Source organism: Lycorma delicatula, chromosome 9, assembly GCF_047948215.1.
Source record: "Lycorma delicatula isolate Av1 chromosome 9, ASM4794821v1, whole genome shotgun sequence".
Lineage (NCBI taxonomy): Eukaryota > Metazoa > Arthropoda > Insecta > Hemiptera > Fulgoridae > Lycorma > Lycorma delicatula.
In genome coordinates, this window is record NC_134463.1 from 115,516,001 (window position 1) to 115,627,656 (window position 111,656).

The 111,656-nt window shown below is 29.0% G+C and overlaps 2 protein-coding genes across 2 annotated transcripts; both read left to right on the forward strand.

Annotated features, from left to right (window-relative positions):
- Positions 1-13,552: 13,552 nt before the first annotated feature.
- Positions 13,553-63,141, forward strand: LOC142330016 (D-ribitol-5-phosphate cytidylyltransferase-like). Its single transcript, XM_075375021.1, has 7 exons — positions 13,553-13,855; positions 20,445-20,658; positions 27,376-27,620; positions 30,528-30,678; positions 38,498-38,736; positions 41,857-42,086; positions 60,992-63,141. The coding sequence occupies exons 1-7, from the start codon at positions 13,763-13,765 to the stop codon at positions 60,996-60,998; spliced, it is 1,179 nt and encodes a 392-aa protein (XP_075231136.1). The 5' UTR covers positions 13,553-13,762; the 3' UTR covers positions 60,999-63,141.
- Positions 63,142-67,040: 3,899 nt separating this feature from the next.
- LOC142330238 (synaptic vesicle glycoprotein 2B-like) lies at positions 67,041-91,390 on the forward strand. The gene is made up of 11 exons (XM_075375397.1): positions 67,041-67,146; positions 71,567-71,623; positions 74,182-74,343; positions 74,763-74,925; positions 76,991-77,112; positions 79,187-79,428; positions 82,591-82,763; positions 85,067-85,530; positions 87,127-87,286; positions 89,622-89,749; positions 91,230-91,390. Exons 1-11 carry the CDS (start codon positions 67,131-67,133, stop codon positions 91,352-91,354), a joined length of 1,812 nt encoding a protein of 603 aa, XP_075231512.1. The 5' UTR covers positions 67,041-67,130; the 3' UTR covers positions 91,355-91,390.
- Positions 91,391-111,656: the final 20,266 nt, after the last annotated feature.

A 111,656-nucleotide genomic window follows, 5' to 3' on the forward strand; every position in this document is an offset into this window, starting at 1 on the left:
GACCAATAATCTGGAAAATTAAATAAAGATTAAGAAACTAGTTCACGCTAAATCTGGTGAGTATGGAGGTATAAATTAAATTTAAATTTCAACTTCACAAAAGAATCTGTGGTTACACAAAATGTGTGCCAAGAATTTTTGCACAGTTTTTAACTTTGTGGATTGTTGAACATGACGCACACATCTCCTAAAGTGACATTTGTGTGATTTTTTAACATCTCTATGTATCACACAGAATTCATTATCAAATTCTGGTTCTTAATGATATGTACCCAAGTTTCACTTCCAATTTCAGCATTGAAAAGGATCTCTCGCATCACAATAATGTTTCAGAAGCTGTTCAACATTCCTTACATTGTCGTCTATTCTTTGAAGTTTATATGGTACCCAACACAAATAGATTTTAGGGTAGCCCAGTGTGGAATAATGTGTCCTACTTGTTTTTTTTTTCAATATAATACTATCTTAGTGGCGATGCATTGCTGTGTAATGCAGTAATCATTTTGAATTGATTCATCTACTTTCTTTGGTGCTTCTCATCAATCACAGAAATCGGTTACCATATTCATCCTCAATATGTAATTTATGACATAACAAGATTTTTTGTGAGTCATGAAGCAAGATACAAAATATTTTTGTCCAACTGCTCGTAATACTTTTATCACAATAGTTCTTACTTCAAATATAATTCATAAATGGTTTTTAGACAATGATGAATGTCAGTAGTGTTCTCTTTTTCTGGTGTTAAAAATTTCAATATCTGCATCTTATTAGATGTATTGTTTTAAAATTCAAAAGTTATTCACTAAAAAGATTCAAAAGTTATTAACTAAAAGTCATATAACTCAATCATTGTAATTTATTATCTGCACTGTTTGAATTTTGTATGGATGCATTTTAACAAGCTAAGAGAAACTAAATGATGATAGACAATTTGAAAATTTGTAGCTATTCAGCTCATGCAGAATCTTTGTTTTCAACTGTATGTACAGCCAGTGGTAAAATTATTCTATTTACCAGAAGGTTTCTTGTTTAACATCACTTTCTTAAAATTTTACACTCGCACTTTAATTTAATGGCATGGGTTGACAGCAGTAATACTATTCGTAAATGCTAAATGTCATATTCAAAATGTATAGAAGGAATTATCTATTGTTAGTGAATGTTACCAAACATACCCAAGAATTAACAGAAAACAATGATTTTCATAATCATACATTTCATTTTCTCATCTGTTATCAATAAAATTTGTAATATAGTTATTAATTAAAAATCTATTGTGTTTTTTCATGCAATAAACTCCTAAGATGTTTTCTAATAAGCTGTTTCACCTAAAAATGAAATCAATTTAAAGTTGGACTTTTAATTTTATTCATCATTCAAGTGATTCTTAAAATAAATTTTAAAGAGCTGATTAAAGAATATATCCAGTATTGTAACATAGATGTTACTCCCACTATGGTAGCTAGATCAGTTTTATTTTCTTCTAGAATTTTTGTTTGTATTATTTTATTTAACTTAATCTTTTTTCAGATTCATATTATTCCTCTCTACTGTTAAATTATATTTTAAATTTTATTATTATAAATCATCTTATACAGAACATTGAGGTAAGACATATCTTACTTTAATTTTATCATTAAAGTACTTTAATATGCAATTTAAATGAATTCAATCATGACTTTGGATTCGGGATTCCTGTTAGTACTTTCATAATAAAATTAAGATAAGATTTGTCTTATCTCAATATTTCTGTACTTTGTGGTTTATATTAATAGAATTTAAAGTAGAAATCAGTATTAATATTTTTAAAAGTTGGTTTTTTTCTTTATGATTATCAATTAATGAATAATTTATCTTTATATTCATCAAGAAATTATTGCTTTAATTTAGTTCGTATAACTAAGCTTGTTGTGTGGCCAATCTTATCTTTAATTTTTTATTCTAAAACTGTTTTCTGCACATTTCTGTGGTTTTGTTACATTCGTAGAAAATAGTAACAAACCTTTCTCTAAGTTCAGGAACCCTTGGAAGGAACATCAATTTTTTTTCCACAGTACACTTCCTTCATTTCTCCCAGTGTTTATTGATCCTGCCACTGTTTTGAGCAAGTCCAACTACAGAAATAATTATTGTAGAGATTGGTTATAAACCACCTAAAGTAAATTAGTTAAAAGCAATTATTTTAGGAATGGATGGAGTCCAGTGGATTGGCTATAATCCAGTCAAGATCTCAGTAAGGATCAATAAAAGTTAAACATTCCAAAGGTTTTAAACTGAATAAAGCTCTGTGAAAAATTCTAACTGAAGTCATAATGTTTACCAGAATAAAGATAATATATTGGTATACTGGAAATTTCTTGAAATTGAAATAAAATGTAGTAGTAGTATCTTTGATCATAAACAAAATAGTAATTAAATTTTATCCATTTCAAATTTGAGCCCACTATTTCCACCCCGCCCATCCTTCTAAGTAAAATACTGACTTTATAATTAAACATGTATCTATAGCTGTTGATCACAAGGATATGTAAATGCAGAATTACCAATGTATAAACGCATGAAAGATTTATATATTCATTTTACAGTAATATTTATTGTCATAGCTGATACTATTTACTTTAAGTAACTAATCCAAATCTGAATCAGGATCTAAACCTAATTGATCCCCAAATATTAGCATTTGAATTAAAAAGTAGAATTTGATTAATTAAACCTTAACGACCCCCATATACATATATATATATATTTGGGAATTTAGCATTAAGCATTTGAAGTAACAAAAAAATGAATTTGATCAGTTATTTTATTGAAAAACATCTTTGAGGAACTAAGATTTATCTATAAAATAATAATCACAAAATAAAAGCGTACAGATTTGAATAAAAAAACGCCTTGATGAATTTTATATCAAAAAAAATAATTTGTTTGTGTTTTCTTTTAATATAATTTTATTTAAACCAACTTTTAAGCCAAGCAAAAACATTATTTTTTTTTTGTAGTTCATTTAGTGTCTCTGTGCTCACTGAATGTTCAGCCTTGTGATACGTTAAGCCTTTCATACATAAATTTTGATGTGATGGCTTAAAAGATGTAGTTATTATTAATACTGTATCATCGCTCTTCATAATTTCATTTAATTTCTTACTTGAAACGCTTTTGCAATCTTCTATATTTTCAATAATGAAATCATTTTTATCATAATAAATGTTATCGTTACTTTTTCTAGGTTTGTTCAATTTTCTGTTTTTATAAATGTTGTTTTTCCTTAATTTTGTTGGTTTTTCTTCATTATTTTTGTTTTCTGTTTGGAATTTTGTTACCATTTGTGCATCGAGTAGTTTTAAGTCATTTATAGTACTTTGAAATACACTTTCTGAGTAAAACTCTTTTGTTTTTGCACTTTGTTTTAAATGCATTTTATTAACAATTTTCCCCTTATTTTTTGTTCCTTTTGAATGTTCTTCATTGTTATTTACTACGTTAATATTTAGATTATTAATTTTAAAGGTTACTTTTTGAACAGGTTTATTATTTTCATTAATTTTCACTTGTGATCTTTTGGGTAAAAAATGTTTACTTCCTTTATTTGTTATTGTGTTATTTAATCTATTTTTGTATTTTTTATGATCGTTTAAATTATTTTGATCGATCTTTGTGTTATAAAGATTGTAATTTATTGCATGATTTTTTACTGTCAGTAAGTTTTTTGTTAAATCAGGTATAGGTGTTTGATACTTAAGGTACTCTTTACCAGATGGATTCTTTATTTCTGGCAAAGATTGCTTGTGTATTTTTTGTGATATTTCTTTTGACTTTTCTTCATTTTTTTTTGTACTTTTCTCTGTTTTACTGATATCTTTGCCTTCATAATTTGATAACTGAAATGATAACAAAGATGATTTTGGTTTTTCTGCATTTTTTTTCATTTTTTTGTCTGTATTATTGCTATCATTGCATTCATAATTTGCTAACTCAATTGAGTTCGAAGATGATTTTGGTGATGAGTGCAGTAATAATGACGATAATGATGATGACGATGATGATATTAACAATGTAGGTGAAGATGAAATTGGTATTGGAGGTAATAAACATTGTATTTCAAACTTTTGATTTTTTGATTTATCATCTACTTCTATTTCAGAATCTTTTATATCTGTTTTATTATCAATAACATCACTAACTTTAAAATGAGTTTTACCATTAGTATTTTCACTCAAATTATTTTCTATTGATTTCTTAATAGCAATTATGAATGTTTGATTAGATTTATTATTCCTAGTTTTATTTTCATTAATATTTGTTGGTGGTGGTGGTGATGATGTATTAGTCGATAAAAATATTTTTTTATTCATGAAATTCTTCATTCTTTCTCGATTTTGTTTATCCATGAGTTTTATAAATTCTCTTCTCTTTTGGTGACTCATTCTTAGTATTTCTTTTTTACTTCTTGTTGTCGATAACTTTGGTTTTTGATTTAACACTTGCTTTTTAGTTATAATTTTACTTTTATTACTCATATTACTACTACTTTGCATTGGTTGCACTGTAGTAGGAGATTTTGCTTCATTATCAATTATAGGACCATTATTATTTTTATCATCATTATTATTGTTATTATTTTTATCATCATTATTATTGTTATTATTTTTATCATCATTATTATTGTTATTATTTTTATCATCATTATTATTATTATTAGTAGTAGTAGTAGTAGTAGTATTTTTTCTTTTCATGTTTACCTTATAACTTATTTTATTTTGTGAAGACTTATGACTTGGTACTGTATTCGAGCTTTTTATTTTATTTTTATTTTCATTTTTATATTTACCATTTTTTGTTTCCTTTGCAAGTAATTCTTTGTATTTATTTTCTTTTTTATTTCTGTTCATAATTACTACTTTATTTTGACCTGTGTACTGTTCATTTGGAATATTTATGTTTTGCTTTAATTTACTATTATTTTTGTTATTTGTTAACACATTAATTTTTTTACAATGTTTTCTTATTTGTGTTCTCAAATTAAGTTCAATTGCCTTTTTAGCATTTATTTTATTTATGTTCACTTTTGTTTTAGGTTCATTGGTTACTGATATTGTAACCGTTTCATTTGATTTTTTCTGTAACTTCTCTTCTATATTTTCTTCTGGTATTGTAACCGTTACATTTGAGTTTTTTTGTAACTTCTCTTCTATATTTTCTTCTGGTATTGTAACTGTTACATTTGATTTTTTTTGTAACTTCTCTTCTATATTTTCTTCTGGTTGAAATTTTTTATCTAAATCATGATTTTCTTCATCGATTTTATTAAGAAATGTATTTTTTTTTAATGGATCAGTATTTACATCTGAAATTGCAGTAGTTACATTTAATTTATCTTCAGCTTTATTTAAATTCATTTTATCTCTAATACAGTCAGTTTTTAAATTAATACTTTCTTTGGTTTTTATGATATTGTCTTTTACATCATTATTCTTATTTTTACCAGCATCATCATTGTCAATTGAATCTTGGTTTTCGTATTGAAATGCAGTCTTTATGAAATTTTCAGTCTGGCTTTTTTCTCTTGTTTTATTTTTTGTATACTCTTCTCCTTCTTCTTCACTTTCTATGATGGTATGTTTTAGAATTGTGTAAGAAATTGTCTTCACGTTAACACACTTATTTTCATGTCTAAATTTTGTTAAAAAATCTTGATATGTGTTAATGCTACTTCCTATTCTGTTATTACTTAATTCTGTTCCACATTTTGTCTTATCTGTATCTAAAATTCTTATTGTAGAACTATATCCATCATCAATTTTTATTAATTCATCACTCAAATTATCTGTAGTATCAAATTCCATTATTTTTTTAGATATATTGTCATTTGTGTTTTGCTTTTTTTCTTCTAGTGGAGTGGTACTTGTTAAAAATTTTTGATATAATGATTCATTATTCTGTACAAATACGTTTACTTCTTGTGTTGTTATCTTTTTAAATATTATTGAATTTGTTTTTATTTCACCATTTGATGATGTATCGGTAATATTTGAATTAGCTGTGCTTGTATTTGAATCATTTGATGTTAAATCTATTTCACTACTAGTTTCTTCTATGTTATTGTAAAAAGAGCTGCTGGTGCTTGGATTATCAGCAAATATTGCTGTAAAATCATTTTTTATACAATTTACATCCTGTAAAGAATTAATGTGAGAGCTATTTCTCTCTACATTTTTGGAATTTATTGTAGATTTTGAATTAGAAGGAATTAAATTAGAAAAAGAAATTTCTGTGCTCTTTGAGTGGCTAACAGTTGAACTTTCAGAAGAAGACGCATACAGTTTCCTTCTCTGTGTATCCATGTTGTTCAGATGTTGTGTATTTCTCTTTATTATTTAGTGATTATTATTATTGTTTTTAATCATTTTCTGCTATCTCTCAGTTCCTCATAGAAAATGTCAATAATTTACTTGTAATAATAGTTAAGAAAACATACTTTTTTTTTGTTTTGTTTGTTTGTAATAATATTTGTAATTTTTTGTTTGTTTTTGTAATGTAATCGTTAATCCTGAATTACTTCATAATTCAGGCTAATTTCTAAAAAAACAAAAAAAAACAGGAAATACATTATAAAGATAAGCATTTTATTGTGAAAAACTCAGCAGTACTTACATTCCTTGTAAATAACATTTTATCCTTATCTGTATTGTGTATTGATGAAAACCTTGGCAGTGAAAAACTATCAAATTGGGCTTACTGATTTAAATAGATATAATACAATAAATAAATATAATACAAATTATATTACTGATTTAAATCTATATTTTTGTAATTTGCCTATCGATTTGGTTAATGTATAGCCTTATATTTACTATTATTGGACCTTTTCTATTAATTCCCTGCCAGATTTATATATTGAAAACTGAAAATGACAAGAAATTTAACTCTATCAGAATCAGGTGTATTTAACACAGTTATGTTTTTATTTTGGCTAATGAATTTAAGAAGACAGTAAGCAATGATGCTAAACAATTTATGCTAGGTATTCATTAGGAGGTCATTATGCAGCAATATCACAAGAATTTGATCAGAGAGGAAGGCAATTATTAGCTTTTCCCTTCACATAAATAACCATCTTAACATTATGCAATTTTTTGTATGTTATCCACTTCAACAGTTAATAATACTGTAATATTATCTTTGTAATAAATATTTCATATACTATGTAGTTTTTGGAAAGATATATCAAATAAAAACTGAAGATACTGTCTTCAGAAATTTTTGTGAAAGTCCTTTGTAATAAATTACCATGAGTTAAAAAATGAATATAGTGTTTTAAAGTTGCTTTCTAAGTTTCATGTACATTGATTAATTATAGATGAAATGAAAGAGTAATTTGAACAGTTTTAGCTGTGTGCAAGCTCATAAACTGTTTCCTGAACCTTCCACTTGAAAACTATATATATCCAGTGGTTCTTCCTGACCACTGGATTGGTTGTCTGTGATCATCAGATGACAGGACTTGTTTGCCGTGGTCTCCACATTCGTCCGATTTGACCTCATGTGATTTTTTTTCTTTGAGGGTTTATAAAGGATCAGGAGTATGTGCCACTGTTACCTGCTGACTACCCAACTTGAGACAGAGCAGCTGTCGCATCAGTTACTCCAGACTTGCTGATTAAAGTACGGGATGAACTGTCTTATCAGCTGGATGTGTGGTGAATGGTGCTCACATTGAACATTTATGGGAAAAACTGTTGAGTTGCTCTTTTATTTCACGTATAATTTATCAATGCAAGTAAAAATAAGTATTACATAACTTTAAAACCCTGATATTCATTTTGAAACACGTGGCATTTTAAAAACAAACTTCAGCTTTTATGAACAAGTTGTGGTTGTGTGATTAGATATTTCACAGATGTCAGACTTAAGAATCAATAGTACCATGTTGCTAGGAGTACAAACAGAATTATAATTATCTAAAACAATAATGACTTTCTCAACTTCCAGTGAAAAATATGATGTGCCAAGTTTACCTTGTAATAAAACTACCTCAGTAGGTATGCAAATTGCCTCTTCCAGTTACACTGTTAAACAATAACAAAGGTTTAAAAATAGTTATTTGTAGAAAAAAGTAATGGGCAGAAAAAATTTATTTGAAAAATTATATTTTCAACTTAAAAAGGGATTAAAAAAAATAATAATTTTTATAGAACTATAATGAAATAGAATGTTTAAAAAGATTTTTTTAATAAACTGAACAAATTGAAATTTAAAAAAATTATAAATAACAATTATGAAATTAAATGAAAAATAGTAAACTGTGTTTGTTTTTATTTTTACTAAAAATCCTTTAAGTTAAGTAGTTGGGTAGCTGGTAAAGTTTAAAATAAAAATGTATAATAAAAATTCATGAAAGAAAAATGAAAAAAAGTAAAAATCTTATATCTCTATTATAGTAACATTGAATAAATTCTTATCTGTAATTATTCCTATATTACCAGGTTTCTTTTCACTACTTACCTAAGACAACACAAATCATCCATTAGAGATAATAGAAGAATTATGTATGATAAAAATTTTTGGGGACTAACATTAGAATTAATTACTTAATCAATGATCAAAAGTAATAAATGTAAGAAATATATTTCCTTAATTTAATGTTTGAAAATGTTTTTGTGAAATACCCTTTTTTCAGTTGTTTTACACAGCACTTATTAAATTTTATCATGTTATTAAAATCTTATATAAACTTTGTCATGTTTAGTCTCAAATTTATACAACGTTTTTAAAAGTGGCAAAATATTTTAATAATACTGCATAAAGAAATTGAAAATTTTGTTACTTCTAAAAATATTTTTAAAACATTAAAATAAGATATTTCTTTCATTTATTGCTTTTATAGTATTTTAAATTGTAGAGTTAATGAAAATTAAAATACATTTTTAGAAAAAACCGTGATTGATAAAACATTGGAATTATAAATTAATAAGATGATTGCGTTATGACTGATATTCAAGTAATAATAACTGGTTCAGTTTTTTAACATTAAAATATCTGTTTGAAACAAGAATCAGGAGTAGAGACATGCTTACTACCTAACTGCAACATTTAAAGTTACTGCATTATGGGTGGACAGTGTAACTAACCTTTCTCTATTCAAGTGAATAAGAAAATATCCTATCAAATTAGTCAGAGAAATTAGTTGTTACTCATACACCATTGAGTATCGTTGTCTTTTAGTAACATGTAATTTTCCTTGTATAAATAAATAAAACTGGATACCAACATCAAAGCAATTTACATAAATTATATTACCCATATTAAGATAAGACCTTATCTGGATGACAATTACAAAAAGTAAACTGCATTCCCTTATCGTATGGTTCCTCAAAACTTCCCAGCATCTTTGGAAATAGCAGCCATGTAATTGAAGAGTGTGAAGCAAAAGTAAAATCCATGAAGAAGAAACCAAATGTTACATTTAATAAAGAAAAAAACATTTTATAAAGGTGAGTACAGTTCACTGCTTGCTGTGATATTTATTAGTAACCGATGACAATATTAGTTGGTGCCAGTTAAAACATAAAAAACTCAACTGCAAATGATTGATTTTGAAATGTCTAGCTCATATTGCTATTATTAACAAATTTTCTAAATGAATTTTTTGAGTTCAAAGTTAAATTTTCATTTATTTATAATGCAGATATCTGAGACTAAATTAAATTTCTACGCACTAAAAATCTATGGCTACAAACAATATTACCCAATTTAACTATATGACATTTTTTCACATATAATTAGAAGTATGAACTGTATGGACATTGCACTCGTGTTTTAAAACATAGAAGCTGTAGACAGTTTATACTTTAGCCATAGTTAATCAAAGTAACTTGTCATAAAACACTTCTATGTTTAATTACATATGATCAATGTTGGTTGAACAGCAGGTTACTACTAACAGTATTTTTATGATTAGGAAGAAAATTAAGTTTGAAAGATTAATACAGATGTACGAGCCTCAACATTACTACTACATTAGCAAACATTATTTAATAAAAATAGAATTCAAAATAATATATTCAGAAATATTCCACTGAAAGGCTTTAATTATTTTTTAATAAAAAGATATGTTAACCAAAGTATAGAATGTAAAATATACTGAAATTAAAGTATGCTTCTTTTTTTAGGGCAAACAATTGTAATGGTAATTTTACTCAATCACAAAAAAAATATGCTGCACTTCAATTTAATTTTGTAAAAATAAAGAAAAAGAAAAAGCCGTAGATGCACAGAGGAAATTCTGTTTATAAAAGAAAAACCCCAAAAAATTTTATTTAGAGGAAAAGTTAAATAAGAAAATAATTGTTTATTTAACATCAATGAATGATAATGCATGCATATACATGAATACATATTAAAATCGATCAATGTGGAGGAGTTAGGATTCTCATCCAAGTTAAGAGTAAACATTTGCACAAGAGATATTAATCTCGCAGTTTAAAAAAAAACTTAAGTCTTCTATTCTGGTTGTATTGTTTTATTATAAATCTACACACTAGAAAAAGATGAATTACCCTTACAAGATGATTTAAAAATGAGCCAGGCTAATGATTTTAAAGTGGATGCCATTATCAGTTCTTGTAGTATATGAAGCAGTGGCATTGCTTCTCATAGAAAAATGTATATTAATTTGTTTCTTTGCACCATCTGTCCAATTTCTTTAAGCTGAAACATAAATCATCTTTAGTACAAATCGAACCTAGCTTTCTCTGGGAGTAATGATATTCATTATATATCCAATCCCTGTGGTAAAACAAAAATAATATGTTTCTTGCAAAGTTGAATATCATCTGCATTTCAACAGACTGATATGTAGCCATTTATATTTGGCTTTATGAAGGAAGTAAGAAGAAACCACTTAACTAATAATGTTGGCATGGAAGGCTTGTTATAAAAAAGATGGCTGTCATTTTTTTAGAGTTACTCATGCTTATGTCAGGTGAGACTACAATCATTACCGGTTATGGCAGTCAAAATAAATTATCAGTGCTTCCTCATATTCTACAGAAAGATCTAATAATAATTAATCCAAAAATGTTTTTTTTTAGATGGGTCAAATGTATCTTTCATTTCAAAAGAGTACTTTTGAAGTACAGGAGCAGGATGCATTGATGATATACTTTCATACAAAACCTATGAATATTTTTATATAGTTACTTAAAATATTTTTTTAACTACTTGTAAACCATTTTGATTAATTAGTAACTTTTTGTGAAATAATAAAGTAATATTTAAAATACATATAAATAATAAATAGTACTCTCACATTATCTACATAGCAAATTTTTTATGTTCTACATAAAATCCATTATATTTAAAAATATGTATCTTTAATGAAATTAGCTGAAATTAACTTGCAATTTTGATATTTTTAATTTTTATTTAAAAATAAAAGAAAGTAAATGTAACTGTTGCTTAGTAATACTGAATATCATTATAGTTATAGTACATTTAAGTCTTAAAAATTAACTACATTATATATATATATATATATATATATATATATATATATATGTATGTGTGTGTGTGTAATATTAAATTAAATTTAAACTAACAAAATATAGTAGATAAATTAAACTTACCATAATATTCATTCCATATTAATCCTGCATTTCTTTTGTGGGATACCGCATCCTTAATTTGTATTTAATTCTTTAATTACATTAAAATAAATTGTTTTTATAATTTGTGAATTTTTAATTTGTCAAAAATAATTTTTTTTATAAATTTTGAAGTAATTATGGATGAATATGCAAATTCTGCTGTCCAGTACTGGAATGATGTAATATTTAAAATGTTGTATTCTCCATTTAAATGTTCTAATTTCATTTCTGCCAGCCCTTTTTAAATTAAATTTAATATTAAATTTTTTTAGCACAGTGATCAGTATGTTAATGAAATATTTGAATTTTCAAAAAAAAAAAGATACATAATACTCTCTAATACCCTCATACCTAAGGAGATTCCTAACCTTTCAAAAACACACATCATTATTATTAATGCCTCTTAAAACTCCACTGAAGAAGGAACAGCACAATTAGTTATGAAAAAACTAATGTAATTATTTTTACTGAAGTTCTTTTCATAACTAACTCCACACAATTTTGAAAGTTATTCATTGATGTTTTTTTAATGTTACTAGGTTTTGTCATGCTGATCGATGAAAATAAATAAATGAAAAAATCATACTGTAAGTTAGTTATAGATGAAAATAAATTGGTATGACTGTGGAATGCTATCAAATGAAGTTAAGTCCTAAACAAGACATATAACTCCATTTGAAATTCAATCCAATTTTCTACATTATAGTATAAATTTACTCTGTAACCAAGAAAAAAATCATTTATTTCAGTCTAAAAAATGTTATTGATTTGAAGTTGATGATAATAACAATGAAAACACAAAATTATAACATTAATTTTTTGCCATAATTCTTTTATTTGTCAACCAATTTTAAAAAATAAAATGTCATTTTGTTCAAAATAAAAGGCTTACTATTTTAGTAATACATAAATTTTGATAAAATTAATATTTATGGAGATATAACGGATTGATAAATAAACATGACTGCTGTTTCATAATGTTTGAAAGTATTTAAGTCCTGATTTTTTTTAATTTCAAAACTTTATTACCAAGATATTAATGTGATTCCTCTATCCAAACTTGAGATATAAATTTTTATATAAAAATAACAAAATTGCAGACAGGGGGAGAACTAAGGAGAAATCGCCATTTTTCCTAAGAATATTTTTTGTTTAGTTTTACAAGTAGAATCTGAAAATGTTTATCCAACCCACACCATTTTAGAAACACTATATATTCATACAAACATTAAAACCAGTCATATTTTAAGGACCCTATTAACTGATAACTGTTAACAAACTAATTGTTGATTTCAGTCTATACATAATAATAATATCAAATGACTTTCTTCAAGATAACTAGATTTTTACGTTCTTATCTTGCTGTTCCAAAATATCAAGAAAAGAAAATAACTTTTACTTACAGTAATTTAAATGTAAAATAAGTATAAAAATGAAATGTATTCTGAGAAAGAAATGTGATTCAATTTTATTATAGGTTAGATAATTTAGCTTGAAGCTGCATGTTAAAAGGTATTTAACAAAGTAAAGAATTGACTATAAATAATAAAATGTAACCTAAACACAATACAATAGTATTTGACTGTATTAAATATAGTATAAATAAAAGTGTATTGCTGAATTCAATCATTTGTTTTTAATCATAATCTCATTAAATTTAATATTTAAAAAAAAGTTCTCTGAAAATTTGTGAATTCAAATTAGGTGGACAGAAACAATTATTATTTCTGTTTAATTATTATTGTATCCAAACACTGTTTGGATACAAAAAAAAAATCAGTTAATAATAAGCGTACTTCAAATATCAGCCGATACAATATATCGAAATTTCGTTTAACATATGTACCATCAATCTATCGAAACTAAAAAAAACTATCGTTTCTGATCGTTTATTGTAATTGCACTCGAATAGGTTAGAATTTTAAATGTCAAAGTTCCTTCAGTTTGGATCAATGTTGACTGTGTCAGTGGTGCTTGTTTTATCATTGATATTTAACAGAACTTATGACACTCGTTGCTTTATACACAAATTGATGCTCAATTCTTACACCTTTGGTAATATTGACTCAGCTTTTAGTTTAATGCGTTAGTTTTTTAATATTTTTTTGTAAGACATGATAAGCTTCGGCGTGGGTGTTGTTATTCCAGCTGCAGGTTCGGGTGAAAGATTTGGTGGTAGTACACCAAAACAATACTACAAAATATTGGTAAGAATTTCCTCTTAAACTGCTGTTTATTTTGTATAGACCATAAGGCACAACTACCTCCAAAACCGGTAGTTATTTCTTTTCTGATGCCTTTTTTTGTTTTCTTCTTGAAAAGAACGGGATAGTAATATCATTACGATAATCGTGAATGATATGCAAGTGTGTGGTAAAAATACCATTGGTATTTATTTGTTTTGTGGCATAGAACACAGTCTGTATAGATTGTAGCTTAGTTGATCACAGGTTCGATTACTTTTATAGTTTTTTTTACATCATTCATTTCTCATTATTTCAGTAAAAAAAAAAACAAAAACAGAATAAAGTAAATTTTCTTCTCTGCTAAATAAAAAGTGCAGTTTGTAATATTTATTTTTAGAATAGTTTTGTTTAAATGACAAGATCACTATTTCTCATTTTTCAGAGCCCTAAGATTAGTGTTGTTAATTTAATTTTTTTAATATAATAATTGGCTCCCTTTTCACTAATGTTTCTTGCCTTTTACTTTCCCAAATACCAAATGGAGGTTTATCATATTATTTGAAAGGTTCTAGAAGCCTACTTCAACTTGTTTACTACTTTTTTCAGTATACTGATATTTTATGTCATTGAGAATGAATGAAGTAACATCTGCTGTTTACCTACTTGAGTGTTTTTAAAATATCAGTTAAGTACATCAGTAAAGTGTGTGTTTTTAGAAATTTAATGAAAAAATATTCTGTTATTTATTTAATTATGAGTAATAAATGTTTGAACAAATTTTATATGGATAATCGTTTAAATTCTTTAAAAAATAATTTTATTCTTAAAAATAACATTTTAAGATGACCACCATTTCAATTTAAGATAGCTTTTATTAAATAAATCATTTATTTTAATTGGTACATAATAATACATTACACTTATTATGCCAGGAATGTGTAGATATACTACTACACTGATAAAAAACAGGAACTGTTCCAGCATTTGCCTGGTTGGATTGGGGGAAACAATCGTAAAACCTTCATCAGATCAACATCACAAAACACACAATTAATTATGAAATGAAAAGTAGATATGGTAAAAATCCATTGAACTATTTATAACACAAAAATTGAAATAATATTGAGGTAAATACATGAAAATACTAATTAAAATAAATACAAAATAAATCACATTTCAGAATGCTGTAATGAAAATTATTTGAACACTTTTCATTTATACCTTGAATGGAGAAGAAAATTCAAAATGAAAAAAAAATGTTTTCCATTAATAGTATTTAAAAGTTCATCAACACTAATATTGTTTCTGTAAAAATAATTTTTTAATTTAATTTTAGATAAAGTGATGGGAACTTTTTTTAATAATACAGTAATTTATTAAAAATCGCAATGAAAACATAAGGTGCTTTCTTATAAACCAATTTCCTGTGTTGATTTAAATGAAAGCATTTTTTTTTGTCCGGTTTGATAGATATACCTTTTTTTAAGAGTGTCTACTTTTTTTAATAGAGATTGTACATTCATAAATATAAATATAAGAATAAGTTAACATTTTTCATTTTCTATATGATCCCTACTTATACGCACTAAACAGTTATCTGATAGCCCATTTTTGTTTCCTGACTTTTTGAGGGAGCCCCAAGAGACTAAATTACACTTCAAATGAATGTATGTAAGATAATAATAATTATATAATAACGATGACCTTTACTGTTTTATTAAAACACTAAGTTAGTTCCATCATCTTACTTATAGTTGGATTTGATTTCAATTCCTGAATTCTGTTGAATGCTAGTGCTGTGAATGTTCAGGTTTTCAAATTTCTTCAGAGGTAGAAACCATGTGCTGAAATGTTAGTTTACTCCGTTGGTCACATGACATCTTCATTTTTCCATAACATTGTCACATGACAATTTTTCCATAACTGCCATATAAATATGGTGTGTGTATCACTATCTTGTTGAAAAAAAATTCCATATGTACTAGCTAGTGAGCAAGTTCAGGAACTAAAAAGTGAATTTACAAGTGAATGTAACACACTTCTGTGGTTAATAAACCTATCTCTATCATTTATAGACAGCCAAAGCATGTAGCTATATTTATTTAATCAATCATTGCCCTTGCAAATATAGAGAAAACCCTCTTTAGTTTTTCACCTTTAGGATGATAGGGATGGGGGAAATAATAGATTAGAGAATTTATAAGCATAATATATATATATATATATATATATATATAGTTGAACATTTGAAAAAGCAGAGATGTTATTAAGGTAATTCTTGGAGAAAACATAAAATTACTGTGTAACTATTTTTATACTCTTACAAAAGGAGGAAAGTCATTGTGTAGCCTAGATATGTTTTTGTTTCAACTGAAAAATGCTAAACACAAATGTTTAGTTAATATTTTCTTTACAGCCTTAAATAAATACAAAATTAAAAAAAAAAATTATATCTATTATTTAAATAGAAGAGGGTTTTTGTTTGGGATAAACAAAAAAAAGTACTTGATTATGATTAGTCAAACTTTTACCCATGATGTTTCTTGGCATATCTGAAAAGTTTTTTATATACATGTAATTTCTACCAAAAGATATATATATATATATATATATATATATATAATATGTAGTAGTGGAGATTTGCCGAAAGATATATATATATATATATATATATATAATATGTAGTAGTGGAGATTTGCCGGTTGAAGCACAAACTTTAATGAATAGTGAACTGTGAGTCTATATTACCTCGTGAACTGGGTTTGAAGTGAATGATTTGAATCAATCGAATGAATAATATTACAAAAATAATAAAATAAAATTTACATTAAATAGAATAATATTAAATTTAAAAAAAAATTGTTAACAATAATGGTGTTCCCGTAGGGACTGCGTTGGAGTGCTGTTTTGGGAGGTGCAATGGGGTATTATAATATCTCTGCAAACAATCGTCCGATTATTAAAATTCAAACGGGATATTCGGTAATAGGTTGAAGGGTACCTTTTGTATGCATGAGATACACTCTCGATCAAACAGATCACGGTTATTCGTAAATGTTACCAAAAACTGTAGAATTATTTATTAGAACGTGTAAATTTTAAATTAACCGTTATGGTGTTGCATTTCTCAATCGAGCCGCTAGGTGGTGAATCGCTAAATTCTCACGCCCCTTTCTTGCATCGAGCCGTTCCCAAAATTTTTTCAATAGAGTTCTTATTCAAATTGTAGACAACATATCGTGAGTGAATCATAACTCCAAGCAAAAACTACTTTCATAAAGATAAATTTATGAAAGTTGTTATACATGTTCTTCTTACGGGGTAACTACATAATAAGAAAGGTTTTTTGAAATTCCGAATTTCAAGGTATAAAATGGAGTAACAATGAAATTTACTGTTTTTTTCTCGGTAACAAATAAAGATATCAGCTTAATTTTATTGTGTGTGTATTTCATGTGAATATCTAAAAACCAATTCTAGATTTTTTTGAAATTCCGAATTTCAAGGGTTAAAATGGATTTTTGATTTTATTTTTGAAACCCTGTTTTTTTTTATTTCTCAGTAACAGATCAAGAAATCAACCTGATTTTTTGGTGAGCATTATCTTCATGTGAATAAGCCAATTTCTAGATTTTTTAAATTTGACCTTGAAAGTAGATGAAGAAAATTTTGAACAATTAATTTAAAATTTCTCCATTTCCGAATGTACTGAGTGAGATATTAAGTAGATTTGGGCTTGCAAATATTCTTCAGATAAATATTTAAAAACCATTTCGGTTTTTTTTTATTCCGATTTTTTTAACGGGTGGGTAGGTGTACGGGGCTCCGTGGCTCAATCAACACAGCCACTGCTATCGTTACTGTACGTGCGAGTGGAAGCACCTGCCTACGGTTAATTGACTAAAAAACATAAAATAAAAAGATTATATGGTTACTTGCTACCGAGGGCGGAACTGCGACGAGGAGCTAGTTTTATAAATATCTTAAAAAACCTAAATATATAAGAACACTAGCAAACAAAAAAAAAAGTTTATAAATGTTTTGCATTTCATTGTTTTCTTTTGCAAAGAAGAGCTCCTTTACTTTTGTTCTGGTCAGCCAGCAAATTTGACTCATGTTATTTTGTTTTTTCTTATTTTTCATAAAAAATGATGCTTTTCATCATCTTTACAACATTTTCAATTAATATTCACCCTCTTCCTTTGTAATTTCTTAAAAAAATATTATTTATTTTAACATAAGAAACAATTAAATTTATGATTCAATATCCAATTTGTATAGCAATATTTTGCCCATCCTGTTTAGTCTGTGCAACATATTTTTCATTTCCAAAATATATTATAGTTATTATATATAAATAGTATTTTTAATTGTAAAATTCTTTTATCTGCATTTAGTTTACACAAAATATTAGATTCTTAAGAAATTTTTTTTTGTATTGTATTAAATTTTCAATAATATTTTAATCCATTGTTCTAATCAAACAAAATGAGTATAGTTTAAAAAAATGGGCTGCAGATATTCAGATGCTTTATTTAGCTCTGTAAAAATTGGTCTTACCATATTAATTTATAAAATTGTCAGGTTAGGTTTAAATTTCATTAAAAAAAGTTTTATAACTTTTTACTGCAAAAGTCACATCTTGGTGTTATACCTGATAAATTTCTTATTATTATACTAGCATTGTATATACCGTCACATCTGGAGTAATGAGATGTTTATTTAAATACAGTAAGTATGTTATTGAGTATTTATTTAAGTGCTGAGTTTTTCAGTAAAGATTTTAAGTTATGTTCTTTCTACTTGAATGTAATTATCATAATTTTACTTTAGGTTATTCAAATTTCTATGTTTGAATGTTAAATGAATTATATACAAAATATAGTATTACTAATACTATAAATTAGATTATTATTATTTTATTTATTTACAAATAACTATTACTTACATATCTATATAGGTGGTATTTAATAAAAGCCACCTTTAAGTGATAAAAAAATATCACTGAATATTAGCGTAACTCGGTAAACTTACTTGTATTCATGTGCAGTTGAAAATTATTTATTTTTTATAATTAAATTAGAAGTAGAGGACAAACATTAATTTCTTACATTCAGTTGTATATACTCTCTAGATTAAATATAATATATTTTAAATGTATTTTCTCTCATGTATAGTTTGGAATATTTAGTATTATCCTACTTCTAATTTTTACACGGATTTGAATACTAGATCATGGATACCGGTGTTCTTTGGTGGATGGGTTTCAATTAACCACACTTCTTAGGAATGGTTGAACTGAGACTACAAGACTACACTCATACATATCATCCTCGTTCATCCTCTGAAGTATTATCGGAACAGTAATTACCGGAGGCTAAACAGGAAAAAGAAAAAAGAAAGTATTATCCTACTTCATAGCTTTGTGGTTTTGTTACAGATAGGAAGAAAACTGAGTGTACTTCATGTAATATCTTTTTAAAATCCTTTTTGTAAATAAATGAAGTCTTCTTTTAACACTGTACAAATGTAATAATGTTATTTTAAAAAAATACAAGTTTAAAAATATAAGATGCATGTTTGCAGTGCTTTTAGATCATTAATATTACACAAAACTATTTATCCATAACAATTTATAAAAATTAACTGTTCAAAATAAATATGAAATTATATGGAAATATTATGAACTTTATTCATCCTAAATATAATAAATAATTATCTAAATCCTACATTCTTAAATCAGCTGAAAAAGTAGTTGATATATCAATCTATGCAAATAATTAGTGTGGTATTTCAGTGATTATTGAAACAGGTACTGGTTCAGTTAATTATACCATAACAGAATAGAAATTACATTATAAAAAATATAATATTAATAAGATTTTTAATATATAAAAAGCTTTGTCAAAATATTTTACAATTAAAATGGTAGTTTTTCATTGTATGAACTTATTAAAATATATGCCACTTAGTAAATTGTTGCACCCACGTTCTCCACTTATTACAGAGCAGATCAATGTTTATCTATTTTGATAAATGTTCAGTACGTTTTGTCATATAAAGAATAAACAATATTTTAGTTGCAACTTTTTTTGTTGAAAATTTTTAATGTAGAACAATTATGTTAAACTATCCAACTTAGAAAAAAACCTGGAAAATATTACAGTAATAATAACATTTTTATATCTCTGATACAATGTCTCAAGAACAACTTACTGAAACAACTTCACAGTTTTTATAAAAAATAATCAGTCTGCTTTTTTTTGCATACTTCAATATCAAACCCTTTTTATCATTTATTTTATTTTTTAAATTAATAGGTGCACAGAGGCACAAGGCTAATGAACTTAATCAAATTAACTGCTAAATTTCAGCAATCTACTACATTACACATCATCTTTTGAACTTCCACTATAATCAAGAGTGGGAAAAATCTGATTATATCACCAAAAAATTCAGGTTTATGGAGGTAAGTAATAATAAAAATGTAATGTTGTTTTGAAGTTATTAAATTATTATGACAAGAGTAGTACAATATCATTCACTTGTAGAAAAGAATTAAATATAATTTGACATACATGAAATAATTATTCCTTTTTTGTCATTTCAGGGAAAACCATTGTTTCTTTATGCTGTTGATAGATTTGCTAGTTTTCCATGGGTTAAAAAGATTGCATTAGTTGTTGATAATATTGATAAAGTTAATGCAATACTTCAAGAAACTGGTTTTTCTCATATTCAAAAAATAAAACTTGTTAAAGGTGAAAGTACTCGTCATCGATCTATACGTGCTGGATTACAAGAGCTGGAAAAGTTATCTATAGGTAAATATTTTTATACAATATTTGTTTTTCTAAAGACAGTCTTTTCAATACCCATATCCCTCTGTATGAATATATATTGTATATATAATCCAACCTGATCCACCTAAGTACAGAAATTAAAAAGGAAATAAATAACACTTACCTTATTTTTAAATAACCTTTACAGTAGCGCTTTTGTGGCAACCCACATCTTCAGTTGTAATTTTTGTATTTTAGAAAATTTATATCAAACTAGATATTAAACTTAAAAGCCAGTTGAAATATACTGGGTGAGCAACATAAAACCGAACCCATAATGTAACTGTTGCAGAATCGGTAGGTTATGTTGGAATGAAATTTTATGAATGATACGGGTAAATTAAATAAGAAAACATTAAAAAGTAATTTAAATGTTGCATTTATTTAACGTATTGTTACAAAAGATGTTCAAAATGACCACCCTGGATGTCGGTGCACTTTTGTGCTTGACTGATCATATTGAGTCGTATCATCGTAATATTATGTTATTGAGTCATATGATCATATTGATTTCTTGTTGAATGTTCATCTTCAGTTCATCAATACTGTACTCTCTCCTTCAAGTACTCCCAAAGGAAAAAATGCAAGTAGACAACTCTGGCCAACTCGCTGGAGTTCGCTGTCCTCAGCTGACAGCCCATTCATTTGTGAATGCTGCATGAACGCGATTAAGTGAAACGTTTGATGTGTGACACATTGCTTCATCTTGTTGAAAGAACCTGTATTCTTTTTTATTATCAGTTAATTGCACATAGAATTCTTTGAAATCTTGTCAGAAGATGACATCTTTCATACTGGCAGTAATTTTCCGTTTAATATTGGCATTGGCCTGAGGAGTCCTAACGGAAGGTTGCCTATTTCGTTTTGCATTTGAAACTGAACCTGTTGTACGCCATTTTTAACTAAATCATGTATACTACTCCTCGCTGGGATACAGGCATTCAGAAATTTTTCTACAAATACTTGATGTGATTCTTCAAACGATCCAGAATGAATATAGGCCTCAACTATAGCTATCTTCTACTGGATTGAATAAGACATTATACACAAACATAATTACACTCACAATACTGCACTGCAACAAAACATATACTGCACTGACAAGTAACCACCTGACAAACAGCAGCAACCTCCAGTCTTGGCTAGCCAATCTTATAGTACTGTATGGATTTAAATTAAATTGGATTTTTGCACTATCATTATTTTTAACTGAAAAGTACTGCAGCCGTTTTTTTTTTTTTTTTTTTTTTTTCATAGCCGTTATAAGTGTGTCATCTTTACATTCTGTTTTTTGTAAGTTGATCAAGTTGAATTTCCTCTTATATTTATATATATAATATTTCTCCAAAATGTCTAAATTATTATTTATATTGTATTTTTTAATTTCCAATATATCCAAATTGGTTTGAATGTCAGAAATAAAATGTTTATTGTTAATGAGCTGGTCAGCAACATTAGGTAAACCCTATTTTCCATTTTTATGATGTCTAATATGTTCAAGATATCTAGTTTTAAAAGATCTTCTAGTTTTACCCGTATAAATGTGGTCACAGTTATTACATTTTATTTTATAAATTCCACACAAATTGTATAAATTATATGAATCAGTATGATTACTGTTTTTTAAATGTGTTATTTTACGGTTATTTGTTTGGTATGCAGGTTTAAATTTACTTTTATTATAAACCGTAGTTATATTTTCAACAATGTTATCAGTATATAAATATTTTAAAGATACATTGTCAATTTTCTGTGTATCATTTTTTGGTATTAGAGATGTAGTATTGCTAATTTTTGAAATTTGTTTTTCTATATATTATCAGTTACATTGTTATAGAACCATTATGTATAGCAATTTGTTTTATAATATCTATTTATTTGTTTAATTTATTTTTATTATATTGCGTGTAATTAATCACCCTGTTAATCATGTTTGTATATGTATTAATTTTGTGTGACCAAGGATGATTTGAATATATGTGTATTGTAATTTTATTAGTTGTGGGTTTCCTCTATACTAGCATTATAGATTGATTATTTATATTAATTTCAAATGTAAATTTCAAACCATTATGATATGAATTGAGTTTATTCAAAATTATTAGATGTTCATTGTATATAACTGGATTATAAACAATAAAAAATCATAAAATACTTAGGATAAAAATTAATTTTGATTATAATTATAATATAAAGAAGGATTTGAAATTGTAAATAAATTAAAAGACTTAACAATTGGAAAAAAGACTAGGATAGTTAGCTACGATATTGTTAACATGTATCCTAGCATACCCATAGACAAAACAATTCACATAATAAAAAACAAATTAATATGCAATCACAAAGACCCTTTGTTTGTTGATAATATTATTATTGTTATTAGTAATGTATGCCAACAAAACTACTTTATATTTGCTGACAAATATTACAGTCAGGAAAATACCATACCAATGGATTTTCCTTTGTCAGCCATCATATCTAAAATTTATTTACAGGATTTTGAAAAAGTAGTGATCACACTGATTCATATAACTTTTACAATTTGTGTGGAATTTATAAAATAAAATATAATGACTGTGATCACATTTATATAGGTAAAACTAGAAGATCTTTTAAAACCAGATATCTTGAACATATTAGACGTTATAAAAATGGAAAATTGGGTTTACCACCTCATTAACAATAAACATTCTATTTCTGATATTCAAACCAATTTGGAAATATTGAAAATAAGAAATATAAATAATAATAAAAGTTTAGAGTTTAGACATTTTGGAGAAATATTTTATATATATATATATATATATATATAAGAGGAAATTCAGCTTGATCAACTTGCAAACAGAATGTGAAGATGACACACATATAAGAGCTACAGTACTTATTCAGTTAAAAATAATGATAGTGTATAAATTCAATGTAATTTAAATCCATATAGTACTATAACACTGGCTAGCAAAACACACAGTATATTTTGTCCTATTTATTTGTTCTTTTTAATTTCCATATATTTTTAAAGCGTTTTAAATTGTGTTTTTAAAAAAAAAATGTTATATTTTAATTCTTAATTTAAACAAGCAATTATTTATAACTTTCATTGACTTTAAAAAGGCATATGATTGTATTCATAGACCAACTTTTCTAGAGATTCTCCGAAATTGTTGGCTTCACCCAAAATTGGTGAAAATGATAGAATTAACATTAACAAACACACAGCCCAAGGTTAAATTTAGAGGGGAGATATCTGAACCCTTCCCGATAAAAACCGGATTGAGACAAGGCGATTGACTTTACCCACTGCTATTCAATATTATACTGGACTACGTAATTAAAATTTGGCAAAAGGAAAATCCTGTTAAAACAATAATAGGAAAAGGTAAAAATCCAATAAAAACTAATATATTAGAATTTGGTGATGATTTGGCTTGAATAGCAATAAATATGGAAGCGGTTAAAAAACGAATCACCAGCCTAGAAAAAATTTCCCAAAGGATTGGCCTGAAAATCTCTTATGAAAAGACAGAAATAATGGCCATGGATTTCCTCTGTATAAGCAAAATCAAAGTTAACGATAAAGAGATAAAAATAGTTGAACAATTTAAATTCTTAGGTGAATCATTCATTGTAGCTTGAAAAAAAACAAACATGGCAAAACAGAATAACTAAAATTAAAAGAGCACAAAGTCTAACGTGGCAAACACAATAAAAAATATCTCTCAATAAAATCCAAAATTCACCATTATAACACAGTAGTTCTTCCGGTGGTGCTTTATGCTTGTGAGACTATCTTTCAGATTAAGAATGAAAGTAAAATGGACCCATTACTTAAAACAAAAAGGCGAATTTTCAGAACTTGTTTAAATAAAATTTATGAAAAGGATGAGTCTGGCGAATTGCCATAAATAAAACAGTCTACAAACAAGTCGACCCGATTCTCAGTACAATGAAAAACGAAGGATTTCCTATTTTTTTCAATGTATTAAGAATTCTTGAGAACCAAATTCTAAAACAACTGGCCACAAGGAATATTAACAAAAAAACCTGTGGAAAATATGTTGGAGAAATCCAGGGACTTCAAGAAATTGACTTAAGGGTTGAGGACGCCTATGATAAAATGAAAATTAACTGTGCACTTCAAAACAACATATTCAACATTAAAAAATTAGAAAGGCATAACAAAGTGGATGTCACAGACGAGATCAGGAAGCAACAATTCAATAGAATGAAGAAATACTGGGAAAATTGAAAGGCCAGACTAATATAGAAATTCAAGAGGAAGTGAAATATGGATGACTAAAGTGGTCCAATGTGGCCTCAAAAAAAAGAAAAAGAAGAAATTTCATATATTATCAAAAAATTTATATATATTTTAATTGTCTTTGAGTTTAATATGTAGTTTGAAATAAATTTTAAAAAAAATACAACTGAAGATGTTGGTTGCCACAAAAGCGCTATTGTAAAGATAATGAAAAATAAGGTTCATCTTATTTACTTTTTAATTTCTGTACTTAGGTGAATCAAGTTGGATTATATATTTTTTTTTTGTCTTCAGTCATTTGACTGGTTTGATGCAGCTCTCCAAGATTCCCTATCTAGTGCTAGTCGTTTCATTTCAGTATATCCTCTACATCCTACATCCCTAACAATTTGTTTTACATATTGTAAAAAACGTGGCCTGCCTACACAATTTTTCCCTTCTACCTGTCCTTCCAATATTAAAGCGACTATTCCAGGATGCCTTAGTATGTGGCCTATAAGTATGTCTCTTCTTTTAACTATAGATTATATATACAATATTTGTTTTATGCATGTATTTTTTGTTACTGAGCTGCATACAACATCTGTTCAATAAGTATCTAATTTTTTTTTTAGAAAGTATTTGAATTCAAACAGAAAAGTTCAGCATAAATGTTGCTAGAATAAATACATGACCTTTTATGGCTTTCTAATGTGAATTAGTTGCTGTCATAAAGTGTGTGCTTTTTCATCATGTACTCATTACATTTGTACTTTGTGTGGAATTATGGAACAGATTAAACAGTGTTACTAAATTAAGTTTTCCAAAAAGCTTGGGGATACCCAAAGTAAAACAATCTGTAACATTTAGTATGTTTTTAGAGATTGGGAACACTTTGGGAGTTTACACAGATTAAGGAATTGTACAACCTGTTTAAAAATGAATTTGTTATAGCGATCAGTAAACCAGTAGGCTGTCAATGAACTGAATCCTGGATATCATTTGCAGAGTATGTACATTTGATCATAAAAGCACTATCCAAGGATTTGCTATAAAAACAATTGTGATACAAAATAATTGGAACAATTGTGATTGTTCCAATCACAATTGTTAATACCCAATTGTATGATTGATAATACCCAATTGTATTGATTGGGTATTGTTAATACCCAATCTCCTGTTAAAATTGTAACAGTTTTTACAAAACAATCTCCTGTTAAAATTGTAACAGTTTTTTCAAAACAATTTTAACAGGAGATTTGAGCATGCACAGTTACCACAAAATTTGTACCAAAGCTTTCATAAAAATAGTAATACTTCCATCATTTTGTTACAAAGGACATTCTGGAATCACGAGTGTTGATCCTGACTTCATGAAGATAATCATAACTGGTAGTGAAATTCAAATGTGTAGGTATAATTCTTAAACTATGGCTGTCATTAGGGTGGAGATCTATCATTCCGGAGGTCAAAGAAAGCAAGAAAGTTTGTAAGAAAGTCATTGTGATATTCAGTTTTTTTTACTGCTATGAAGTTGTGCATCATACATATGTACCAGAAGGTGAAATTGTTAACAAATGTATTATTAAAAAGTTCATGATATGGTGTTATCTTCATGATGTGGTTCAGCAAGCCTGGACATGTGGTGATAGTATCAAGACAATCACCCTTCCAGTCTTTGTACGTAATCCAGGATTTCTTTGCAAGCCTGGAATACCTCAGATTAACAGACACCTTAGTTTCCAGAAATGAGCCTTTCTAATTTTTCATTGTTCCACAAGCTGGAGGTGCCTACTAATGTAACAAGGGTTCTAATTTGAGAGCTAAGAGGACATTAAGAAGAATACGACATCTTTTATCAGAGGACATTAAGAAGAATTTGACATATCCTGTCACTTGTCATCAGCTGATTATTGCTAACTATGTCAAAAGAGGATTCCAGAAATGTTTCTAGCAATAGAAGATTACTGATTTAAATGGGTGGAATCACAAGACTAATTGGAATTGGAAATAAAAAAAAAATAAAAAATTGGAGATAAATAGGTAAGCTATTTTTCTTCAATGTTTATAGTCTGACAGATATTTTCTGAACAGACCTCTTTTAAAGTGTAACATGAGAAAAAGTTTAAATAATTTACTATTTTAATAAAATTAACAAGTTTTTGATGTTCTTAGCCTCAGAAAAATAATACTTGAAAAAACATTGATATTTTATATACATGCATATGTACTGCATTTTATGTATGTTCACATAATTGTGTTAGGTATATTTAATTATTTTTATATTTTTTCTATAATTCGTATTCAGAAACTTGGATCTGGCAAAATTATTCAAATTAAATAGGCCTCTACTGTAGACATAATTTTTGGATATCAGTCTAAAAGTTTCCACGTTTTTTAATGTAAATAAAAACTAAATTTTTAAATATTATGATAGGTAATTTGTTTTCTTTTAATGTTAGAAGATCTTAAAGTGGTTGTAGTGCATGATGGAGTTCGACCACTCATACCTACATCATTAGTAATACAGTTATGTGATGCTGCTAATGTCCATGGAGCTGCTGGAGCAGTTCGTCCGTTAATATCAACTGTATTGAGTACATCAGCTGATCAATTTTTGGATGCTAGTTTAGATAGATCAACCCATGTAGCAAGTGAAACTCCTCAAGCGTTTCAGTTTTCTGTTTTAACATCTGCTTATTGTAAGGTAAATGCGTTATTCTTTTTACAGTCATTTTTAACTTATTTATCTTTTTATAAATGTACCTAGTTAGATGAATTTATATTAATGCTAGTACTGTTCAGTTAGTTCAACTGTAGTTTATAATAAAGACAGCATTATGGATGTAAGAATAAAATTTGTTCAAATTAACAGGCTCCATTTTTACTTGTTCTAGAAGTAAAGGAAGTATTGTGATCGTGAAAAATTTCAGATTTCAATGGAAATATCCATTTTGACTAGTTCCAGCGTGATGTCTGTACATACATAGTATCTCCCATAAATCAAAAACAATTAGCCATGAGATGTTGAGATTTTGGATTTAGGACTGTTGTAACATTTAGTTGTGCACCTCCCCTTTTTATTGCAATCGACTGGAGCAGAAGTGTCCAAAAAAGCCCAAAATCCAAAAAATTTTGTTTTTGGACTTTTTCTTAACTGCATTAATAAGCCGCCATTGACAGCTTTTTAGCGATAAATCATAAGTGGTACTTATTTCATTGATTCCAGAATTCTAGCCAAATTAAATTTTAATTAATGAAATATTTGGATCTTACAAGGGAAGGCACGTCAGTTTGAATCTGACTTCATCTCCTTTTTTTTTTAACTTTTTTTTTTTAGGTAAATATATTGATTTATTAATAATTAATAATAAGAATAAAGAAAAAATGTCAGAAGTTATTAATGAAATAAAATCGTATGTACTTTTCATTTAAAAAAAAAATGTCTATATGTAATTCAATAGGTATTTAAGGAAGTCATGTGGTGCCTACATCAGATTTTTGTTTTATCTAAAAAGTGGTAACCGATAATAAAGAAACAATGTATACTTTACTTTAAAACAAATATAAGGTTTTCTAAAACAAAAGATTTAATGTTCTTTGATAACGTTATTTTTTTGTTGTAAATTATGTGTTTGGTTTTATTTATTTTTTCACACTCATGTCAGGTTTTACCAAATAAAAGATTGTTTTCACCCTCACTAATACAACTATGAATTGTTCAAAGCCTTGGCAACAGTGGTGAGTGACTGCAGCTCATGGTTTTAAAACTGTTAAAGGTTCTTATATACTATAGCCGGAATATAAAATAAGTTCGGAGGTTAAAAGAAAAATTATCTAAATAAGTTTTTACTTAGATCAATAAGGAACTTTTTTTTTTAATCTAGATGACCCAGGTGTACTATACCTTCACAACTATTCATGATTGTGGTTAACAAATAATGAGTATTATGTAAACAAGATATCACATTTCACAGATTGTTTCACTGCTTAGACTCTATAGTTACCACACCCTGTATGAGGTTATCACATATAACAACTGTTTCACATTATATGCGATTTATTATTGGTTGTACTTATAATTTGTTAGTCAAGGTACATTTATGTTTCTGATTATTAGTTAGTCATGGCCTTTAATAAAAATATTAATGCTATATAATTGGAAAAACTAAGTTGAATTACAACCCGTTCACAAGTTGAATAAGAGGTGGTAAGAATTAATTCATAATAATGGTAACATATTTCGTTTTTCAAAGTTTTTTTCATGTACAGAATTGAGTAACTGTCTCCAGTTTCTTTTAAATTGCCCATTTTTTTATAACAGTTAGTCATGCAATAAAAATCTTAACATCACAACAAAAATGTTCTAACATCATTTATTTTTATATTATAAACTAGTATTTTACTTTTTATTTTTAGGCTCCTCCTGTATTTTTCTTTCAGTTACAATAGCTGATGGCAGTAGCGGCGGTGATGTTGGTGATGATGTGTTTATTAATGTTCTGTTGTGGAGAAAAATTGTTTCAGTATTTATCTAGGTTATGGAAGTTATAACTTTGCAAAGGAGGTGGAGTCTCAGAGCCTTTCTTTACAAGCTATGCTTGCTGGTGAAACATGCCGTATTAAAGTTATGAAATTGGTGGCTAATTCCTTTATCTCTCAGAAATACAAACTGATTGCTGCATTACCCAGATAAAAGTATTTTAAATAAAATTAACATACTTTTGGCGTGCACTAACAGTTATCAATAAACCACTAACATGTATAATTTATTAAAATTATTGGAATATAATTATTAAATCTATTAAATTTTATAATTAGATTGTAGTAAATATTTTTGTAAGTTGTACTGAGCATTTTCTTTAATTGTTCCTATTTTTTTTTTTTTAATTTTCTAATTAAACAACGTAAATTTAACAAATAATATGTCTACAATAAGATGAAGAATCTACATAAGATTTCAATTTATCTCATCCCCTTTTATAAATTACAATGATGATGTTATTTATTGGTTTTCAAATGTATTTATTTAAAACTCAGGAACCACTCAGCCAATATTAATTATTTTACTATAATATTTATTGAACTTTAAGGAAGGTTTTAGGTTGAAAATTAACTTATTCAGATAATTGCACTACTAGTGAGCATTAAATTTTAAACTGAAAGTAGTCATACTTTAGTCTCATTCTTTATATAGTTATATAAAGAATATAACTTAAAATAGTTATATTTTGAGCCTCTATTATGATCTTCTAATAGAAAAAGCTGTGTTAAATAGCTTTGTAAGTAGACTGAAATTGAATTTAAACATATTTTCTTGCTGGTGTCTTTTGCATTTTGAGCAAGTAATGGGTATTATGCCCTCATTTTAATAAAACTGTTTTTTGTAATGTGCAAATTGAAAATGCATTGTAGCATAAATTGGTAGGTAGGTAATCTCCTTTGTGTATAATAATGATGACTAATTTTTTTAAGCATGTAATTTATTATTAAATCATTGTTTTATCCAAAAATCCACCAGATGTATATACTCTGTTTTCATTGTTTTGGTGGAGTAATGTTCATAATATTTATGGTTTATCTCACATGGATTTTGTTTATGCTTTTAATTTAGTGTACTCAAGATGAGTTGGATCATGGCACAGAATGTCTTCAGCTGGTTCTGAGACATATGGGTATTCGTGCTAAGCTGATAACTGGCCCAGAAGATTTATGGAAAATAACATTGAAAAAGGATTTATATACTGCTGTTTCTTGCATTAGAGGTAACTCTTAGTAATTTATTTATTCAGTAGTGCAATTACTGTCGTATAGAATTATTTTCCTTTTTTACAGTAAAATGTGAACAATGAATATATTGTGTGCCAATCGTTTACATTTTCAAAAGAATATTTTGGTATTGTCTTTGTTTCTCATAGGAATAGATGTATTCAAATGGAATGTGAATACAGCAGATCTCTTCTTCCTGTTGGTAAAGCTCCTGGAAAAGAAGATGATGCCCTGTATTACACCTAAGTTAGCAGTGTTTTTATGTTGTGAAATGCGGCCATTTTTGTGTATTTTGCTTTACTAGTGTAAAGAGAAAATGTTTAAAGTTTATTGTCTATTAAATACACATCAAGTAAGCACAAACTTTGCCCTCACCACCGGTTCTGTGACAATATAGACCTTGAAGTACTGATGCAATGAGTTAACCCAATATGATGTCGGGTGTGGCCTTGAAGCAAACTTCTGTTTTTTAAATTAAAAAAAAAATAACAGATTTCACATTTTGGGTTATAATAACAGTAGCTGTTGATCTACATCTTTGGTAAAATTATATATGTTGGAAATAGATCCTTACGTTTATTTGTAAGTTTATTACTACATAAATTTATCCTAAATATATTTTAGAATTACCTTCTTGGTTTCTGACATATTTTAGTAAACTGGTTAAAAGTATAATAAGTATTAATAATAATTGTTTTAAAAAAAATATGTAGCAGTTCATCTGTATAGCAATTTGCTACATCAATTTTTGTTGACATTCTAAGAAACAATTTGAATAGTTTACCCATTTTTTTATCTGCAAATGCACATTTTTCTATTTTTGTGTAATAATCTTTAACAAAAATAATAATTTTACAATTTTACCACGTATTATTATTATTATTATTATTATTATTATTATTATTACTGTTTTGGCAACAGTGTGTCAAATTTATCATTAGTCAGGAGGTCATTTAAAGTGGCCACCATTGACTGTCTGTATTTAGTCTGTTCCTTTCTCATATTTAGTATGATGTTTGATGTTGCTGCTTATTAACCAACAGCCTCACTAATTTTTTAGTCAGCAGGGAAGGATTGCTGACTGGCTGCATAAATTTTGTTCATGAGCCATGTTTGGAAGGATGAAGCAACATGCTCAGTATGTTGCTTAAATTTTAAAAAAAACATATATGTGATTTTGTGTTGAATTGGTTTTGGCTTTTATTTTACTACCATGTTGAGAATCAACAAGTAATAATCCACAGTAGTGGGATGACAACCGTATAAAAAGGTTCATTATTTCTAAAATCTACATTGGCATACGCTGGGTTCTCTCTTCTTTATTGTGATATTATTTCTGGAAATTATACAGAAAAAATCATTGTTTTTATTGATAATTTATTTAAACATTGATAAATTAATCATTCTATGAATGGTAAGTGAGACTGACTTATGTAATATAATACTTGTAATTCAGTATTAAGTAGAACTTAATTATTATTGAACATGAAAGACTGTGAAGATTTTAAGGAAATATCATGAACTGTAATAATGTCATAAGATAACACGTTTCAATCAGTTAAATATAGGTATTTAGAGACTAACTTTCTAGATCCACAACTTGGTTGGACAGTGAAGCATTTGGGCACAATCATTGCCTTTGTTTAAAGATGTAATAAATTAGAACCTTTTTTTTGCAAGTTATCTAATTAGTAATTATTATATGCATGAAATCATAAAATAATTGCATTAGAATGACTGTTTAACATGTAAAAGTTGTAACAGAACGACACAATTCAGCTTATTTCTAAAAACATAACTGGTGCAAATGAAAGCCTATAGAAAATTATATAAACTGATTAAATAGTCAAAAACAGAAAAACTTTACAGTTATTACTGCATGTAATTGTGATTTTTTTTTTACCCAAAAAATTCTGTAGATCAGAATTTTATTTTTCAAGATCATATATTTGTATGAAATTATTATTTTTAAATACAGAATTTTTTAAATACAGAACAGGGTAAAAAATACAACAACGTGGAAATTTGTTCACTCATTATCTACGACATTTTATGTCTAAAATGAAATTAATCAATCATGACACAGGAATCAAATCTAAATCAGTTGTAGTAGGTCAGCTATAATTTGTTCCTGTGTTACAGATGCATTTCAGTTCATTTGTAAAATATAACCTGTCAAATATAATAATGTCTATTATGCCTCTTGAAAATGAAACAAGGTAATACTTACGTAAATATCTGAATAGCAGTGTTGTAAAATATGAGTATGGTAGCACTTTTTAAACAATCTACATTTGACATCTAGGGGTAGTACAATAACATTGTTTCTACAATTCTGTTGGTTACTTTTGTGAGCAGAAGGAAATTGGCATGAAATCATTATTTGATGTGAAAACTGAAAATAACATTTAACAAACTGTACAATTTTTGTGGTAATTTGAAACTAATGAATATAAGAAACAACCAGCTTACATACACCAACCACTTTATGCTAGTCTACTAGTGGAAATGTATGCAAATCTTGTACCATGAATGCAACATAATCTGTATAAAGTCAAGCATGGTAATAAACTACAGTCCAACTGTAAGCCTTTATGGAAGTATTAATGCCGAGTATGAAATAAGAAATTGTGGATAATTGGTGGTCAAGATTAAGATGCAAATTGCATAACTCTTTATCATTTATTTGGTTGTATTGATGTAAAATCTTTATTAAATCATTGTTTTAGTATGGTGTCTATAATTAATCAATCCATGAAATATTATTTCATACTTAACCAAATTTGTATAAATTGTATTTCAGTACATTTGTAAAAATTTGTGTGGAATATAATGACTATTGAATTTGAAAGATAATGATAATTTGCTGGAAAAAGTTTAAAGAAATTTCAGAAACTAATACATTCATAAAAAATTACACTTTTCAGCGAGCAGGTTGAGAAGTGTGATTTCCATCTGAAAATCGTACTGGTGTAGACTTAGGCCACCATTTATATTGATATCAGCGAGCTACACTACCAGCATCTTCTCGAACAGCTTCGTGAAGTTATTGTTCAAACAAAGCGGTCAGTATGCAGAAGGGAAATTGGTAGGGCTTCCTTCCTTTCTGATCAGCACCATCGCCAACATCTTCCAATCCACTGGATGCACTTGTTCTTCAGGATATAGTTGAGCATATCTAAGACCTTATGGGGTCATGTCAACCACAATCCTTACCACCTCAACTGGAAAACCATCAGGTCCACGACTTTCCTGGTCTTCATTTTCTGGGTAACAGTAAGTAGCTCCTCCAAAGAGAATCGAGGGATGTTGTCAGTGGATAATCTCCTCCTTTCTAGTTTCACTACCTTCTGGTAAGAGTACAGCTACACAACTTTGCAGCTGACCATCAGTAAGGACTGGTAGCCACTGCCTGAATTTCTTTGTAAAGATCAGGTATCCATGACCCCAGACATCTCTGTTGATCACTCTACACAGCTGCCTCCAACAGTCCCTCTTGGACTTTACAGTAGCCAACTTATACCTTCTACTGGACTTGATGAAACAAACTCACTAGTTCACTCTCTGATCGACATCCATCCCACGGTTTAGTCTCTGAAACTGCCTTCATATCGACCAGCCAGCATTTCTCAATTTGGCAAGTTAAGCCATACACCAATAAAACCCACTTAACCTGGGTTGGTCTCCTGACGAACACTGCTGCAGTTTCAAAAACCTCCATGACCGCCTCTACTAGGATGCCCAGCTTATCTCATCCTCCCTGTTTAACCTGGCCGTGATTAATTCCTGGAATGTAATGCAACCACCTAAGGATACCGGCACCCAGTCATCACTGCTGCCCACCTAGAACGTAGCATCCACCTCGAAAAAGAGATGTGGTGATTGATTAGTGATCATATCTGAGAACCCCTAAAAACCGATCCTCCCAGTATGACCAGCACTGACGAGAGTCAGATCAATCCACAAACGGCCATCATTCTCTCAGATGTAGGAAGGCAGGTGTTGTTCAGACAACCATCCCATCTGCAATCATCAAATTATTCAACACGAAACCACCTGGTCCTGTCAACCGGACTGCTCCAAGCCATAAACTTCACATTAAAATCACCAGCGATCTTGATCATATGGCCCCGAAACCTCCTGATCTTAGCAATCAGATTGTCGATGAACAAATCTAACTCAGTGGTACAGACATTGGAAAGCGGTAGCAGCTGAAGAAAACCAACTGCCCTACCCAAACAAAGCCCTCACCACCACAACTACTATGTAGCAACAGTATACCCCCCGCCGTAACTATACAGATGGTAGCATCTTTCCATCCTTCCATGCATCGTTAAGCCAATCCCTGCATTTTTAAACCGGGTCTGCATTTTTCCTGGTGGCCAAGTCCCAATAAGTGTCTATTGATATGTAGCTCCAGTTGCAATTAATCTGTAGGATCTTCATTTCCTATGCTTGCTACCTGATTGTGCCCCTGTGCAGTGGGACACAGCTGTCTCCTATGGCCTGCTTTGCCACAATTGAGTCCACAGCGGTCAGGATCATAACACGTAGTCACAACATTTCCTGACGCCCACTACCTAAAACAATGCTCCTCCTCTTCCTCACTTACGACAACCTGGCAGAGGACCCAGTTAATCCGAATTCTAGAGAGGTGGTGTTACCAAATTCCCTCCTCCAAAATAAAAAAGAACCAACAAGTTGAAAAGTAAAAACAGTTGTAGGACTTTCCCGTCCCACACTTTTTTCTGATGAATGGCTTACACACAGATGCACATGCAACTTTATTTAAAGCATTTATCATTTTATTTAAATATAATATTTTTTATTTATTTAATTCAATGATTCTAACTAAAACACATGCGTATACTGTATCTTATTTGTGCAGGTGTAGTGGTACTAGTGGTCACTTTAAATACTTATTATTCATTTATTTAATTCTACCACTCACCTGTGACGTCACAACATAACAGACAACTACAGCAGTTGTACGTCAGTAATGCACTAGCACTCCTTGCGGTGAGAGGAGGTACTTTTGTCACAGTGTACCCATTTAGTCACCAGTTTATTTAGAGCATTTTTTGGTGTGGAGTGTGATTTTGCAAAAATTTCTTTTTGTAATTATTATTATATTTTAATTGTTAACAAATACGCCTAAGAAAAATAAGACCATAATTAGGTGAAATCTCAAGATGCTGAGGGTGCTCAAGATGCTCTACAGCCTCACCCCTTTATTAGTTGAAAATTTAGTGACATCAATGCCCCATATATAGAAGTAATCTGACAAAGTTTGGTCAAAATTGGTCAAGTAGTTCTGGAGGTATAAGGTGATTTAGAGATCAAAACTGAACATACAGGCGTACATACAAACATCCAGAAAATTTCCATCTGGTTTTTGGGTTTTTTGGGCTCCTTAGGTATCAAAACATCAAGATCCAGTGAAAACCATATGCCCAAATTGGACCAATTACAGTTGTTTACGCCATTGCGTAAAGTTGCGTTATTTTCTATGAATTCAAAGCTAGGGTTGAGTCTTGTTTGTTGCAGGCTTGGTAAATTTATTACTCTGTTTCATATTGGGCTTGTCATATTTGTATCTGTTTGTTTATCTTTGTTTGGTTTATCGTATCCGTTATCAAGTCCTGGTGTCAGTCAGACGCCAGGACTGATAACGTCCTGGTGTCTGATTAAGATTCTGTCATCTTAATAGTGACCGCGTGTTCTTTTCTCGTATTATTTATTGCTGCCCTCATACACACCCTTTTTCTTTCGCTCCCATACTAATACATGCACACATCTCTAGTTTTTTTACACACACTCTCTCCTGTCCACTGCCTACGTTTGGTTTCCCCCTCTTTTCATTCACGCCATCTTTTCGGCAGAGTAGATCAGACATTCACCATATGCAGTTGACTGTGACTTTCTCTCTCAAACTTTGTGATAATTACTTTCATCGTATTCATACTTATAAATGTCGTGGTCATTCTCTCTTGCTCTTCTCATCAGCTTTAGTGAATTTTGCAGATTTCTATGTTTTTGTCTAGCCTCGTTTCTTCAATAAGTTCAATTTCAAGTTCAGTATATCACGTCTCTGATGAAAGTGTTTCATTTACTACAAACCAGCCAATTCTATCGACGCCGAATCTTCTCCAGCTGCTTACTACAATTTTATCGATGCAGAATTTCTCCAAACTCATTGCTACAAATCTGAGACGCCACGTCCTGCTCAACCTCTAAACCACGTTTCACCTCTGTATTCTTGATACGCCATTACAGACTACGCCTAGGATTAACTGTATGTATTCATATGTACTTGCATTCACGAATTCATCCTTTGCTAATTTTCATGTGTGATACAGGCAAGTTCAAATTATTCATTATTATTTATATTAACTGGTTATGTTATCATTGTTCATGTGTAGCACATTTTATGTGTTATTAAATGCCAACTATCGTTCTTATCAAATCTACTTGTAATTTAAACTACTTCAGAATTATAAAACATATGTGCGATATATTTCATCTATTATTATTGATAACTTTAATTATATTTCGGATTGTTCATCAAAGGTTTGTGTTCAAACGTCAGTTACTCAGAGTAAATTATCTTTACTTGAAATGTTTATTGCAATTAACTCTATCATTTAATCTAATTTAACTTGTTAATCGCTGAGATTAATTCTTATCTACTCATGAACTGTATTCATATTACTTCTCTTAAATTAACCTAAAGAAAATTACTGCTGATGTGAAGTTATGTTTTTGGACTTCTTTGTAATTTTATATTTTCAAGAAAGCTTACTACTAAAATGAACTCTATTATATGTTTACTTATTTCAATTTGATTATTGTAATTAACTCTTTTTGTACTAGAATATTATTGTGGCCTTTTTTCTACATTAAACTAGAATTACATGTTTTAATTATTGAATGCTAAGTTTGATGTTCATAAATTAGAAAAGCCCAGTGCCAATTATAAGATTTACTGTAATTTATTTTTAAGTTAATGACATTTGTTCATTGCTAATTTTTCAATATTACAGCATATGTCAGTAATCCAATAGTTTTCCAGTCATACTGTGTTTATTGATGTTATGTTTTTCTAAGTATATAATTGTAAATAAGGTGTTTTATGTTATCTTGTTTTCAGGCTTTGTTAAATTGTAGATTTCAAAATGTGTATTTGAAAAATGTATATTCATGTATTTTCTCATTTAATATCATTGTTCATATGTTGATTCAGCTGATATTTCTTATATAGAATTAAGTTATGTTTATTTCATAATTTTCATTTAATTTTTTAAGGTTATACTTTAACATAAGTTCATTTGTTTTCTTTCTAATTAAAGTCCAATTTCTTTTGGCAAATACGAGCTGTGTGTTCTTTTATTTTTGTTAACTTTACCCAACAACAGTACTTTGCCCTATAATGCTATAGCACTAGACAGGAAATTAAAAATAATCTGGAAAGTAACTTTCAGTATTTAATATATTTCAGTATATTTTTAGAAATATACTCATTAAATACAATGCTTATTTTAAATAAGGAAAAATTTGCTGGTGACTAATAAGGTTAATAATTTACTTGAATCATTATTGGAATAAAATTAAATTAAACTATGGATTTTGCTCATTTACAATATTATTATCTCATTATTTATTTTTATTCTATTTAAACTAATACTGAGCGTCGATCACTTTTCTAATGGTTGAGGAAGACAGTAGAAATTTTTGGGGTAAAATCTGTTCTAATCATTTTTATATTGTTGTTTATTTTAGTTTTGGCCATTTTTTTAAATATTTTTATTTTTACAGAAATTAACAACGATGTTTGTATTATATCTAGTGAAGAGACATCAGCTGTTAAAATGTTGGAAGAAAATCTAATAAGTAAAGTAGCTGTTGTTAAGAGAGTAGTTGGTGTGTTAGATTCTTCTCAATATCATGATAATAAACAGAAGACATTTAATACTGTAATTTTATTTCACATGCATGAAATTAATCAGGATGAACAACTGTTAGATTTTGCTGCTCTGTTGAATACTGAAAAACAGGTATATTAATCTTTTTAAGTGAATCATTGTTTATTGTCGTCTAACACCTACTATCCATTTTAATAACACATTGTATTTATAAACATAAATACTTCACCATGCAGTAACACTTTATGTGACACTGCATCAAAAAGTTTACCTTGTAAAACTACTAGTTTCGTATAATACATATGATAATTCAGTTACTATTCTTGTGGGTGACTGACATTCTATTTTTACTTTTAGTTTTCTTTTTGCATGTGTGTGATTAATCCTTTTTCTGACTTAAGATTTATTCTCTGCCTTGGTTCTATTTGTTTATAGTTGTTTTTTATTTGATTGCAAGAATACTTTCTTGCCCATTCCTTTTTACATTTTTATCCATCTTTTAGGTTTTTTGTGTTTGCCTTTTTATGTTATTTTTATTTATTGTGTTTTATTTTAATTTATATTTTTTATATTAATTTTCAAATTGTTCTTTCTGGAAAAAAATTATAGTATTTTGCTGCGTTATTGAGATTTTTTTTATTATTTTGCATTGACTGTAATTGTATAATGCGTGCATAATAGTTAATCAGACCAGTTTTTTTAACATTTCATTTGCACATCCTTGAATAGAATAACAAAAAATCCTTTGTTTTAACATAATATTTTTTTGTTTATTTGTAACAATTAAGGTTAAAACAGGTATTGTTTTAACCTTTTCTGGACTAGTAACTTGTTTACATAACTGCAGTAATCTGTTCGCATAGATTATGGGTGCGAAGACTTGTTTTAGAACTTTATCGTTGAATACTATCATCATGTTAATGTGAATAATATAATTCTTTCACTGACATGTGCTGCACACTATTGGCTTTAAAATGAACCATTTACATTATCGATAGGTTGCAACTAACAGCTGGAAATAGAGAGAATAAAATCATGTTACCAGTGTTCTAAAACTAGGTTTTGTACAGTAAGTTTTGTTCAACTCCTTTAGTAAACCTGGGTGATTGCATTCGTGTCCAGGATTTATTTCTTCTCGTTATGTGGGCAAATCATGGAATTTATGTAATACGAGTGAAATAATTGAAATTTAAATAACAAATAATTGAAATAAAATACTGGTTAACATGGCTAATGATAAAATAACCTAGTCTGAGTATTAATTAGGATTTACAGTATGTTATTCCCAAAAAGGTAAAAGGTGTTTTTTAATCATACGTTTAACTTCATAAATTAGCCAGTTATATTTATTCTATTTTAATTATTCATTTAAAATTACTTTTTTCTAAAACAACTTTAAATGAGAAACCTAAACCAAATATTTAATGAGTGAATTTTTATTAACTTATATAAATCAAAGTATTTACTGTCATTCTTCTGATCGTCTTGAGAAACTGGTGCTGAGCTCATCTTGATGCCAGTTGGAATCATTTCCAACAAAATTTTTGTTATGTAGGTTTTTGTGTTGGTGAGATATATTGTTTAGTGGTGAGTAGTCTTTGGCTAATCTGACAGTTTATGTGACACTTGATCATGTAAGAATTGTTAGTTTTCTGTATTAGTCTTTTCATTGTTCATTGTAGACTTTTCTGAAAAGTCTTGATATAATTTTATATCTACATTTTAATTCTTGTAAACTTTTAATATTGTTTAAAAATCTGATAACAAAGTTACAATACTTTCTCAGCCCTGTTTATTTATTTTTATATAGTGGAAAAATAATTATAGATGGAAAATGTTACCTAAGATTTCTTTTTTGAGATGGAGGTAATTTATGATAAAGTTTTATGGTAAAATTATCACTTTATGTTTAAATAAATAAAAAAAAAAAGTTAACTTTAAAAATCTAAATTTTTTTACTTTTTTCTGTTCTCCTAACCCCAAAATCACCTTCCAAAAAAGTTTTTGATTTCAACATTTACTATTTTCAATAAAAGAAACTAAAAAAATCCATTAAAAAATGCATAACCAATAAAAAGTTACCTAAAATTTTTTTGGTGGGTGGGAGGGAGTGATTTATGATGAAATTTTATTGTAATATTATTACTAACATTTTATTATTTAAACTTGAAAAATTAAAAATATCTATATTTGTAAATTTAGTTCGGCTTCTACACCCCCAATATTGCCTTCAATGTATTTCTTTTAGGTCACTTGAATTATTGCTATGCTTAGGAAGACATTGAAATATTTCAGTTTAAGAATTTTCAGTAAATAAAAAAATAGCTTTTTTGATTTTTTGGGAAAGGGGTGGAATTTTGGGGCAAATTAAAAATAAAAGGATTAGGACACACATGTACTGAGCTTAATACAAAGTGGGGTTATGTTTGCAAAATTTGAGAAAATTGACCCCCCCCCAGAAAACCCTCTCATTCTCTGGAGATATTGACCCCAAAGTTTTACCAACATATTGCCCCATATACATGGGTCTCTGTACAAAAGTTCATCAAAGTCGAGTTATCCAGTCAAAAGTTATTGAGCTTAAAATTTGCCAACGGATGTACATGTGTACATACATATTTATGAACATTACCCCCATTTTTTTTTTGTTTTTTGGGGTCCCTGGGTCATGAAGCGAAAAAGCCCATGCCCCATTTTTGGTTGATTACCTTACTTTCCTTCTTGCAGCATAGCTCTAGAGGTATGATGCCAAGAAAGTAAAATTTATGTTTACAAAATGTTAAGTTAACTAATGTCTTTATGAAAAGAAAAGAAATATTCATGTTAATCATTTTAAAACATTAAAAGAAATATACATTAGCATTTATGTAGAAAGTCTACTTATTTTATTCTGAAATCATTTTAATTTTTTGTAATTTCTGTTTATTTTCAGAAGTAAATATGTTCAAGATTGTATCTGTGCCCTCCTTTGTGTACCTTTTATAATATTGAAAAATAGTATATTAAGATAAAATTTGAATTCACAAAAAAAAAATAACATCAATATTACCAGGCACTGGTGCATGAGTGAAAAGTTATGTTATTGGTACAAAATCACCCAAGTTACATGAAAAATATGTCAATTGGCTGTTATAATTCCCAAAAAAATAAAATAATTATGATAAATTATTTACCATAAATTTTATTTTTTTGTAATAATTAAAAATAGCATTGTAGATTTATTTTTAATATTAAAGTTTTTATTTTTTTAAGGGTCTGATAATACACATAATTGACAATGCTAAAATTGATGGAATGCAGAGTATGTCAGTATATAACTTACATCGCAGTGGACGTACAATGGCTCATCATTATGAAAAATTACATAAAGGTGTTGTCGTTATTCACTGTGTTAATGCGAATGAAGATCAACAGTTGGTGGATCTTGTTATTACACTAATTCAAGCTGATCCAACAACATTTACTGGGCAAACATTCTTTTTGTAAGTCAATATCAATTTTTATTTTTTTATTTTATTGAAATTATTAAAGTTTTATTTATGTGATTAAACATTGTTAAATCTTGAATTTTAACATCACAGTATTTTGTTTATGAAGTATTATTTTAAGATTTATGTATTTTTTAATTCATTTACAAAATATGTATAACTGACCATTAATTTTTATTTTAGTTACATTATTTTTTTAAGATAATTGACTCTTTAATTATTTATTAATGTGAAAAAGTGTTATTTTTTTATAGAACCCTTAGAATATGTTTGCTATTGTATGACAATACATCACTGTGCAATAATATTATTGAATTATCCAAAAAAATGATGATAGCTTCACTCCTTACTATTTTTACTAGATCTGTTTAGGACTGATTTTAGTTAGCATTTAAAATAAGATCTATCTTATTAGAAGGATTACTAAAACACTCCTGATTTTACTCTTACAACAGCTAATTTCTAGATTATCAAATTAAAGTATTTCATTTATGCACTGCAATATTAATTTGATATTCAATACTTGTCTATAAAGTAAGTTCTGTTGGAATGTATGCTTCTCACATCACTGTAGTTGTTGCTTTGTTCATTCATATTGTCTTCCTTTATTTATTGATACATTACAGATATTATTACTTGTGGTTTATTTTTTTGCTGTTATTTCTAAGCATTAAACAAAATGTCCAACTACATTTAATTTAAATTTTTCTTTTCCTTTAATGCAATGTATCAGTAGTGTAGATACATGAACAGATTTGTAAAGTGTTTTACAAAACTTTTATAAGTGGTAGCATGGTTAGGTCTGAAATTTAGAATGGAAAGTACGCATAATAAAGTTCAAATGGATAACCATCTTTGTTGAGTGAAAACTTTGTGCTCTCTTTATAGTTTCTGAATTTCATGAACTGTTCTGCAAAAAGGTTTCACTTTTATTTGAATTAACAAAACGCATGGGGCGTTGGTTCTTTTGTTCCATCGTAATGCTCAGTTCCACTGCACACCTGTCATGTAAAATCTGTCATTTATTTTAAAATGGCACTACTTAATTATCCCATTATAGTGTTGAATCAGCACCTGATTACTTTCCACTTCTTGCTGTTTCTTAAAAAGTTTAGTCTTTAAAAAATAGTTAAAGGTAAACTGTAAAATAAAGTTACAGAATTGTTAAAATGAAGTTACAGAATGAATGATACAGTTGGCTGATTTCTGTGACTGTATTATACAAAAGCATTATCAGTGTTTAAATATAATTTATCATCATTTTTTATCAGCAACAGAACTTACTTTCTGGACATCCCTTATTGAACATTTCTTATAATAATACTTTTCTTCTTCTTCTTTAGCTGTCTCTATTTTTTGATATTCTTTTTATTGGGCCATGTAGAAGACTATAAAACCATTCTCTCTCTGTAAACCTTTTCCTCTACATAACTTTAACCACCTTCAAATATCTCTTTCTTCATCAAATTACACCATAATCTTCTTACACATTTTCCTCTTTTTGTTACGTAACTTGATAACTTTCCTTTGGATTTCTTATCCCACTTTTTTGTTATATATGTTTCTTATCACTTCAGCATCTCTGTACTTTAAGGAGATAAGCAAAACTTATATCATGCTTCTAGAGGTGTAATGGTTTGTTGTTGAGGGATGAGGAAAGTTTAAATGATAGATATATCATGGTTTCTGTTATACTTGATGAATTAACGTACTAAATCTGGCACCACATTTAAAGAATAACAACAAACATCTGACTAAGATTTTACATCATCATTCATCCAAGTTCCTGTTTTCTGTAGATTCTCAGAATCAGTGACTAATATATTAGTGACTACATATTATATTTGTTATCTGATGGTTTCAGTACAAGATTTTCATCACTGTTTGGAATAAAAGTATTTTCAAAGTTATGGAATTTAATGGTCACACATTACATCATTTATTATTTCTCTTGTAATTTCTTATAACACTGTTCTTGATATCTGAAAGAAAAAATTAATTTTCACTTTTTGTTTAGTATTGATCGGTATAATCAGCCATGAGTAATTACCAATTAAATTCAGCATTATTTAATTTCTTTGATCTGTTAGAACTAGTTATTAAATGTGGCGCCAGCTTTCAGCATGTTATCTTTACTTTAAAAACTCCCGTACACAGGTACTCGTTGATTCTATTTGCAAAAAAAAATTTAACTGAATAAAAATATCTTATAAATTCTACCGTAGTTACTTGATGATACTTGGCTAGTAATTATGTTAATATATTAAAAAATCACTTTGAAGTTGTGGAAAACAAAATACAGAAGTAAGTTGTACTCTCATGACGAAAAGATGATAACTGACAAATTATCTCTTGACCACTGTTTAAATAGAGCTGTAGTAACTTTTCTGATACTTGAAATAGATTTTGAAAATATTTTAAGAATTCTACCTGTCTGTAAGATCTAAATAGTTCCTAGCTATAGTATTGTTTATTAAATCATGTTTGAATTTTCAACTATTTGACAGAGAGCATTTATAGTAATTAGATAGAATTGATAGAAGTTATCTGTTTTTTTTTTTTTATATATCTGATTTCTGATGACAAAGTTAATTTAATGAAAAATTTTATTTTCAATGTATTGTAATTTTATTTTTTTGTGTATTGCTAATTAAATAATCGTAATTTTGATAAATGAGAAGAATTGTCAGTTTATCCTCCATAAAATTTTATTAATTTTCTTTCTGTAATTGTTTTTATTATAGTCATTTTAACTACTATTATTATGCTATATCTATGATCATTTATTACACCATTCATAGATAAGAACTGATTACAAATATTAGAATATTATTTAAAAAATTACTTTCTGTTGTTTTTCTTTTATTTTTTTAAAAATGAAACTGTAAACCGTAGTTTATCATTAACAACAATAATTTACTACTTAATCCTAAGTCATTTCTACTCAATGTGAGAGTATTTCATAAATTATTAGTATTTATATTAATTTTTCTTAATTTTTTATTTAGTTCATCGATCAAATTCAGAAAATATATGTACATTTCATGCGCATAAAATATAAATATTAGAAAATATATTCAAAAAAAGTCTTTGTATCTGCTTGTTCTTATAACTTGCAGTTTATGTTAATATACAGAGAATTGAACTTAAAAGAGGACCCCATCACTTAGTTTAATCTATAAATAATAGTTTATTAAGACTTGCATAGTAATTTCTACGCACTTGTCAACACATTTGACTATGTTCCTGGCTACTCTAATTGGTTGTACTCTATTTATTTCCTAGATGGCATTGGTAGAGTTTGTCTTCAATTCCTGCAGGTCGTGTGGATTGTTCCTGTAAACAATTTCTTTCGAGTAACCTCTCAGAAAGAAGTCTGGACTTGTCAGATCAGGGGATCTTGGTGGCCACAATCCTTTCTTTAGAAATGTTTCTTTCACCGAAAAAATCCTGTAGCATCTCTATAGCAAAGCGAGCTTTACGGCAAGAGGCGCTGTCCTGCTACAAACAGTAGTCACGCTCATCCTCTTATAGTAAGGCTATGAACTGTTGGATAATTTCTAGGCAGATCCACAGTTTTTTCAAAAAAAGGGTCTATTATTCATTGCCTTGAGACTGCATAAAATATGCTTATTTTTTGTGGGTGAACAGGGGAGATTCAAAGAAAATGTCCAGATTTTTAGTACCCCAGATATGATAGTTCCGATTATTGACATACCCACCAAGGTGAAATTACACTTCATCTGTGAAAAACACTTGATCTAAAATGCCACTGCTACCACCTCTAATGAACTTCTTGAACCATTGATGGTGATGAACTCTTTTAGCATAAGTAGCATTATTTAACTCATGGAAAACCTACATATAATATTTCAGCATTCTCCTCATTGTAGTGTACAATGTACAAATGTAGGCTGAACCTAGTGAAATATTCTTTTCCCGGCAAAAATGTATGAGATCTTGTAACTGCCGTTTTAATATTTTCTATGACCTGCGTCGTCAAACTGACCTGTTTCTGCACATTTTTGGTCTGACCCCGAACTTGTTTCAAAAAATTGTTTAACTAACTTCTGAATAACACTTTTCACTGGTGGTTCCTTTTCACATTTCTTCCTAAACTATTGCAGACGCACAACATGAAATTTTTTCTCTAAATAAGTTTCCATTACGAATACATGTTCTTTTATTGTTAACAGTATTTTAATAAACAACAACATATGATTATGCGACCTTATTCAAAAGCCAGTGCTTGACACAAACTGGCATACTCAAATGTGCTGGCAACAAATAATCCTCCCCACTCCAGTAACAGTCTTGCTAACATCTTCCACATTATTTTACCTATCTCGCATCAGTATTTGCATTTTAACAAAAATATGAATTTAATATAAATTACTGAGTGATGGAGCCTCTTTTAAATCAAATACTCTGTATAACCTTATATATATTTTACATATATGAATGATGTGAAATAAATATTAATAAGCTAAACCAGAAGTTTTTTAATCATTTAGCAAAATTATTTTACTGCATTTTGTAAAAAGAAACAAAAGAAAAACTTCTTTGCAATATTGAGCTAGAAATTGGATATGTTTTTTTTAATTTTATTAGATATTTTTAAGTTTCAAATAAAGTGTATGAAATGCATTAACCATATGAATTCTGTTAATGGGTGGATACAATGGATGTAATTCACTGTTTTTCACAAAGTGGGATGGATTAATTTATATTTTACACTGCCTGCCACTCTTAGTCTATTCTATGGTTGTGATGGATGTAAAACATGTGAGGTAAGAGCAGTGCTAATCAGAGTTTGGTTTCTCTAATATAATCAAATACATTATGCATTCAATCGATGTGGTAAACAGATTGAAACTGTTGCTTGTGTGGCTTAATAATACAAAAACTGTTATGAGTATGGTATGTTGATATGCATGGTATATCTAGCTCGCTGAAGAACATAATGACAAACCACTCGTCCCTTAATTTTCACAAATTTTGTTTACATTATTCACTGCTTGCAGTAACGGACACTGTAATAATGGAAAAATTTCAAACAATATTTCCATTATGATGATATTATCATAAGTTACAAAAACTTTTTCAACTTCATTTTTTTGGATCAAAAACCAATGAACTTCATTGTAAAATAGTGGAATAATAAAATACCTAAGGGTCACTTATAATTATAATTTTGGGCTTAAATATGCATAAAAATTAAAAATTTGGAATGGTGCTGTTATAATGGAAAAGTTTTGAATGTTGTTAGTATTTAGTTAATGTATTTTTCAATGTAGAAGGAATTAGAAAGCCTTGACCTATTAGAAGATAGTTTAGTCATGTGACTAATTGTTTCAGTTTCTTACCTTATCAGATCACTCTAGGAATTCATGGGAATTACAGGTTTCAATAACCTCTCCATGGACCTATCGGAGTCTAACCTTCACCTTCTGCCCCACTTTGGGACAGAACCCAAAATGAGAAAGAAAGGATAAAAATTAAGCAAACCAGGTAGATAGTCAGAAAAGAACAATCTATCCATGGAGAAACTGTAGCATAAAACGGCATAATTCTTATAATTCTTTTCAGCCAGTATGTGCTTCCCACAATCTCTTGTAGATTGGGACATTTTTACCCAGAATCAGAGTAGTATGTTACTGATCAAAAATTTTATGTTGATCAGCTTAACTAAATGCTGAATAAAAATTATTTTTATATAAGAGTTAGTAAAGAAACAGTCTCACCAAAAACCACAGTAGTGTAGTAAATAATAATGAGCAGTTGAACTGCAATCTGGTATAAACAGTTTATCCCCAGACTACTACTAGAAGGAATTATTTTTATACATCTGTACATATTTGATATTAAAAGAAATTAGATTGATATAAAATTAATGTGAATTTCTAGGCATACTGTAATGTGAATGTCAGATAAAACCTAATAAAATACAAAACCAATAAAATAATTTTTGTGGTGCCGGTCTACCTCAGTATTAGTAGTAATGGGATGTGAGAAAATTTCTTGGAGTTTTGGAATTTTACAGAACTAAGAGGTTGGAGTTTTTATTTCTTTTTGATTATAGATTTGTTTGTTTTTTATTAGTTATGTTTTACGTTACATTATTTATTTTTATTGTTATGTTTTGTTAGTGTTTTTGTAATGCGTTTTATAGTTCGTTGTGTGTTGAACTCATTTTTACCTTTGGGAAGGTAGAGTTCGGTTTCTTCATTCTTAAAAAGCCATTCAGTCTTGTTTGAGACTTGGCCAGATGTGTTTTGTTTGGAGTTTATGTTAGTAGGACACCGATGGGAATGTTGCTTGTGGCATTCGCATCGGTGGCATCCTGGCTGAGGCTTGACTGAAAGATGTCATTGCCAAGGTAGTGAAGATGAGCTCCAGTAAACCGCATAAGAGCAGGTATGGAGGGGGTGGTATGGCAACCGAAACTGTCACATGGAAGGTGTCTTCCCCTATGAGGTCGGGATGTAGTTTTTTTTTATTTTAATAAAGAGGTTGTAAAGTTTTGAGAATGTTTGATGTATCTGTGTTGAATGGTAGAACAAAGAGTGACAGAGAGGGTGAAATTACTTTTACTGGAATTTTGGGAAGTCCCATAACTGATTTGTTATGTGTATCATCCACTTCGTTTGAAATAATTGATGTTTTTGAGAATTTTTGTATTGATTTTTCTGATCATTTGCTGATCAAGATTATAATGTTTTGGGAGAGGACAGAAAACCATGAAAACTTCTGTGATTGAAAGTTGATAAATAAATAAATATATATATATATATATATATATATTCAAAAGCATTTTTTAAAATTCTAGTCAGCGGGAGTTAATTTGGTAAATTCTAATGGTGGGCTAAAACCAATATTGAATGTGATTTATGATGCATGCAATGGGGATAAGTTAAGTACAGGAAGAGTTTTTAGGTTGGGCAAGTGTAACTTGTTTTAAATGGGCATGTGGTAGGTAGGGCCAGGAAAAGGAATTTTACTTATTTGAAAAGTTAATATTGAGCAGACAAGGATTTGATATTTGGAAGAAAAGAAGTATTATATAAAAGTATTATGTAAAAAGAAGAAAACAGAGTTTTGTAACAGGTTAAAGGAAAGATTTTGAAAGCGAAGAATTCAGGGGATTTCTGGAATTTATTTTTAAAAAATATTCAAAATTGTCAAATATTTTCAAAAAACGTAGTTTTAGATGTATGATAGATATAAAGGCAGAAATATGGGTAAAATGTTTTTGACAGCTTGCTGTCAGCAGACTGTTGTGCAACCCATAAGCTGTGATGGAGCTTATGTAATCTTGTTTAGAATTGTTGAATTTCTAAACATCGGGTGTATCGGGTGCTTTGTAAAGCACCCGATACAGATGTCATACGTGCAGAATTTTATAAATCAGTGCCCTGAAAATTCTTAGGACTTTTGTTAAATTTCTATAATAATATTTTTTGAGACAGAGTAGGTGTCATCTAGTTTTTCAGAGACAAAATTTCCCCATCATCTAAAAAAGGTGATACATCTAATGTACAAAATTATACGGGGATTTCTTGGATTGATACTTTTATAAAAATATTTTGTGGTGTTATTAAATAGTTGCAGAAACGGGTGAGTATTAGTGAGTATCAAGCTGGATTATGAAAAGCTTCTCTATGGTCAATTACATTTTTAATTTGTTACATCAGCCTGAAGTGATGACTATTTAATACTGGAAAAGTTTTGCTTTTGTCATTTCTCCATTTTATAAATTAATTCAGGTTTTTCTTTTAGTATGAATTATCTTCTGTTGGGTATTTGTTTTTAAATATAATTCTAAGATAAATGTATTTATGGATGGGACATTAATATGAAACAGTACTAGGAAATAGACTCATTGTATATATTATATTACGTAGAAAGTTTAGAGTATTTCAATATTTATTAATTATTATATGTGTATTTTGTGTGAGATAAATATATATATTTATATAATCATGTAGTTTAACTGTCATGAAAAAGATCAGGTATGCTTTATTTGTAGTGTGTAATTATTATATACCTTCAAGCAATATGATATGAATTAAATAATAATTATTATATTTTATTGATTATGAATGTTATTGATGTATTTTAAAACAATAAAAAAAAAGGCTGAATGATGTAATGATCTGTGTTATAAAGGTTAGTACAAATTTCTAATCAAAAGAATAAAAAGCTTTAATAATATTTTTAAGCATCTTATATCAGTTTATTTTTTTATAAAACACTGTTTTTAAATTTAGTGTAAGCTTCAATCATTAAAGGAATTATGTAATTAGATGTAGAAATACGTAATAGATAAAATTACCATGCTTTTATGTATGTATTGTTATTTTTTTAAATTTGTATACATGAATCATATTTTTTATTTAAATAGAATACAATATTGAGTGCTCTTTTATTTCTAAATTTCTATAAGGTGAAGTATGTCTTATTAAGTGAGAGTAGAAGAGCAAAACAACTAGAAACACTAGAAGTACACTCCTATCAGTAAAGTATTTCTGGGAGGATATTTTTCAGTTAATTTATGTCTGTGAATGTAGAGATTCACTTTTTCTTAGGATGTGTGAAAAGGTTTTTTTCTACATTTTATTTTAAAACATATTTCATAATATTCATTTATGTGTTTATTGATTACTGATTTCATATCTAATATGTTATCATACGTACCTAGTAACATCTACTTAACTGTGATAGAAACAAAACACGAATCATAAATAAATAATAGAACTTCAACTAATAAGTTTTAATTCACTGTAAAACAATTCATAGAAAGAACCAATTATTATAAAGTTTTTTTATAATTTAATAAACCAGAAACCATCATTTTATTTTAATTAGTAAGCAAAAGTAAATGTTAAATGTAATTGATCATGCTCACATTTATTTCAGAAAAGAAAATAAAAAATTATTCCGAATAAAAAAAAAACTCATCGAATATATAAAAATAGATCTTAATGTATTACTGTGTTCATAATAATTAAAACTGTTTCAAATATAAGTGTGGTAAATGGTTTGTTCTTATAAAATTTCTGAGAAATTGTTTCGGATATGTGTGTATATGATTTTAATAATTTTATTCAAAGAATAAATATCTTAATATGGTTTTACCAGCTGATTATAGCAGTTAAATAAATTAAATATTAAAATGAGATATGAATGAAATTATGTGTTATCCAAAATCAGTAATGTACAGAAATTGATTTATTATGATAAAACAATAGCTTCTATTTAAAAAAAAAGAAGAAATGTAACATATGTGATTATGTAAATTGAAAATTTATTATGCTTTTCTTTATAGTAGATAAGAGAAAAACATTCAAAATAATTTAAGAGAGATTTCTGTATGCTGTATTATATATAAATATACTGGGTGTCCAAAAAGTCATTTGTCCGACAAATACAATATTTCAGAAGCTGAAAACAGTACTTGTGCAATTAAATCAATAGTAAATTTTTTATAAATAGTAAAATTTATTATATATTTTTTTAAAACATTACAAGAGTTGCTCAAAATGATGTTCTTACTCTTCAATACATTTTTCATAGTAGTTTTTTACACTTTTAACCACTTTTTTACATAAATCTTTGTTTGATTTTAACGCTTCAAATTCATCTTTGACTATTTGTCCCAACTGTTGCAAATCGTCTAGGCTTATAAGAGAAAACATTATTTTTCAAAATTCCCCAAACTGAAAAGCCTAACCGTATAAGGATCACATGATCTTGGTGCCCAGTCATGGTGTAAGATCACGTGATCTTGGTGCCCTGTCAGTTGTACCACATCTTCCAATCCACTTGTCAAAGTTGCTGTCAATACATTCTCTTACTGATAAACTGTAATGCGGTGGAACACTATCTTATAGCCAAATTAAATAAATATTTTCAAACAAAGGATTATTTTATAGCTCACGTAAAACTACTTCGTGTAACATTTCAAAGTAAGAATTATCACTTACAGTGCCATTGAAAAAGCATAGACCAACAATACCACCACTCCATACACCAGCCCACACATTTAGTTCTTGCTCAAGTACTTCATAAAGATTTGTGTCACTTCAGTACACACAGTTATGACAGTTTATACACTGTTTATTTAAAAAGAAGCTTTATCTGACAAAATGCAATTTTGAAATTAGGCTCTGTCTCGCAGCATACTGCAAACCATTCACAGATATCAAGATGCCTGTCGAAGTTATCTTCTATTAAACTTTTGTGAACGATAAGCTTTTAGTTTCCGATGCTTTTAAAATACAATGCACACTACTGAGAGTAATATTCAACTCAGTAGATCTTTTACAAATAGATTTCTTTGGGCTCTGAATAACTGATTTTGCAATGGTTAAGTTATCTTCACTTGCAACAGTTTTAGGTCTCCCATTTTTTGACAAATCATGTACATTCCAATTGCCTCAAGTCATTTATTGAGATTGTTGATGCTTGTCTGGATGGTGCTAGAATTTGAGGAAATTTTTCTTCAAAAAAATCATTATATTTTTATCATTATATCCTTATCATTATATTTTTTTTGTCTTCCACCAACATTATAACAGAAGAACACATTCGGTTTTTAGTTTACGATTCACGGTTAATTTACGGATCAACATTGGTAAACATGAACAGTGAACTAATCAATCACCTGGAAAAAATTAAAACTATGTAAGTAGTGTTACCAACCTAACAAATATGAAATTTTTTACACAAAATTAGTCATATGACAAAATACAAATATTGTATTTCTCAGTCAAGCGACTTTTGAGACACCCAGCGACATATAGTAGTATTTATTCTTTGTTAATTTAAATCTTTGGATTACATCTTTAAACACAATATAAGAGCTATTCAAAAATTGACCTCTTGATTAGCTGGTAAAATAAAAGTAAAATAATTTATTATGTAGGTAACTTCTAATCTATTTCTCTTCTGCCTACTTCACTATGTTTTATAGAACATTATCACACATAAAATTATTGCAATTAAGACAACAGATTCATCTCTGATAATAATTCAGAATTTGGCAGTACTGTCCTGATTAAAAAAAAAATTCTGAAAACCTCACAGTTGGCGAGAATGAATTTGACTGTTTCAATGTTTGGCTGCTGCTGTACAACACCGAACAAAATTAATTGCAGTTGAGTGGAAGAAGATTACACGTGGCTACTTTATATCTGCCACATGAAGCAGTTAATTTTATAGAAACCTTGCATTTGATATATTATTAAATACAGCATCTTAAAGTAAATATTTCAAATTAAGATACCATTATATTTTTTATTGTTTATCAGCTATAATACAGTAAGGTCCATCCGCTTGGTTCAATATTGATCAATCTGCATAGACTTAAGTTACATTTTATAAAGATTAGGCGGCAAGCCATCTTTACCCAGTAGGCATTTCAGTTACTAGTATGGATTTTTTACTACTGAATAGACAACAGAAATCCCTGGACATCCCCAAAAAATAAAGATACCACCTGAAACAAGCAAATAAATAGGCGCAAGAAAAAAAAATAGGCAGTCAGAGGCAACTAACCCATTTCCTACAGCACCTATTAAAAGGTGATGGAATAAAAATAAGAGAAAGGGTGGGAGAACTAAAAACCAATCATCCCACGGAGGGATTGATTCTAATCGGGATTATTTAAATTTTATGGTGTTTCAACATGCAATTTTTTTTAAGCAGTTAGTTATTGTTCCCGCTTAGCAATTTTATTAATAATAGTTGATCTAAAGCTCTGTAAAGCCATGCTCTAAATCCCAAATAACTAAATAATTTAAGAAAACTTACTCGTATGCATGTTTTATTATCATCAAATAAAGTTAGTACTATCATTCATCAATTATTATTTGACAAATAAACATTTAAAAATTTAAAGTTGGTTTTTAAAGTTGATAAGAAAAAATTACTTTGCAATTAAATATAATCTACAAACTGTAAAGTTATACTAAAATTCTGTTATAAAATCTTTCACCTGATAAAAATGGTTACAGTTGGTTCTATTTCTTCAATCTGCTGAAATGAGATTTTTATTTGTTAAGTAGAATAAATTTAGATTAGTTAACATGGACAGAATAGAAATATCAGTTAATTTGTTGTATACTTTCAGTACCCAAATCTAAAGTATGTTTGTGATACTAGTGAAAGTATACATTCATTTGCATTCTGCTCTCATTATAACATAATATAAGGTTGTATTAAATGATCCTTGCTCCATCATCCATTATACAATAATCAGATCAATTCACTCTTCAGCTTTAAACTCTATTTTATTTTACTAAACTAATAATTTGTTTCTAATATTTTTTATTTTAAGTTTTATTAATGAGAATTAATTAATGTAATATTTTATAGTTTTTGATAAAATATTTATATTATTTATTACACTTGTACATATTATTGTAATTTAAGAGATTAAGGCTGTAAAGTTAATTTAAGCACAAAGAAAAGTTGACTGTAGACTTTTTTTTTTTTTTTAAAGGCCGCAAACGACACCACTTTAGTCAGAATAATTCAAGTCTTTTTTGCCGATCTTTTGGCTTAAGTTCTTAGCTTTTACTTTCTCCCAATATTTAGTCATTCTTAATGATCTTGCTTTACGATCCTCTTCTGAATAAACCCTTTTTGTATACTTAAAAGTTCTTACTTTAAAGTTGGTATTCGGATTTTTAATAACGAATTTTATTTGTTATTAAAGATAATATAATAATATTATATTTAATAAAGATAATACTTAATAAAGATTATATCATTTTACAAAGGCTCTCATAGAGCCTTTATATTATGATATAAACCTTAGAATTCATTTTTGATGTTACCTCACTTGTTTTATAATCTGGATTAATTTTTTCTAAACAATGAAGAATTTGCACATTGTGTGTGTAATTTTTTTAATGACGTAAATAATGTTAATATTATATAGTATAACTATAAAAGTAATAAGTAGAGTATTGTGTATAGTGGAAATCACTGTATTCCCTTTTTTTATGAAGATTATTTTTCACACAGTATATATGAAGATAGTTTCAGAGAGGGAATTTGCTTAAGATTTATACTTATAGTTCAGTCGGACCCTTCTGTATATCACAGTGATCAATGAGGGTGTTTCTTTGAGAGACTTCAGCTTGTTCTTGATTGTTTCTTGGCTTTATGATGTTGAATTTATGCTCATTACAGCATATATTTAAGATCATTAACCTGAATTGATCAGAAACATCATTGATTAAAGTGATCATTGATAATTGTAATGTGCATTTTCATTTTGGTCCTTATTTCACTTGTTGCAGGACTTTCATTATGACTAAATGACCATCTTCAATATGTTTTGGGTAGAACTGAATACTGTTCTGGGAATTAGCTTTGAGGTTAACCTACAGAGGATCATTTGTCCTGGGACATATTAACTTCTTTGGTTAGATCGCTCTTCTCGGTGCATGTTTGTTTTATTTTATTCCCCCTTTTCTTGTTCTTGCAGTATTCTTTCCCTGTTTAGATTCTCTCAGTCTCAATGATCTCCACTGTGGTGCATCCTATAAATATTTAGGGCTGTATCAGGACTCTTTATTTCCTTTATAGTGACTATGATGTTTGATTAGTTTACTAGCCAAAAAAACCAAGCCACCTAATCCTAAAACTACCACAAGTTAAATAAATTATTGGTATCAAAGAGTACGCTTTTATGGTTTCCTTTGTCCAAGAGATGTTGCCAAAATGCTATACAGTAAGAATTAAGAGGCAAAAACAAATTTTAATACAGATGTGGCTTGACAATGAAAGTCTAGCATTGACAAAAATTAATGTATGACTATTTTCTTTTATATGAGTAATGGATAGTTCAATGAATATCAGACTTATAAAAATAATGCTAAGGAAATTAAATACAAATTATGATCAACAAAGTTAAGAGAAAACAATCTTTCTTTCAAAACCTGATGCTCAACTTAATTGTATTTCCTTCTTCAGGTTTCAAGTACTTCATAAAGATAAATTTTAAAAAGACGTTTTGATTTACAGAACTTTACCCAAGATTCTTGAAAATTTTAAATTCTTTTAAACTTGTATTATTCAGTTGATCATTATATCAGTGATTTAATATTACCACTGCACGAATGTTTTACAGCATAATTATAGACAGGTTTTTCATATAATGACTAATATACTACTTTTTCAACACTTTCCAGAAACAAGAAATTGGTGCACAGTTGTGTACATCATATGAAGATCGACAAAAACTTAGTAGATTTCTAAATTATTAATTTCAAGAAATTTTTAACTTCCATTTCTGTTATTTATTTATTTTCTGACTTTGTAGAGCATTGCTTTAAACAGCATTGTCCTGTTTAAAGCAAAAAAGACCATTTTTATAAAAAAAATATAAAAATAAAAATGAACAATTTAAGGATTACAGATATAAAAAAAAATTAATTTATGTAGATTTCTTCTTTAGGAAATTATAGAAGATGACAAATCCAAAGATAGTTAACAACTTACATAGTTGATTTATTTTACAATAGTATGATTAAAAAATAATTTAATTATTAAACCTGCTACATAGATATCAACTTCACTTTGTGAGTTTTATTCATGTAGAGAATAATTTTTTTTTCTGAAATCCACTCATAAATTTACTTTCTTCAAATATTTAATTCAAGTTCTGAGATTTTTGAGGGATATTAGCTGATTGTTAAGCAGAACCTTATCCAACACTTGACTGGTAGTATTTTCCTATATACAAAATCTAAAAAGAAACTAGTAGCCTGTTTAGAGTAGATATCAGTCAATCTACAGTCATTTGTTATTTGATAATAGTCTCATATAAAAACACTATTAGTACATGTCCCCTTCCCCCCACAACCAGTCAACACATATCTTTATATGATCTTTGTATAAAATTTATTTATCTTAACAATGAAAATATAGGATGGATTGAGAAGGGTTTCAGAGAAATTAAACGATTATTCCCTCTACACTAAAATAGAACCAATTCCTATGTATTTGATGGCAAATAAATTGTTACTTTGGTGACAGAACCTGCAGCGCTTCTTATGAAAATTATCAGGTATCATGTGTGGTCATTGGGAAAATAGTGGATGAAAAACATTTTGAACTAAAGAACAATTAGATTTTCAGCAGTTTTTTGTTGTTGTAAAAATAGAGTAGGAGATGGTTCCCTGAAGTTTAGTGGTATATTACTTAAAATACTAGCCTTGTTTTCAGTCAGAGAACCCATTCAATATATAATTTTGCTAGTAAATATTCTATTCTGTATAAACAAAATTTAATAAATGAAAAAAACAATTGTTTGAAAGTATATCAATGAAATACTTGGATTTTGACTCAGTATTTTATTAATTTTACCTCAATCTACATGAAGCTTCTAGGATGATATAAGTTCACAACCTCAGTTGTAAAATCATGTTTGCTTCATGTAAAATACTAATGTACATTGTTATGGCAAACCACTGTATTTCTTTCTGATTCTCTTAGTTGTATTAAAGTTTTATAAATAAACCGACTATATATCATCATTATTCAGTATATTAAAAAAATACAGTCTAGAATTTCATTATGAAAAGAACTGGTTATGATTGTTATTGCCTTTTTTTGGTAAAACCAATTGCTGCATTAAAAGGTAATGATACAGTTAGATACAAGTATCATATAAGAATCTGGAGTTTGACAAAATTGCACTTCTTAGAATGCTAAATCAACAACTGGGCACAATTTTTATAGCAAATATAAAACATGATAGAGTGAACTTTTCAAATGAGCACTATATTAAGATCAAGTTGGTTTACCACCCAATGAAATATTTAATTTTTGTCTATAGATAATGATTATTTAAGTTAATTATTAAAATTAAAACTGGTATTTTTGTGTAAAACCAATCTGTTTGTCATAAATTAGTTTGAGTTTGAGGCATTGTTTGAGTTTATTGTTCCAATTTATCTTCCTCTTTCATTGAGTACAACTCAAATTTTATTTATGAGTTTGAGTTAAAAAAATAAAATAAAATCATATACTTTGTATGTCAGTTGGGTCTTAACTTGTTTACTTTAGGAGAGATAAAGGTATTTTGAAAGAATATTCAACAAATAGTTGTATAAGTTTTTAGGTATTGAAATCTTACCCCACATTTATGTATTATTTTGTGTGTGATTTCTCAACAATGTTGAGTTTTATTGTAAATATTTTATATGTTGTATTTCAGAATGTTAGTTATATATTTATTATGTTTAATTTAGAATTATAGTTATATTATTTACAGATAATACTACATTGCAATCCGTTTGAAAAGAATCTACAATTGAAGGTCACAGATTGGTATTCCTTCACATTGACATTCCCCTCAACTATTTTAACGCAATAAATTACTAAACATACTTTCCATTACATTAGTAAGGATTTTTTTTTTTTTTTATACAATGCACATAAAATTAAAATTAAAGATTAAATCACTTTAAATGCAATTTAATTGTATTATTTCTATTAATATAAACTTTAAATTTCTAAATTAATTTGTTTTTAATCTCATAAGCTTTAAATTGTATAAGAGAAATTATAATCAGAATAATATTGTTATGTTTTACAACCATGATACTGTAACTGTGATAGAGTTACCAAACTGAATTGCAGATTTTCATTATTTCTCCAATAAAAAAGCATGGTGCTTTGGTTTGCTGTATGTGCTCACATTTTTATTTTGAATGAAGCGCAAGAACGATTTATACTTCTTGAACAATTCATTCATTTGAACGATTCATACTTCTTGATACAAATGATTTATCTAAAATTATAAAAAAGGAAAACGTTGGGGTTAGAGCTGTGTTAAAAAATCACAATTAAAAAATGTTATATATATATATAACTTTCACAGTTATATATATATATATATATATATATATAAATATAAATGTGAAAGTTTGTCTGTTTATAAAAGCATCACGCAAGAACCAGCCAGCCAATTGCTTTTAAATTTTCAGGATACATTTGTGTTATCCCAGGGAAGATTTTAAGCCACTGATCAAGGTCCTAATCTCCTCGGAAGTGAATTTGTGAATTAAAGATATTCTTTAAAGAAAAAATTATTCTTTTACTTCATTATTATACAATGTGTCCCAAAAAGAATCATCTGATTTGGATTGTTTTTATTTTGAAAAATATTGAATATAAAAATTTAAGATTAATTTTGTATTGAAGGTTTATTCATGAAGTTTTTTTATACATCAAGTGATAGGTGCTCCATACGCCTGCCTTGGGATACACGGCATATATCCACATGATAGTCGAATTTGTCCCACACCTTAGCAAGTATTTCTCTATTCACTGTTGCCATGGCTGCTTTTATGCGGTTCTACAGTTTGACCACTGTAGCTGAAAGGGGAGGCACACAGACAAAATCGTTTTTCAAACAAAACCCCACAAGTAAAAATCACACTCAGCAAGGTCTGGCAATCTTGGAGGCCAGTGATGTAAACCTGAATCTCTAGGTCCCACATGGCCGATCCTTCGTTAAGGCATCGTATCACTCAAAAATTCTTAAACGTGCAGACTCCAGTGAGGTGGAGGTCTATCCTGCTGGAAAATGAAACTCAAGAGTTCCCTCTTTTTAACAGTACTTTGCTCAATCAAAATGGATTAAAAACTGAATAGTTATAAAATTTTTAAATTGGATGTTTCTTGTAGGGACCAACTGTATTTCTGTCATCATGACAACAGAAATATAATGAAATAAAATTTTTATTTTTTTCTTTACTGAATATCTGTAAAATATTTAATATTCTAACAGCCACGAGGATAACGAATGCATTGGGGTCCAGGGGGTGAGCCCCTGTCTAGTTGGTTGGGCGAGCAAAGCAAGCCCTGACCTGCTAGTGTTAAAAAAAAAATTCTACTTAAATCTGTAAACTGTATGGTTTGAAACTATCTCTCATGAAATATTAATGGACAAAATGAAAAATAGTTTATTTTTTTTGACACAGCTATACTTTTGGAGCACAAAAAAGTAAAGCAGTATCAAATCGCAATACAGATATTTATAATTTGTTATTAGTGAGAGGAATAACAATTATAGGTAGACGAGGAAACGGTGTGATCTTTAATTGCTGATTGATTTCAAAATTACCATAATAAAATTATGATATGTAATTATAATGATTTTTATTGTATAAATAATTAAAAGGTAAGGAATCAAAAGTTTCTATTATTAGATATATTTGTATTTTATCAGTTATTTTTCGATAATTATTTGCAGGATTTAGTGGCATATAATTTTTTCAAAGTTTAATTCATTTATAATTTTTAGTCATATGCACAAATTATGTATAATGACCAATATTGTTGTTAAAAGGTAATAAGATAAATACTATTAAAAAAAGCCTTAGAGAATTGCTATTAATGAAGCAGTAATTTAATCAAATGAATGTATAATTATTTAGATATACATTTATGTGTATTTACATTGATTTTAAACAATTACATGTAAAATAATGTACTAAGTAATAATTAGTTCATTTGCTTTTTATTTACATTGGAATATTTTAATATAATTTGCTCAAAAAAAAAGTAAACAGACAATCTCTGATAATTCTTTTTAAAACATTTATATTGATTCAACAAAAAAATCTTTATTTTTTTTTATTATGACACCAAGTAAATCAAACTTGTGTATCACAAATTTTTTCTGATCTTTGTTATCTATATGTTTTGTGGTCCTCACAATGTGTTAAACTAATAGAATATCTTGCACTAATCCTGTGGATTGTTTATTTACTTGCCATTCTGTAATAGACATCCTTTTCCATCGATAGATACTGTTTGAATTAGTAAGTTTTACTCTGGTTGCAAATTTAGGTATCTTTTTGGCTTTTTTATAGTTTCTAGTGGGGAAGATACTTCATTAATGTGTTGGTGACTGTGCCTTTGGTCTCATCCAAAAATTCTGTTTTCTATTCAAAGGTTTTGCACTAAGGAGAGAACAAGCAGTGGCAGTTATTTTTAGGTAAAATATATTTTTATAATGTAATTCTAATCTAACTTCACATTTTTCTGTTCATATCTTTCATAATCTTTTTATAGGGTTTTTTATGTATATTTTATATCCAAATTAAAATTTTTTTTAAATATTATGATTGTTATCCAAAAATTAATCATAATTTTCTCTTAAGTAATATAATTTTTAACAGATTTTTTTTATTGCTTGTGTAATACGTGAGCTTATAAAATTACGAGATATATGTATGGCTATTTATTATTACCAATATAAGTTGGAATTAACTAAGTCTGGGTTTACTAACTTAATGAACCTGGTGTATATGACTGTTAAGACTGTAATAAATTCTGTGTAGTAAAAAAAGGATGCAGTTTTCCCAGTGATACAAAAAACATATAAAACACTTTTCTCCATTACTTATAAAAACTATCTCGTTAAAATAAACCAAACATTCATAAATATCGACATTAATATGAATATCTTATAAAAAAATTGAGAATTGTATAATATAAAAACTAAAAAATAGAAACAGTCTAAATGGAAAGACACAGTTTAAATTTCATATCCTTAAGCACATCACACATAAAAACGTGTTTGAAAATAACCCATATTTGAACACAGCACCATATCCAGCACCAACATAACAACATTCAGTGCTAAAGTAGTAAGTAATCCCTGAAGACGCATAAAGTAAAGGTAAATGTTAGCTCAGGCATATTTAAAATTTTTTACAACCTACTCTGTTTTTTGCTGGCCTCCATGACACAAGTGGTAGCATCTTGGCCTTTCATCCAGACGTCCCGGGTTCAAATCCCAGTCAGGCATGGTATTTTCACATGCTACAGATCATTCATCTCATCCTTCGATGCAATACCTAATGGTGGTCCCGGAGATTAAAAAAAAAACCTACCCTGTTTAAAAATTCTATTTTAGTTCATTTTTAAAATGTTTCTTATTTTTAAAACATGTATTTCATGGGTATCAGAATTCAAATTATTTAATGCTTTCTTTAATTACATGTTGTAATTAAAAACTTTTGTTATGACCACTTATAATGATTTGTCTGTTATATAGACAAAAAATATCATCCATTGTTGACGTGGATTGGTACACAATATTCCTTGTGCTAATTACCCCCCAAGTTATTCACCTGGAATTTTTGGTTCTTTCTAATTTTTTCAAACTAATCAGTGAATGGGCACGTAAGTTAGATCTTGTACTTATGAGTCTTCAACTAAAGTGTGTAGGTTATAAGTAACTATTATAGATCTTTGCTATATTCCCTTAAAATCAGCCCTTAAATTCATGCCTTTGAAAGCAGGCTCAATTCCTTAGTAACCCATATTTGAACATCCAACCTTTTCCCATCCAGAGAAGGTAGACTATTAAACTATATAATTAACTGCTCTGCCAAACTCACTGAATGTTAATACAGCTTTACATTATATTTACTGCAGTTGAACTGGTTGTTATGGTGAAATTTAATTTATTTTTATTCAAAAGTTGAAATAAAAGTAAGAATATTTAATTCTTAGCTTAATCTGTAGTTGTAATTATATGAACAAATTTTATTGTTGTTTTAATATTTAAGTACATTTTACAGTTGTTAAGTCAGTTATTATTATATTGTTGATAATTAGATTTCAGAGAAATTTTATGTTTGATAAAGTTGCATTTTACATTTAACTTATCTAAATTTTAAAAACAGAGTAAAAAATTTCATTCTGAATAATTTTTTTCATTAAATCTGTATATTCATTAAAAACAATACAGTAAATGTTTTATAGTATATTAAAGATTTATACATGTAACAAATTTATTTTTATATTAAAGGTATATTGTTATGCTTGGAAATAAAACTATTGAGTATAAATTTATTTATGTTATCAGTATAATGTATGATGGGATATTATGACATATATATTTGTTATTAGTATAAGATCTTATATAGATATATAACAAATTACATGTATCTGTGTCTTGCATATGTTCATAAATTACTGTACGAATTTTAACGTTGAATTAATAAATGTTATCAAGTGTTAGTTTTTTGTTTCTTTTAATTCATTGGTTGGTAAAAAAAATATAGAACTTTCACTTTTCTGATGCCTTCGACACTACAATGAGATGTCAACGTAGCATGTCTGTTAGGTATCGTTACCATATTGGTTTTAAATGATCTCATACAAGATGTAGATCATTTTAAAAAATGGCATGTTATTCCAAGGACATTCAATATCAGATATACCAAGAAAAATAGTGAAGTATGAAGTAATTTCTCCCCGTCTGATTTCTTCATTGAACTAAATATAATGTTACAACTTTAGACCTATAAGTGATACATCTCAGTTTACCATAGGGACTGGCTATATAATAAATGGTATCAAACAGCAACAGGTGAGTATCAAAAGAAAGCAATTCTTATTGGTGATGTTTTTTTACTGTGGGTGCTTTATCTGCTTCATTGCATTTAAATATTGGGACTGATTATAAAAGTAAGATGATTAAAATAAGAATCTCTTGCATCCCTTTTTACCTTTCTTTTTCCTGTTTAGCCTCCGGTAACTACCGTTTAGATAATACTTCAGAGGATGAATGAGGATGATATGTATGAGTGTAAATGAAGTGTAGTCTTGTACATTTTCAGTTCGACCATTTCTGAGATGTGTGGTTAATTGAAACCCAACCAAAAATTTTGTATTAAGTATACTGAATTTGTGATTTACTGCTTAATAAATCTGTTGTAGTTAATATTTTTCGTGTGTCCGTCCTGTTTGTGTGAGACAATTTATAGAGCTTGATTTTGATATTGTGTGGGAGGGCTTATAAATGGTTTTTTTTTGTTTGTGGATGAAAGTACAACTGGTTTTCCTTTCTTTTTCCTGTTTAGCCTCCAGTATTACCATTCAGGTATTACTTCAGAGGATGAATGAGGTTGAAAACCAACCACCAAAGAACACCGATATCCACGATCTAGTATTCAAGTCCGCGTAAAAATAACTGGCTTTACTAGGACTTGAACGATGGAACTCTCGACTTCCAAATCAGCTGATTTGGGAAGACGCATTCACCACTAGACCAACCCGGTGGATTGCATCCCTTTTTACCTGAATTCAGCATTGTCAAAAGGAGGATAATTTTTTTTTTTTTGCTTTTTGCATATGTACAAGGTGTGTTCAAAAAGTAATGAGAATTTTGAAATTTTGCAGATTGTATTAGTCCAATTCTCGGGATTTTTTCTTTGTTGTATTGGTAAACATGTCTGAAAGTATCATACATTTTTAGCCATATTGGATGTTTAGTCTGTTGTCAGCTGTCAAAAGGATAACACGTATTTTGGTACAATCAACAATTCTTTATTTGTATAAATAATGGATCAGAGAATTTGTATTAAATTTTGCTATAAGAATGGAATAAAGTGTAGCAATGTTTAACAAATGTTAAATATTGCTTTTGGTGAGTCTGCTATGAGTAAAACAAGGATTTACGAGTAGTATAAGCTTTTCCAAGAAGGTCGTGAAGACGTTGAAGATGACAAATGCCCTCGACACCCAGCACATCAACAACTGATGAAAATGTGTAAAGAAAGTGAAAGAAATGATTTTGAATGATTGTCGAATCACAATCAGAGAAGTTACTGATGATGTTGGGATATCAACTGGCTTATGCCGTGAAATTATTTAGGATATTTTGGGTATGAAATATGTGACAGCAAAATTTTTTCCAATATTGTTGAATTTCAAACAAAAACAGCGGCGAATGGAAGTTGCTCAGGGGTTGCTAAATGAAGTCAACAATGATGCAGAACTACTGAAACATGTCATAACATTTGATGAAACACAGGTTTTTCAGATATGATATCGAAACTAAGGCTCAATCGTTCCAGTGGAGGCATTCTGGATCACCAAGACCAAAAAAAACTCGACAAGTACAGTCAAATGTGAAGGTTATGCTCACCATGTTCGTAGAGTTTAATGGTATAGTGCATCATGAGTTCTTGCCGCAAGGTCAAACGATCAATAAGAAGTATTACCTACAAGTTCAACACCGTTTGCGTGAAACAATCTGAAAAAACACCCGGATATGTGGCAAAACAATTCATGGCTTTTGCACTACGATAATACGCCTACTCATACTCCATTGCTTGTTTGTCAATTTTTAGCTAAAAACAACACTGCAATGATATCCCAGCTGGCATTTTCGCCAGACATGGCCCCATGTGACATTTTTCTATTCACAAAAGAGAACCTTAAAGGGCCGTTGTTTTACAAGTATAGATGAGATTAAAAGCGAATAGCTGAAAGAGCTAAACACTGTTCCAAATATCGAGTTCCAGAAATATTTTGGAAATTGGAAAAAGCGCTGGCATAAGTGTATAATGTGTAATAGGGACTATTTTGAAGGGGATAACATTAATGTAGACGAATAAATAAAATTCTTTACAAAAAATAAAAATTCTCATTACTTTTTGAACACACCTCGTATGTATTTATTGCTACCATTAATCTAGAGCCCAAATGACTGGACTAAATTTGATAAACCATGTATCAGTTGATTCATTGTGACATTGTGCTTAAAATAGAATAAGTATTGTGATGAAATGATAAGTATGTTGGTGATGCAAGTCAACATAATGTCAGACCCAATTTTTTCTCTAAACTCATTGAGGTTATCAAATGAAAGCTACTACCAATTTACAATATAGTAAAAATTTCCATATGACAAACATTAACTATTACAATTTCACTATTACTAATTGCTATCAAATGAAATCTCTTGGAAAGTAAACTCATGTCAGATTAATAAGTAATAAATAGAATAAGTAAAAAATATGAAATAAAGAAAGTTAATTAACAAAAAAAACCAACTACAAAAAAGTGTATATGTACTAGAAATTATGATAATATGTTGAAATAAAAAGTGAAAAAGACAAGTTTTGTATTTGTAAACATTATCATAAAGAAAATGTTTTAGACATCCATGTAAAAACAGTTATAAATAGTAAGCTATATTTAGTGTAAATACTTGCATATATTTTGTGTTATTTACATTGCACATATATATATTACTTGCTTATATTTTAATATTAATATCAAAAATAATTGTTATTTTATGGATACCAAGCTAGATTTAGAGAGAAACCAGTCTTAGTCTGAAGCAGTTACCTTCTTCACTGAGAAAAATGTATCGTAACGTATCAAAATGTTGAAAGCATTGAAATTGACAGGTGATCTTCAACCTCAAAAGTCACACCTTCACCGTGTTTACAATAGGGACTTACTGCATGAGTAATGAAGATCATTATTTTAAGAGAAATCAAGTTGAACTAGTGTTATTTATACTAGTGTCATTAAGTAAGACTGTGACATTTATAGTAAGATACAGTATCCAATGAATAATATAAATGTAAATAGTAGCCTGCAAATAAAATATTAATGCTGTATACCAGTTATAATATTAAATCATAATTTTTCAAATATACAGTATCTGTGTATTATGTATATTTGATACACTTATCAGTAAATAAAATATAACCAAAGTTTCAATATTTAATTACAAACATAAAATGTCTATCTATCACTATGTATATCTAAGATTACATTCCATCTTAAGTAAAATAAGCCATTAAACAATCGTATTTAAGCTTATAAGATACCTTAGACAGTTTGATACAAGTTCAATATTAAAATTTTTATTTATTGATATCAGATTTTGTATCATTAACTACGCTTATTTTTATTAGGAGGGAAAAAATGTTAACTTTATTATCATATTTTTATCAATAATATTTAAATATTTATATCTCTTTTGATTGGGAATAAACAAATTTTATTTTTTACAATTCAAAGTTTTATAAAAATAAACATACATCACATTGTCTGTCGTTTAGTAGAACAAATGTATGTTTCTTATCTTAAATAAATATTAAAGTAGATAACGTAAAGGTAAACTATTTGTTAAAATTATAGCTATCAAGATGTTTGAAAACAAGAAAAAAGAAGAATTTGGCAAATTAAGATGAAATGGCTCCTGAAAAAGGTAATTCTATTTAATTTTTCATGTATCTTTGTTATTTCTGCAATATCTTTGTTATTTTATTATAAATCAAAATCATAATTAAAAAGAAAAAAATCAATGTATATTATAATAAAAAATAATTCATTTGTACTAGATAACTCTAAGATAATGTAGTTTTAAATATGTATCGTAAAGATGTATGTTTTATGTAATTAGATGACTTGATTTTAATATTATTATTATACCTATTGGAGATTATGGGTTCAAGTCCTGATCAGGCATGGCTTTTTTCACATGCTACAGATTTCATTATCATCAATCAATGACTGACTGTTTTGGATATCAACTTATTGTTATATAAATAAATAATTCTTATGAACTTATCAAACTACATACGTATTTTAATGAGGACGATGAAATGGTTTGTAAATAAATGGTTGCTAGGAATTGAACCGGAGAGCAACTGATCTAGAAGTTATTAATTTTAGAAGTTTTACTTATATATTTAGAAGTTATATTTCCCAATGTGATTTACGTAATGCATTATGTACCAATTACAAAAAATATTTATTTATTGTGAAATTTATAAAGCTGAATAATTTTCAACATTTTTTCGTAACACTTTGCTTACAAAATGTAATGTGTTTCCAACTTTTTATATACATTTAACTAGAACAAGTGTATTCTCCATATAATGATTTTAAGGAATTTTATCACATTCTTATATTTAAATATAATACTAGCTGTCTTTTCTACATGGTAACTTCTGTGGTTGAATTGAATGTTTTAATATATAAATTTATTAATTTCACTTATCTTTTCATTATAATTCATTTTTGCCTGATTGAATAATAGAAGATATGTCACTTGTAAACCATTATATTTGTCAAAATAATGTTACAGTAGTTATTTTAAAATAAAATTGTTCTCTGTTAAAATGATAATATTTTTGATCATGTTGATTTTTTAGTATTCTTATTACATTAAATTAATGAACAACTTTTCAACAAAATTAACGTCCCATATCTTTATCTCACCTTTGATATAATCTAACCAATTTTTGGTAATATTCCTGCACAAGAAACTTATCATTATACAGGAACCATTCAACAGTCATTAATTTATATAAATATATATATATATAGGAATCCACTAGAACACATAACCTGAACAACAGCCATTTTTCTCTTTCTCTTTTCTGGCAATAATAACTTGCAAATGCTGCTGTGATCCATTTAATTGATTTCTGCTATACCATTCTTCAAACTAATCAACTGTGACCCTTTTTATTCTTCTAATTAATCTTATTTTACTCTGAATTATTAGATATAGAATCTGGCATTTCCTTCCATTTATTACATGTGCATAATAACTCAGTTTTTTTGCTTACTCCATTCCGGACATATCTCTAAGTTCTCAAGAACACTTTCATCCATTTCAGGTCATGTTCTGCAAAAAAACTACATTATTTTATAGATTCACAACTTAAAAGCTTTTAATAGCCTCAGAATTCATCCCAGTTTCCTTTCCATACAGATATAGCAAAAAAAAAATAAATAAATAAATAAAGTATTACTAGTCTTATTTTAAATTTTAATCCTAATTTAAGGTCTCTGTTGCTAAAAAAATATTTTTCTTTCTCTAGCTTGTTCTATCCTACACCTTATTTCTAGTGTATGATCTGAGAGTGTATATTTCCATTCCTTTTGTTTTTCTGTTTACCCTCCAGAACTACCATAAGGTATTACTTCAGAGGATGAATAAGGATGATTAGTCTTGAACAGTCTCAGGTCAACCATTCCTGAGATGTGTGGTTAATTGAAACCCAACCACCAAAGAACACTGGTACTCATGACCTAGTATTCAAATCCATATTAAAGTAACTACCATTACTAGGATTTGAATCTTAGAACTTTTAACTACAAAATCAGCTAATTTGCGATGATAACTTCACCATTAGACAAACCCGCTAGGTTATTCACCTGCTTTAGTCTATCTTTACTCACGAATAGACCATCATTTGTATTTCTTGCCTGGTTATAATCATATTTTTCGTTTATTTGGAGTTTATTGTTAATCCATAATTCTCACTTGTGGATAATATTCTGTATATAAACAGCTGCAAGTGTTCTGAGGTAGTTAACAAGCTGACTATATCATTGGCATTACATATGCATGTTAGTAATAATTTCATCACTCATTACTATGCCATGCTGTGGATCTCCCAATGTTCTGTAAATATTTTTTACACACGAGTACACATGAAACAGATATGGTGATAGTACACAGTCGTGATCAACTCTCCCCTCTTAATCTAAATTTCCTCTTTAACAGTACTTTGCCCTCAAGATAATGCAGAATATGAACCATAACTTTACAAAACTGTTCCACATACAACAAATACTACATTCAGCCAAACCTATCGGTAAGCGTTCATTTGTTTGGTCTTTTGTGAAATATTTTTAAAAAACTTTAAACATAGTCTTGTACAATATTATGAAAAACATATAGACAAAAGATTATACTGGTATTACTACTATAATGACATATAGTATGTTGACCACATTATACTTTTTTCTAACAACAGTAACTAATACCACCATCGTTATTAGCTGATAATTATACGTAAGAACTCCAGATTATAAGATATTGAGCAAAGTTTAATTTCTATTAACCAACACTTAGTCAACAATTTACATAAAATCAAAAACACAGCAACAAATAATTAATAAAGCTACTGACATCAGTAAACATTCAAACAAAATTTTCCAGAAAAAAACATTGTGTTGCTTTCAGAACCTCAGAATGCGAAGTATCATATTGTTTATAAACAAAAAATTTATGATAAGCTCAGTAATCGAGAGGTATAAGTTGCAGTGATTAGGAAAACCTGTTAATGCACTGGTTTGGTCTAGTGGTGAACGTGTCTTCCCAAATCAGCTGATTTAGAAGTCGAGAATTCCAGTCTTCAAATCATAGTAAAGGCAATTAACTTTTATACGGATTTGAATACTAGATGGTGGATACTGGTGTTCTTTGGTGGTTGGTTTTCAACCTCATTCATCCTCTGAAGTAATACCTGAATGGTAATACTGGAGGCTAAACAGGAAAAAGAAAGGAAAACCAGTTGTACTTTCATCCACAGACAAAAAAAAACCATTTATAAGCCCTCCCACACAATATCAAAATCAAGCTCTATAAATTGTCTCACACAAACAGGACGGACACACGAAAAATATTAACTACAACAGATTTATTAAGCAGTAAATCACAAATTCAGTATACTTAATACAAAATTTAAATCCACTAAATTTATCAAGAACACAATATTAAACAATCTAATGCAGATCACATATGTTGTTTAACTAGTTATTTAAAAAGATTTCACGAACACTGACCTTATTTGCACTATGTACATCGCTGAGGTAGCGATGGAATTTTTAAAGAATATTAATTATGAAAGAATCTTTTTAAAGCACATCTCTGTACATTCAGAAAATTATTATCTTTTTTGTTTATTTTTATGATACATCAGTTTAAATTATGTTTCATTTTGCTGATGTACTAGTTTAATTATTTATATATATTATGATTCCATTCACAATTGTTTTATCTTAAAAAATAGTCATGTTTTGTTACAAAATTAAAATATTTATAACTAATATGTTGTAGTGAAAACATCATACATATTAAAAACATTATGCTGAAAACCTATTTCCAACACATCTGGGTATTCTACTACCTACCTCTGAGAATTCCTCATCTATTATTAAATTGAGTAACCTTTTGAGTTATTACTCTCAGAAAAATGACTGATGGTTTATTGATGCTTGATGACACATCTGCATTCGAAGCAGAATAAAAAAAATCAACCCGATCTATCTAGTAGAATGTCTGGACAGAATAAAAGTAGGTTTTGAGCACACATTTTACCTGTGGTAGGAAAGGAAAGATAAAAAGGGAGTTGTTGGTGATGGTGAGACAAGTTGTAAATATTATAGGTTCTTAGCTGATTTTTAAAAATATATAACATTACTTTGCAATAATAACTCAGCAGAACAGGAAGGGGCCACTAGTATACTATTATAAGAACCTCATTTAAAGTTAAACCTAAGTTTAAATCTTAATATTTAATTTTAAATGAAAAACATTCAATCATCTTTATTTGTCACGCATCTTTGTTTACCATAAATTTAGATTATTTATTAAGTATGTTTATTAAATTAAAAGTGTAATGTTACCTATGTATATATATAAAGATATATAAATATATATCTATACGTACATACATCACTCTCTCTCTCTCTCTCTCTCTCTCTGTGTATATATATATATATATATATATTATAATTAAAATAAGTTTGTTGCAGCAGTATTTTTAATTATTCTTTTCTTTAAAATAATACTCTACTTAAAAAAAAAATGAATTGTCTTATTTCAGGAGGTGTAGAAAGTTTTGAAGAACCTGTTCCTTTTGAAGATGCACTAAAAGTAGCAGGTAATAAATTAGTTGTAGTATCAAAATGGAAAAATATTTATTTGTACTATGCATGAACTCACATCCTTGTGAAATATATTGCTATGAATATAAAAAGTATTTGTGATGTTTTATTCTTTTGTTTACTTTGACTCTATTATGTTAATTAAAAGAATCACTTAAACTTCTCAAGTAACTAATTAAACAAAATATTAAATGCAGAAATTTCAAAATTCACATCATATTGCTTTCAGTGTTCTCATCTTTATTGATTATAACATCACCAAAGTGATTAACTTTGATCATATGTGATCAACATACAGGATCAACTTTCTTTTTTTTTTAGTTAGGCACGTATTTAGAAAAATGTAGGTACATTGACACATATTAAAACATGATACAGTCCAACCTAACCTTAATGGAATGTCAAGGGATTGGGAAAAATTCAGTTAAAACATCTTATAAGATTCCATTTAATACAGTTTACCAAAAATAAAAGTATGTGCTGCTTACTTGGAGAAAAGTTTTGTGTTTATTTTAAATCATTAGTATATATAGTTTGCTTGGCATTTCTCCCGCCACCACCCCATTTAGTCACCCCAAAGCATGTCTGTGCCATAAACGGCTACTGAGCCTCGAAACAGTTTAGTGACCGGTGTCCTAAGTAGCTCCTAGAGCTACCTAACAATATGAGCGGACTAAGTGCGGTGCTATACACCACTGGCTTACGTGTCCCAACCGCTCACTTGTCATATATTTTCTAAAATGGGTAGGCTCACCCCGTCAACTACTAAAAATATATGACATCCATAAATTAAAATTTACTTCGTCTAGGCAACAATTCACTGCCACGCCTAGGTCGCTGAATGCCAGCAAGTATCTGTCCAACATTTTATAGCGCTTGGAACCATAATAATTGGCTGGTGGTCAGCCATACTCAAAGTTAGCTTTCCAATGCAATGCGGTAAGAGTCTTTCCCTTAAGTAAACTATGAATGCCGGTTGAATAAGCAATCGCATCTAAGAACTTCCACATGGTTCGAAAATGCAGCTCTTGCCACATTGACTTGCTGCTTGTGGTGGCCAACTTTCCCCATGACCTCTAACTTCCTGGGTGGCCCGGTCTCTGGCCCCCACAAGAGCAGAGCAGTCAAACATTAGGTATTCATTTGACTGGACCTCCCCACAGACGCACAGCTCATCAGCTGCCAGGCGGAACCAAAACAGATATTGGTTCATGTTAGCGTGGTGTGAGCACCCAGGCACCTGTTGCCCTTAAGAACGAGCGCAAGGCATACCATCCCCCTAAATCCTGTATAAACTTATACAAGGATCTTCCCCTAGTCGTGGTGTCCCATTCCAGGTGCCATGCTTCCAACGTGAGGCTCTGTAGCCTCTTCCACAGGCGGGAGATGGGCAACTGAACAAAATTTAGATCCAGTGCATTGTGATCATCGTTCCGCTCTGGTACTTGTCCGGCTCAAACCACATCCCAAATACCTCTGCCTCCTGGCTTCTTCTCAATTTCCACATGGTTGCTCGAACTTTCTTACACTAAATTGATTGGGATAGCCTTTTCCCATACAGCAGTAGCCTCGTAGGAGGTTGTTTTAAAAACACCAGTACATACAATTAAGGCTCTGCACTGGGCATTCCTTAAATTTTGAACAAATGCTCTATTCATATCCAACCTATGAGCCCAAACAGGCACCACAAAAGAGGTCATAAGAAGTCAGGTCATCAGTTATAAAGCTTCCTAAGTCCTGAAATTTCTTACCTGCCCTAAAACTTAATCTCAATCGTCTCTTCTTTTCCATCTAATATCATACATTTTGTTTTCTTTTTGTTGGTTGACAAAATAAAACCTACTCATACCCTGACTTTCGCAAGCTTCATTGAAGTCATCAAGCATTTAATTTAATTTACTTGGGCTCTCCTCATCAGTACTACCATGTCATCAGCAAAACATATACATTATATTTTCCTTCCCCAATCTTTATTCCTCATTTCCCAATCAGACAACATTTAATTATTTCTTCCAGATGTATAATAAACAGTGTTGGTGACATGCAGCATTCGTGCCTCACTCCCCTTCCAATTTCTTTTCTCCAATTTATTCTTCCTGTCATTTCGTTTCCTATCCTCACTTTTATTTTCTGGTTATAGTACTTTCTGGTTATAGCTCTTTTATTAGATCTCTCTTTCCAGTCAACTCCCTCCAATCTTTTCCAAAATTAGCATAGTTTATCTCATCTAATTCTGTCAAATGCCTTTTTCAGGGTGACAAATGCAATATATACTCTCCATCTCCTTTCCATGTATCTATTACTCTTCGCAGCCCTATTGCGTCCCTTGTTCCAACAACTCTTCTAAACCCATACTGTTCTTCAATACTTTCTTCTTGTTCTTCTTTAATATTTAGAACCCTTAACTGCATGTGATATTAGGCTAATCATTCTATGTTCTTCACACTTCTTTGTATTTCTTTTCTTTTCTATTGGTACCAACATATTATCAGCAAGTAATATTATTATTGACATATTTTCATTTGTTTAATTTATAAATTTTTAAATTTTAAAGGTTTTGGAAAATACCAATACTTGGTTACATGCGCGGGAGGATTGAGTTTATTCAGTTATATAATTGGAGTTAATGATGTATCATATATCCTTCCAGCAGCCGAATGTGATTTTAATTTAACAGCACATGACAAAGGATCAATTCAGTCATTATGTTTTATTGGTAAGTTAATTTTATACCTTTTTGTATAATCAGATTATTATAAACTTCTATTAGTAAGACATTTTATTTTTTATTAGATTGAGAAATAATATAATTGTGTTTGACAGTCTGTTTTTTTTTTAACACATTAAAATCAAAATTGTTGTACTTATTTTATCTAATTTTATTTTTATTTATAATCTGTATTTTTTATTATTAGTTATCTTAATTGTTATCCCTCTCACAAGTCATCCATACATAATGCTTCCATTCCAGCCATTCACATGTGGAAAGGCCATGCTTGACCTAATTTTAAACTGTATGCTGCTTGTTTATACTATTAAAAAGATGTAACAAATACATAATTTTGTTATAAAAAGATACATTTTAGTGCATAAAGTGATTTATAATTTAATGATATAACTTCATTTTCATTTCAGGAATACTCTGTAGTTCACATTTATTTGGTGTAATTTCGGATACACTTGGCAGACGTTATCTACTTTACAAATGTATGTTAGCTCATAGTGTTGTCGCATTTGTTTCTAGTTTGGCACCAAACTTTACAACATTTATAATATTACGATTTGTCACTGGATTTTTGTAAGTAAAACAAGGAAATTATTAAAAATTACTAAAATAATATTAACATAATTTTTATGTATCAAGTATTTGATTTTTCTTGCACGCTCATTTTTCCCAATTTTTCTGTATTTATGCAAAAGGAATTTAAAATTTTTTTTTAATTTTCACATATCAATATACTACAGGATGGTAATAATACATCATGAAAATCAGTGGTCAATTATTGATTTATTTTGCCTAATATTACTTAGCTTTCATGTTCATATGAAAACTATTGTACTAACTGATATTTATTTGTTAGCAGATAACTGTAAGGCAGTTCTTACTTTACTTTTATTTAAGTAAATAAATATTTTGTATTATTTTACAATGTAAATAAGTGTTAAGTAACAAATATTTTAATGGATGCACTGACCAAATGTTTTAATGGTTTTCTGCTTTGATGGAATTATAATTTGAATTTTAACAAATACACTGTGTCTCTAAAATAATATTGGGTTACGTACAGGTTTTGGAATAAAGCATGACAGAGACATGAAAACTATCCAACTTTTACAAGTTCTAGTACTAATTTACTGGCATGGTGTTACAAAGTCAATAACAGCATAACTCGTTAGTCACCATGATATGGTACAAAAGATTCAGTGTGCCTAGGAGATTACTAAGTTAAACTTCTTATCCTTGTTAGGCATGAATGCAGGTCTGTATAACATAAAAATAACATTTGTTGATGGGGCAAACAATCGGAGAAACAGGATGTCTACTGAAACAGCCATCTCCAGAGTGAACATTTATGTCAATAGGACTGTTGAAGTTAAACAAACAAGTTATTCATCTACCCTGAAAAATTCAGTGCAGAAGTGTTCTGTAGAATTAAGTGTTCCTTGAAACTGTTCATAACGTTTTAAAAACCAATTACACTTTACTGGTTATAAAATTCAGATGTACATAAAATTTAGTAACAATTTGAATTTGCTACATACATTCTGGATATGTTATATCATGATGAGGAGTTTTTAAATGAGTTTATTTTCAATTCTGATACTACGTTTTATATTTTAGAACAAGTACATGGCATATTGTTTGATTATCGGGTACTGAACCTCTACATGTAATTATGGAACATCACTGTGACAGCCCAAAAGTTAACACAATCAGACAAGATGAGAGCTGAAAAAACTAAGAGGATACAACTTTCTGGGTATGTTCGAAGGATGGACAGTACCCCAAATACTGGAGAATGGAATTCCATTCTCTAGTTAGATGGAGCCCCTACCATCCTTACTTTATTTTTATTTATGTAAATAAATACTTTATATCATTTTTCAATGACCATTTCACCATATGCATGCAGGATTACCATAACAAAACATTTCCTCAGCAATGAATCAGAAGAGAAAGGTGGACAGCCTGGCCTCTACGCTTTCCAAATCCTTAACCACATGGATTTTTATCTCTAGGGTTGTATAAAGACACAAGTGTTCTCTGTTCAAATAAAAAGTTTTGATCATATAAAAGAATGGATCGCTGAAACTATTCTGTCTGTCACACCAGACGTTCTCTGTTTTGTATGGCAAGGGGTTGAGTATCTTCTTGATGTCTACAAAAAAACTGAAGGATTGCATTCTAAATCTACTGAACAGATAAGATACTTTAGGAGTTTCTCTCCATTTTGATATGTACTTTATAACTCTGTAATGTTTAATATATTATAATATTTACTTTTCTGTTTGGTGTTGTGATTCCAAAAATGTAATTACAGTGTGATTATTTATTTGTTTATTCTTTTAGTAACTATCAGTAGATGGGCAGTTGCACATATCGATTTTTTATGATAGTGAGGTATGAATTTTGTGTGTAAAAAAGCCAAATTTGAGGGGGGGATTGAAGGCAGACGTACTATCACTATGCCATGAAAGTCAGCCGAGTTGTAGCATTGTTCTAAGATAATTAATCAGAAGTGTTTACAACTTTTATATATGTTTCTACTTATTTGCTTAGAGTGTACTTATTAGTGATTAGTGAATATGGACATAATTTCATTTAGTACTAATCTTAATGTTTATTGATCTGTAATTTTTAGAGTATGTAGTGCTTCAATTGCTTCATATACATATGTGGGAGAATTCCATACATCCAAGGAAAGAGCTGTAGCTTTAGTAGCAGTTGCTGCGATTGGTGCAACTAGTCTTATTTATTTACCAAGTAAGATAACTAATAAATTTTACCATAAATATAAATAATAATATCAAGTAAATAACACATAATAAAAAAAAGTAATTTAATTATTTTCTTTTAAAAAAACTTGTTAATTTAATTACATAAAATAATATTTGTCACAACTTGACAAATATTTTATCATGATAAAATGTTAGTAGACTTATTGTCATGTTAAGATAATGTAAACACTTTCCTACACCACTGGTGCCTCCAATGTGCTCTGCTCTTTGGTTACGTCTTTAATTTTTTGATACTTTATAAACATCAATACTACTTTATTAAAACCTTTTCCTTTTAGTTTGTGGCTTAACCAATATTTTTTTTCTATTTTTAACAGTACTATATATTTTGTTGAGCCCAGTACAGTAAGAGCTTTTTTTACTTTTTGTTGTATCCTTTCATTTTCTTTATATGAATAAATTTCCTGTATTTGCTTATACAGAAAACTATTCTTTGTTTGTTATGCCGTTATGCATTCTCTGTGGCTTTTTTTATGCACGTAAGTGATTGTATTTTGAAGTACTTTTTTCTATTTTCTTGTTTGTGTTTATTTTATAGTTATTGTATTTTATTTAAATTTTGTATATACTTATGACATGTTGCCTACTATCATTTGAGATGCAATATGTTATGCAACAACAGAAGTCAAACAAATATGTTAAGATTTTTTTTTAGTATTTTGTATTATTATATCTAAATATGTTTCTGTAATATTATATAATATACAATATTTTGTTATGTGGAATAAAATTTTTCTAATTCTCCTGCCTATATATACCTATTAATTTTGAGAGGGACAAAGTTTTGGGGTTTTAGGTTCCTAAGGTTCAAATCTCAGGCATACAAAAGGACACTTCTCAATTGTGTTAGAATTTACCAGGTTTTTATTACAGTTTCATATGTCCTTTTCCTACTGCCTTGTCACAGAAAATGCAAGTGAGTTTGGAACAATGTTATGCCACCAAATTCTATGTCAAGCTTAGCAAAAGAACATCAAAAATGCTTCAAATGTTGAAGATAACTTATGAATAAGCCACCCTGTTATTATTGCAAGTATACTGAAGGCACAAGGCTTTCAGCGAGAAGTGAAACAATGTTGAGAATGAAGAATATTTTAGATGCTCTTCCATATCAAAAAATAATGACAATTATTTCAGTGATATCAATTCTGAATTGTGACCAACAAATAAACAACAGAAATTTACAAAAGCGGTAGAATTCTCAATGATTCATGATACTGTGAATCAGCAATTGCATATGCAGAAAATATGAAAACTTGTTCCAAAAAAACAAATTTGACTCATGAGCAGTAGGAAGTCTGCATTCCAGCCAGGAAATTTTGCATCATTTGACAATTGAGACTAATTTCTTTTATCAAAGGATTGTAGGAAGTGATTTGTGGTCATTTGAATACAACCTGGAAACAAGAAGACTAAGTGCCAAACGGTACATAATCTTATCACCTCGCCCAAAAAAGGTTTGTGTGAGCAAATCTAAGATCAAATAAAATTATCTTTGATTCAGGCGATTGTCCACACACAATTTGTACTGAAGGACAAAACTTTCTTTGTAAAAATTTTGGATAATTTTATGAAAAGAGTTTCCATGTCCACTGTCTAATTGTGTTTTCATAGATCCTTTACCAAGAAAATGTACCAAGCCATTCATTCTTAGCTATGCGAGAAAGATTCTGGTCAAAAAGTCCAATCCTTGGCATCTTACAATTTTTTTTGTTCCCAAATTGAAAATGCTATTAAAAGGTCATCATTTTGAAATAGAAAAAATTCAAAAAATGGTGATAGAGGTACTGGTTGAGATAACATAGAAAGACTTCAAGCATTACTACAAAGAATGATTGAGGTATTGCAAGTGTTGTGTATGTTCTTAAGGAACTTACTTGAAGGGGATAGTACTGCTTTGTAAATTTTTAAAATAAATATTTTTCACCAAATAATTCCCATTACTTTACAGGCAGACATATATATTATTTAATCATAATTTCTTTAAATATTTATCTACATTGTATTAAAATAACATTTGAAATGTTTTCTGATAAAAGTTACAGCCTGGCTGATTCTACCAATAAAATGCAACGTACCAGTGGCACCAGGCCTAATGTATACATCATGGAGATTATATATAGCAGTTGGTGGTATACCAAGTGTAATATCTGGAATACTTTTATTTATATTACCTGAAAGTCCTAAATTTTTATTATCAAGAGGATATAGCGAAAAAGCTTTACAAGTTCTCCAAACTATTTACTCTTGGAATGGGAAAGGAGATAGTGAAGATTTTCCAGTAAGAGGTTGTTTATATTAATTATAAAAGTGTATATTCATTTTCACTTAAAATACTACATTTATATCAGCTTCATAGATTCTGTACTCTCCTGTACTACAAATGTCAATCTAAACGTTTTTCTTTGTAAATCACATGAACTTGCTGAAAAATGTTTTTTAAATCCATTTATTACAAACAGGCTAAAAGAATGCCAGGTAATTTTTAATATTTTGCCTCATTCATTTAAAAAAAAAAAGATAAAGTTCATATGTTAGAATAATGTTTTTTTTTAAATTAATTAAAAGAAATAATTACAAGAATTTAATTATATTCAATTTTCTATAATAGACAGTAATTTGATTGGTGGGCTTATATAATCTAATTTTGATAATTATCATATTTTGATTTTATTAAATTTTTAAAAAGCTTTCTGTGAAGGTACAAAAAACTTTCTTTTCTTTTTTTAACAGTATTTTTAAAGATATTTTAAAACTGTAACATTGATTCATTAATAATATTGTTAAGCTTACAAATAACACTGGCTAAATGAAGACAAATCATTCAATATAAAACCAAACAACTTGCATCTTGACAAAAATAAGAAAAAGGATACAAACAAAATGAAATAAATTGAATAATTATTTAATGATGAATTGAGATGTTCTGAAATGTGTTATTACTTTCTGTTTTTTCAGCTAAAAAATATTTTAGATGTGAAAAAAATTTGAATATCAGATTGACAATAGTATATATATAAACAATACTGCGCATCAGTATAGGGAAAAAATAAAAATACCATTCCATAAAAATTATTATAACTAAAACTGGCTACATTAAATGTAGTGGAAAATAGTGCTCTATAATTGCACTACGTAGTTCATCTTCTTTTTATTATTACTGTGTGTTTATTTATAGATGTAAAATTACAAATGCTTTAGATGTAAATGTCTCCTTAATTATTTTAGATTTCCTGTACCATAAAGTTACATTATTATCTATTTTATTTATTTGAATTATGAATTATTCATTTTAATTTTTTATTTACATAATAACACAAACTGGAAATTCTAATTTTAATATAATAAACAGTGGTTTGAGAATTCTTATTTCTCAGCTCTGTGTAACATTTTTTTTTTTCTAGAAATAATTATGTTCCTTGTTTTTATACAGCCTACATGTTTATAACATGGACTGTATTTATAAATGAAAAACTATTTTTTGCGAGCTTTCAAAATCATTTGAGATCAAAACAGGACTGTCCCAAGACGATGGGCTCTCACCACTGTTATTCAACTGTACTCTAGAAATGGTAATGAAGGAATGAATGCCCCCAAAAGTAAAAATAGGCCAAAAAACCAAAACAATTGTCTTGGTTTTGCCAACAGTTTGGTAGTGCTAGCAAATGACATCAATAAAGCTAAATCACTAATATTAGAAGTTCAAAACACTGTAAATAAAACTGCTTGCAAAATATTATTCAAAAAGACAGAAATTATGTCCCAAAAACCAACACAATTAAAAGAAGTAAACATGAACAGTAATAAAATCAAAATAGTAATCCAATTTAAATATCTCACAGAAATAACAACAAACAACCTAAACGAAAAAAGTCTTGATCCAAATAAGAAGAAACAAACTAGCTAAAGCTCAAAAATTAACCTGGTACACACAATAAAAAAAATCCTATCAATAAACACAAAAATAAGACACCACAACACAGTTATAAAATCAGAAGCCAATTATGCAGCAGAAACACTCTTTCATCTCAATGAACAACCAAAGACAGGCAGACTCCAGAAAATTGAAAGATTCTGCATCAGTAAAAAGTACTAGAAAGACAGGCAGTGGTGGATTGTGCCCAACGAAGTCGTATACAAAGAGTTAAAACCCATCACTCACATACCATGCGTAAGATGAGACTAGGATTCTTTGGACGTATCATGAGGATCCAATATTCAAGACTTCTGAAATAACTAGTACAGTACAATCTCAACTCGAAAAACACCAAGATAGGATGTAGATGGATCAGAGAAATAAGGGAGGATCTAAAGGAAATCAGCCTTACACCAGAAGTCACCACAGATAAAATAAAATGAAACAAGATAATCAAGAACAAAAACATTCTTTTCTCACTCACAGGAAAAGCTCATAACATGAACATTTTCAACAATAGAAAGAACACAAAGATTAGAATGTATGAAAAAGTACTTGTTTGGGCCTTGTGGAGGATCCCAAGGCCTAAACTGGTAATGTACTGACTAAAGTGATCCTATGCGATCATAAAAGATAATAATAAAATGAGTAAAATTGAAACCAGTATTTTAATTTTATCATCTTTCTTTGATTATTTTTTTTTTTTTATCAAATATAGAAAATTTTGAGAGAATAAATTATATTAGTATTAAATTTTTCTAGTTGTTTAACATTAAATAAATATGTGGTTTCAGTATAGTTCATTTTTTACCATTAGCAAGATTGTATATCATGGCTGATTATATATTAATTAATACAAGCTAGATACACTTACCAAATATGAACATATGCTTTTTATTAATTCCTTATTGCTGAGATTAATACTATTTTTTTCCTGTATTTTCATAACGATTTAGTAAGTTACTGGGACCAGACATCAAGTGAAATTTTATGACATAGTCACTAATGAATTGTGAAATGTTAATACAAGTTTATAAAATCACAATTGATGTTAGCAGTTCAAGTTGTTATTGTATAAGTTCATGTATTAAGAATCCCTTTTAAAGTAAATATTTTAATTTTTGTTATTCCAGTTGAGAAAATTACTAGCACTATCATAATTAAAAAAAAAAAAAAATTAAATGGTATTGATTGCTACAGCTGGAGCTAATAAATAGCAAATGCCAAAAAGAAATTAAATTACACCTTATGATGTTTAACTTCAGTGATCTACTACTAATTTTGTATTCTTTTTTATGTTATATATTTTTTTTAATACCACGTAATGAATCAATTCACAACTTTGTCCAAATTACTACCTTAGTAAGATTTGAACTTCTTGAGTCTAGCAGCACAACAAAGTAGATGCTTTAACTGTTAGTTATTAGTGCTTAACAACTTTTCTGCGAGTGTTATGAAGACATTATTTTTTATTATTAATATTATTTTAATAATCATAAATTCTGAAGCTTTTTTTCATATTTACAGATAAAACATGTTGTTATCGATTCAAATGACAATACAGAAGAGCTCGATGTAAATATGAAAAATATATCTGAAATAGTTAAACTGTTATGGAATCAAACAATGCCATTGTTTAAAGCACCATTCATAAGTAATACAGTATCAGCTTGTATCATACAATTTGGGACTTTTATGTGGTAAGTATGTTGTTTGATTTTAAAGTTTTTCATGCCATTAATTCTTGTCAATTATGGCTTGACTTTTTTCATTTTCTTCTTTTGTATATACAATACAATTTTTACATAATTTCTTTCAAATCATCAACATGATAGGTACTCACATCTTGATGAAATATGCGTATTAAGTCACACATAAAATGCCTTAATAAAACGCTATGTTTGTTATTATTATTAAATATTTATTATGCTTATGTATAGTCCCATCTTGAATACAATATCAAGGCTCCCTTAAAAAAAGCAGAATGAGTTTTCAAGATACAAAAAAATGGGCTGTCAGATCATTGTTTAGCACCTAGTATGAATCATGTAGAATGATATTTAGAAAACTGAACATATTAACTTACACAGCTGATTATATTTATGAATATAATATCTTTGCTAAAAAGAATAGTCACTTATAATTACAAAATAACAACAATCACTCATGTCATTCTACATAACAGAACTGTTTTCGTAACTCAGCTCAATATTTTGACTTTCAAGAAAGAGCCTTATTACGCTTCCAATACCATTTTTAATAAATGACTTAACCATTTAAAAAATCTTTCCACCAATTTACTTAAGGAAAAATTTTTTAATAAGATTGATTAAAAAACTATCAAAAAACCTGAATTTTCAATGTGTATATAAATATGTGCTGAAATAATTTTCATTAATGCCTTCTGAATTGTAATTTATTTTTTAGTTATTCTTTATGTTTAATATTTTCTAGTATTTACTCTGACATTATTTTATACACTTATATTTTAAATAATTAATTTGAACTTAAATTATATCTATTTTTTATTTATTAATTTATTATGTAATTTGTAATATTGATCTGATCTATGGTTTCCCAGGCAAATACTGGGCATTTTTCTTTTTATATATATAGCAACATATCTACCCATGGCCCATGAAGAAACGGAAAACTTTCATTCAGAACATGTTCTATTGGTGAAAATATAGAAAAAATTCCATGTAAATATAGGTATGGAAATGCTTTGTTTTTGTGTTTCGGCTAGCAAAAAAATTTGCAAGGATTTCAGCTTTTCTATAATGTTTGGGATTCAAATTAAGCAGTAAAGTTGATGATTTCTTACGTAATTTGAACAGCAAAATAGGATAAAACACCCCTCAGTACTGTAACTCCTATTTTTAAGATATTCGATGTAAAACACAAAATTCAGTGTCAAAAAACAATTTTTTTTTTAGGTTTACAGTACAGTTGCTTTGTTAAATAACTAATAAATACAAAAGATTTAGTAACAGAACTAGTAGAAATTTTAATTCTGAGAAAATTAATGTAAAGGCAGCCAATAAAAAATAAATAGAAACTTTTAAAATCGGTTTGTTATTGAAGCAAAATAGACAGAAAATCGTATTATTCTGTACCTAATAAACATTATTCTTAATATAGCAAAACAAAAAAAAATACATGAAATCATAAATGGTAACAGAATAACAAACCTCAGTTACAGTAATTGTTTGAAATTCCCTCTTTAACAATGTACACAGCACTCTCCCTGACATATAATATTTCCAGTGGCTTTCCATATCATCTCAGGATCATCTTGTATAAATTCAATAGCAATATTTTAATGAGTAACTCTTCTTTAGTATTAAATTTTTTTTTGGTGTACTATCATTTTCGTATGGCCATGAATGAAGTAACCTAGTGGCGTTAAGTCAGGTGTGATCATGGTGGCCAATTAATTTTTATACCACATCCAATCGAGTTCAAAAAAATTATCATTCAAATGATTTCTAACTAGTAAAAAAAATGTGGTTTTCCAACACCATCATGCGGTGTTGAAAAAAAAATGTATGCATCTCCAGTAAGTTTTCATTAAAAAAAATGGTCCCAAAATCTGGTCGTAAATAATCCCACACCAAACATTAATGTGAAATCTATGTTAGAAACTAGTTTCTACAGTACTATGTGAATTGTCTTCGCTCCATAAATGACTATTTATTTTTAGAATTGAAGATTCCATTTCTTGTAAAAGTGGTTTCATCAGTAAATAAAATTAAATTTACCTTATCAGCATTGTCTAGAAGGCAATGACAGAAGTTTAACTGCTGAGGGTATTCTGTTGGCCACAAATTTTGAACCTTCTGCAGGCAAAACGGATAAAGATTTTCTTTCTATAGGATGGGCCACCCTTTGTTTTTAGTTATCAGTTTTAGTTCTTTAGCACCATTTTAAAATAAAAAAATAAATTTAAAAATCAATGAAGTAGATTTAATTTTAAAAATCTTAATTTTTGTTGTTTTTTCAGTGTTAATTCTATTCTTTTATGGATGCCAGAACTTTTCACTAAGTTAGGACGTTTAGAAGAATTAAATCCCAATTATAAGCCAACGTTATGTGAAGTTTTAAGCAGAAAAGGGACAGAAATGTTATTACACCCTCATCATAATTTTACTTCTCAATTTCATGAACAAATTTTACAAAATATTAATAATCCAAATAAGAATATTACAACACAAAATACACGTCCAGATGTGAAAAATACAACAAAAAATGAAAATAAATTACGATATTCAAATTCTAGTAATTCAGTTTTAAGTAATACAAAGAAGAAAAGTTGGAAAAGTTTTTCAGTGTTCCATATGCAGCATAAACGACAATGTTCTTTGAGTCGTGACTCAATAATACCAAACATATTAATTGGAGGAATACAAGTTTTAACTTTTTGTTTAACATTTTTGTTATTCTTCTTGGATAGAAGATTTGTTTTAAGTAAGTAGAATTTTATTAAATTTTTTTTGTTTTATGATTGTCATGGCCTGTGATTTAGTTGTTTCATCATTACTAATATCTACTAATTTCAAACCAACTTTTTAAAATAATTTGTGTTGCTTATTCTCTGTTACATTCAACTAAACATTTAATTAATAATATTTAAATTATCAACTAATGATTTCTTGACTGCATCTATCTATGATAACATATTTGACTCCCAAATACACCATTTTTTATTACACTAAAAATTTGATAATTGTTACTTATTTTCAGTAGAATTAAGATATTATCTTAAAGCTTATTTTAATATAGTGTTAATATATTTTTTTTTAATATTAACATAATTTGGGTACATTCTAAATTAGGGACTGTTTTTTGACGTATGGGGTCAAATTTTCTAAAGAATACTCAAGTATTCTTCACAAAAATTATGTACACCAAAGTAAGGACGTTTTCATTTATGAATAATGTAAAGGTTTTCACGATAAAGCTGATTTAGCTGTTGTTTTTATTAATTACAATCTACGTGTATTCAAATCCTCAACCTAGTCGCAAAACAAATTTCTAAGTGCTTTACACCTGATCATTATACAAAAAAGGAGTTTCAGTAGCTCTGGTCAAGATATTTAGGCAAATTTTGAGAATAATGTTGGTAGCTGAAAGCCATTCAAAAGGTTTGTGAAACAACCACTTTAACCGTTACATCAGCTTTGAATTGTTGCTGAGGTTTGTATTGTTGTTTCTTTGTTTGATATGTTTCCTGTTTAGAATGGCCTGCTGCAAAAGCACAGTGTCATTTTGAGGCATGCTGACTGAAATCAGTAACTTTAGTTCAGTGTGCAGTTCACCAAATTTATGAAAAAGGGTCACCATATGAAAACAAGATACAATTCCGGCTCAAAGAAACAGGATCTGTTCTCAAACAGAAATTGTTGGCTGGAAGCCCTGTTTGAAGAAGTGTCAAAAGAATTAGACAATCTGCAATTAGAAGTCCTAATAATTCCATCAGTCATTGAAGCCTTAAGCCACAAATTCCAAAAACAACTGTACATAAAGTTCTACATAAAAGATTGCATTTGTATGGTTACAAAATTCAGCTGCTACAAGAAATAAAATCATCTGATACAGAAAAGTGCTTTTTAATTCTCTGTTGAAATTTTGGACAAAATTAGTGAAAACTAATATTTTTTTTTATGAATTAATTCATCACAGATGCTTTGAAATTTGTAAATGGAAATATGAAAATGGAATTTTTTAGTGCATGAAAAATATCATGCCTGACAGATTCAAACCAGGGCCCCCATGAAAGGCCTAGCTGCTACCAGTCCATCAGGAGATTGGGGTAATTTTTAAATAATGTAATTATTTAGCATTTATTTTTATTTTGTTTAATATTCATTATTGTTATCATTACGTTCTTTGTATTTCTTTTCTGCTGTTAAAACATATTAGATTTTACAGATTTGTCTATGTTGATTGTTTTTAGTTTTGTACAGTGTAATTGTTTATAAAACATTAGTGCCAATTAATAAGCTGTAACTGTACTTAAGGATTACAAAGAAAATGTTTCTAACCTCTAACATTTTTTTCCAGAGTTATTTCTTTTCATTGCCATAATATCTGGTGTATGTATTTTAATGGTTCGTTATAAATATCTTGTCTTAATTCTTACGGGTGCCATACCAATATTTGCTTGTATGGCTTGTTCAATATTGACAACAATGGTTGTAGATTTCTTTCCAACAAATTTAAGGTAAGTAAGAAAAACTTTAATATTAAGTTATAATCTTATTAATTTATTTTTTCACTTAGTTTTCTCATTCCTTTTTCTCAAATGTTCTGATTAAATTTTCCCATTGGTTGGTTTCAAATGCATCTTTATAGTCATTTTATGTAATCTTGTATTTGTTTCTATTTGTTTGGTATGTTTATATGATTTTAATCTGGTAGCTTTCTACCAATAGTATATTTATCCAGCTTCTCATTTTTTGTTTAGCCTCATGATTAGTTGATGAAATTCATTTTAGCAGCTTGAAATTTTCTCCTTCCTTTTCGATTCTATTCTAGATTATTCTTGATTATTGATTATTATTAAAATAAATCAACCCAAATATGCTCAATAAACATATTAATTCTTGTATACTACTACTTACAATTAATTTCATAGAACATTTATTTTTCCATAACTATGTATATCAAGAAGAAAATAATCTGTAATTATAAAATAATTTGTTAGTTTATAGGATATTTGTTCATTTGATTCGTGAATGACTTAACAGATTCACATGAAATAGTTGTTAAACAACCTGTCAATTGCACAATTGACATTGGATATATGGCTATTTAAATCAACAAGTTGTTATTGTTTTTCAACCTGAAATGTAATATTTGTTTACTAACAAGAAAGGAATTAAATTAAGAAGCTTGTAGAAAATTCAAAACTATTTACTTTATGTCAAACACTTTGTAAACATTTAAAGTACATACAATAAAATATTTATGATTTAGTAAAATGTTATGAAAATATTAATATTAAAAAGTATTAGGAATAAACTGAAACCGAATGATGAATTTTTTAAAAGTTTCAAATTTTGAATGAAATAAGGAAAAAAAATAAATAAATGAAGGTTTGGAATATTGATTATGAAAAATTTTAACAATCCATTGAGGATGATTTTTTGATGATCATCTTCTAAGTAATTCTTCTCTCTTCTACAAAATGTTCACCCTTGAGAACAGTACAACAATATGACAAAAGAATATCAACCTAGCCATATGATTCATTTTGATTTCAGCTCTGCAATCTCCAGACAGTGCAAGTATAACTATCTATGCTTGATGGGAGTAGCAAACTTGAATTCAGTCTTGATAGAGCATGAGCTATCCTCTCACCAGCTACATATTACCACAAGTCATGCTCACTCCAGGTATGTGTGAACTTTACTCTTCAGTTCAAATTGGGCAAATGGTTAAAGCAACAGGTTTTTGTCAACAGCAGATCTGGTTCTGAATTCACCAGTAAAGATACAGTATACCGGGACAGAGTATAGTCACCAAACTCAAAGCAACTCTGCAAGCCACAGCTCATTATCACACCAGTGATAAATGAGCAACCAAACAAGTCAGTTTGTAAATGAGCAACAAGTTTGGATCAAGTCTCTGACTTAATCCAAACCAGGGCACTTGCTGCAAGCATGGTACTCAGGTCTGACCTGTAGAGTTTCAAGGTGGAAGCTACCATCTACAAAGTTAGGTTAAAAAGTGACACCACAGGTGGAATATGGCTTGGCATGTGTACTGTATCTTTACTGGTAAATCCAGAACCAGATTTGCTGTTGACAAAAACCTGTAGCTTTAACCTAATGTGCTTTTCCCTAGTTTGTCTAGTTTCCTGAACATTCATATCTTCCTTCATGCATATCTCAGGCGAGAATGCTGGACTCTTGATTGGCAAATGGGAATGCCAAAGAATTCCATGACTTGTGGTAACATGTAGGTGGTGTGAGGATAGCACATGCTCTATCAAGACTGAATTTATGTTTGCTACTCCCATCAAGTGTAGGAGATTGTACACAAATTGTCTGGAAACTGCAGAGCTGCAATCAAAATGAAAGTGTAGCCTTTCTGCCAATCTTTGATACAGGCCATTACTTTCCCAGAAGTCCAAACCTTAACTCACCAAAAAATTGTAGATTTTGATGTTATCTTCAAGCATCTAGAATGAGCCAAGTGTTTTTTATCCAGGAAAAAAGTTCCTGTGATATCAGAAATTCTTGTTAGTGTTTGCTCATAGGGTCTATATCCAGTTGTTCAGCTGAGTTCTAAGTTCCTTGAATTTATTCTCCTGAATGGATCATAGCTCCAGGTTGGTCAGGCCCTTACTTTTATAGTGTCATTCAAGGCTTTTAATTTTCTATATATATGTCTGTCAAAAGTTGGTAGTAGGCTTAGAATGTGAGGAGTAAAAACATGCACTTCTTTGTCTGCTGTCAGTCCATATTCCCATATCATATTTATAAATAGTTTCTATAAAATTACCGGCATTTGTGTTTTGTACAAAATATGTAGTAATTTTTTTTCTTCTACAGAGCCATGGGAATGTGTATAGCAATGATGTCAGGAAAATTAGGAGCTGTTGTGGGAAGTGAATTAGCAGGATTTTTATTAGATAATCATTGCCCAGTATTTTTTCTTCTAGTCATCATTGCTTTAAGCGGTAAGTTCTATTATTAATAAGAATAATAAAATAATAAACCCTCGCAATAAAAAATCACTGAAATTTGAACTCACCAATAATCATAATCTACACCAACCATCGGGTTGGTCTAGAGATGAACTCGTAATCACAAATCAGCTGATTTCAAAGTCGAGAGTTCTAAGGTTTAAATCCTAGTAAAGCAGTAACTTTTATTCAGATTTGAATATTAGAAAATAGATACTGGTGTTTTTTGATGGTTGTGTTTAAATTAACACACATCTCAGGAATGGTCGACCAGAGACTGTAAAATAATACACTTCATTTACATATCACCCTTATTCATCTTCTGAAGAAATACATCCAGATGCTAATCAGAAAAAAAGAAGAATAATCATAATCTGTGCCTACCTTTTGATTAAGTTTTATTGCCAATAAAATTATGAAAATAATTACAGAAAAATCATAATTTAAAGAATAACTATAGCAAAAAAAAAGTAGTTGATTTATTTTGTATGAACAGAACGTGATACATTGAAATCAACCAAAGATGCAACAAGTGTGTTGCATCCATGCTATACTATGCACTTTGAAGTTGCAAATGATCCTTTTTTTTTATTACACATCATTACCTTTCAAAGTAGGAAACTAAAACAAAAATGTAATATTTTCCAATTTTTTTTTAGAGAGAATGAAAAAACACATTATCCAAATCTGAAGAATTTTGTATGAATAGATTCAGTCCCTAATTTAAAACAAAGTAACATCTTTAACATTAATATTTACCTAACCTTTTAATATCATACTTTTTTCAATCATACTTACATTTAATAGATATACATTAATGACTTTCTTTAATGATGTATGTGTCACTAAATAACCATTGACTTAATACAATATACAGATATTTTATATATCGTATTATGCGGTATTTATATTTAAATATTTTGTAGAAATTGGATGTAGAATAGATTAAGTTAAAAACTAAATTTAAATGTCAAGAAGATTTCTTTCACTCTTGAAGAGGTGAGGGATGCCCCACACTGCAATCACTGCAAAAATGGAAAATCACTGCAATGGTTTTGTTTAAAATGGATATAATTAATTCAAAATCATTAGTTTAAATGACTACTCTTTATATTGTCTCTTAATCACCGTTTGTTTCTCAGTTAATTCTGGCCGAGTAATTCAAACTATATTACAGGTATTAAAAAAAATGATTGTAAAATTATCTCTGATTAATGGTAAAAAAAGCTCTAGGTAATTGGTAGTTTAATAATAGAGTTCTGTTGTTAATTATTGGGAAGTTTCTCACTGAATACAATAAATGATATTTAGTAATTTATTTAACTTTTATTTCTCGATTTGTAAATTTATATGAGCCATATAATTTTTTAAATAATTTTACTATCATTAAAAGTTTAATTTTGTTAAGTAAAATAAAAAAGTGAGAAATTTATTAATAATTGATTCTTTTTTTATTTTTCAATTTCCTTATTAGGTAACGAACAAGGGACATATTATGCAGTAGCATTACCGGTGCATTCATCATCAAATGCCTGTGAGACATTGAAACCAGGAATTTTTCACATGCCTATTATTCGAAATGTCATTAGAAGACATTAAATATTATAATTAGTTTGTTTTTTATGTTGTTTTCTGTTTGTCCACTGTTTTTAAATTATAATTTGTGTTACACTTTGTTTTTGTTTTTTTTGTAACAATTAATTTTTATATTATATTTATTTACTTGTTTATATCTGAGCCTTCTTTTTATTATAATGTCATGACAGTCGTATTTATCTTAAAAAATTTAAGCTTCTGATCATGATCAGTTATATAAATATAACTTCACTTATTATAATTTTTCTAATAATATATATTCATTTGGATATACAGTGTCCCATTTGAAATTCCCTAATTTTATTTAACTATATCTCCCAAAATATTACACATCGACATGAAACAAAAATTAAATTAAAGTCTGTCTTATCAAGTTATAACAAAAAATCACATTCACATGTGCCCCACCAGTCATACAAAGAATATCAAGCCAATAGGCAATTTCTTGTCATGTTTGTTGAAGCACTTCTGGTATGGTGGTTGAAATGGTATTCTGAATGCTGTTACGGAGCTCCTGCATGTTTGCTGCTTTTGTCGTGTACACTCTGTATTTGACATAACGTCAGAGGAAGAAGTCCAAAGGGGTTATGTTTAGCGATCTGGGTGACCAGGAAATTGAACCACACTTCCAGTCCACCTACCAGGAAATGTTTTATCCAGCCTTTCCCTTAACTCAAGGAGCCAGTGCAGAGGATTCCCATCTTGTTGGAAGAGGATTAGGATTCCTATGCTCAATATGTGAGAATGCAGACTTCTCCAAACACGTCAAGATTCCAAGTTAAATAAAAATGGGGCATTTCAAGTGGGAAACTCTGTGTATATATTCCAATTGCAGTGGATTTATTTTAAGAAGTATAGAATTTTGGTGAAGCAACTAAACTGGCTTTAGAAATTTCATTTTTTTCTTTTTAATTTAGGAGACTGTAATTTATTTTTTATTTATTGTTTTATGATTTTATAATTATTTTAAACTTTAATTCAAACTGGAAAACTGAAACTTTTTGAAATGTCTTGTTAAAAAAAAATACAGTCAAACTTCCCTAATTTAAAATACCAGGAAAGAGAAATTTTATTCTTAACGTAAGTTTTGTTTTTTCAGCAATATTTTTTTTTTTTATTTTTACTAGTCATTCAAGTAAATTTTGAATTTAAGGGGGTAAATATAATTTTTAACTATTTTTTGCTATGTTGTCCATAATGGTCAGCCAATGTAAATTATTTAAATCTAAATTTTTTAAATGACAAACTGAACTAAATTTATTAAATTCAGAGTTTATAAAATTCACATCACCATGTTTTCAGTCATAAAGATGACTGTGAGAGCAACTGAAAGTATTATAAAATGAATTTGAAAAGTTTAAATTTATTAAGTTTTTGTTTTGTTCATTATTTAAAAGATAACAGTTTAAAGTTTATAATTTATTTTATTTGTTAAATTCATATAATTTTCTTTGTATTATTAAATTAAATTAAGAAAAATATTATTTTAAAATTATTTTTATTAAATAATGTTTATCAACATTAGGTGTTTTAAGGATGATTTAATTTTCTGATGGTTCTTCCAAATCAAACTTCCATAATTTAAAGTAATCAATAGGATACTTTCATAAAATACCAGACTGTTATTTTTTTGTTGGATTTTTAACTTAATTGGTCATATTTATTTTATTAGTATGTTTTATACACAGTGAGGCAGTCAAACTGAACTTTTTATAGGCGTTAAAAAATACATACAGAAACATTTTTTTTCGTCATGTATTGCAAAAAATCTTAAGAACATAAATGTAAATTAGTACACAAGCAGAAAAAAGATTCATTTATTGAATATTTACTCCAGTATGGTCGCCACCATCATTTTGTAAACATTGTCTGGGTCTCATACTGAAATTCTCAGTGACACATCATAGTACTGCCAGTGTCATTGCACGAACTCCTTCTTCAATCCACACTTTTAAGTCCTGTATTGCTGCTGGACGAGTTTCAAAAATTTTCAATTTGAGATATCACCATAAACAGTAATCACTAGAGCTTAGGTCAGGTGATCATGGAGGCCACTGAATATTCCCATTCCTACAGAATGAGACGGTTTGGGAAAAGGTCTTTCAAAAGGTTTATTGACATTCTGACTGTATGACTAGTTGTGACTAGTTGCTCTATCTTGTTGGAAATAAATATTTTCATTCATAGGAAATCATCAAAGTTCTGAACGAGCAAGGTTTCCAGCATTTGAACATAGTGAGCTGATGTTATCGTAACTGTGTGGCTATCATCAGTCTCAAAAAAATATAGGCCAATTATTCCATTCAAAGAGATCGCACACCGGACTGTCACTTTGGCCAAATGGAGAGGCCATTTGTGAATTTCTTGAGGGTTGGCAGCAGCCCAATGGCAAAAATTGTGTTTATTAATATATCCACTCAGGTGGAAATGAGCCTCATCACTCATCCATAGATTATGGATGAGCATTTGGTCACTGCCTACTACCCCCACCACAGACACCCTCCACTATACAAGTTTTGTTCAAACATGCAGTTTGACTGCCCTGTTCTGTATTTTCATTATACATTTGTAATAAAAGATGTACAGTCCAACTTAAAAAAATGATTAGACCACATCAAAACTTCTTTAAAAATATGATAATGAAAACCAATTAAAAAAAATTCTACTTTAATAGTTCAATTGTTCATTATGAATGAACTACCAATTATCCAAATTATAAGGAAAATATTCTTGCCTTAAAAATGACTAAGGAAAACTACAAATTGACTTTCAGAAGTGAAGAGATGTTTTCATGAGGAAATTCTTAATTGGCTTTTCAAAGAGAGATTGTTTTCTTTAAAATTAAAATTGTATCAGTACTACCATATCAATGAGCAGTTATCACTTAATTAATATTCTAAATACCAGGCAAATGATATATATATATATACTGTATGTTTCTTTAATATACCAATAAAACCATTTTGTTTATTTGAAATGAAGGGAGGTTTGTAAAATTTGGTTTCTAGTTCATTACAAATTCAATTTTCATAAGAATTTAAAAACATTTTGTGATACTTATTTCTGTTGTTCATATTTTTAAATAATATCTAATTATGGGATAACTAATATGTAGTTTGTTTTGCTTAGAATTAAAATTATTTTGATAAAACTGGGCTAATGAAGCCTACATAAAACTTTGGATTATCTTTCTACTTTATTTTTTATTGTGAATATTTTCTCAGTTCTCAAGAAAAACAGAATAGGGAATTTTGGCTGTTTAAAAAAAATTAAAATTCTTTTTAACTTTTAAGTTTAATCAGATTGTTTATGGAGATTGAAAAGTTTTATTCTACAATAGTATTCCTTACATTAGTAGCAATTACAGTAGTAACCAAACAACTGATCACGATATTTTTTATTGTGAAATTTAGTTTCAGCTTAAAATAATAATAATTTACAAAAAAAGTAATCAAACTTTAGTACTGAAATTAAAAGTTGCTATATTAATTAATTTTTCATTTTTTTTTCAGTGTGCTTCATAATTGGTCTATTCATACCGTCAAAAAAATGATTGCTTATTTTTAAAAACGAAATAGATGTTTTGTTTGCATAAGTTAAGAAAATAAACTTTCTAATAGTTATTACAATTTATAACACTTGATTTCCTCCAATGTGGGATTTGGGTTTGTAATGGTTTATAGTCTGTATGAACACTTCAACTCGCTACACAATTTTGGGGATAGGAGGATTTTTCTTATGGAAAACTTTGCCTATTCTCGGATAGCTTACCTGGAGAAAAAATAGTTTGTTCCAACATACATTCTAGCTGATCAATACAAAATCACTTATCAGTACTGTACTACTCCCACCTTTGGCAGTAGATACCTCAGTCTTATAAGGTATTGCGGTCTGAATGGAGACATAAACCACTATTTTGGGTAGGATTTTATTTTTCTAAGCAATCCTGTCTGGGTAGATCATTCCTTTTTTATTCTTTTTCTCTTTTTTATCCCTTTACTTTATTCCTTACATATTGGACATATTTTTTGAGTTTTGGCTAAATAAAAATGGATCTCCTACGTCTACTAATAATGCATTCTTTGATTTACTTAATAAAACAATGGAATTCAATAAAAAAGCTGTTTCCATCAAGATGTGAAAAATTATGTAAAGAGGTATGAGTAAAAGTGTGTAAGAGATTATCAAAACCTACTTTACATTTTACAATCTTTCATCAGTTTTGATAATGTCATTTGAAAGCTTATTGGCCTTCAGATGAAAACCTGATGAAAACAGCTGCTTAGTTTTGTATGACAGTACCACTTCTGGTGTGTTCTTCATGTTTTGACTACTTTTATATGGTATATGAATGTGTTCATGCTGGATGTATAATCATAGTATTTATTTCTAGTTGACTCAACACAAGTAAATGTCCTACACTTGCAAATAATTCATGTCAAGCTTAACAAGAAAAGTGAAATAAAGGGGTTTCTGCGTTACCTCCTTTAAGTAAACAAATATGCTGTTGTATTACATTATGTCGGGTTCATCGAAATGTACGTGATATTTAATATTACAAGTACGTTCATTCTGTTCACTATAGTGATACTGTATAATGAAACATATTGGCTTTCAGAGAAAGCAATTCAGAGTTATCTCAATTGTACCTCAGATGCTTTTTATGCTTTGCAATCATAAGAATGATTGATAGTGTAAAGAAATTTATTTACCCCCTTTTTTTATAAAACTTTGCATTACATGCACTCTTTCCATTCATTAGGGAAAGAGGTTTATATACTTGCATCGTAAGAGATGTTACAAAACTTTGAACGACAAATAACCTTTTTTGTAGTGAAACATTCTTCATTTTAACTGTTGGATAAAATCAGATTTTCCTTTAGTCCTTTGAATTTTGGTATAACAATATTATATGCTGCAAGTCAGCTTTATTTTGATTATTAAAACTTTTTGCATTTATTTCTGTAATTTTTTCTTTGTTAAAAATATTATTTAATTTCTCATCTATTATATATTTCATGGATTTGTTAGTTTATGGAGCATGTTTCTCAAGAATTGTTATTTTTAGATAGGGTACACAGTTAATTATCTCCTTTCTTTTTCCTGTTTAGCCTCCGGTAACTACCGTTCAGATAATACTTCAGAGGATGAATGATGATGATATGTATCAGTGTAAATGAAGTGTAGTCTTGTACATTCTCAGTTCGACCATTTCTGAGATGTGTGGTTAATTGAAACCCAACCACCAAAGAACACCGATATCCACGATCGAGTATTCAAGTCCGCGTAAAAATAACTGGCTTTACTAGGACTTGACCGCTGGAACTCTCGACTTCCAAATCAGCTGATTTGGGAAGACGCGTTTACCACTAGACCAACCCGGTGGGTTAGTTATCTCCTGTCCTTTACTCAACATTACCATAGTTTTTTAAATTATAGTAGCGTGCAAATTATTCTGAACACAGGGAATTTTTGTTTATTTCTATGTTGTGGCTACACTGCTTGACTACACCCATTCTTTAAGTTGTTTGTGTAATGGATGGATTTTTCTTTGATTATTTAGCAATTGTCATGTTATAAATAGTGTTTTATGTAAGTTTATTTCATTTTTATGATAAAATCATACTTTCATATTTTTTGTTGTGTGTGTCTTGAGTGTATAATAAGACATAACGCCAAGAAAGCATTCAAAAATTGTTTCTCTTTCTGAGCATACCAGTATAAGACAGTGACAACTAGCTCCTGAGTGTGGTGTTGGACTAGGGACAGTGAATGCTATTTTAAAATAATTAAAAAAACTGGTTCCTTTTCATTTTAAAGTAGAGGTAAATGTGACTGTAAAAGAAAAACTACTCCCACACAGCATCAGTTATTAGTAAGAAGAACTGTACTTGATCCAAAAGTAGCTAATGTGAAATTAAATCGAAAATTAATAGCCAGTGGGACAGATTTTCAAATCAGTACTAGTGTTATTTAGTGATTAGGAAAATATTGATATAAACAGTATATACTGATAAACAAATGAAACTGATTATATCAGTTTTAACATAAAAATTTTACACCCTTTCCAAATCTAGTGATGAGCTTCTGGATTTACAAATTATAGCAAAATTTCAATTTTCCACAAGTTAACAGTTTTCTCATTATCATAACTTTACTGTTTATTTGTGTTTTATTCATCTCATTATCATAAAGGAGTTTCAATCAACATGATGTAGAAGTATGGGTTAGTTGATATAATTCCTATATAGTCTACAACACACAGCAAGAAGCAAGCTTTAAAAAAACAATGAAGAATTTTTGCATCATTTAACTAATCTGATTACTCTGGATAAAAAAATAACCTGTATCTTTATAAAATAGTGTATATTTTCATCGATTAATACAACTTTCCATAGACATATTCTTTGTACATATACATTTGTTGTTTGGTTAACAAAAATTATTCGTATTTTATATTACCTTTTTTTTTTTTTATTTTTTTTTGCACATCATACCTTTCATCTTTGCTTGATAGTGTTTTCTAATAGGTTGCTTTATAAAACATGAACATGTTGGTACACCACATAAAAAATACACAATAGAATTTTTCTGATCAAAAATTTGCTGAGGCATTTTTCTATTTCACAAATACCTTTTGTAAACAAACATAAAGGTACCAAAATGAAACCTTTTTTTGCATATTGATTAAAACATAAATAACTGTAAAGGTGAAATATTTAAAGTAAATTTATATTAGTATGAATACTTCAATCCAGAATTTAATTACAAATAACCAAAGAAAGTATTAAATTAAATAATATTAACAATTATTAAAGTCCACCTTACCATCACATTGAAATATCCTCAGATCTTTCTTGAAAGCCATGATCAGGAGTTAAAATATTAACTTATATATGTTATATAATAAGATAAATAATAAAATTAATATAATTCAAAATTATTACCAGATAAAGAGGATAAAATATACATAAAAAATGAATATACACCTTTTAGTTAAAAAATTTAAAAAAAAATTTATAGAAAAATGGCATAACACCTGCATATTCTACTAATAATAAGTTAATTAATTATATTAATAATAATTATAATAAAAAAATCATATAATAATGATACTAAATTTGATAACGAGGAGTATACAATCTTGTTTGTGAGGATTGCGATATGATATACGTGGGTGTGACCAATCGCAAAGTCTCTATACATGCAAAAGAGTACATAAATAGCATTAAAAATAATAAACCAGAAAACTCCAACTTTGATAAACGTATGATAAAATACGGTCATACATATAATCATAATAATTTCATGAAATCGTAGATATTTCTTATAAATATTATAATACCTATAATTTAGAAAAATATCATATTTACTGTATTAATAAAAATGTAATTAATGAACAAAAAATGTTTAAAGATGGTATATTATATATTATTAAAAGACTGTTAACTTATGGATTTGTATTATACTAAATACAAATACAGGTGATTTTTTAGTCCTGTTACCCAATTGTTAATGTCTGGTAGTTTTTACTAAGAAAGGGAAATTTTGTTTTGTGACACGAAGTTTGTAGCGCTACTCAACCGATATAGATACGGCAGTGTGAGTTGATTCTCCTTGAGCTGTGTAAACTTCTGTGCCGTTTCCGGTCATGTTATGAACAGAATTGTCTTTTACCATAGAACAAGTTTTCATTCTTGAACAATATTTTGCTACAAAATCATACGCAAGTGTAAAAGAATCATTTCAAATTAAATTTGTTGGTGTTCCTACGCCAGAAAAAATGTCAATTTCTAGGCTAGCAAACCGATTTCAAGAGACAGGTAGTGTTTGTGACACAAAACGTAGTGGTCGACCGACTCGCTTGACAGATGACGTTTTAGAGAATGTGAAAACAAGATTGCTCAATTCTCCACGGAAAAGTTTACAAGAACTTTCCACGCATGTCGGTTTGTCATATTCGAGTGTTCAGAAAGTCGCTAAAAAATTGAAATTGTATCCATATCGCGTACGATTAGTCCAAGAGCTTCAGCTCCAGATTTAAACAAGCGATTGCAATATTGCTATTGTTTTAGGTCTCTTGTAAATGATAACGGAATCAAATTTTTAAACACAGTGTGCTTTAGTGATGAAGCTTGGATCCATGTCGATGGTTATGTGAACAGTCAAAACTGTCGAATTTGAGCGGTTGAAAATCTTAAAGCTTTACAAGACAAATCTTTGCATCCTAAAAAAATTGGTGTATGGTGTGCGATATCTCGTCATCGTATAGTCGGACCCATATTCTTCGGACAGACAGTAAATGGTGAAGTATACAGGAATATTGTTCGTTAATTTGTGTCCCTCCAGGAACCTCAAAAATGGTATTGCTGGTTTCAGCAAGACGGCGCTACATGCCATACATCTCGAGAAACCATGGATTTTCTGCAAGAGTTCTTTGATGATAGAATAATAAGCAAGGGCTTATGGCCTCCAAGGTCCCCAGACCTCATATCTCCTGACTACTTTTGTGGGGCTATATTAAGTCCAAAGCCTTCAAAAACAACCCTCACACTATCGATGAATTTAAAGTCATATTACAGACTTAATCACGAAATATTTCCAATGCAACTCTTAAAAAGGTTTCTGCTAATATGCTGAAAAGAGTCTGTGCATGTATAACCGCAAGGGGCAGGCATTTTGAGCATATTCTTTAACAATTATGTAATAGCTTTTTATTAAATCTCTTTTGTAAGTAACAAATACATTTTTTATTCCACCTAAATTTCCGTTTCTTAAATTACATTTAAAATTGGGTTACAGGACTAAAAAATCACTCTGTATAAAGAAATAACAATTTAATCCAATAATTATATCCTTGATAACATGGTTCTGTTTGATTTCATTTTAATCCATCAGAGTACACACAATGTTGTTTACTGAGATCTCACAATGCTAGAAATAGAAAATTAATAGATAAATGTAATTATTTAATGCCTTAAAAGTTAGCTAATATGGTTTTAAAATGCGTATCAGTTAACTGTGCTGCATAAATATTATATCTTATTCTCTCTATCTATAGTCAAAGCAAGAACATTTTACATCACGATAGTAATCAATATAATTTTAATTTTAACTCTTTCATAATGCCAATCATAAAATCTGTTTATCTTTTGCCTGGGGTAATTTTAACAAATGACAGATTTTTATCAGTGTAAATATAATTTTAAAAACATACCAGTTGTGCTACATTATTAAAATTAATTGTAACAATTATACTCATAATTACTTGAAAATATTTTTAACTTTCTTCAAGTGCTTTTGTGACCCTTGTTTAAATATAGGTCAATTTAAGCTTAGTACTACGAGTATACATATTTTTCTTTAATAATTTTATGAAAAAATCATTATTTAATAAAAAATGTATTTAGTCATGGAGATTGTTTTGCACAAGTCTGTATATATTTTAAACAAATTGAATTATTAATATCATCTGTTCATAAATTGGAATTTTACAGTTCCCTGATTTTCTTTATTAGGTGTTTTAGTAAAAAATATCTGGTGGACATTACGTTAACCAAATTTGAAATGTAATATCTACCAACTGAAATGATTGGTAGACATTACAGTTTGGGTTGACTAAAGTTTATTTAATTTGACATTAGGATTTAAAGGAAATTTGAACATGAAATATATTGATTCACACAAAGCTGAAAGTTTTAAACGATACTAATCAAAATTAAATAAGAAATATATTTTTGATGAATAGGCATTTATCATGTGTTAATTTATTCCACATTAACAATTTTCTTGTATCTACCTAATTATTTTGGTAACGAAATGCAATGCAGATACCATAAATCCCATATTGTTTTCAATTTTAAGATTGTTATTGGTTTCAGCAAGATGCTAAAATTACATATTATTCATCACGTAATACATATAAAAAATATATAATACTACATATTTGTATTATATTGCGTAATAACAAAACTAAGTATTTAATTTTCTGGACATCAGCAGTTCTTAAGAGAAATGGTTAAAGTCTATGAAACAATACTTTTAAATGAGGTAAACGATGTGTTGAATTAAATTTGTCTTAACACGGTATAAAATAAAAATTTGTTTTATAATTTATTGTTCATCATTGAAATGAAAATAACAAAGGCAGCGAATAATTACAATACAGTACTATCAACAGAAGGTATAACAATAATGTCTTGTCATAAACTGTTAATGACATTTATTTAAACTTCAGTTTCAAAGAATTGCAAAGAATATTCTCTGGTTGTAAATATTGCAGAAACAGCTGTTACTTATCAGTAATAAATAATGTTAAAAAAGTAAAAAATCAATTTTTGTTTGGATTTTGAGCTTTTTTTGGTGAAGTTGATTGCAATTAAAGGGGAGGTGCACAACTAGATGTTACAACAGTCCTAAATCGAAAATTTCCAGATTCTACGACTAAAATCGTTTTTGAGTTATGCGAAATACATAGGTAAAGATTTCACATCGAAACTAGTCAAAATGCATTCAAGTACGGTCAAAATGGATATTTCCGTTGAAATCTAAAAACCGAAATTTTTCGCGATTACAATACTTCCTTGTACAAAAAAGACTGTTTCGTAAAATGTTTGAGAAGTATTTAACTAATAAAAAATGTTTAATTTTGTTTTTTTTAATTATTGCCTAATGAAAAAATTTTCCTGAAACTCGTTCCTAGCAAGGAAATAGGAAAAATGCTAATTAGAAATTTTGGAATACGTTTTTATGAGGACAGTTGAACATTTTATTTGCTTCTAGTTTCATCACTCGGGATTTTTCCTTCCCGTCTAGATAGCAGCATAGGGCTGTAGAAGGGAAATATTGTAATCGATTCAATTTCTACGGCATCAGCTGTTGGGGAGGAACTTATGTTACAAATTTAGATTCCATAATCAAAATCCAAAAAAGATTCGTTAGAATGATATGTAAAAAAAGAACTACGGATCATTCTTTGCCAATATTTAGGGAATTGTCTATATTACCGCTACATTATTTATATGTTTATAAAGTAATGAAAATTTTCTTTATCAGAAGGGGTCATAGAGATAGTATGATAACCGAGTATGAACTTAGAAGTAAAAGGAATGTATAATGTACCCAGAACAAATAAAACAAGTTATATGAAGTTCTTTTCAAGTACTGCTCCTAGATCGTATAACATACTTCCTAATCATATAAAGACCAGTAGGAATCTAAACACTTTCTTAAAGCTACTAAGACGATGGCTAATTAATATTGATGACGCTGAAAGTATGTTCCATGTAATTACATGATTTATGATTACATATATAATTAATTATAATGCTTTATACTATTAGTCTTAACATAGTAATAGATTTTTTACATATATAACATAGCGGGTAGCACTGGATGAAAGGTTTATTAGTAAACATAAATATTTGGCGACGATTGATCTTCTCTATACTTAACTGCAGAAAAGATAAGTTTCCACCAGAGTAAATCATGAATTGAACCAAAACTAATCCTCCTATATAAGATAAACAGTTTACTTTTCCCCTTACTCAAACTAAAAAGATTAATAGAAAAGGGATGGTGCCACAAAACGGGCAAGACCCTTGTGGACACCTAATCTTTCACCTTTTACAAATAATATAAATTAAGTATAATTAAGTTAAGTAATAAATATTAAATTGTATTATAAAGCAATGTTAAATTAAGTACGATTAAGTTAAGTAATATTATAATTAGTATTAGGATTACACCATTAATTATTAATTCTGTAAAAGTGAAAGAAAAATAAAAATAAAAAATTTGGGCATATGTGGTTTTTACCGGATATTCACGTTTTGAATCCAAAAAAAGGATAGAAATTTTCTGGATTTTAATATTCGTATGTAAGGTGTTGGCCTCTAAATCACATCTCTAGAACTACTGAACCGATTTTGACCAAACTTTTTCAGATTACTTTTACATATGTGGCATTGATTTCCATTAAATTTTCAACTTAAATGGTCAATGGGGTGAGAGGCTGTAAAGCAAAATTACCCTCAGTATCTCGATATTTCTCTTAATTGAAAAAATTAAAAAATAATATTTCAAAAAAATAAATTTGAAAAATTTCTGTATTTCAACACAAAAAAAAAATCCTATAAATAAATTATCGGGTAAGTGGGTGTACAGCTTCAATAGTACCCCCTCTAACCACAAGGAGCGTTAGTGTAGCACTGACATGCAACTGTTGTAGTTGTCTGATACGTTGTGACGTCAAAGGTGAGCGGAAGAAATAAATAAAAATTACAGTGAAATTGTAAACCGTACGGTTAGAGTCTCAGATATAATTTTCTTCTTCAACCCACCGGGTTGGTCTAGTGGTTACCGCGTCTTCCCAGATCAGGTAATTTCGAAGTCGAGAGTTCCAGAGTTCAAGTCTAGTAAAGTCAATTATTTTTACATGAATTTGAATACTAGATCGTGGATACCAGTGTTCTTTGGTGGTTGGGGTTCAATTAACCAGACGCCTTAGGAACGATCGAACTGAGACTGTACAAGACTACAGTCCATTTACAATCGTACATATCATCCTGTGAAGTAATACCTGAACTGTAATTTCCGGAGGCTAAACAGGAAAAGAAAGAAATATCTCATTTCTTCCGCTGAAAAAACCAAAATTTATCAAAATTATACTGATATCAAAAAAGGTAAAACACTACATTTCTATTATCAAAATCTGTTAAAAAAAACATGTTAAATATAAATAAAAATGCAAATGTTCGTTTGTTCAAAATCATAAATCTCCGAAAGTTCTTCACCGACTGCTTTGAAATTTTGACACAACGTTACGTTCGAATACGCTCGTGTTTTTATATACCTAAGATGTGACAGGTAAAAACAGCGCTATCTGTTGGACGGAAAAGCAAAACACGCTGTACTAAATATTTTACGATTCCATTTCAGTGTTTTCGATATGTATGTCCATTATAGACTAAAAAACTACTGGACCGAGTTACGCGCGGGAAAAAGAGAGAAAGGGAAATAGGGAAAAATCGAAAAGGGAAGAAGGGGAAAATGGAAAAAAGAAAAAAAGGGGAAAACGGAAAAAGTAAATAGAAAGGGAAAGGAGAAAAAATAAGTCGTAGGGGAAAAGTAAGGGGGAAAGGGAAATAAGGGAAGAGAAATGGTAGAAGGAAAGGGATAGAGGGAAATGGGGTAAAAAGAAAGGGAATATGGTAAAAATGAAAATGGGGAAAGAAAATGGGTAAAAGGGAAAAACGAGAAGGTTAAATTTTGTGATGTTCATTTTATTAATGTTTTATCAAACTTTCAATTGTGTTCATTTAAACTATACAAATATAGTGAAATCTAGCAAGAGCGAAGCATTGCCGGGTCTGCTAGTAGACAATAAACAATGTTTAAGCGTTCCGTATAATAAGCAAAAAATAGAAAAATTTTTTAGAAAACTTTTACCGGTCCGATTTCATTTATATATATTTATCTCATATTTATAGAAATAATACAGTTTTTTTTATTATTCCTTGTTTAATAAATGAAATCGGCCAGGTAAGAGTTTTCTAACAAACTTTTGCTTTTTTTTTGGTTATTATGTGGAAAGCTTAAACATTGTTTATTGTCTATTATTATGGATATTTAAAGAAAATTCTAAATTAATAACAGATTTTCATAATAGAAATGTAATGTCTTACCTTTTTCGATATCAGTATCGTTTTGTTAAAAACAGTTATATTTATATTACGAAAATCTTTTTTTTAATCTCTTTAAGTCTCTTAAAAGACTTTTTTTTAATCTCCGGGACCACAGTTCGTATTGCTTCAGAGGATAAGATGAATGATATGTACCTTGTTTGAAAATGCTATGCCTAACCGGGATTCGAACCCGGGACCTCCGGATGAAAGGCCGAGACGCTACCGTTCGCGCCATGGAGGCCGGCAATAAATCATATCTTCATTTTCCTGTTTAGCCTCCGGGAATCATCGTCAGGTATTATTTCAGGGGATGATATGTATGAGTGTAAATGAGGTGTAGTCTTGTCCAGTTTCAGGTCAACCATTCCTGAGATATGTGGTTAATTGAAAAAAAAAAGAAAATAAGACTTTACTAAGCCTTGAACCCTGGAACTCACGATTTCCAAATCAACCAGATCTGAGAAGACGCGTTTCCCCTATACCAACCCTGTTTATTAGTACATCTAGTACTTCACACTCATATATGCGTATATATATATATTCTCGCTCTATGCCTTTTTCTCTTTCGTATATATTATTAATAAATTTAGTGGATGTTTTTAATTTATAATTATATTAATAATAATAAAATTTAGTGAATTAACTATAAGTAAATTATTCGAAATTATAAATGTAAAAAAATAAGTTTTATTCTTTTGAATATCTCGAATGGCGTATAAAATATATGCTTTATCTACCGCGTTGCGTGTACTATGCCGATATATATAATAATTTGTAGAAGTATAATTTATTGCATTCTTTTTAGAATGTACAATATACATAGTGTTAGTCTTGGTTAGCTCTCTTAAAATGTAAGAGATGATGTTAATTGTTGTGACATTATTTGAATAGAGTTAAAAATTATTAAGTAGGTATTTATTTAATTAAAATATATTATTAATGCTAAAAATAAATATTTTATCAATTCAAACTAATTTTTAATTGTTAAAAACTATTACATCTCTAAATTAGCTAAAACCAACAATTAAAAAAAAAACTTATATTAAACTATTTTAAAAGTACGCAATCACACATCAGCATCATCTGTTGTATTTTGTGAGAACTAACATTTTTATAACATATGTAGCTCTATCGTCTCGTGATAATTTTGATTACGAGTTGGTTTTTTCCCATGAAAAAGTCTATCCCAAAATCTCTGTACAACGCGCCTAAAAAAGTTTTCACTTCAAAAAAGTAATTTCATCTTTACCCATTTTACCACTTAAATTCGGAATTAAAAAAAAAAATTTTCTTAGTTTGTAGTGACAAGAACGTAAGAAGAATTTTTAACAGAAATTTTCAGTAGTTTTGGTTTGGCGTTATGTGTAATTCGTGTTATGTTGTCTTCATTTTCAGTAATGAGAAATGCAGCACCGTACGAATTATTTATTATTTATACGGTTAAATAAATAATTTTTCATTTTTCGATAACATTTCCGATTAACCGTTATCTGTTAGATAACGGTTATTTACGTGATGCATGCCAAAGTTATCCTTCAATCTCCTAACAAATACCCCGTTCGAATCTTGAAAATCTGACGATTATTTACAGAGATATCATAAAGCATCCCATCGCACCTCCCACTGGACAAACTGGCGGCCATTCATAGGTGGTGAAAATCAGTTTTCCAATTTTTTAAGACCAGGTAAACTTCCTAGAACCCACCGGGTTGGTCTAGTGGAGAACGCGTCTTCCCAAATCAGGTGATTTCGAAGTCGAGTGTTCCAGCGTTCAAGTCTTAGTAAAGTCAGTTATTTTTATACGGATTTGAATACTAGATCGTGGATACCGGTGTTCTTTGATGGTCGGGTTTCAATTAACCGCACATCTCAGGAATTGTCGGACTGAGACTCTACAAGACTACACTTCATGTACGCTCATACATATCACCCTTTGAAGTAATATCTGAAAGGTAATTACCGTAGGCTAAACAGGAAAAAGAGAAGGTCAACTTCCTAGGCCAAAAATTGTTAAAGTATCTATAATTTAAGCACTTAAAAACTGAATTTCTTTGATTAGTTACAGCTGAAAACCCAAAAACAGTTAAACAAGCGGTCGTTTTTTGCAAAGCCAATATTTATTGTAAAAATAACTTTTTTGCTATTAGATGGATTTTATAAGAAAGCTACCTATTGTAATGCGTATCATGATTCCACTTCCGGAAATTTCAATATATCTTCGCGATCCATAACCTCCAGACCCTAAAACCACCGTCAGGTCAAAAATTTATATATATTTCACTTTCTTGTGGACGTAAGTGCCATAATTTTGAGCCGATCACTTTCAAATAAATAAAATATAACAACCCAAACTCTCGGTCGAGTTCGTTAATGGGAAAAATCGGACCATGGGAGTGGGAATTGGGGTTTTTTTTCGAAAAAAACAATGTATCACGATAACTTTCTTATTAAGTAAAATATCGAACTCGTTTAAAGTTCCTTCTATTCTTTGGATAAGGGCTTTGGATAAGTTTATATCACCAACCATTGGCCCAGGGGATGGAAAAATGAGGTTTCGAAAACGAACAAAAATTATACCTCCCTCAATTGGAATAAAATCGAATCGGTTTAAACTGGGCCTTAATCCTCGAAATATTTCCTAAAACTTTTAACTGAAACAATTTTGATATGAACAACCCTTACGGTAAGGGATGACCAAAATATTGCTGGAATTGTAAGAAGATGGGGCTTGTCGTATGCTAAACATGCAATTATTGTCGTATTGAGTAAATTTGAAGTTTTTCTTAACTTTAAGGTGGAAATCGTTTTATCCACTACTTAGCACCGGAGAAATCAACCTCCGTATTCTGGCGTGCCGAAATAGATTTTTTAATTTTATTTTTCAATGAATCGTAAAAAAATTAGTCAACTCTTCCTTTTTTACTGCCGAAATCTTTATAATGCGTTAAAAATTTGGAATTTTGAAAAAAAAGGTGATTTTTATTGTTTTTGTGGTTATATTTTATTTATTTAGTAATTTTGATTGTTTCCATGGACTGGGCTGGACTTAACTACAATTTTTTCCAGTCCTGTCCATGAAAACTATATTAAAGTGCAGTCCAGTTCATTTCTATCCAGAAATGAACTGCACTCCACTTGACTACAGTCTAGTTGATCCTTGATCCTTGCATATCAGGTAATTTCTTTCCAAAAGAGCCCAGTCCGCTCTTGTCCAGTATTTACTAGTACAGTCCAAACTAGACCGGTCCAGCCAATCCAGATCGGGCAGTAGAAATCCAGCACAAACATGTGTTTGTATTATATTTATTTAGTAATTCTTGTAAATAATTATATAATAAGATGAGAATGTTCCCTATCCCCGTTACTTTTTAATCTTTACATGAAAGTAGCAGTTAATGATGTTAAAGAACAATTTAGATTCGGAGTAACAGTACAAGGTGAAAAGATAAAGCTGCTACGATTTACTGATGATATCGTAATTCTAGCTGAGAGTAAAAAGGATTTAGAAGAAACAATGAATGGCATGGATGAAGTCCTGCGCAACAACTACCGCATGAAAATGAACAAAACGAAAGTAATCTAATGTAGTAAAAATAACGAAGATGGACCACTTAATGTGAAAATTGGAGGAGAAAAGATTATGGAGGTAGAAGAATTTTGTTATTGGGGAAGTAGAATTACTAAAGATGGAAAAGCAGGAGCGATATAAAATGACGAATAGCACAGGCTAAACGAGCCTTCAGTCAGAAATATAATTTGTTTACATCAAAAATTAATTTAAACGTCAGGAAAAGATTTTTGAAACTATACGTTTGGAGTGTCGCTTTATATGGAAGTGAAACTTGGACGATCGGAGTATGTGAGAAGAAAAGATTAGAAGCTTTTGAAATGCGGTGCTACAAGAGAATGTTAAAAATCACATGGGTGGATGAAGTGACAAATGAAGAGGTGTTGCGGCAAATAGATGAAGAAAGAAGCGTTTGGAAAAATATAGCTAAAAGAAGAAACAGACTTATAGACCATATATTAAGGCATCCCGGAATAGTCGCTTTAATATTGGAGGGACAGGTAGAAGGAAAAAATTGTGTAGGCAGGCCACGTTTGGAATATGTAAAACAAATTGTTAGGGATTTAGGATGTAGGGGGTATACTGAAATTAAACGACTAGCATTAGATAGGAAATCTTGGAGAGCTGCATTAAACCAGTCAAATGACTGAAGACAAAAAAATAAAAAAAAGGCATAGAAAATTTAAGATTGTCAAAATGTCTCTGCTACAAAACGGTGTAATTTTTACTTCCTTGTACGAAGTAAAGGAAGTATTGTAATCGCGAAAAGTGTCGGTTTTCAGATTTCAACGGAAATATCCATTTTCATCATCACTGATTTCATTTTGACTAGTTTCGGTGTGACGTCTGTATATACGTACGTATGTATCTAGCGTAACTCAAAAACCAATTAGCAGTAGGGTGTTGAAAATTTGGGTTTAGAACAGCTGTAACATCTAATTGTGCACCTCTCGTTTTGATTGCAATTAAGCGGACCAAAAATGTACAGAACAGCCCGAAATCCAATTTCCATTTTGGATATTTGAGGTTTCTTAACTCCAGTAATAAGTCCTCATTGAGAGCTTTTTAACGATATATCATAAGCGGTACTTATTTTCATCGGTTCCAGAGTTATAGCTCAATAAAATTTTAATTAATGAAATATTTGGATCTTGCAAGAGGAAGGCACATCGGTTCGGATCTGACGCCATCTCCTTTTTTTCAATTTAAATATATTGATTTATTAATAATTATTAACCTCTGATTGTAAAAAAGAGTAACAATAAAAATAATTCAATAACAACAATAAAAAAAAAAAATTAATGAAAAAATATGAGAAGTTAATAATGAAACAAAATTTTATGTTCTTTTAAAAGTGTATATATGTAATTTAATAGGAAATCCCGGTGGGAAATTCCCTATTCCCTTAGCGGCAGTTTGAAATTCCGCAGGGTCGTCAATTTGGTTAATATTTTCGTTTTAAATATTATTTATAATAATTAATTCAAAGGTTGGTACCGCTGGTGTGCAGCTGTTGGTTTGAATTTATATAAAGAAATAATTTTAAAGCGAAAAAAAAGGGATAGCTAAGATGCGAACTTTGTTGTTGGGACGGGGCTGCCTGACGCCTTGGACCATTCGGCTGCAGCAACTATATCTCAGAGTTCGTGAAAAATGTTGTATATAAGTTGCGCGGGAGAAAAATGAAATATATTAGTATACTTAAACCAACTTAAAACTGTGCTTGCGTGTGTGTGTGAATTAAATTTTTTTATTATTATAGTCCCACTGTTATTATGTGAATCCGTGTGATTATTTTTTTGGATATTTTTAAAGGAAAAGATTTTCCCTAAACATCCTCGTACAGGGATGGAACTGATTATCGAGGCTTGCAACGAGATAACCGATGATTTGTATCGAGTTATTAAAAACATATGAGTTCGTGTTGAAGAAGTTGCTAGACGTGTAATATTGAACATGCGATATCAGGACATAAGGCGATTTTTCGTTTGATGTATGATATGTAGTAAAAGTTGGGAAGTGGGAGAAGGAAGTGCCGGTGATTCAAAATAATTCTCCCTCTATCGCTCATAATAACAAAAAAATAATCGTTTAAATTCAGTGTAAGTGATGATTTTAAATTCCTAATTTATACGCGTTAAAAAAATCACTAACCTTGAAAATATTTTCGGTAAAAATTGCTGTTTACCGTTAAAAAATTACATTATATGAAATATTTTGGTCCTGCAATTCTGCGGAGGCGAAATTCGCTGGCGCTAGTATTTCGAGAACGGTAGCCGCTAGACGCGTGGGACTAGGTCCTATCGATCCGGGGGATGGCAAAGTTCCTTTCGAGTTGAGAATTTTAAAATGGCGTTAATTTTAAATTTAGGGCGCGCCGTTTTCGACGAACGCCCTTTTTTTATTTAGCAAAAGATATGTCCGAGCGACCCCGTTTCTTACACACACACACACACACACATCCGCAAACAGAGAGAGAGAGAGAGAGAGAGAGAGAATGCGAGAATGTGTGATAGAGAAACATTGCCGATAGAGAGACATTGACAATTGAGAATTTACTGTACATATACATCATCTCACACACACGCACACACACACACACACACACACACACACACACACACATATCCGCAAGCAGAGACAGAGAGAGAGAGAGAGAGAGAATGTGAGAAAGTGTGATAGAGAGACATTGCCGATAGAGATACATTGACAATTGACAATTTACTGTACATATACATTATCTCACACACACACGCACACACATCCGCAAGCAGAGAAAGAGAGAGAGAGAATGCGAGAATGTGTGATAGAGAGACATTGCCGATAGAGAGACATTGACAATTGACAATCTACTGTACATATACATTATCACACACACACACACACACATCCACAAGCAGAGAGAGAGAGAGAGAGAATGCGAGAAAGTGTGATAGAGAGACATTGCCGATAGAGAGACATTGCCGATAGAGAGACATTGACAATTGACAATTTACTGTACATATACATTATCTCACACACACGCGCACACACACACACACACACACACACA

What these genes read in the sequence shown, in the direction of transcription:
- LOC142330016 (XM_075375021.1), top strand. Translation starts at nt 13,763, where the DNA reads ATGATAAGCTTCGGCGTGGGTGTTGTTATTCCAGCTGCAGGTTCGGGT. An exon ending in GCTGGAAAAGTTATCTATAG is followed by an intron (nt 20,659 to 27,375) that starts GTAAATATTTTT and finishes TTTTAATGTTAG; the next exon opens with AAGATCTTAAAGTGGTTGTA. An exon ending in TGCTGTTTCTTGCATTAGAG is followed by an intron (nt 30,679 to 38,497) that starts GTAACTCTTAGT and finishes TTATTTTTACAG; the next exon opens with AAATTAACAACGATGTTTGT.
- LOC142330238 (XM_075375397.1), top strand. An exon ending in TAGTCTTATTTATTTACCAA is followed by an intron (nt 77,113 to 79,186) that starts GTAAGATAACTA and finishes TTCTGATAAAAG; the next exon opens with TTACAGCCTGGCTGATTCTA. An exon ending in CAATTTGGGACTTTTATGTG is followed by an intron (nt 82,764 to 85,066) that starts GTAAGTATGTTG and finishes TTGTTTTTTCAG; the next exon opens with TGTTAATTCTATTCTTTTAT.